At 44.2% G+C, this 144,179-nt stretch overlaps 7 protein-coding genes across 10 annotated transcripts; 3 read left to right on the top strand and 4 right to left on the bottom strand.

The window, feature by feature from the left end:
* Positions 1-8,209: 8,209 nt before the first annotated feature.
* Positions 8,210-21,788, bottom strand: LOC120063789 (neuroligin-4, X-linked-like). The gene is made up of 8 exons (XM_039014086.1): positions 21,461-21,788; positions 21,176-21,328; positions 19,068-19,253; positions 18,650-18,915; positions 10,819-10,980; positions 10,297-10,658; positions 10,021-10,167; positions 8,210-9,029 (listed from the first exon to the last, which is right to left on the bottom strand). The coding sequence occupies exons 1-8, from the start codon at positions 21,747-21,749 to the stop codon at positions 8,210-8,212; spliced, it is 2,385 nt and encodes a 794-aa protein (XP_038870014.1). The 5' UTR covers positions 21,750-21,788.
* Positions 21,789-39,763: 17,975 nt separating this feature from the next.
* On the bottom strand, positions 39,764-43,138 carry mab21l3 (mab-21-like 3; the record flags this gene model as incomplete). Its single annotated transcript, XM_039014280.1, has 7 exons — positions 39,764-40,301; positions 40,467-40,661; positions 40,745-40,926; positions 41,275-41,374; positions 42,543-42,734; positions 42,811-42,882; positions 42,986-43,138. Coding segments are annotated over 7 exons (1,128 nt in total), but the record flags the coding sequence as incomplete, so codon positions are not given.
* Positions 43,139-43,795: 657 nt separating this feature from the next.
* Positions 43,796-58,545, bottom strand: LOC120063970 (serine/arginine repetitive matrix protein 1-like). The gene is made up of 8 exons (XM_039014279.1): positions 58,436-58,545; positions 57,667-57,774; positions 56,860-57,067; positions 56,223-56,299; positions 53,083-56,139; positions 45,238-45,896; positions 44,864-44,971; positions 43,796-44,753 (listed from the first exon to the last, which is right to left on the bottom strand). Exons 2-8 carry the CDS (start codon positions 57,692-57,694, stop codon positions 44,751-44,753), a joined length of 4,140 nt encoding a protein of 1,379 aa, XP_038870207.1. The 5' UTR covers positions 57,695-57,774; positions 58,436-58,545; the 3' UTR covers positions 43,796-44,750.
* A 15,044-nt stretch (positions 58,546-73,589) lies between these two features.
* LOC120064294 (WD repeat and FYVE domain-containing protein 2) lies at positions 73,590-90,698 on the top strand. Of its 3 annotated transcripts, none has more exons than XM_039014753.1 (12): positions 73,590-73,864; positions 76,136-76,203; positions 81,226-81,299; positions 81,864-81,918; positions 82,257-82,407; positions 84,124-84,236; positions 84,986-85,112; positions 86,140-86,245; positions 86,974-87,075; positions 87,699-87,829; positions 87,948-88,056; positions 88,364-90,698. In XM_039014753.1, exons 1-12 carry the CDS (start codon positions 73,728-73,730, stop codon positions 88,391-88,393), a joined length of 1,203 nt encoding a protein of 400 aa, XP_038870681.1. In that variant the 5' UTR covers positions 73,590-73,727; the 3' UTR covers positions 88,394-90,698. The 3 variants fall into 3 exon arrangements, 2 of the variants coding, with proteins under 2 accessions (XP_038870681.1, XP_038870682.1); XM_039014754.1 differs by lacking the exon at positions 73,590-73,864 and adding an exon at positions 78,473-78,578; XR_005478581.1 differs by lacking the exon at positions 86,140-86,245.
* Positions 90,699-101,946: 11,248 nt separating this feature from the next.
* On the top strand, positions 101,947-134,513 carry LOC120063969 (guanylate-binding protein 4-like). The gene is made up of 7 exons (XM_039014278.1): positions 101,947-101,959; positions 102,100-102,380; positions 102,679-102,891; positions 103,019-103,121; positions 103,254-103,447; positions 103,584-103,916; positions 133,481-134,513. Exons 1-6 carry the CDS (start codon positions 101,947-101,949, stop codon positions 103,803-103,805), a joined length of 1,026 nt encoding a protein of 341 aa, XP_038870206.1. The 3' UTR covers positions 103,806-103,916; positions 133,481-134,513.
* LOC120064292 (guanylate-binding protein 1-like) lies at positions 117,687-123,517 on the bottom strand. 2 transcript variants are annotated; one of them, XM_039014749.1, is made up of 10 exons: positions 123,412-123,517; positions 122,324-122,523; positions 122,042-122,169; positions 120,876-120,985; positions 120,211-120,422; positions 119,740-119,982; positions 119,349-119,629; positions 119,024-119,236; positions 118,637-118,739; positions 117,687-118,440 (listed from the first exon to the last, which is right to left on the bottom strand). In XM_039014749.1, exons 2-10 carry the CDS (start codon positions 122,493-122,495, stop codon positions 118,040-118,042), a joined length of 1,863 nt encoding a protein of 620 aa, XP_038870677.1. In that variant the 5' UTR covers positions 122,496-122,523; positions 123,412-123,517; the 3' UTR covers positions 117,687-118,039. The 2 variants fall into 2 exon arrangements, with proteins under 2 accessions (XP_038870677.1, XP_038870678.1); XM_039014750.1 differs by lacking the exon at positions 123,412-123,517 and adding an exon at positions 122,804-122,868.
* LOC120064291 (guanylate-binding protein 1-like) lies at positions 123,452-133,487 on the top strand. The gene is made up of 11 exons (XM_039014748.1): positions 123,452-123,616; positions 125,918-126,122; positions 129,756-129,883; positions 130,458-130,567; positions 130,731-130,921; positions 131,128-131,370; positions 131,666-131,946; positions 132,245-132,457; positions 132,585-132,687; positions 132,818-133,011; positions 133,148-133,487. The coding sequence occupies exons 2-11, from the start codon at positions 125,927-125,929 to the stop codon at positions 133,367-133,369; spliced, it is 1,881 nt and encodes a 626-aa protein (XP_038870676.1). The 5' UTR covers positions 123,452-123,616; positions 125,918-125,926; the 3' UTR covers positions 133,370-133,487.
* Positions 134,514-144,179: the final 9,666 nt, after the last annotated feature.

Genomic DNA, 144,179 nt, shown 5'->3' with positions numbered 1-144,179 from the left:
GGGGGCTAGTGATGAATGAGAAAGAGGAGAAGAGAGTCATTGTAATTCAGGCCCTGTGAGCTATTGTTCTTTGGATGTAGAGCGAATGCTTAATCACTTAATCTCCAGCTTCACATTTTCCCTCAAAATTCCTCTCCAGAACGACAATTTAATTTCCACCAGAAAGAGCACTGGTGATTTCCTTATAATTCCCCACGAGGATCTAAAATGAACTATAAGGAATCAAGGTAAGACCCAAGTACAGACTGTGTGAAGTAACCATGTTTATTGTAACGGGCAGGCAAATGACAGGTCAAGGCAGGCAGGGGTCGATAATCCAGTGTAGAGGCCAAGGTACAGGATGACAGGCAAGCTCAGAGTCAGGTCAGGCAGAGGTCGGTAATCCAGAGGTGGAGCAAAGGTACAGAATGGCAGGCAGGGTCAGGGAGAGGCAGAGTGGTCAGGCGGGCGGGTACAGGGTCAGGACAGGCAAGGGTCAAAACCAGGAGGGTGAGAAAAGAGAGACTGTAAAAAACAGGAACTGAGACACAAAACACTGGTTGACTTGAACAAACAAGAAGAACTGGCCCAGACAGACAGAAAACACAGGTATAAATACCCAGAGGATAAGTGGGGAAGATGCGCGACACCTGGAGGGGATGGAGACAAGCACAAGGACAGGTGAAACAGATCAGGGCGTGACAAGAGCAAAGCATGTGTGCCATGTGTGTGTGTCCGTCCTGGGGACAGAAACAGGATTTTTTTTATCCCAGAAGACAGTAAACCTATGAGAGTACAGTAGATGCAGTGCCTTCAGAAACTATTCAGAACCCGACTTATTCCACATTTTGTTGTTTTACAGCCAGAATTCAATTTTTATTTTTATTTTTTTTAAATCTCACCTACACACAATACCCCGTAATGACAAAGTGAAAACATGTTTTTTGAAATGTTTGCAAATGTATTGAAAATTCAATTCAGAAATATCTCATTTCCATAAGTATTCACACCCCTGAGTCAATAGATGTTAGAATCACCTTGAGCAACAGGTTTTCCTGTGCTTAATTCTATTCCGATTTTTTTTATCCTAAAAACTCCCTAGTCCTCGCCGAATACAAGCACACAATATTATGCCGCCACCACCATGCTTAAAAATATGAAGAGTGGTACTCAGTGATGTGTTGGATTTGCCACAAACATAATGCTTTGTATTCAGGACATAAAGTTACATTTTACTTTAGTGCCTTTTTGGAAACAATATGCATGTTTTGGAATATTTGTATGATGTACAGGCTTCCTTCTTTTCACTCTGTCATTTATGTTAGTATTGTGGAGTAACTACAATGTTGTTGATCCATCCTCAGTTTTCTCCTATCACAGCCATTAAACTCTGTAACTGTTCTAAAGTCACCATTGGCCTCATGGGGAAATCCCTGAGCGTTTTCCCTCCTCTCCGGCAACTGAGTTAGGAAGGACGCCTGTATCTTTGTAGTGACTGGGTCTATTGATTCACCATCCAAAGTGTAATGAATAACTTCACCATGGTCAAAGGTATATACAATGTCTGCTTTTTACATTTTTACACATTTACCAAAAGGTGCCCTTCTTTGCGAGGCATTGGAAAACCTCCCTGGTCTTTGTGGTTGAATCTGTGTTTGAAATTCACTGCTCGACTGAGGGATCTTACAGATAATTTTATGTGTGGGGTACAGAGATGAGGTAGTCATTCAAAAATCATGTTCTCCTCCCTCCTGAATCCTCCTCCCCCTCCTCCCCCCTCCTCCCTCTCTGCGGATGACTTCGTCAACCATTTTGAAAAGAAGGTCGACGACATCCGATCCTCGTTTGCTAAGTCAAACGACACCGCTGGTTCTGCTCACACTGCCCTACCCTGTGCTTTGACCTCTTTCTCCCCTCTCTCTCCAGATGAAATCTCACGTCTTGTGACGGCCGGCCGCCCAACAACCTGCCCGCTTGACCCTATCCCCTCCTCTCTTCTCCAGACCATTTCCGGAGACCTTCTCCCTTACCTCACCTCGCTCATCAACTCATCCTTGACCGCTGGCTACGTCCCTTCCGTCTTCAAGAGAGCGAGAGTTGCACCCCTTCTGAAAAAACCTACACTCGATCCCTCTGATGTCAATAACTACAGACCAGTATCCCTTCTTTCTTTTCTCTCCAAAACTCTTGAACGTGCCGTCCTTGGCCAGCTCTCCTGCTATCTCTCTCAGAATGACCTTCTTGATCCAAATCAGTCAGGTTTCAAGACTAGTCATTCAACTGAGACTGCTCTTCTCTGTGTCACGGAGGCGCTCCGCACTGCTAAAGCTAACTCTCTCTCCTCTGCTCTCATCCTTCTAGACCTATCGGCTGCCTTTGATACTGTGAACCATCAGATCCTCCTCTCCACCCTCTCCGAGCTGGGCATCTCCGGCAAGGTCCACGCTTGGATTGCGTCCTACCTGACAGGTCGCTCCTACCAGGTGGCGTGGCGAGAATCTGTCTCCGCACCACGTGCTCTCACCACTGGTGTCCCCCAGGGCTCTGTTCTAGGCCCTCTCCTATTCTCGCTATACACCAAGTCACTTGGCTCTGTCATATCCTCACATGGTCTCTCCTATCATTGCTATGCAGACGACACACAATTAATCTTCTCCTTTCCCCCCTCTGATAACCAGGTGGTGAATCGCATCTCTGCATGTCTGGCAGACATATCAGTGTGGATGACGGATCACCACCTCAAGCTGAACCTCGGCAAGACGGAGCTGCTCTTCCTCCCGGGGAAGGACTGCCCGTTCCATGATCTCGCCATCACGGTTGACAACTCCATTGTGTCCTCCTCCCAGAGTGCTAAGAACCTTGGCGTGATCCTGGACAACACCCTGTCGTTCTCAACTAACATCAAGGCGGTGACCCGTTCCTGTAGGTTCATGCTCTACAACATTCGCAGAGTACGACCCTGCCTCACGCAGGAAGCGGCGCAGGTCCTAATCCAGGCACTTGTCATCTCCCGTCTGGATTACTGCAACTCGCTGTTGGCTGGGCTCCCTGCCTGTGCCATTAAACCCCTACAACTCATCCAGAACGCCGCAGCCCGTCTGGTGTTCAACTTTCCCAAGTTCTCTCACGTCACCCCGCTCCTCCGCTCTCTCCACTGGCTTCCAGTTGAAGCTCGCATCCGCTACAAGACCATGGTGCTTGCCTACGGAGCTGTGAGGGGAACGGCACCTCCGTACCTTCAGGCTCTGATCAGGCCCTACACCCAAACAAGGGCACTGCGTTCATCCACCTCTGGCCTGCTCGCCTCCCTACCTCTGAGGAAGTACAGTTCCCGCTCAGCCCAGTCAAAACTGTTCGCTGCTCTGGCACCCCAATGGTGGAACAAACTCCCTCACGACGCCAGGTCAGCGGAGTCAATCACCACCTTCCGGAGACACCTGAAACCCCACCTCTTCAAGGAATACCTAGGATAGGATAAAGCAATCCTTCTAACCCCCCCCCCCCCCCCCCCCCTTAAAGAGTTAGATGCACTATTGTAAAGTGGTTGTTCCACTGGATATCATAAGGTGAATGCACCAATTTGTAAGTCGCTCTGGATAAGAGCGTCTGCTAAATGACTTAAATGTAATGTAATATGTTAAACACTATTATTGCACACAGAGTGAGTCCATGCAACTTATTATGTGACTTGTTAAGCAAATTTTCAGTCTTTAATGTATTTAGGCGTGCCATAATAAAGGGGTTGAATAGTTATTGACTCAAGACATTTCAGCTTTTCATTTTTAATTATTTTGTAAACATTTCTAAAAACATAATTCCGCTTTGACATTATGGGGTATTGTGTGTAGGCCAGTGACACAACATCTCAATTTAATCCATTTTAAATAAGGCTGTAACACCAAAAAAATGGAAACAGTCAAGGGGTGTGAATTCTTTCTGAAGGCACTGTATATGAGAAGCATATAAATGGTAAAATACAGATATATTTTATTTAACCAAATGCAGCAGAAAGTTCTCATACAGCAAAGACTCCTTCCATCCGTTTACGCAGAAACTGAAAATAATTATAAAAAAAGACATCTTCTAATCTAGCCTATGGTAGCATTTCAAATAAGATTCATCGTTTCAGATCCACTGTTTCAGCTTTCTTTAAATACAATACAGTATATGATATTATTTAGTTTACTTTTGTGGTTCAAAAAGCTCACAAATGCAGAATATGTGTCGGGACGGAATTCAATCGTAACGTTTTAGACTTCAGCATGATTGAATTCCGGTCTCAGGTCAACTGATCAGTTAAGTCTCTGGGTTAGACGTTAGCGTTTCGGGTAAGGGGTCTAGGGTATGGGACTGAAATAAGGGTTCATAGACAGGTTGAGGTTAGGATGAGGGTCGAGGTTAGGATGTGGAGCAGGGTTAGAGGTCAGGGTCAGAGGTTACAGGTCAGGGGTTAAGGCGTCCGCATGCTTCCAGAACAGTTCAGAACAGTTTGTACATATATTATGACAACATTTTGCGATGTTTTTGTTTGTTTTGGACTTCCGCAAGGGTTTTTTCAACTGTTCAGGAACACTTAATTTTTTCCCGAGGCAAGCCGGAGTCGGTAGCCGGAGTCGGTAGCCGGAGTCGGTAGCCGGAGTCGGTAGCCGGAGTCGGTACCTGGAGTCGGTAGCTGAAGTCTACGCCCCCCCGTCGGAATTGTTCAATGAAGTGCCTGTTGTCATTCAACTCGAGACGACTCGTTCTGATGCAGATTTTTTCACTTGAGAAATACTGCACCAAACATCTTAGTTAGATGTCAAATTGCGCGACCTAGATCTCCTACAAACAGTACTATTGTCGCTTTTTTTTTTCAACAAAGGTCTTTTAAGGGATTATGCGAGCACACTCATTCGAACTAAAGCATGCTGACACCTTTAGCCTAAGGACAAAGGTAAGGGACCATGACAGAGAGACATGACAGGACAGACCCAGTTCCATGTCCAAGTACAAGTCTCGGATCAGAGAAGAGGGTGGGCATAGATATAATCAGGGTTAGGATTAGGGTCAGGGTTAAGATGTCAGAAGTAAGCGTAAAATAACATCTTGTCCATAGGACCTATACATTTATAATCAACTCAAAATAAAGCCTTAAATAACATATTTTGATGCGATAAAACAGTAAAAACTTTAAATCTTACAATCTTTTCTCAATCATGTTTACAAGTTATTTACATATTTGAACAGACTGCTGGTTGGTAGATGTGACCTTTGGACTGTTGAACTTGTTATTGTTGAACCCTTCAGAGGTCTTTGACCTAAAGGCCAGGAATAGAGTCTGAATCTTTCCCCATCCGTCTGTTGTTCACTCTGTCTGTCTGTTCCTATCCTTCCGACCACATCTATGGCCAGGCTGAGCACAGAGCTGCAGGGAACGTTGATCCTCTGAAGGATTTCATTGCAATTGAAAAATTCTACATTCAAACTTCACTGGTTCTTCAAGTTGTTCCCAGAGTGGTTCAGTCAGTAGTCTGAGCTGATCTGGACACCACAGAAGCCCCACTCCAGAGCAAGTCATACGGCAACACAGACCATTTTTGATGCAGCTTATAGACAAGCAATGTTTCCATGATGTATGGACCATATTGGCAGCCATTTTGGATGTTCTCATTTATAATGTTCCATTTACTGATGCACATTACTTCCTCTCCCAGAGTTCATCACTTCCTCTCCCTCCGTGTTCTACACATGCAACACGGCAGACTGGATCGTCGTCTTAGTTGGGATGCACCCCCACAACAAATCCAGGTGTCATGGGTGTCATGGGGGTGGCGCGGTGAGAGCCAGGGGTCATGGGCAGAGACCTGGGAGTCATCAGGGGCACATCGTCAGGGGAGCGTCTCAGGGTCAGGGTGTAGTCTGGTGGACAGGTCAGTCGCAGGGTGTCCAGAGTGTTGTAGATGTCCTGTGTGTCCAGCATGTCAAGAGCCTCCAGCGTGTGGTGTATTTTGTGTGTGTCGTGTATCTCCAGGGTGTTGTGTTGATGCAGGGCCTCAGCCTCCAGCTGCTTCAAAAGCCCCTGTATTTGTGGGGTACAGAGATGAGGTAGTCATTCAAAAATCATGTTAAACACTATTATTGCACACAGAGTGAGTCCATGCAACTTATTATGTGACTTGTTAAGCAAATTTTCAGTCTTGAATGTATTTAGGCTTGCCATAACAAAGGGGTTGAATAGTTATTGACTCAAGACATTTCAGCTTTTCATTTTTAATTATTTTGTAAACATTTCTAAAAACATAATTCCGCTTTGACATTATGGGGTATTGTGTGTAGGTCAGTGACACAACATCTCAATTTAATCCATTTTAAATAAGGCTGTAACACCAAAAAAATGGAAACAGTCAAGGGGTGTGAATTCTTTCTGAAGGCACTGTATATGAGAAGCATATAAATGGTAAAATACAGATATATTTTATTTAACAAAATGCAGCAGAAAGTTCTCATACAGCAAAGACTCCTTCCATCCGTTTACGCAGAAACTGAAAATAATTATAAAAAAAGACATCTTCTAATCTAGCCTATGGTAGCATTTCAAATAAGATTCATCGTTTCAGATCCACTGTTTCAGCTTTCTTTAAATACAATACAGTATATGATATCATTTAGTTTACTTTTGTGGTTCAAAAAGCTCACAAATGCAGAATATGTGTCGGGACGGAATTCAATCGTAACGTTTTAGACTTCAGCATGATTGAATTCCGGTCTCAGGTCAACTGATCAGTTAAGTCTCTGGGTTAGACGTTAGCGTTTCGGGTAAGGGGTCTAGGGTATGGGACTGAAATAAGGGTTCATAGACAGGTTGAGGTTAGGATGTGGATCAGGGTTAGAGGTTAGGGTCAGGGGTTAAGACGTGCTTCTGAAACAGTTCACAACAGTTTGTGCATATATTATGACAACATTTTGCGAAGTTTTTGTTTGTTTTGGACTTCCGCAAGGGTTTTTTCAACTGTTCAGGCACACACAAAAAAAATTGCGAGGCAAGCCGAAGTCTACACCCCCTCGTCGGAATTGTTCAATGAAGTGCCTGTTGTCATTCAACTCGAAACGACTCGTTCTGATGCAGATTTTTTCACTTGAGAAATACTGCACCAAACATCTTAGTTAGATGTCAAATTGCGCGACTTAGATCTCTTTGGCAAAAAACGTCAAAATTAATGAAAGATTTCTTGACTATTTTGGGGAAGTGATTACGGCATCTCAAAATGTACAAACAGTACTATTGCCGCTTATTTTTCATTTTTCAAACAAAGGTATTTTAAGGGATTATGCGAGCACACTCATTCGAACTAAAGCATGCTGACACCTTTAGCCTAAGGACAAAGGTAAGGGACCATGACAGAGAGACATGACAGGACAGACCCAGTTCCATGTCCAAGTACAAGTCTCGGATCAGAGAAGAGGGTGGGCATAGATATAATCAGGGTTAGGATTAGGGTCAGGGTTAAGATGTCAGAAGTAAGCGTAAAATGACATCTTGTTCTGAGGACCTATACATTTATAATCAACTCAAAATAAAGCCTTAAATAACATATTTTGATGCGATAAAACAGTAAAACCTTTAAATCTTACAATCTTTTCTCCATCATGTTTACAAGTTATTTACATATTTGAACAGACTGCTGGTTGGTAGATGTGACCTTTGGACTGTTGAACTTGTTATTGTTGAACCCTTCAGAGGTCTTTGACCTAAAGGCCAGGAATAGAGTCTGAATCTTTCCCCATCCGTCTGTTGTTCACTCTGTCTGTCTGTTCCTATCCTTCCGACCACATCTATGGCCAGGCTGAGCACAGAGCTGCAGGGAACGTTGATCCTCTGAAGGATGTCATTGCAATTGAAAAATTCTACATTCAAATTTCACTGGTTCTTCAAGTTTTTCCCAGAGTGGTTCAGTCAGTAGTCTGATCTGATCTGCACACCACAGAAGCCCCACTCCAGAGCAAGTCATATGGCAACACAGACCATTTTTGATGCAGCTTATAGACAAGCAATGTTTCCATGATGTATGGACCATATTGGCAGCCATTTTGGATGTTCTCATTTATAATGTTCCATTTACTGATGCACATTACTTCCTCTCCCAGAGTTCATCACTTCCTCTCCCTCAGTGTTCTACACATGCAACACGGCAGACTGGATCGTCATCTTAGTTGGACTGGAGAAACTGTCCTGCTCCATTTCTGTCTGTGGTTATACGCGTGTGGTGGAGTGTGTGTGTGTGTTGGGGTGTGTGTGCGTGTGCGTATGGGGCAAGTGTGTGTTACTGTAAGGACTAAAGCCCTGCATGGGCTGCATCCCCACAACAGATCCAGGTGTCATGGGAGTCATGGGGGTGGCGGGGTGAGAGCCAGGGGTCATGGGCAGAGACCTGGGAGTCATCAGGGGCACATCGTCAGGGGAGCGTCTCAGGGTCAGGGTGTAGTCTGGTGGACAGGTCAGTCGCAGGGTGTCCAGAGTGTTGTAGATGTCCTGTGTGTCCAGGGTGTCAAGAGCCTCCAGCGTGTGGTGTATGTTGTGTGTGTCATGTATCTCCAGGGTGTTGTGTTGATGCAGGGCCTCAGCTTCCAGCTGCTTCAGAAGCCCCTCCCCCTGCAGCTGGTGTGTGATGTCAGCATTGATGATATCATGGCGTGGAGGTGGGCGTGGCGGCCTGCGATGTTCCATCTTGCGCTTGTCTTTCTTGTAGAGCAGAGCAGCGAAGGCCAGGATGTTGAGGAAGAGGAGTGAGGCTCCCACTGCGATGGTAACGCTCAGCTCAGTGGAATAGTCCTCCATGACGGAGTGGGGGACCTGCAGCTCCTCCCCCTGCAGTGCCGGAGTCTGGGGCGTGGACGGGGGGTTGGGGTGGCGCGTGCTGCCCAGGCCCAGGCCTTTAGACAGCCGCTTGGTGTAGGAGTGAGGAGTTGTGTCCTGGGGAGGGCTGTGGGTTGCAGAGGACACGTACTGCAGCAACTCGTTGATGTTGTGGAGATGGGGAACCAGCTGCAGCCAGAACGCTGTCTTGGTGGCTCTGGAGGTGGAGAAACGTTTTTGGGTTTGGTTTTTCAGCAGAATCATCATCCATAAAAAGAAAAACTATATTTCACAAGGAATCTGACAAAATATACACAATAACATAAGATAACATCATACATTATAAATTATAGTTATTATACATTAAACAGATAGAAGTGGAAAGTGGCAAGTGCTGCTAGCATGAAGTGCTAACAGTGCAAAGTGGTTAATTATACATGATTTAACATGATATGGCAGCAGCAAGAAAGGCAGGCAGGGGAACATCTACCTGTAGTGGTCTGTGATGATCTGATCTACCTGTAGTGGTCTGTGATGATCTGATCTACCTGTAGTGGTCTGTGATGATCTGATCTACCTGTAGTGGTCTGTGATGATCTGATCTACCTGTAGTGGTCTGTGATTATCTGATCTATCTGTAGTGGTCTGTGATTATCTGATCTACCTGTAGTGGTCTGTGATTATCTGATCTATATGTAGTGGTCTGTGATGATCTGATCTACCTGTAGTGGTCTGTGATTATCTGATCTACCTGTAGTGGTCTGTGATGATCTGATCTACCTGTAGTGGTCTGTGATGATCTGATCTACCTGTAGTGGTCTGTGATTATCTGATCTATATGTAGTGGTCTGTAGTGGTCAGTGATGATCTGATCTACCTGTAGTGGTCTGTAATGGTCTGTGATGATCTGATCTACCTGTAGTGGTCTGTGATGATCTGATCTACCTGTAGTGGTCTGTGATTATCTGATCTATATGTAGTGGTCTGTAGTGGTCAGTGATGATCTGATCTACCTGTAGTGGTCTGTAATGGTCTGTGATGATCTGATCTACCTGTAGTGGTCTGTAATGGTCTGTGATAATCTGATCTACCTGTAGTGGTCTGTAATGGTCTGTGATAATTTGATCTACCTGTAGTGGTCTGTAATGGTCTGCGATTATTGTATCTACCTGTAGTGGTCTGTAATGGTCTGTGATTATCGTATCTACCTGTAGTGGTCTCTGACGCGTGGCTTCAGGCCGATGTGCAGGTAAAGCTGTTCCTTGGGGGTATACTTGGCCCAGGCCACCTCCTCAAAGCGGTTGGGTTTGGTGTGGATGAACTTGGTGTCCTGGGGCACTGGCTGGTTAGGATCTCTGAGACATAGAAGAAAAACACAGTCAGGAAAAGTTATCTTAATGGTTAATCATGGTTACTTTACCATTCATTAGAGGAAAGTAAGAGATGTTTCTTAGCAAAAGAGTTATACAAGACATTTATCTCACCCTGTCTTGGCGAAGTTGGTCCAGTATGTCATGACCACGGCGCTGAGCATCACGTCGTTTTTAGAGAAGTTACAGTTGAAGAGGTCCGTGGGTCCGATCAGCGGCAGACCGAACACATACGGCACCTCATCTCCGTGGGCGGAGTCAGCCCAGGCGGGCGACACGTCACTCTGACAGTGGTGGTAGAAGGAGTAGAAGTATGTTGGCGATCCATACTGGGCGTGGAGGTCTGCTGTGGCCACCGCCGGCGCCACCCACTGGTGATCAGTGAACAGAGCGACTAGCGTCTTCCGCCGGGTTTCAGGGTTCTCCCGGTCGGCCCAGTCTGTGTACATGAACTTGATGCTCTCTCTCAACGTGTCCTACCGCAAGGATAAAAAATACCTTGTCAATAAAGCACATGGGAGCATAGATGGATTGCAGTATGCAGAGTCTATTTTTACTTTTTGCTGAACATATTCTTTGCCCACCAGCAACTGCATAGAAGCACTGAATGTGGATAGACATTTTCCTGCAGCCTACCTTCCCCTCCGGGTAGCCATAGAGACTGTCCACGAAGTCTGACACGGCAAAGTCAAAATCGTCGCCGGAGACGCCATCCTCACCATTGACCATCCCGTCAACGAACTTAAGCCCCTCCCCCTGGTTCACACCCAGCATGATGTCATAGTTGAGGAACTCCCCCTGTGTGTGAAGAACAGGGTTGTCAATAACAATATTATGCAATATTATGCACAACAGAACATTGTACTGTCTACACTCGGTTTGTTGTTTATATTAAAACATTTTCATTAAATCGATTTTAATCCGAACTAAAGTTTTGTTGCTAATGATTCCACGACGCGGTTAGCCTTTACGGCTGGGACTGCAAGTTTGTGTTCATTTACAGCCAGCTAGCACGAGGGAGTGCTAGCTGGCTGTACTACAGACACCTGTCGTTGTCGTGGGAAAGACTCTTTTCGTAAAACAACTGGTTGCAGTAAAGAGCCAATCTGGATACTAAGGAGATCCTGAGGGAAATCGACGAGTACCAACAGCTTTACGCTATGAAGGAACAACATACTCCATCATGGAAAGATCCGACCACCTCACAAAATAACTTTAACCAGACAAGAAAAAGAAAAACAGATTCATCTACAGACACGGACGATTTACTTACCATTGAGGTAGAGGCTAGTGCTCTGGCTGGAATGCATGCAACACTGGAAAAGTTGTGTGAGGAGGTAGCAGGGCTGAGGGGGAGTTTGGAGTTCAGCCAGAGTGAAATTCTCACGCGCCAAAGAGAAAAAAAAGACACTCACAGCCAAGGTAAAAATCCACGATTCCGACATGGATTGTCTACTCAGGGAAAACAGGGTGATGAAGGAGTCGCTAGTAGACATACAAAGTCGTAGCATGCATGAAAATAAAAAAAAATCTGGGATTCCTGAGGACGCATCCAATAATCCAGGCGCGATCAGAAAATTCATGCAATCCGACTTGAAACTTCCTACAGAGACTGTAAACAAGGTGGCTTTCCACCGAGTACACAGACTTGGAGCTCAGAGCGACAAGACCAAGGGTCCCCGACCGATCATCGCAAAATTTGAACACTACCAACAAAAGGAGCTGATCAAAAGCAGTGGAAGGGCCAAATTCGGTCTCAATGACCAATTTCCAAGGGAGATAAACAAACATCGTAAGAGACTGTATCCGGTACAAAGACAACAAAGGGAGGATGGTAGGCGTGCCTTTATCATTGTGGACAAAGTCTTTATAGATGAACAGCTATTCCGAGACAGCTCCATAACACCGTGGCTGTACTAAATTCTTCAGGGACTTCAGGTTACGAAAAAAAAGAAGGTATGGAAACTGTAAAAATATCAGAACATTATGAAGTGGATATGAACACACACGTACTCAACTACATGCTTGCTTACACATACGGACTTATACATACACACACACACACCTGATCTCGCTCTCTTCTCTCACTCTCTCTTTCTCTCTTTTCTCTTCTCTTCTCTCTCTCTTGTCGAGAACTGTTTTATAATTTAATGTGTTCATTGTTTGTCTATCTTTTTTATGTATTTGTCTACAAGTTTATATATGTTTACAACAAGCAAGGGGAAGATATCAGAATAGGGGCATTGGGGAATAATAACATATTGTACGGAATACATTTGTACTGTAATGAAGCCGTCTAGAGTAATGCAAGGTCTCTTTCATGATTATGTGAAACGTCAATTGCTATGGAAATGCTGGGATGTGTTTTTCAATTATGTTAAAGGTAATTATGATGCAACTATGATGGTGATACGATATGGATTACAATTATCATCATGAATATTAAGGCTCTACGCACTACATGTTACACACATAGACACTCAACCATGCAAATTGGCAGAGTTATTATTTATTTGGACATCACACATTATAGTCTTACACTTGTACAGACATCGTACACACTCTCACTATATCACATCCAATATCATACACATCAACCTACTCAGATTTGCTACACACATAATATCTTGTCACAATTTTCTAACATCTGTGGCATTGGCTCACAGGCAAACAGGCAAGGGAATAAAACAAATATTGCTAGAACCTATTTCTTGAATTCTAAATATCAGACATTTGAAAGTTCTAGTTTTGACCTTCATAATACCTCTGATGGCAGTAACTTTACAAGCACTAATTATGGTCAATTTAGACTGAGAATAGTATCTAGTTATGGTAAGGGGTGAAATAAGTATAGCCAGTTATAATTGTAACGGTTTAGCAGATTATAAAAAAAGAAGATCAGTCTTTCCATGGCTAAAAGAAAAGGAATATAACATATACTGTTTACAGGAAACTCACTCTACATCCTTAGATGAAGTTGCGTGGAAAAAGGAATGGGGTGGTGAAATAATTGTCTGTCATGGACAAAGGAACTCAAAAGGTGTGATGATATTAATTAACAAAAATTTCGATCTGAATGTGCAAATAGTCAGGAATGATTCGCAAGTGGACGAAAGTGGACGAAAAAGAGATTTGTCTCATTAATCTATATGGTCCAAATCAGGATGATCCACACTTCTTCGAAAACATTTATACCAATTTATTGAACTTACAGGCAACAAATGATCTAATCATTATGGTAGGAGACTATAACACAGTGTTAAGTACCTCAATGGACCGTAAAGGTAATCACTCTACAAACTATCATCACCGTGCCTTTAAGGAAATCACAAATATTATGGGACACATTAGAAATAGTGGATATTTGGAGACTAAAAAACCCAGACCTAGTGAGATATACATGGAGGAGACTTAATCAAGCTCGTCGTCTTGACTACCTTTTTGTCTCTTTCTCTCTTGCATCAAAGGTTAAAAAAGTTTTAATAGGAGACAGAATGCAATCGGATCATCATCTAATTAGCATTCACATAACTCTTATAGATTTTCCACGTGGATGGGGATATTGGAAATTTAATCAAAGTGTACTGGAGAACAACTTATTTTTAACTAAGACAAAATCATTTATAACTGAATTTTTCCAGTATAATATAGGTTCAGCAAATCCCCTTAATTTTTTGGGATACCTTTAAATGTACCTTCAGGGTTCATTCAATTCGATATTCATCAATAATAAAAATAAAAAAAAGCAGTTTCTGGCTAAAGAGACAAGACTAACAAGGGAAATCCATGAACTAATACTACAGGTAGACAGCAATAAAAACGATACTACAGAGATACAAAATAAGTTAGAGGAAAAACAAAAAGAACTTGAGGAACTTTTTCAAGAACGATCTAATGTAATCTATTACAAAAATAAAGCAAACTGGATGGAATATGGACAAAATTGGACAAAATTCTTCCTGAATCTCCAATACAGGAGCGCTAACAAAAAGAATTTGCAGAAACTCGTTACTGAATACGTAGTCATCTATGATTCTCCGAATGATATTTTAAAAGAGGAAGCTAATTATTTTAGGCAGATGTTCTCTTTTCCGTCTCATCCTTTCCCACTGAATGAAGATTATGGTAAGGAATTCTTTCCAAATAATATAAAAAATGGAAAATTAACAAATGTACAGAAAGATCAGTGCGAAGGCCAAATGACAGAGAAATTACTTTTTGAGGCTAAAAAAACTTCTCTAGGGTAGGGGGCACTATTTTCACCTCCGAATGAAAAGCGTGCCCAAAGTAAAATGCCTGCTACTCAGGCCCAGAGGCTAGGATATGCATATAGAATATAGAAAACACTCTAAAGTTTACAAAACTTAAAATAATGTCTGTGAGTATAACATAATTGATTTGCCAGGCAAAAACCTGAGAAAAATCCATCCAGGAAGTAGGATTTTTTGTTGTTGTAGTTTTCTATTCAATAGAGGACTCAAATTGCAGTTCCTATGCCTTCCACTAGATGTCAACCGTCGTTAGAAATTGTTTCAGGCTTGTATTCTGAAAAATGAGGGAGTAGGACCAGTCTGAATGACTGGACCCTAAATTGTCACAGAGCTATTTCATGCGCAATCCCGAGAGCACGCCTTTCTTGTTTACCTTTTATATTGATGACGTTATTGTCCGGTGGAATATTATATATTATTTAGGCTAAAAACAACCTGAGGATTGAATATGAACATCGTTTGACATGTTTCTATGAACTTTACGGATACAATTTGGATTTTTTGTCTGCCTGTTGTGACTGCATTTGAGCCTGTGGATTACTGAAGAAAACGCGCGAACAAAACGGAGGTTTTTGGATATAAAGAGAGACTTTATCGAACAAAACAAACATTTATTGAGTAAATGAATGTCTTCTGAGTGCAACCATATGAAGATCATCAAAGGTAAGTGATTAATTTTATCTCTATTTCTGACTTGTGTAACTCTTCTACTTGGCTGGTTACTGTTTGTAATGATTTGTCTGCTGGGCGATGTTCTCAAATAATTGCATGGTATGCTTTCGCCGTAAAGCCTTTTTGAAATCTGACACCATGGTTGGATTCACAAGAAGTTAATCTTTAAACCTATGTATAACACTTGTATGTTTTCTGAATTTTTATAATCAGTATTTCTATTTTTGAATTTGGCACTCTGCAATTTCACTGGATATTGGTCAGGTGGGACGCTACCGTCCCACGTACCCTAGAGAGGTTAAATCCTTTCAGTCTGGAAAAACCCCAGGGCTTGATGGCATACCGGTAGAGGTATATCAAGTATTTTTTGATATACTAAAAGCTCCATTGTTAGATTGTTTTAACTACTCCTATAGAAATGGTAGTCTGTCAGGTACTCAGCAGGAAGGTCTGATTTCTCTATTATTAAAACAAGATGGCAGATATAAAGACCCAGTCTATCTAAAAAAAACTGGAGGCCCCTTACACTTCAATGTTGTAATGCAAAAATACTAGCAAAATGCATAGCACTCAGAATTGAAAACGTTTTTACCAGGTATTGTTCATCCTGATCAGACAGGTTTTTTACATGGACGATACATTGGAGATAATATACAACAACTACTAGAAATAATAGAACATCATGAAACATATAAGAAGCCAGGAATGGTATTTATAGCGGATTTTGAAAAGACATTTGATAAAGTAGGACTGGATTTTATTTTTAACGGCTTTTGAGTTTTGAATTGTCAAGAGGAGTTAAACAAGGGTGTCCGCTGTCACCATATCTATTCGCTATGGCCATCGAAATGCTAGCTATTAAAAGCAGATCCAATAACAACATTAGAAGATTAGAAATCCAAGGCTTAAAAACAAAGGTGTCCATGTATGCTGATGACTCAAGTTTTATATTAAGTCCACAAGCTAGATCCCTGCAATGTCTCATTGAAGATCTAGATAACTTTTCTGTACTCTCTGGACTAAAACCTAATTATGACAAGTGTGCAATATTACGTATTGGATCCTTAAAAAATACAACTTTTACATTACCCTGCAGTTTACCTATAAAACGGCCTGATGGTGAAGTAGACATACTTGGTATTCATATCACAAAATATATAAATAAGCTCTCCACAATGAATTTCAATAGAAAACTTGTAAAAATAGACAAGCTCCTGCAACCATGGAGAGGTAAATACCTGTCTCTTTATGGAAAAATTTCCCTGATTAACTCCTTAGTCATATCTCAGTTTACTCACTTACTTATGGTGCTGCCTACTCCTGATGATTCGTTTTTTCAAATCATATGAGCAAAAAATATTTTGCTTTATCTGGGATGCTAAACCAGATAAAATAAAATCTGTTTGTGCAGATTGCCATGTCTCATTTTTGATTAATTGAAAATTATACTTTTTTCAACGTATCTCTCTTTTTCAAACAATCATTGCAGAGCTGGCTACAATTTAAATTTCATCCCCCTGAAAAGATAGAACAAATATTACAACAAATATTATGGCTGAACTCAAATGTGCTGGTTGATAAAATACCTGTATTTATGGGAAAGATGTTTGAAAAAGGTATTTTGTTCTTAAATTATATTGTAAATTGGAATGGTAGAGTTATGTCCTTCATGGAGTTATCAGAATTGTACGGAAAGGTCTGCTCAATCCAAGAGTACAACCAATTGATTACAGCATTGCCCCAAAAATGGAGGAGGCGGGTGGCTGCGGGAGGAGGTAGGGAACTGGTCTGTCTGTCCAATATAAAGGATCAAAACTGGCAGAAGAATAAAAATAGCATAAATAGGAAAGTATACCAGTTTCATTTGAGGACCAGGATGTTGACAACTGTGCAATACAGATTGCAAAATAGTTGGGAAGAGATTTTTGATGTACCCATTCCATGGTACAGGGTGTATGAGTTGATATATAAAACAACGCAAGATTCAAGACTTCGTGCTTTTCAGCTAAAATTATTATATAGAATTCTTGCCACCAACAAAATGTTGAATATTATATTTGGGGCATAAAATCATCGAAGCTCTGCAGATTTTGTTGTGAGGATACAGAATCAATAGACCATTTATTTTGGTATTGCCCTCAGGTAGACTGTTTCTGGGCTCAGGTTCAGGAATGGCTGAAAATGCATAGCATTGATCTAAAATTGACCCTAGAAATAGTACTATTAGGAGATCTGGAGAGACCGGGTCAGTCAATTACTAATATACTAATACTCGTAGTAAAATGATTTATCTTCAACTCGCAATCTGTGGATTCTATTCGATTAGATTAGTGGATTCTATTTGATAGATTGAAATTGTACGTTAAACATCACAGCATAGTTGAAAGATATGTGTTGTGTAGAAACCCGAAGTGGGTGGCCAGCAGAGATAGATGGGATGGGCTGAGGGAAGCTGAGGGTTGGTATGTGGAATTGGAGACAAGTGGGAGTGGAGTTGCTGTGTGAGAGATAGAATGATGGTCAAAGATAAAAGTAAAAAGGCTGATGCCGTGCAGGTGTGTGTACACATGCATATACACACACTCTCATTCAAATAAACACATACAAGAACACACACATACATGTAATAGTGCCAGACATGCACAAACATATAAAGTAGGCGTTGCTGTTATGATTTCAGTTGTCCTTGATGTCCTTTGTTTTAATTGTAATTTTTTTCTTTATTTAATTTTTTGTATTGTTGTTTGCTGTTTTCTTCAGTCTTTTCCTTTTTTCTCTTTAGTTAATTCTCTTAGTTGTTGGTGCACTGGGGGGTTCTTGGGGGTGGGAAATGGAATTAACTGTATTTTTTATTTGGGGAACTGTGGGGGGGATCATGGAGGGTTCCGGTTCATGTTTTTTGGCCTGGTGGTAGATCGGTCAACATGCCCTTGAGCAGGGCATTGACCCTGGATGCATCTGTGTGTCACTCTGAATGGGAATCTGTTGGATGACTGGTATGATGTAGTTGTTGAGCGGCTTCACTACAAGTATATTGTATGTTTCGAAATGTTTCGATATTCAATAAAATAAAATAAAAAATATATATATATACTGCATCCTTAACCATCATCTCAGAACCCAAAATGAAATCTTGCCAAAACGAAGAAACCATATAACTTGTAATACATGTATATTGTACACTGAGTAGTATACAAAACATTACAAACACCTTCTCTTTAAAACACACAGACTGACCAGGTGAATCCAGGTGACAGCTATGATCCCTTATTGATGTCACTTAAATCCACTTCAATCAGTGTAGATGTGTATGAGTGCCATTCAAAGGGGGAATGGGCAAGACAAAAGATTTAAGTGCCTTTGAACAGGGTATGGTAGTAGGTGCCAGGTGCACTGGTTTGTGTCAAGAACTGCAACTCACAGTTTCCTGTGTGTATCAAGATGCAACTCAGTATTAGGAAGGTGTTCTTAATGTTTGGTAGACACAGTGTATATAAACCATAGAGTGTTTAATATTTTCTCACCTGCTCCATGAGTATCTGGGGGTCGTCAGGGATGACATCACCGTCGATGACAGGTCCGAAGGCGGTGTGGTATTTAGCTGGGGTGATGTTCTCTTCCAGCAGCTCCTGGTAGGTCTTCCCCTGCAGGCAGGCGATCAGCTCTGATGAGTCCTCCAGGCTGCAGTCCACTTTGTCCCCCAGCAGCCTTGCATACTTCCCTGGCTGGTAGTTGACCGCCCAGCTGGACAGGGATGTCCCACTCTGGATGATCGCCTTCTGGAACAGATCTGATACACAGCATGCTGACAGAGGTTAGAGGTCAGAGGTTATAGGTCAGGAATTGGAGGTGACTCTTTGTGAAGTGTGACCAGGCTGACAGGAGTTAAGAGGTCAAGGGTAAGGGTTCAGAGGTTGGGTTCAGGGGTTAGAGGTTACTTACCCTCAGAGTAGTGGGACAGAGTTAGCAGGCTCACACAGGAGGCTCCAGCTCCGGAGCCAAACACAGTGACTCTGTCTGGGTCTCCGCTGAATGCAGCAATGTTCTCCTTCACCCAGCGCAGAGCCTGGATCTGGTCCAACAGACCATAGTTGCCTTTAGCTGCCTGGTCACCCGTACTGAGGAAACCTGAAGAAATAACACATAAAAATACACAAAAATATCAAAGGAAAGTCTAGTAAATATCAAGAGTAAAATTATTTTTTTAAATAACACATCAAACAGGAATATCTTATTTAAAAATACTTTTCATCAAAGATATGAACAACAGGATGTAAATATGGGCTAGGAACTAAAGGGAAACACTACTTCAAAAGGAAACACTAGGTTTGATTCCTTACAATTCTGGGACTACATGTAGTCGGCTCACTGGGGATTGGCTACTACGGCAGATACTTATAAATCTCTCATTAATGATTTTAATAAATCAATAATAACAAGTATTACAGTATGCTGTTACAACCTAAGCCTAACGCTAACTCAGTATGTGGCTGCAGTTGTTAAGCCTTACTGTAGACAATATTCATTGTCTTAACACAAGAAAAATCTTGGTGAGATTGACAGACATGTTTTGCAGTGTAGCCAAACCCTGAGGACTCAGTGACTAATGATGTCATGTGACCGTGGCTCACCACCCTCAGTCAGACCTGGGGTAGACCTGGGACACCAGAACATCTGCGTGTCACTGAACACATGCACAGACGCAGACGCAAAATGAGTGTGTCACTAATTCACACACCACACTAGGGACATGAGTGTGTCACTAACAGACATATACAGGATGAGCTGGAGCGTGTGGGTGTCACTGAGGGCTGTGCCACAAGATACATGTGACCTTAAATGATCATGTCAGATCACTTCAACCCTCCTCTCCCCCCCTTCCTCTTCCCTTTCCTCCTCCTCCTCCCCTCCCCCTCTTTTCCTCATCCTCCACTCCATCTTTTCCTCCTCCCTCCCCCTCTCTTTTCCTCCTCCTCCACTCCCCTCTTTTCCTCCTCCTCCCATCCCCTCTTTTCCTCCTCCTCCACTCCCCTCTTTTCCTTCTCCTCCCCTCCCCTCTTTTCCTCCTCATCCACTCCCCTCTTTTCCTCCTCCTCCACTCCCCTCTTTTCCTCCTCCTCCCATCCCCTTTTCCTCCTCCTCCCCCTCTTTTCCTCCTCCTCCACTCCCCTCTTTTCCTCCTCCTCCCATCCCCTTTTCCTCCTCCTCCACTCCCCTCTTTTCCTCCTCCTCCACTCCCCTCTTTTCCTCCTCCTCCCATCCCCTTTTCCTCCTCCACTCCCCTCTTTTCCTCCTCCTCCCCTCCCCTCTTTTCCTCCTCCTCCCATCCCCTTTTCCTCCTCCACTCCCCTCTTTTCCTTCTCCTCCCCTCCCCCTTTTCCTCCTCCTCCACTCCTCTTTTCCTCCTCCTCCACTCCCCTCTTTTCCTCCTCCTCCCCTCCCCTCTTTTCCTCCTCCTCCACTCCCTCACTCCCTCTTTCAGTTTATACTTTCCTCTCCCCTCCTCTCTCCCCCTTCCCTCACCCTCTCTCCCATTCCCTTCACCTCCTTGCCTCTCACCCTGCCTCTCTTCTCTCTCTCCTCTACTCTCTCACCCCCACTTCTCCTCTCTCTCCTCTCATCCTTCTCTCATAAGCTTAATTGAACTCCACCTACTGTGAGCCATAAACACAGAGCTGATGGCTCCCCTCTAACCAGGCGTACACACACACACACACACACACACACACACACACACACACACACACACACACACACACACACACACACACACACACACACACACACACACACACACACACACACACACACACACACACACACACACACACACACACACACACACACACACACAAGAGATGAATCTGGCTGTGTACAGGCTGCTAGCTTCCCAGTGGCAACACAGAAATGTGACATTTCAACCAGTGAGAGAGTAACAGAAAGGTGATTAGGCAGAATTTAACGATGATGATGATGATGATGACAATGACGTGATGATGGTGATGATGACGACAATGATGATGATGATGATGATGATGAAGGTGACTAACCCAGTACTCCCAGTCTGTAGTTGATTGTGATGACGATGACGTTTCCATAGCTAGCCAGGACACTGCCGTCCATCATGCTGCCGCTCCCCTCTGAGTAGGAACCTCCGTGGACGTACACCATCACCGGCCGCAGACCGCCCTCATCATGGATGTCTGGAAACACACACACAAGCCATATTTTCAGAGCGCTAAATAGCTCTTGCAGATATCAAAGAAACATGTGGGTGCATGCATAATATAAGTTGAGGTAGATGGCGTGTGTGTGTGTTTGTACATACTACATACCTTCCTCAGTAGGGACGTATATATTGAGGTAGAGACAGTCTTCACTCTGCTGTGACAGGTATGCGCTGGCTATGTCCAGGTTGGCAGAGTACCAGAGAGGTAACATCTCTGTCAGCAGGCTGTGTTCCTCTACAGGTTGGGGGCAGACGGGAGAGAACTGGGTGGCGTTTCTCACCCCCGGCCAGGACAGGGGGGGCTCAGGGGGCTGGAAGCGTCTCTCCCCGGTGGGGGGGCGGGAGTAGGGGACCCCCAGGTACTGGACCACAGGGCCCAGCAGGTCAGAGGGCATGGGGGTCAACTGACCCCTCAGTCTGCCCTGGGACGTGGTGATGACTGACTGGCTAGCAGCAGGGGGGAGGGACAGGATAAGGGAGAGGAGAGGGGGGAGGACGCCCCTCAGTTTGGACAGGGACAGGAGCATGGAGAGGACACACAGTAGAGAGGAGGGGAGAAAGAGGAGAGGGGTGGGGGGATACGGGGGAGACATGTGGGAGCGTTGGTGTTTAGATCAGGACTCCGACTGTGAGTCTAGCACACACTCAAACAGCGATGGTCTCAGAATATGTCTTTCTCCTCCCTGGGTCAGCCACTCACCTCCCAGTTCTCTCCGCACAGTCACACTGCTCTGCCTGGAGGGAGGGAGAGAGACAGAGACAGACAAAGATGGAAAGACAGACCTTGAATTATATATACAGTTGAAGTCGGAAGTTTACATACACCTTAGCCAAATACATTTATACTCCGCTTTTCACAATTCCTGACATTTAATCCTATAAAAAATTCCCTGTCTTAGGTCAGTTAGGATCACCACTTTATTTTAAGAATGTGAAATTGTCAGCATAATAGTAGAGAGAATTATTTATTTCAGCTATTATTTCTTTCCTCACATTACCAGTTGGTCACAAGTTTACATACACTCAATTAGTATTTGGTAGCATTGCCTTTAAATTGTTTAACTTGGGTCAAACGTTTGGGTAGCCTTCCACAAGCTTCCCACAATAAATTGGGTGAATTTTGGCCCATTCCTCCTGACAGAGATGGTGTAAATGAGTCAGGTTTGTAGGCCTCCTTGCTCATTTCTGCCCACAAATCTTCTATAGGATAGAGGTCAGGGCTTTGTGATGGCCACTCCAATACCTGGACTTTGTTGTCCTTAAGCCATTTTGCCATAACTTTGGAAGTATGCTTGGGGTCATTGTCCATTTGGAAGAACCATTTGCGACCAATCTTTAACTTCCTGACTGAGGTCTTGAGATGTTGCTTCAATATATTCACATAATTTTCCATCCTCATGATGCCATCTATTTTGTGAAGTGCACCAGTCCCTCCTGCAGCAAAGCACCCCCACAACATGATGCTGCCAACCCCCGTGCCTCACGGTTGAGATGGTGTTCTACGGCTTGCAAGCCTCCCCCTTTTTCCTCCAAACATAACAATGGTCATTATGGCCAAACAGTTCTATTTTTGTTTCATCAGACCAGAGAACATTTCTCCAAAAAGTATGATCTTTGTCCCCATGTGCAGTTCCAAACTGTAGTCTGGCTTTTTTATGGCGGTTTTGGAGCAGTGGCTTCTTCCTTGCTGAGCGGCTTTTCAGGTTATGTCGATATAGGACTCGTTTTACTGTGGATATAGATACCTTTGTACCTGTTTCCTCCAGCATCTTCACAGGGTCCTTTGCTGTTGTTCTGGGATTGATTTGCACTTTTCTCACCAAAGTATATTAATCTCTAGGAGACGGAACGTATCTCCTTCCTGAGTGGTATGACAGCTGTGTGGTCCCATGGTGTTTATACTTGCATACTATTGTTTGTACAGATGAACGTGGTACCTTCAGGCATTTGGACATTTCTCCCAAGGATGAACCAGACCAGGAGGTCTCCAATTTTTTTCTGAGGTCTTGGCTGATTTCTTTTGATTTTCCCATGATGTCAAGCAAAGAGGCACTGAGTTTGAAGGTAGGCCTTGAAATACATCCACAGGTACACCTCCAATTGACTCGAATGATGTCAATTAGCCTATCAGAAGCTTCTAAAGCCATCACATAATTTTCTGGAATTTTCCAAGCTGTTTAAAGGCACAGTCAACGTAGTGTATGTAAACTTCTGACCCACTGGAATTGTGATGCAGTGAATTATAAGTGAAATAATCTGTCTGTAAACAATTGTTGGAAAAATTACTTGTGTCATGCACAAAGTAGATGTCCTTACCGACTTGCCAAAACTATAGTTTGTTATCAATACATTTGTGGAGTGGTTGAAAAACTAGTTTTAATGACTCCAACCTAAGTGTATGTAAACTTCCGACCTCAACTGTACATTGAGACTCCTCTTAGCATGTGGGCTGAACTGGGCAAATTCCCTCTTCTACTGCCAGTTGAAAAAAAATGCATGCAAGTTTTGATACAGCCCATAGTGCAAATAAAGGCAGACTTTACAGTATAGATATGAAGACCTAATTAAAAAAACAGCACTGGCCAGAGAGAACAAGCTGTACAACCTTTCAGGGTGCAGAATGATAGAAACTGAGAGACATGCTCTCCTCTCATGCCCCAACTACAGAGTAAGTGAGAGTAATCTTGGTAGCATTTTACAATGGACTACAGGCTACAGCACAGAATAAACTGGTAATAACATGGCAATAGCATGGTGTAATTATTGTTTCGGAGGAATAATCTTTTCTGCCTACATTCAAAATCAACATGCCAACAATCTTAGAGCTGGCAGCATAGTATGTGACAACAACCTGTCATGAATTAAGGTGGGAAAAACAGATACAAAATACCCCAATGTTACTCGTTAGCTATTTCCACATTGTAATTATTGGTTTCTAAATCTCAGCCCTTGCTATTAAATTCAGCCCCCCCCCCCCCCATGCGCATTAACATTTTTAGGACAAGTAATTGTTCTTATTGTATTGATATTGTATTGGTCTCTCCATTCATGACAATACATGTCATTTGACTTGAATTGATTTTAGAGGGGGGGGGGGGGGGTTAATATTTGTGGACCACAAATAACATCTAAATGTATCTCTTAGCTGTGACTGGTAGGCCTACGGCGCTGCAACGTCCTATGTCTGGGCCTGTATCAGCTGCATATGGCTGAATATTTTAATCGGAGCCCATTCCTCTCCATTCGCTGCAGTGACACCCCCCAGGTGCTACAGTGGCCATGACACAGGTTGTGCAGCTTAGATCATGACGCTTTGACTCCGGACATATCTAAAGAAAGCAACCTTATCCATCTGCTATCCAGCTATATTATCTATCTACAGCCTATAGTGAAATACATTTTATAGCGGGTTTTAGTCACAACATTTTCACTGTGAAGCGCAACATCCGATGAATAGTAATGAGTGTTGTAGCCTACAGGACAACAAACACACACACACAGAAGAACAGGGTGATAGATGAGACTCACCGACACACACGTCATAGCTCCATTGGTCTGTTCATGTGGCTGCTGCGGTAAAAATGTCAGCTGGCAGAGCATTTCATCCTTAACCACGAAAAAAAGAGAAGAAGGAGAGAGAAAACAGGAGAGCGGTGCTAGAAATCCCGGGACCGTGTGTCACTGGACTGCAGAGCCTCGTGCGCCAGCGACGTGCCTGGGGTATATTCCGCGGTGAGCTCCCGGGAATAACCTATGTATTTATTGTCCGAACCCCGCAACAACTGAATACGGTACTAGACGTGGTTATTGTTAATGAATAACACAAACACGATGTTCACATCTCCCTCTCCCTTCCCCTCTCTGTCTTTCTTTCTCTGTCTCTCCCTCTCAAAAGACGCTAATGGTAAGTGTTGAATTGAGCCTGCAGCCAATAGATTCCTGCACCCTCATCAGCTTGGACGGACACACACACACACACACACACACACACACACACACACACACACACACACACACACACACACACACACACACACACACACACACACACACACACACACACACACACACACACACACACACACACACACACACACACACACACACACACACACTCACGGGACAGGCTATCAGTAATCACAGCACAGCTCATCTTAGCTTCTGGATCCAAGTTGGGAGAACTGTGTCTCAGGCAAGATGGAACATAAATGGGATGGGATAACTTCATAATACCTTTCTTCTATTTGATACAAAAAAGATAAAGCAGCCTTTGCCAAAACCCCACATTTTCTCGATAGCAGCACCATGGTAAAATACATACTGTATGAATGTTGTTTTTTAAATCACACAAACAGCTTCATGACAAACGACCTTAAAAAAAACAATCAAATTACTGAGTCAGAAGTTAACATCACATTAGTGTGTTCTGTCTCCACCTCTGTCTGTGTTCTTTCCTGGGGCCATTCCAGCTGGACTGTGTGACACATGACTCACCCAATTACCTCAAATCCTTAGTCCTCAATGTCAGCTCAGTTTAATCCTAACTGTAACCAATGATGCCACACAACAAAGATGATTCTCCCTTTGCCACCCGAAAGTGGATATGTGAAATGGCCCATGGAGGTATTTTTGGGTCCAAAAAGTTGGACCTGGACCTGAGGACAAACAGAACTGGACCAGAATGGACCTGATCATTTAAGAAAAAGGGGGACCCAGACCCGAACGAAACCGAGAACAATCAGACCCAGACACGACGACATCCAGACCGATTGGACCTGAGTGACAAAAAAATGTGTGTCAGCCAAGTTGCTCTTCTGGTTAACGAATAGGTCCTAGATCCCTGCTGTTTGTTGTTTTCAATCTTCCTTGTGACCTGCCCTGTCTGGAACTGCGAGTAGTAACAGCGTAACCTACGTTGCTAGCTACCATAACAAAGACCAAAGCCACGGGAGTACCATTGAGGACAGTGGTGTCTGTCACGGATTCCCCCGGTACTGCTGCTCATTCAGTGCACCATGTCCGGAGGTCTACGTCACCGGCTCTAGGCGTCACTGAACTGTTTCATTACGCACACCTGGATCCCATTTCCCCTAATTAGTAATTGTATATATGTGCCCTCTGTTCACCATTGTCTTGTGGGTTATTGTTCCCATGTCCGTTGGTCTTGTGAGTACCTGTGCTTTGTTGTTTCGGCTTTCGTGCTGCGTGTATTGTGTACTCGTTATTATGGGTCTCGTCCCATCTATTGTTGTGCACTTGTTATTACGGGTCTCCTCCCGTGTATTGTTATTATGGGTCTCGTCCCGTGTATTTATTAGAGGTTTAACCTCGCCCTTTTGTTTGGGTTACATGCCTGTGTTTTTGTATAGGTATTTGTTTTGGGCTTTGTCCCCATGCCTTTTCATGGCATGTTGTATTTTTGGGGGAAGTATTAAAACCTATTACGTATTCCTGCACCTGTCTCCAATAATTTATACAACGTGACAGAATAACCGACCCTAAATGGAGCAAGCGGGAACAGCCCATCCGATGCCGCCGCAACTTCGGCAGCTGCAACTGGCCCATCCGCCGCAACTTCGGCAGCTGCAACTGGCCCATCCGCCGCAACTTCGGCAGCTGCAACTGGCACGTCCGACGCCGCTGCAACTGGCACGTCCGACGCCGCTGCAACTGGCACGTCCGACGCCGCTGCAACTGGCCCATCCGCCGCAACTTCGGCAGCTGCAACTGGCACGTCCGACGCCGCTGCAACTGGCACGTCCGACGCCGTCGCAACTTCGGCAGCTGCAACTGGTCCGTCCGACACCGCCGCTACTTCGGCAGCTGCAACTGGCCCGTCTGACGCCGTCGCAACTTCGGCAGCTGCAACTGGCCCGTCTGACGCCGTCGCAACTTCGGCAGCTGCAACTGGACCGTCCGACACCGCCGCTACTTCGGCAGCTGCAACTGGCCCGTCTGACGCCGACATAACTTCGGCAGCTGCAACTGGCCCTGACCGACCCGTACCGCGTCCTTGTGGTCGTCCTCAAGGCCGATGTCGTCCCGCTGCTGGTGTTGTGCACTTGTTATTACGGGTTTTGTCCCGTGTATTGTTATTACGGGTTTCATCCCGTGTATTTATTAGAGGTTTAACCACGCTCTTTTGTTTGGGTTATATCCCTGGGTTTTTATATACGTGTTTTTTTTTAGCATTGTCCCGTGCCTTTTCATGGCATGTTGTATTTTTGGGAGGAGTATTAAAACCCCCTATTACGTATTCCTGCATCTGTTTCCAATCATTTATACAACGTGACAGTGTCTCTCTATCACAGGTGAACAAACAAAAAGAGTTCTACAAGCAGTTGTTACAACAACAAGAAAATAGCTTCAAGTGTTTTGTCTGAATACTGGTGGAGTCAACTAATAAAAGAATGGACGACCTGACCAGAGAGGTCCAGGACCTGAAGAACAGTTTGCAGTTTTCCCAGGGTCAGCTCGAGTTGAAACAGGAGAACGGCAAGATGACAGCAATCTGTAAGTCATTGAGAGAGGACATCCGTTCTGTATGTGAATCCATGATAACAATGACGGAGAAATCAGACTCGAGGGACAATCAAGGTGGAACAACATGGTTGTGGACGGAATTGCAGAAACTCCACATGAGACCTGGACAGAGTCTAAAGACAAAGTGAGGGAAATGATCTCTGAGAAATTGAAGATGGACCACAGGAAGATTGAGATGGAACGCGCCCACAGGACTGTAAAACCCACCACCGGCCCAGGTGACAGGTCCAGGCCGATAGTGGTCAAGTTCCTGAGTTTCAAGAACAAGGTAGCTGTTGTGGAAAGAGCCAAGAACTTGAGAGGAACGTATATCTGTCACGTGTGCTCCCTCTCCGGCCTCTAGGTCACCAGGCTGCTCGTTATGGTGCACACCTGTCACCATCGTTACCCGCACCTGCGCATCGTCAGACTCACCTGGACTCCATCACTTCCCTGATTACCTTTCCTATATATGTCACTCCCTTTGGTTCCTTCCCCAGGCGTCATTGTTTCTGTTTCATGTCTGTGTGCTGTTAGTGTTTCTTGTTTTGTATTATGTTCCATTTATTTTATTAAAACACTCACTCCCTGAACTTGCTTCCCGACTCTCAGCGCACATTGTTACAGAATGACGGCTCACCTAAGGGAAGCATCAGGGATTGTTTTTCTTTTGTTTTTTTGTTTCGATGGGAATGACGTCGGTCCGGGAGCCGCTACAGGCTCGCATGCCTCAGCCGGTCTGTCAGGTTCCTGCGCCCCAGCTGGCGACAGGTTCCCGCGCATCAGCCGGGGTGACTGGTCCGCTCCTGATCCCCTGGATCGTCCCTTTGGTTGGCGCCCTGCGGCTGGAGCTGAATGCGCCAGGGAGGGGGGAGCGTCACATATGTAGGCTCTCTCCGGCGCTCTAGGTCACCATGCTCCCACTTCTCAGCCAGACTGACAGGTTCCGTTCCTGATCCCTGGGATCTCATTTTGGTCGGCGTCCTGCGGCTGGAGCCGCGCGTCGGGGAGGGGTACTGTCAGGTGTGCTCCCTCTCCGGCCTCTAGGTCACCAGGCTGCTCGTTATGGCGCACACCTGTCACCATCGTTACGCACACCTGCACTTCGTCAGACTCACCTGGACTCCATCACTTCCCTGATTACCTTTCCTATATATGTCACTCCCTTCGGTTCCTTCCCCAGGCGTCATTGTTTCTGTTTCATGTCTGTGTGCTGTTAGTGTTTCTTGTTTTGTATTATGTTCCATTTATTTTATTAAAACACTCACTCCCTGAACTTGCTTCCCGACTTGCTTCAGCGCACATTGTTACAATATCTTTATCAACGAGGACTATCCTGAAGCTGTGCACCAGAAGAGGAAAGAACTCATCCCAGCCATGAAAGCTGCCAGAGCGCGTGGGTACATTGCTTCCATCCACTATGACAGAAGCCTGGAAGGGATGAGAGAGCCAAGCCTATGGGTTCGTAGCTTCAACCCCACAGCACACACATACATCAATTGATTAATGGACTGCTGAATATATTTTTTGGTATCTTGCTTTGTTTGATCTTTTCCATGTTATGTCTATCTCTGATAAGCTACACAGGAAAGGGCTGAAAATACCCCGTATTAAAATATGTAGCCTTCGATATAAGGTTCATGAAATCAAAAATGAGCAAACATCAAATAACATTCATATATTAGCAATTTCTGAGACTCCGATAATTCATTTGATGATACAGCAGTAGCAATTCAAGGATATAAGATTCATAGAAAAGATAGAAATGCTTATGAGGGACTTGTTGCTGTATATATTCAGAGCCATATCCCTGTAATGCTTAGAGAAGACCTTATGTCAAGTGTTATTGAAGTGTTTTGGTTGTAGGTTAACTTGGCACATCTAAAGCCTTTTCTTTTGGAGTGTTGCTATAGGCCACCAAGTGCTAATAGTCAGTATCTAAATAATATGTGTGAAATGCTTGATAGTGTATGTGATGTAAACAGAGAGGTCTACTTTCTTGGGGACCTGCATATTGACTGGTTTTCATCAAGCTGTCTGCTTCAAAAGTAAGCTTCTCACTGTAACCAGAGCCTGTAATCTGGTTCAGGTTATTAATACATTTACCAGGGTGTTTACAAACACTACAGGAACAAGATCATCCACATGTATCGATCACATTTTTACTAATACTGTAGAACTTTGTTCTAAAGCTGTATCCATGCCCATTGGATGCAGTGATCACAATATAGTGGCTATATCCTGGAAATCCAAAGTTCCTAAAGCTGGGCCTAAAATAGTGTATAACAGATAATACAAAAGATTTTGCTGTGACTCATATGTGGATGATGTTAAAAATATTTGTTGGTCTGCTGTGACTAATAAGGAGCATCCAGACGCTACACTTGATTCATTTATGAAAATGCTTCTTCCAATTATTGATAAACATGCACCTGTTAAGAAACTGACTGTTAGAACTGTTAAGGCTCTATGGATTGAGGAGTTGAAAAAATGTATGTTTGAAAGAGATGGGACAAAAGGAGTGGCTAATAAGTCTGGCTACGCATCTGACTGGCTGACTTACTGCAAATGTAGAAATTATGTGTCTAAACTCAACAAAAAGGAGAATAAACTATTATAAAGCCAAGATCACTGATATAAAGACTTGAGTACTTTAAATGAAATTATGGGCAGAAAGAAAAATTCAGCTCCATCTTTCATCGAATCAGATGGCTTATTCATCACAAAACCATTTGATGTTGCCAATTATTTTAATGATTACTTCATTGGCAAAGTGGGCAAAATAAGGCAGGAAATGCCAACAATTAACAATGAGCCATCGTATTCATGCATAAAAAACAAATAATGAAAAAAAAGCAGATTTGTTTTGTTATCGATCAATAATGACAAACCTCCTGGCATTGATAACTTAGATGGAAAGCTACTGAGGATGGTTGCTGACTCTATAGCTACTCCTATCTGTCATATCTTTAATCTGAGCCTAGAGGAAAGTCTTTGTCCTCAGGCCTGGAGGGAAGCTAAAGTGATTCCGCTACCCAAGAGTGGTAAAGCGGCCTTTACTGGTTCTAACAGCAGACCTATAAGCTTGCTGCCAGCTCTTAGCAAACAGTTGGAAAAAATTGTGTTTGACCAAATACAATGCTATTTCTCTGTAAACAAATGAACAACAGAATTTCAGCATGCTTATAGAGAAGGGCACTCAACATGTACTGCATTGACATAAATAACTGATGATTGGTTGAAACAAATTGATAAGAAGATTGTGGGAGCTGTACTGTTAGATTTCACTGCAGCGTTTGATATTATTGACCATAACCTGTTGCTGAAAAAACATATGTATTATGGCTTTTCAACCTCTGCCATATTGTGGATTCAGAGCTATCTATCTAATAGAACTCAAAGGGTTTTCTTTAATGGTCCATGTATGGTGATGATTCAACCATATTCGCACCAGAAACCACAGCTAATCAAGTTGCAGTCTATTTTGGAATGGGTGGCCAGTAAGAAACTGGTTCTGAACATCTCTAAAACTAAGAGCACTGTATTTGGTACAAATCATTCCCTAAATTCTAGACCTGACTTATCAATGACCCCAGCTCAGTTAATCCCTACCATTGTGTCGCTGAGTCATCATAATGCTTTAGCAAATGTACATTATACCAGGGGCAGTGGTAGACACAATGTAAGTCACCTAATTGATATCCCTCGAACTGCCCTAAATGCCTCTGCTGATCCTACAGCTATTGTATGCAGCAATCATGTGTCTATGAACCAGATTTATGCTGTTAGCACTGAGGCGGTGTGCCCTAGTAGGAAGTTCCCTGTGTGCAGCTCACCCTGCACTAACATAAATAACATGAGAATATCTACTTCTGCTAAGCTTCCCAGTAAAGCAATGAAAACAAGCAAGCATCCCAGAAAAGTGCTCAAAATAGCCCACGTTAACATATGTAGCTTAAGAAACAAGGTTCATGAAATTAATAACTTGCTTGTAACAGATGACATTCATATTCTGAATATGTCTGAAACTCCCTTAGACAATACCTTTGATGATACAGTGGTAGCAATACAAGTTTATAACATTTACAGAAAATACAGAAATGCCAGTGGTGGAGGTGTTGCTGTTTATATTCAGAACCACATTCCTGTAAGAATGTGAGAGGATCTCATGTTAAATACTATTGAAGTAATATGGCTACAGGTTCATCTGCATCACCTAAAGCCCATTCTTGTGGGAAGCTGCTATAGACCACCAAGTGCTAACAGTCAGTATCTGGATAACATGTGTGAAATGCTTGATAATGTATGTGATATCAAGCTAGCCTTTGCTAGCCTAGAGTCAACCTACCAGGGTAGTTACAAACAGCACAGGAATGAAATCATCAACATGTATTGATCACATCTTTACTAAGAAATGTGCTTGAAAGCAGTATCCAGATCCATCGGATGTAGTGATCACAATATAGTAGCCATATCTAGGAAATCCAAAGTTCCAAAGTCTGGGCCTAATATAGTGTATAAGAGGTCATACAATAAGTTTTGTAGTGATTCCTGTTGTTGATGTAAATAAAATGTGTTGGTCTGTGGTGTGTAATGAGGAGCGAACAGATGTTGAACTTGACACATTTATGAAATTGCTTATTCCAGTTACTAATAAGCATGCACCCTTTAATTATGGCTGCAAGCCCGAGGTCGGTACACCTATGACAACATCCAGCTCAAAGTGCAGGGCGCGAAATTCAAAAAAATATTTTTTTAAAATATTTAACTTTCACACATTAACAAGTCCAATACAGCATATGAAAGGTACACATCTTGTGAATCAAGCCAACATGTCCGATTTTTAAAATGTTTTACAGGGAAGACAAAATATGTAAATCTATTAGCTAACCACGTTAGCAAAAGACACCACTTTTCTAACTCCATCAGTTTCTTACTCCATCAGGTGCTATCACCAATTCGACCAAATAAAGATAGAAATAGCCACTAACCAAGAAAAAACTTCATCAGATGATAGTCTGATAACATATTTATTGTATAGCATAGGTTTTGTTAGAAAAATTTGCATATTTCAGGTATAAATCATAGTTTGCCATTGCAGCCACCATCACAAATCTCACCAAAGCGACTAGAATTACTACAGAGAGCAACGTGTATTACCAATTTACTCATCATAAAACATTTCTTAAAAATAGACAGCGCATAGCAATGGAAAGACACAGATCTTGTGAATTCAGACAACATTTCAGATTTTCTAAGTGTTTTACAGCGAAAACACAATAAATCGTTATATTAGCATACCACATGTGCAAACGTTACCCGAGCATTGATTCAAGCCAAAGAGAGCGATAACGTAATCATCGCCAAAATATATTAATTTTTTCCCTAACCTTCTCAGAATTCTTCCGATGACACTCCTGTAACATCATATTACAACATACATATAGAGTTTGTTCGAAAATGTGCATATTTAGCCACAAAAAAACGTGGTTATACAATGACAATACTAGCAAAACTAGCCTGAAAATGTCGGGCGCCATCTTTCACAGTGATCTTGTCTCATGAATAACTATTCATAAACTTGACTAAAAAAATATAAGTTGGACAGCTATCGAAAGACAAATTAGTTCTTAATGCAATCGCTGAATTACATTTCTAAAATTATCCTTACTGTGCAATACAGGGTTCGCCAAGCGAAGCTATACCAAAAAAAATGGCGGAATATGCGTTTAACATTTTTCGACAGAACAACGATTTATCATCTTAAATATTTCTTACTATGAGGTGATCTTCCATCAGAATCTTGGGCAATGTATCCTTTCTTGGGTCTAATCTTCTTTTGGTCGAAAGATGTCCTCTTGTCCGTCGAAATGCCCACTAACGTTCGACCGGGACCCCGAAACGTGCCCGGCGCTTCAAAGTGCATCACAAAGCAATGCCTCAAAATCGCACTAAACGGATATAAATTGCTATAAAACGGTTTAAATTAACTACCTTATGATGTTTTTAACACCTATAACGAGTAAAAACATGACCGGCGATATATTACTGGCTAAACAACAGCTTGGAAAGAGAGCAGGTCCGACGTCCATCGTGCGTCAGGCGCAGGGAGCAAAAGAACGGTACATCCGGTCTTTGGCCTTTTATACAGGCCCTGATTGCGCAATCGACTCCATTCAAATTGTCACCACTTACTGACATCTAGAGGAAGGCGTGGGCAGTGTTTGTATCCTCATAGCATTTACAGGGACTTTAAAACTGACCTGGGACCAGAGGCCAAGATTTCTGAAATCTCACTCCCTGTCAGGAAAAGTGCTGTAGAATGAGTTCTGTTCCACTCAGAGACATAATTCAAACGGCTATAGAAACTAGAGAGTGTTTTCTATCCAATAATAACAATAATATGCATATTGTACGAGCAAGAATTGAGTACGAGGCCGTTTGAAATGGGCACCTTTAATCAGAGCTACTCAATACTGCCCCTGCAGCCATAAAAAGTTAAGAAAAGGACTTGTGGACAGATGAGGAAATTAAAAATTGTATGGTTGAGAGGTATGAGGCAAAAAAAATGGCAAATAAGTCTGGCTGCACAACCGATTGGCATACGTACTGCAAATTGAGAAATCATGTGATTAAACTGAAGAAAAATATGAAGAAACTACACTATGACACAAAGATATGCCATAAATATTGATAGTAAAAAGCTTTGGAGCACCTTCAATGAAATTCTGGGAAAAAAGGCAAACTCGGCTCCATCATTCATTGAATCAGATGGCTCATTCATTACAAAACCCACTGATATTGCCAAATACTTTAATGATTTTTTTCATTGGCAAGATTAGCAAACTTAGGCATGACATGCCAGCAACAAACACTGACACTACACATCCAAGTATATCTGACCAAATTATGAAAGACAAGAATAGTAATTTTGAATTCCGTAAAGTGAGTGTGGAAGAGGTGAAAAAATGATTGTTGTCTATCAACAATGACAAGCCAACGGGGTCTGACAACTTGGATGGGAAAAAAATTACTGAGGATAATAGCGGACGATATTGACACTCCTGTTTGCCATATCTTCAATTTAAGCCTACTAGAATGTGTGTGACCTCAGGCCTGGAGGGAAGCAAAAGTCATTCCGCTACCTAAGAATAGTAAAGCCCGCTTTACTGGCTCACATAGCCGACCAATCAGCCTGTTACCAAACCTTAGTAAAGTTTTGGAAAAAATTGGGTTTGACCAGATACATTGCTGTTTTACAATAAACAAGTTGACATTTCAGCATGCTTATAGGGAAGGACATGCAACAAGCACAGAACTTACACAAATGACTGATGTTTGGCTCAGAGAAGTGTATGATAAAAAGATTGTGGTGGCTGTTTTGTTACACCCCCTGCTATATTGTGGATAAAGAGTTACCTGTCTAACAGAACACAGAGGGTGTTCTTTAATGGAAGCTTTTCCAACATAATTGAGGTAGAATCAGGTATTCCCCAGGGCAGCTGTCTAGGCCCCTTACTTTTTTCAATCTTTACTAACGACACACCACTGGCTTTGAATAAAGCCGGTGTGTCTATGTATGTGGATGACTCAACACTATACATGTCAGCTACTACAGCAACTGAAATGACTGCAACACTTAACAAAGAGCTGCAGTTAGATTCAGAATGGGTGGCAAGGAATAAGTTAGTCCTAAATATTTCAAAAACTAAAAGCATTGTATTTGGGACAAATCATTCACTAAACCCTAAACCTCAACTAAATATTGTAATAAATAATATGGAAATTGAGCAAGTTGAGGTGACTTAACTGCTTGGAGTAACCCTTGATTGTAAACTGTCATGGTCAAAACATATTGATACAAGAGTAGCTAAGATGTGAAGAAGTCTGTCCATAATAAAGTGCTGCTCTACCTTCTTAACAGCACTATCAACAAGGCAGGTCCTACAGGCTCTAGTTTTGTTGCACTTGGACTACTGTTCAGTCGTGTGGTCAGATGCCACAAAGAGGAACTTAGGAAAATTGCAATTGGCTCAGAACAGGACTATACGGCTGGCCCTTGGATGTACACAGAGAGCAAACAATAATATGCATGTCAATCTCTGCTGGCTCAAAGTAGAGGAGAGGTTGACTTCATCACTTCTTGTATTTGTGAGAGGTATTGACATGTTGAAAGCAGCGAGCTGTCTGTTTAAACGACTAGCACACAGCTCAGACACCCATACATACCCCACAAGACATGCCACCAGAGGTCTCTTCACAGTCCCCAAATCCAGAATAGACTATGGGAGGCGTACAGTACTACATAGAGCCATGACTACTAAAAATAGACCTTATGGACCAGCGGGGACTGTGAAGCAACACAAACATAGGCACAGACACATGGATACACACACATGATAACATACCCATGTACAGTTGAAGTCGGAAGTTTACATACACTGAGGTTGGAGTCATTAAAACTTGTTTTTCAACCATTCTACAAATGTCTTGTTAACAAACTATAGTGTTGTCAAGTCAGTTAGGACATCTACTTTGTACTTTGTTTACAGACAGATTATTTCACTTATAATTCACTGTATCACAATTCCAGTGGGTCAGAAGTTTACATACACTAAGTTGACTGTGCCTTTAAACAGCTTGGAAAATTCCAGAAAATGATTTGATGGCTTTAGAAGCTTCTGGTAGGCTAATTGACATCATTTGAGTCAATTGGAGGTGTACATGTGGATGTATTTCAAGGCCTACCTTCAAACTCAGTGCCTCTTTGCTTGACATCATGGGAAAATCAAAAGAAATAAGCCAAGACCTCAGAAAAAAATTGGAGACCTCCACAAGTCTGGTTCATCCTTTTCAAATGCCTGAAGGTACCACGTTCATCTGTACAAACAATAGTACGCAAGTATAAACACTATGGGACCACGCAGCCGTCATACCGCTCAGGAAGGAGACGCGTTCTGTCTCCTAGAGATGAACGTACTTTGGTGCGAAAAGTGCAAATCAATCCCAGAACAACAGCAAAGGACATTGTGAAGATGCTGGAGGAAACAGGTACAAAAGTATCTATATCCACAGTAAAACGAGTCCTATATCGACATAACTTGAAAGGCCGCTCAGCAAGGAAGAAGCCACTGCTCCAAAGCCACCATAAAAAAGCCAGACTACGGTTTGCAACTGCACATGGGGACAAAGATCGTACTTTTTGGAGAAATGTCCTCTGGTCTGATGAAACAAAAATAGAACTGTTTGGCCATAATGACCATCGTTATGTTTGGAGGATAAAGGGGGAGGCTTGCAAGCTGAAGAACACCATCCCAACCGTGAAGCACGGGGGTGGCAGCATCATGTTGTGGGGGTGCTTTGCTGCAGAAGGGACTGGTGCACTTCACAAAATAGATGGCATCAGAGAAGAAAAATTATGTGGATATATTGTAGCAACATCACAAGACATCAGTCAGGAAGTTAAAGCTTGGTCACAAATGGTTCTTCCAAATGGACAATGACCCCAAGCACACTTCCAAAGTTGTGGCAAAATGGCTTAAGGACAACAAAGTCAAGGTATTGGAGTGGCCATCACAAAGCCCAATCCTATAGAAAAGTTGTGGGCACAACTGAAAAAGCGTGTGCGAGCAAGGAGGCCTACAAACCTGACTCAGTTACACCAGCTCTGTCAGGAGGAATGGGCCAAAATTCACCCAACATATTGTGGGAAGCTTGTGGTGGGCTACCTGAAACATTGAACCAAGGGTTAAACAATTTAAAGGCAATGCTACCAAATACTAATTGAGTGTATGTAAACTTCTGACCCACTGGGAATGTGATGAAAGAAATAAAAGCTGAAATAATAAATCATTCTCTCTATTATTCTGATATTTCACATTCTTAAAATAAAGTGGTGATCCTAACTGACCTAAGACAGGGGATCTTTACTAGGATTAAATGTCAGGAATTGAGAAACTGAGATTAAATATATTTGGCTAAGGTGTATGTAAACTTCAACTGTACACATGGATTTTGTGGTAGTAGAGTATGGGCCTGAGAGCACACAGTGTGTTGTGAATTCTGTAATGAATGTATTGTAATGTTTTTAAAATCGTATAACTGCCTTAATTTTGTCATACCCCAGGAAGCTAATGGTGATCCATAATAAATACAAATACCTCAGCTGAGTCTGGTAATGAATGGTGTGGCTGTTAAACAAGTTGAGGAGACTAAATTACTTGGCGTTACCTTAGATTGTAAACTGTCATGGTCAAAACATATAGATTCAATAGTTGTGAAGATGGGGAGGTCTGTCCGTAATAAAGAGATGCTCTGCTTTTTTGACACCACACTCCAAAAGTCCTGCAGGCTCTAGTTTTGTCTTATGTTGATTATTGTCCAGTCGTGTGGTCCAGTGCTGTAAGGAAATACCTAGTTAAGCTGCAGCTGGCCCAGAACAGAGCAGCATGTCTTACTCTTTGTAATCAGAGGGCTGATATAAATACTATGCATGCCGATCTCTCTCGGCTAAGAGTTGGAGAGACTGACTGCATCACTTCTTTTTATAAGAAATATTGTGTTGAAAACCCCAAATTGTTTGCATAGTCAACATACACACACACAGCTCTCGCACACACACTTACCCCACCAGACATGCCATCAGGGGTCTTTCCACAGTCCCCAAATCCAGAACAACTTCAAGAAAGCATACAGTATTATATAGGGCTATTATTGCATGGAACACTGTTCCATCTCATATTTCTCAACTGAACAGCATACCTGGTTTCAGAAAACAGATAGAGCAACGGCACAACGCCTCCCCCGTATTTGACCTAGATAGTTTGTGTGTATGTATTGATATGTTGGCTAAGTGTGCCTTTAAAAAAATACAGAGCCGTTCATGTCTATTAATGTTCTGTATTATGTAATGTTTCATGTTTTATGTGGACCCCAAGAAGAGTAGCTGCTGCTTTTGCAATAGCTAATGGGGATCCTAATAAAATACAAAATATGTTGGCTAAGCCTTCTATAAGTCAATAAATTCCTTATGAGCGTAAAATAAATATGCTGTAGGCTATTCAGAGCCGTGGTCGGGTCCATTCGGGTCCATCAGCTGTAGTTACATAGACCCGAAAACCGATGACAATCAAACAGGACCCAATCTGGACCCACTCGAGTCCCGGTTATTATCCATCCATCCTCTCAGGAAAACAAAACAGACTGGGTATGCATACATCAGCCCAATACAGTTCAGTGCATGAGGGTAAGTTTATAAATCCACAAGTCCCTAAAACGGGTGCCTAGGAGGACCGTGCCGCCCTTGCCATTCAGTCAGATACTGTATGTCTTCCCATATAAAGCCTGCATCAGATGTCTGCTGTGAGTAGGGCTACAAAGCTACTGGTAAGTTACCAGAACAGTTAATCTATGGCAATTTTGGTAAATTATATAAAAAGTATTCATATAGTATTAATTTTTTATATCTGTGCCCATATTGTCCAAAAGTTCATTTTTTATTTTATTATTTTACATGTGATAAGGCCACACAGAGGGCCAGCAATAATTAGACACCTGTGATAATCTGAAGTAACCAAAAAAGGCCACTAGATGTCATGGGATAACCCCCACCCCCCCAAAAAAAAAAAAAACATAAAAGTGACCAAAATGCTGGTAGTTTACTGGTAAATGTAAAAAGTTACCAGTAATAAACCCTCCCTTTGCAACCCTACCTGTGAAGCAATGTGAGGACTAGCTCTCTCCTGTGGTCTTTTTAGTAACCCTAGTCTCATCTGCAGGACACACAAACAGGTAGTGGAGCGATGCTGCCCTCTGCTGGATCATAAACGTAGAGGCAGTTCTAAAAGTGTTTTTTGGAAACCACAATTTCAACAGAAGCAACAATGTATGCAATATAAGAAAACTACTTTATTTAGGTACAGAATAAAAACAACTTCTGACTTGTTCAATAAGGATGTTCATTACCTCATGCAAAATGTTTTGCTATGCTGTGAATCAGAATCATCTTTATTCACCAAAGACATTTGCATGTACAGGAATTTGACTAAGTAAAAAGCTACTGCTACAAATGTTTTGGTAGGCTGTGCCCTACTGAACACAACCTTGTATTAATTTTATGTTTGCAACATTAGGATAGACAAGAATAATAGCAATAAAAACATCATGCTAGAATTGGTGTTAATAATCAGTGTTTAGTGGACATAGAGGCTGGGGTTGGCTATAAAGTCATTGATCTTCTGGGCTGTGTGGTCTAACTCTGTGGTGTTACTGTACTTCAGCAGGTTGTAGGAGCGGACAAAGTAGTGTCTCAGGTAGCGCTGGCTCACACACTTCAACAGCTTCCTGGCTACACGCAGCACACACTCCTTTACACAGCGCCAGTCACGCCCACATGGAAACTTCTCACAGCACCAGAACAACAGAGTCTGCAGAGAGAGCGAGAAGGATAAATGCAGAGAGTGATGACTATGTACACCAGAAATATATAATATAACTTTGAACATCTGAAAGGGTGAGAGTTGATTGGTTAACTGAGGCTGTATGAAAAGGGGGCAGTCCTTGTGCAGGGACATTGCATTGTGATTGGGTACCTGCAGGTGGAAGGCTGTGATGACAGGCTTGGTGCCGGGACACCAGGTGTCCTCCTTCAGCTGTCTGACAACACGGTAACACTTCCTACGGCAACCACCGTCCTCATCAACGGCCACTAGCAACGCCTGCTCCGCCCGTGAGAACGACAACAGCCAGTGGTAATTAGACGTTGCCATGAGGTTAAACCCAAACGACTGAAGAGAGGGAGAGATAGAGAGAAAGTAAGTTAGGGTGTAGAAGGTTATAAGGGTTAGAAAGCATGTTTCCAAGCTGAGACCTTGATGCAGCGAGCTCTCTCTGTGGTTGGCCAGCGCTGCAGAAGGCGGGGCCAGCGGGCTTTCTTCGGCCAATAGTTGATCAGCTCCACAGTGGGAACAAGTTCTGCCTCCATCACACCCTCCGCCGTCTCTATGGCAACACGCACTACCGAACCCACAGACTCCAAGATGCTGACCTTACCTACGTTCGCTCACACTCTCTCTCTCACACACACACACACACACACACACACACACACACACACACACACACACACACACACACACACACACACACACACACACACACACACACACACACACACACACACGATCAGGTTAGAATGTGTGCGTGTGTGCACTTTTGCTACGAGGGAAGCCTTTGGCCTGGTCAGTTTATAGATTTTACTCTGGCCCAACACCTATCAACACTGTTGCCAGTGTGTGTATGTTGCTTGTAGAGGTATTCAATGTGACGGAAAGCTTTTCCAGTGTGTGGGAGGTCTGATCAGTCTAATCCACGGCCTGTCCTGCCCCGCCACACACTCACCACTGAAGCTGCAGGTCAGTATGGCGGTCTCTAGTTGTTCTCTGAAGAGACTGACCACCTTGGCCGGTACAATGTCTCCCTCAACACACACTTTGGCATCCTGTAAAACAGTGGTCACCAACCTTTGGAGTGAAGATCACGTTCGCAGTCAAAAACATGACTTTAAACAAGCCTATACAACATTAACCTAATAAAAACACTTTTGTAAGAATGAGGTTTGTGCAATAGGCCTAATACATCACAGCATGTTGGCTATATGCTTGGCCTGACAATTTTTTTCTTCTCAGACCATATTATGTGTTTCAAAACGCAACCTTTGATAACAAAATAGATCAGTTGGTGTTTAACTTGCCAGGAACTACTGAGCATAAATTTTAATAAATAGCTTTTTATTTGATTGGACTGCTGATACTTGCGTCTGATGGTCAGTCTCAGCAGAGGGAGGGAAAGAGCAGGGTCTGCCTCTTAAGGTCCCTGCTCTCTCCTTTCCTCCAGTGAGACTGACCAGAGAGAGGGGAACAGTCTTCCACCTGATGGGGAAACTCAAGTCGCACCGCTTATGTACAAATTAATGTTGTTTCTATGACCAGAAAAATAAAAATAAATCCTCAATATTAAAATAGACACGACGAGCTGCTAATAATAAAAATGCAGGCCTATCGATACACTTGGCTACTCATTCATCGCAGCTGCAGTGCGAGTGGAAGTAGGGAGAAGCAGATTTTATGTTTTGTAAGTGGTGAATAAAAACAATGTTGACAGTGCTGAATAAAAACTTAAACATTAACTCACTCAAACAGCAGCTCTTTGATGTATTCTTCGACAGTCTCTCTGGTCATGGTTTTTAAAAGTTACCAAATCTCACATAGGCTAGTATCAAACTTTGCTGTGGGGTCGGGGAAGCTGTCGGCACTGTGATTTGAGCTATTCGATTGGCCAGTGCAGTAGGAGCACTTGATTTAGCCACAGCTCTCCTGGTCATTCAGATAGGCGGAGTTTGACAAATTAAAAGGTTCAAAATGGGAACACTTTGCCTACCCAGTACGCAGGGCTTCTGAATCAAGTGAACCTCCCGCCAATTGCGCAAGACAAATAATTGTATATAAATAGGAGTGCAAGTTTTTGTCATTGGCTTTTCTACAGAAATGTTTGAAGATCGACTAGTGACCACTGCTGTAAAAGACACACACACACCAAATATTGTGTTATTTAAGAATATTTAGGACATTTAACTGGCTAACTATTTTCACTGCTCTATGATATCCCACCTGCCAGTCCTGGGCGGGGCTTGTGAAGCTCTCCAGCTCCAGCCATTGGTGGAGTTTCTCTGGCTCACGGACAGGAGTGGGGAGAATGGAGCCAGTCAGAGAATAGTATCTCCACTGACGAGCCACATGCTCATGATATCCAATCAACCCCCGCACCGGAACACTGACCAAAACCAGGCTGGAAGTCAGGACCTACACACACACACAATCATCAGATCCCTCACAGACACACACAGAATATTAATACACAGAGCACAGTGGGACTTACCTGGATGGCTGGGTTGAAGGAACATCTGCCTCTCAGGAGGGCTGCCCATTTAGACACCATGGCAGGCTGGTCCTGTACACACACACACACACACTGAGATGGGATCCCATAATTCTGTAGATTGACAGATATACTGAATGCCCATCTGTGTAAGATATTAAAGTCGTTGTGTTACCTTGATGTTCTCGTTGTTGACTCCAGCGTGGGCGATGGACTGGAAGCGTCCGTCTTTCTTGCTGACCTCAGTGGTCAGATCTCTGAGCACCGTCAGAACCTCCTCAACACGCCTGCCGACTGTACGGTGCCGCAGGTCCACCTCACACACACAGAACCACAATTACACGATAATCAACACACAGGATAACCACAACACCCACACACTACGTAGCAGCATATGAGCCTCACTTGATTCAGTAGGTAGTGGTCCAGCCCTTCCTCAGAAAAGTCTGGCATTTTCTCCCTTTCCACTTTTCAACTGAAACCAGTTCAGCTCTGATCTCTCCACCAGAATTCACCAGACAGACTAACGATTGCATGACCCCTTTTCCTAGCACTATGGTCCGGCTTGTCAAAAACATTCCACCATCGATCTCCCATCATTGATTTCCGATGCTAAAGAGCTTCGATGAGCCTTTGGGCCACCATGGTCCAAACAACATGATCATAGCTGGCACAGCTCTGAACGTGCAGGCTGAAAAGCCCAAATAAGTGAAAGTAATAATCAACAGTGGGATCTTTAGGACCCAGCGAAGTGCCAGGCAGGAGCTCCAGTGCCTCAGGACCCAGTAGCAGAAGAACTCTGGCTGAGGTCAATAGGGTTCTGTCCATGTGGAATGAATGGGAGGGCTTAAAAACTTAGTCACATGGCTCATAGTTAGTCATATATCTGTAAGAGGTCAGAGAGAAGTCTCACCTGGGATCCCAGGTCTAAACCAATCTCTGATTAGAATGAAATAATATACATCAGTACTTCTGACCTTAATAGCTCCTACATAAAGAACACAAGAAAGGTAATTTTCTGGTTTCCTTTAATAATCATCAATACATTATGTACAAAGCCAGCCAAATAATACCCTACTGACCAAGGAAATCCTAAAATGTATTTTAAGTCATTAAAATAGCTAAAGATTACATCAGGTATTTAACAGAAAAACACCATAGAGAAATACTAGAAGTGACAAAACATTAAGAGTGGATCCTCCAAAGCCCTGATCAGTTTGTCTTATCAATGGAGACACCTGGTCAGTCTGCCCATCACTACAAAAACAGCTGACCATCATATTACTGACATCTGTGTGTGTGCGCACCAAGGGTAGTCCTAGCAGTTTACTCACAGGTTAAAATGTCACTAAAGGAACCGTGAGCTGGTAATTTAATCACTGAACACAAAAACTAAACACAAAAAGTTTAACATTAGAAAGGGTCGACAAAACTTTGAAAGTGTGTTCCTTCTTTCATTTATCTTCAGTCATTGTCCAGACAGCTGTCTGACCAACGTGTAGAAGCTAGGAGTAACCACACTGTACACTCCAATCTGTCCAATGGGTCGTCACTAGCTTCCATAGCCACAAAGTCATAATTATGGCTAAACCCCACCCATTTGTACAATTTCTTCTTCAAATTTGATTTGAAACATACTCCTAACCTTAACATTATGCCTAATCCTAAATGAAGACCAAAAAGCTAATTTATGTAGCCAATTTTTACTTTGTAGCATTGGAATCCGACCGTGGCTTTGGAAGCATGTGGAAACCCAGACAACTAGAGCACTGATGGGAGGGGCTGGGGGGGGGGGGGGGGGGAATGATTGTCCAGGGAAAAGGGGCTGGCAGTATCTGACGCTGTTCCTTCTCTGTAACCACAACAACCCGCACTTCTGTCCGCCCGGTGATGATTCCATGGGGAGCCTTTCGCCTCATGTGATCCGCCCCAAATAAAAGTTACTGCGGAATAAAGAGAAAAGTCTAAGTTACAATGTCATCACTCTGCTCATCATGCATCTAATGTGTGTGAATGTTGGGTGAATGTTAGGATGAAGGTTGGTAGTTCTTACACTGAGGAAGCTCTTGCCGCGTGGCTTCCTGTCCTCATCTTCGTCATCAGACACGTGTGGCTTCGCTATGGCCATCTCCTCTTTACTCGCCGCTATCATCTTACATTTCTAAATACATATACACAGATTGATTTTAAAAACATACACAAATCATTGTGATGTGAACAGCCAGAGTAGTACAAAAGAACCCTCCCAAAAAACAGTCTAGTCTTCTGTTTCTTACCTCAAATACCCAACTACATAAACCAAAGACTAGGAGTCTGAACTAAAGTTTAATGCTTGCTGTAATCCATATAGGGAGTCTACATACACAATGCATTAAGTAGATCTTTGATAAAACATACATTGCAAGTGAAGCCTCTTGTAAGTCTTACCTCAGTGAGCTCCTTGATGCTGTAGATGTTGGCCTGCTGAGTCACCTTCCTCTTCACCTCCTCTATGTGGTCCAGGTTGAGGGGGGGAAGGGTTGTTTGGGGAACCTGGCTAGGAGGGGGCTTGTTGGTGATGGTGGGGAGGGGGGCCATCTGGGGCTTGTTGGTGATAGTGGGGAGGGGGGCCATCTGGGGCATGTTTGACATCTGGGCCATGTTGGTGAGGGCTGCAGTCATGGTGGCAGCTGTCATACTGGCCATGGCAGCACTCATGGCCATATTGGACATATTGCCCATATTAGGCATATTCATATTGGGCATATTCATATTCATGTTGGGCATGTTCATGTTGGGCATGTTCATGTTGGGCATATTCATGTTGGGCATGTGCATGTTGGGCATGTGCATGTTGGGCATGTGCATGTTGGGCATGTGCATGTTGGGCATGTGCATGTTCATGTTGGGCATATTGGGCATGCCCATGCCGGGCATGTTGAGAGGCAACGGCAGGGGAAGTGGCAGATTCAGGGGAGTTGGGGCTGGGTTGGGCAGGGGCAGCTGGAGGATGGCCTTGGGTCTCAGACTCTCTGGGATGGGCACACCTGCTTTAGCACACATGGCTGCTGCATTGGCCTTCGCTATCTCCAGGAGCTGGTCTTTGTCTGTGAATAGAGAAAGGGGAGAGGAAAGAGAGAGGAGGGAACAGACATCTGTCAACAGCCGGAATTTCAGACTACCTTCTCAGACCTAATCTGTTCTAAGGTGCCTAGAACAGCCACCATTAAACTGAGGGTATTAAACAATAACAGTACATTGGATATTATACCCATGGTTGGGTAGTAACGAATTACATGTAACCGGGATTACGTAATCCGATAACAAAAATTAAGTAATTGATCAACTCTAATTTTGAAAAGCATATACGGCTGATTACTTTTGGGATTATATTCTAATATCAAGAGGAAAATGTTATTAAAACTCGTCGCTGTCATTTAGCACACCATCAAGACTTCTCACATGCTCTCAGAGATTCTATTGATCGCCCATCAAGGGTGGACAGCTTCTTTTGTGATTGAATTAATAGATAAGGCTTCCAAAACATTTACAACTGGCCCACTGGTCAATCACACTCATCTGGACCCGTTTCCCAAACTCTGTCCTGGGGTCTCCCCTGGGGGCACGTTTTGGTTTTTGCTCTAGCACTACACAGCTGATTCAAATAACCAACTCATCATCAATCTTTGACTATTTGAATCAGCTGTGTAGTACTAAGGCAAAAACCAAAATGTGCACGCTGGGGAGACCCCAGGACAGAGTTTGGGAAACCCTGATCTGGACAAGAGTTCCTGATTGCTGCTTTGAAACAGTGCAGTTTCACTCTCTGCCTCTCCTTTGTGAAATGCTTTCTGATTTCTGAATATTTCAAAATGTAGGCCTAATCGCAGGGAAAACACAGTATCGAAAGCAACCACCATTGTTACTGAAGAGAAAAGGGTCCCAGCTTTCTAGTCTGAACTGAATTTAATATTGAACAAAGGGCACTCACTTCAGTCATTCAATGTGGGTGCATAAACCTATACATAAAATGTACTGATATACAGTGCCTTCAGAAAGGATATACAACTCAACTTTTCCCACATTTTGTTGTGTTACAAAGTGGGATTAAAATGAATTTAATTGTCAATTTTTGTCAACAACCTACACAAAATACAAAAAATTTGAACATTTGTAAAAAAAAATAAAAAAAAAATATTAAAAAAAGATGTATGAAAAATAAGACACAAATATTTCTTGATTAGGTAAGTATTCAACCCCCTGTGTCAATACATTTTAGAATTACCTTTGTCAGAGATTAAAGCTGTGAGTCTTTCCGGGTAAGTCTAAGAGTTTTGCACACCTGGGTTGTAAAAAATGTGTGAGTGTCCATATTTCATTTACTATTCCATTTAACCCATATGAACATCTTTGCAAGGCATTGGAAAACCTCTGTGGTCTTTGTGGTTGAATCTTTGTTTGAAATTCACTGCTCAACTCAGGGACCTTACAGATAATTAATTGTATGAGTGGGGTAAAAAGATGAGTTAGTCAATAAAAAAATCATGTTACACACTATTGCACACAGAGGGAGTCCATGCAACTAGAGAACGTATTTAGGTTGAATACTTATAGAGTCAAGACATTTCAGCTTGTATTATTTTTTTAAGTAAAAAATTCTAAAAACATAATTCCACTTTGACATTAGGGGGTATTGTGTGTAGTAGGGCAGTGACTAAAAATCTAAATTGAATCCATTTTAAATTTAGGCTGAAACAACAAAATGTAGAAACAGTCAAGGAGTGTACATTTCTTAAGGCACCGCATATTATTTTATTTCACCTTTATTTAACCAGGTAGGCCAGTTGAGAACATGTTCTCATTTACAACTGCGACCTGGCCAATATAAAGCAAAGCAGTGCAACGAAAACAACAGAGTTACACAAACAAACGTAGACAATAACACAATAGAAAAATCTGTATACAGTGTGTGCAAATGTAGAAGATTAGGAAGGTGAGGCAATAAATAGGCCATAGAGGCGAAATAAATACAATTTAGCATTAACACTGGAGTGATAGATGTGCAGATGATGATGTGCAAGTAGAGATACTGGGGTGCAAAAGAGCAAGAAGATAAATAACAATATGGGAATGAGGTAGTTGGGTGTGCTATTTACAGATGGGTTGTGTACAGGTACAGTGATCAGTAAGTTGCTCTGACAGCTGATGCTTAAAGTTAGACAGGGAGATAAGACTCCAGCTTCAGTGATTTTTGCAATTCGTTCTAGTCATTGGCAGCAGAGAACTGGAAGGAAAGGCAGCCAAAGGAAGTGTTGGCTTTGGGGATGACCAGTGAAATATACCTGCTGGCGCGAGTGCTACAGGTGGGTGTTGCTATGGTGACCAGTGAGCTGAGATAAGGCGGGGCTTTACCTAGCAAAGACTTATAGATGACCTGGAGCCAGTGGGTTTGGCGACGAATATGTAGCGAGGACCAGCCAACGAGAGCATACAGGTCGCAGTGGTGGGTAGTATATTGGGCTTTGGTGACAAAACAGATGGCACTGATAGACTACATCCAATTTGCTGAGTAGAGTGTTGGAGGATATTTTGTAAATGACATCGCCAAAGTCAAGGATCGGTAGGATAGTCAGTTTTACAAAGCAGCATGAGTGAAGGAGGCTTTGTTGCGAAATAGAAAGCCGATTCGACTTAATTTTGAATTGGAGATGCTTAATGTGAGTCTGGAAGGAGAGTTTACAGTCTAACCGGACACCTAGGTATTTGTAGTTGTCCACATATTTTAAGTCGGAATTGTCCAGAGTAGTGATGCTAGACGGGCGGGCGTGGGCAGCAGTCGGTTGAAGAGCATGCATTTAGTTTTACTAGCATTTACAAGCAGTTGGAGGCCACGGAAGGAGTGTTGTGTGGCATTGAAGGGCCAGATGTATACAGAATGTTGTCGTCTGCGTAGAGGTGGATCAGAGAATCACCAGCAGAAAGAGCGACATTGATATATACAGAGAAAAAAGTCGGCCTGAGAATTGAACCCTGTGGCACCCCCATAGAGACTGCCAGAGGTCCGAACAGGCCCTCCGATTTGACACACTGAACTCTGTCTGAGGGGTGGTTGGTGAAACAGGTGAGGCAGTCATTTGAGAAACCAAGGCTGTTGAGTCGGCCGATAAGAATGCGGTGATTGACAGAGTCGAAAGCCTTGGCCAGGTCGATCGATACGGCTGCACAGTACTGTATTTTATTGATGGAGATTATGATATCGTTTAGGACCTTGAGCGTGGCTGAGGTGCACCCATGACCAGCTCGGAAACCAGATTGCATAGTCGATAAGGTACGGTTGGATTCGAAATGGTCGGTGATCTGTTTGTTAACTTGGCTTTCGAAGATTTTAGAAAGGCAGGGCAGGATGGATATAGGTCTATAACAGTTTGGGTCTAGAGAGTCTCCCCCTTTGAAGAGGGGGATGACCGCGGCAGCTTTCCAATCTCTGGGGATCTCAGACGATACGAAAGAGGTTGAACAGACTAATAATAGGGGTTGAAACAATTTTGGTGGATAATTTTAGAAAGAGAGGGTCCAGATTGTCTAGCCATGCTGATTTTTAGGGATCCAGATTTTGCAGCTCTTTCAGAACATTAGCTGTCTGGATTTGGGTTAAGGAGAAGCAAGGGGGGCTTGGGCATGTTGCTGCGGGGGTGCAGAGCTGTTGTCAATTTCAATAAGAAAAATGCTTATTGAAATTCTCGATAATCGTAGATTTATCTGTGGTGACAGTGTTTCCTAGCCTCAGTGCAGTGGGCAGCTGGGAGGAGGTGCTCTTATTCTCCATGGACTTTACAGTGTCACCAACATTTTTGGGAATTAGTGCTACAGGATGCAAATTTCTGTTTGAAAAAGCTAGCCTTAGCTTTCCTAACTGACTGTGTGGTTCCTGACTTCCCTGAAAAGTTGCATATTGCGGAGGCTATTCGATGCTAATGCAGAACGCCACAGGATGTTTTTGTGCTGGTCAAGGGCAGTCAAGTCTGGGATGAACCAAGGGCTATATCTGTTCTTAGTTCAATTTTTTTTGAATGGGGCTTGCTTATTTAAGATGGTGAGGAAAGCACTTTTAAAGAGCAACCAGGCATCCTCTACTGACGGGATGAGGTCAATATCCTACCAGGATACCCAGGCCAGGTCGATTATAAAGGCCTGCTCGCTGAAGTGTTTAGGGAGCGTTTGATAGTGATGAGGGGTGGTCGTTTGACCGCGGACCCATTACGGACACAGGCAAAAAGGCAGTGATCGCTGAGATCCTGGTTGAAGACGGCAGAGATGTATTAAGAGGGCAAGTTGGTCAGGATGACATCCAAGAGGGTGCCCATGGTTACGGATTTAGCGTTTAGTGTTCCTTGATAATTTGTGTGAGACTGAGGGCATCTAGCTTAGTTTGAAGGACGGCCGTGGTGTTGAGCATATCCCAGTTTAGGTCACCGAACAGTACGAACTCTGAAGATAGATTTGTGGGCAATCAATTCACATATGGTGTCCAGGGCACAGCTGGGGGCTGAGGGGGGTCTATAACAAGCAGCAACAGTGAGACTTGTTTCTGGAAAGGTGGATTTTTAAAAGTAGAAGCTCGAATTGTTTGGGCACAGACCTGGATAGCATGACAGAACTCTGCAGGCTATCTCTGCAGTAGATTGCAACTCCACCCCCTTTGGCAGTTCTATCTTGTCGGAAAATGTAGTTGGGAGTGGAAATTTCCGGATTTTTGGTGGCCTTCCTAAACCAGGATTCAGACACGGCTAGGACCTCAGGGTTGGTGGAGTGTGCTAAAGCAGTGAATAAAACAAACGTAGGGAGGAGGCTTCTGATGTTAACATGCATGAAACCAAGGCTTTTACGATTACAGAAGTCAACAAATGAGAGCGCCTGGGGGAATGGGAGTGGTGCTGGGGGCTGCAGGGCCTGGGTTAATCTCTACATCACCAGAGGAGTAGTAGGATAAGGGTACGGCTAAAGGCTATAAGAACTTGTCGTCTAGTGCGTTCGGAACAGAGAGTAAAAGGAGCAGATTTCTGGGCGTCGCTACTACATCAACTACATGGCTATCTATCAGTAATAATGATCTTTATTTAGTTAGGAAACTAGCTAGTCACTTCATCAGTTGTGGAATTAGCCCCCAAATGAATTAACTAATTATGTGATATTAGTGCCCCAAAAGATTTAGACAAACTAATGTATATTTATAAAATATAAAAAATATACATTTTTTTAAAGAACCTGGAACCCTATTTTGATAGAAAAAGAATAATTGCCTAGTTGTCAAACCACACATTCATGACAATCACTGATTTAAGCAAGACTTTACAAGACGATTGAAACTGAAACGTTTTACACGGAGTACTGTGACTATGCTCTTGCACATAAAATAGAACATGTGAATTCCAGGTTTTTTAAGCTATGCTCCCACACTAGTTCCAATTTGGAAATGGAATTCAACAATATAAAATATGTATTGAACTTATTAGAAAATTCATTTAATTTGCCTGACAACAGATTATTATCCTGAAACAGTCTGAAATGGCACAGGAATGCCCGTCTGTGTGTGTTGTGCGGTGCGCACATGTGTAGTCTACACTGTGTAGCCGTTAGCGATAATGCTAATGACAACAGTCTACTGGTAAATTGAAAGCCGTTCCCAAAAACCTTCTCAATTAAATGTTAAGAAAGTAGCCAATGCCTACCTGGCAGAATGATATGATTATTTGCATAAATCAAGTTAATTTATTTAGCCAACTCGGCAATCAAATGAGCGCTACAGAAACACTGCTAACCAAACAATGGTCTCTGGCTGGCGGACTTGCATTAACTTCTCTAGTGTAGGGGGCAGCATTCGGAATTTTAGATGAAAAGCATGCTCAAATTAAACTGCCTGCTTCTCGGGCCCAGAAGATATAATATGCATATAACTGGTAGATTTGGATAGAAAACACTCTAAAGTTTCCAAAACTGTTAAAATAGTGTCTGTGAGTATAACAGAACTGATTTGACAGAATCCATTCGGGAAGTTGTTTTTTTCTATTTAATGCCATGACAGTATCTGTTGACTTAGGACTCAAATTGTAGTTCATATGCCTTCCACTAGATGTCAACAGTCTTTAGAAATTGTTTCAGGCTTGTATTCTGAAAAATGAGGAAGTAAGAGCAGTCTGAATGAGTGGACCCTAAAGTGTCACAGAGCTTTTTCATGCGCGCGACCGAGAGAGTGCCTTTCTTGTTTACCTTTTATATTGACGACGTTGTCGTCCGGTTGAAATATTATCGATTATTTAGGCTAAAAACAACCTGAGGATTGAATATAAACATCGTTTGACATGTTTCTATGAACTTTACGGATACAATTTGGATTTTTTGTCTGCCTGTTGTGACTGCGTTTGAGCCTGTGGATTACTGAAGAAAACACGAACAAAACTGAGGTTTTTGGATATAAAGAGACTTTATCGAACAAAAGGAACCTTTATTGAGTTAATGAATGTCTGCTGAGTTCAACCATATGAAGATCAAAGGTATGGGATTCATTTTATCTCTATTTCTGACTAGTGTAACTCTTCTACTTGGCTGGTTACTGTTTGTAATGATTTGTCTGCTGGGTTATGTTCTCAAATAATCGTAAGGTATGCTTTCGCCGTAAAGCATTTTTTATATCTGACACCGTGGTTGGATTCACAAGAAGTTAACATATTTTACATAGGTTTAAAGATTTAGTTTTCTGAATTTTTATAATTAGTATTTCTGTATTTGAATTTGGCGCCCAGCAGTTTCACTGGCTGTTGAAGAGGTGGGACGCTAATGTCTCATGTACCCAAGAGAGGTTAAAGGACTACTACACCCACAATAAAAAAATAAAAAAAAATGTAATATTAAAAAATACATAAAAATCTGACGTCAAAAGTGGTCTCCTGATGTGGTTTAAGCATTGTTGTGGACTTAGAACATACAATTTCGATTTTTTTTTTTTTTACAAAACAAACCTGAGAAAAACAAAACAAAGAATACTGAATATTGGAAAAAACTGAACTAAAAATCAGGCAACTAAATCAGGCAAAAAAATAAAACCAATTTTATAGGCCCCTAAGTGTTAGAAGTTAAAGTACACCAAAAGTAATCAATGTAAATCGATTGTTACTATTTTGAGTATTCCAAAGAATTACCTTACTGATTACTTTATTTTTCATGCAACTAATCACTAACCGATTACATGTTTCAATTAATCCGCCCAACCCTGATTATATATAGGTGTAGTCTTACCCAGCTCAGTGAGACGAGGAGGGGTCTTGCTGGCACTGCGGCGGCCTCGAGATGTGGAACGGCGCTTGCGGAGGATGAGGATTGGGGAGTGGCTTGGTTCCCGTTTCCATCGGTCGCGTCGGTCAAACGAGCGATTCCGCATGACGGGCCGCCGCCGCCGCGACCCGGAGCGGGACCTTCTCCTCCGGCCTGGAGAGCGAGACTTGGAGCGTTTGCTCCTGTCTGCGGACTTGGACCTCTTCCTTCTGGCCGGGGAGCGGGACTTCGAGCGCTTGGTCCTGGTTCTGGACTTGGAACGTGACTTCCTGCGCCGTACCGGTGACTTAGACCGTGATCTCCTGCGCCGGGCCGGACTTCTGGACTTAGACCTCTTCTTCCGTTTGGTAGGCGGGGAGACAGACTTCCTTTTCCTGGCTGGGGACTTGGAACGTCTCCTTCTGGAGGCAGACTTGGACTGAGAGGGAGAGATGGACTTGGACCGGGAGCACCTCCATGAGGGAGAGGTGGACATCTTCCTACCGGCAGGTGATCGGGACTTCCTAGTAGGAGACGCTGACGTTGAGGACTGCCGTTGTTTTGAAAATGTCTTCTTAATGGGAGAGTTAGAAGGTGAGGACCTGGAGCGGCGATCAGCAGGAACAGTCTCTGGTGAAACAGACCTGGAAGTAGCATGCTCATCTGGCTCTTCTTCAGAGGAGCTTGTTGGGCTTCTTGCCACCTTTGGCTCTTCTTCTGCGGAGTCATGGTCTTCAGATGGAATCTCAGAGGTTCTCTCTTCAGCATGCCCAGCCACTGGCTTACCCTGTGTGGTAGATCTGGAGGCAGCAGCCAAAGTGAAGGGCTTCCAGGGCTCTGCTGCAGCTACAGCTTCCCCAACAGGCTTAGTCGACGCTTCATTATTCACAGTCGTGTCTGCAGTATGCTTGTCAGCCATTTTTGGAGACTTTAGGTCCTTGGCAGTAGACCTGGATCTTGAGCGTTCTGGGGATACGCTCTCAGATTGCCTGTCGCTTGAGACAGACTTGGATTTGTCGCTGATGGGTGATTTTGACATTGAACGCTTGTTTATTTTCTGGGATTTGGATTTAGGATGAGACTTGGACTGGTTACGCGGCGATAGGGATCGTGATGTTGATGGTTTACTGCGTCCTGGGGATCTGGACTTTGTCCTGCTCCGCTTCGGTGAACTAGAACGTATTTTCTTGACTGGTGACCTGGATATCCTGCGGCTCCGGGAGCGGGACTTGTTGTCCTTGCCCCGTGGGGATTTGGACCGTGAGCCTTTCCTGTTCCTCTTCAGGATCACGACGGAGCGGGAACGAGTTCGCCTGCCTCTCCTGACCGGAGACCGGGACCGTCGTGTCCTTGGGGGGGACCTCTTTCTGCGAGACGGGGAGCTGCTCTGGGAATGCCGTCCTCTCCTCATGGACCGGGAGCGATGGAGCCGTCTAGATCTGGAGCGTGAACGGCGAGTCTGCCTCACAGGCGAGCGGGACCACGGACGCCTACCTCGACGAGGGGGGGGGGTTCTGGTCCTCGACCTTCTGACACAGCCATGTGACCTGGACTCAGACCGCCGCCCTCGTCTGGGAGATGGAGACAGTTTGCGTCCTCTCCTAGGGGATTTAGACAGAGACTTGCGGCCTCTCCTAGGGGACAAAGGAGAGGACTTGCGCCCTCTCCTAGGGGACAGAGAAGGGGACAACTTGCGCCCTCTCCTAGGGGACAAAGAAGGGGACAACTTGCGCCCTCGTCTAGGGGACAGAGGAGACAACTTGCGCCCTCGTCTAGGGGACAGAGGAGACAACTTGCGCCCTCGTCTAGGGGACAGAGGAGACAACTTGCGCCCTCGTCTAGGGGACAGAGGAGACAACTTGCGCCCTCGTCTAGGGGACAGAGGAGACAACTTGCGCCCTCGTCTAGGGGACAGAGGAGACAACTTGCGCCCTCTTCTAGGGGACAGAGGAGACAACTTGCGCCCTCGTCTAGGGGACAGAGGAGACAACTTGCGCCCTCGTCTAGGGGACACAGAAGGAGACTTGCGTCCTCTCCAAGGGGACAGAGGAGATGACTTGCGTCCTCTCCTGGGGGACAGAGGAGACATACGTCGTCTCTTAGGGGACAGAGAAGGGGACTTGCATCCCCTCTTGGGGGACATGCGTCCTCTCCTGGGGGACAGAGAAGGGGACTTGCGTCCTCTCCTGGGGGACAGAGAAGGGGACTTGCGTCCTCTCCTGGGGGACAGAGAAGGGGACTTGCGTCCTCTCCTGGGGGACAGAGAAGGGGACTTGCGTCCTCTCCTGGGGGACAGAGAAGGGGACTTGCGTCTTGTCCTTTTGGGGGACTTGGACTGCTTCCTCTTGGGAGTCATGCTTTTTGAGCCAGATCGAGACCTGCCCCTGCCAGACACAGGCTGACCAGACAATCGCGCTGGGCTTCGTGAACGACTGCGACTTGATCTGGACCGCTTCGGGCTTGACGAACGACTAAGACTCGATCTAGCCAGCTTAGTGTCTGTCAGCGACCCTGACCTTGACCTGGAGGGAGCCTTGTTCTTCACCTTTGACCTCTGCTCTGGGTTGGTTTCCTCCTTCTGGCCATCCTGCTTGGGGATGATGTCAGGAAGCTCCTGGGTGTGGCTGAAGCTCCCGTCGCTCCGTGGATCTTCCGGCTTTATGACAGAGATGGTTTGGTTCTCCCTGTTAGCAGGTGGAACCTTCTCTTCTGCCTTTCCTCCTGCATCTGCAGACTCATTATCTGAGGGTTGACACATCACTTTCAGAGATTCCTCTTTTTGGGCCAAAGTTATGCATAGGGAGGGAACTCTCTCCTCTTGCCTGGCCTTAGACTGCATGGGAACAGCCTGCACTACCATGCCAGCTGGCTTCCCCTCAGACTCAGAATCTGTTCCTGACATAGATTCGCTCTCTGATAGGGAGTGTGAAGAAGAGTTCTTCTCCTGCTTTTCTTCACCTTTTCTCCTCCTTTTTCTCTTCTTTTTCCCAGCATGTCTTTTGTGTTTTCTGGCTTTAGCATCACCTTCTACCTCAGGTATAGCTGTGTGGACAGGTACACAAGCATCAGTAAAAACAAATCACTTTGCATCGGTTTGTTTCCTACACCCGGCCCAAACTCCTTACCTGTGATCAAGTCCTTTGTTGCCTCCTCTTTCGTGTCTACTCCTGTATCGGAGGCCACTGGGCCAGCACTCCTCAAGCTAAAAACAGAAAATATATTGATTATAGCAGCAAATATAATGAATACTATAATCAGAATAGTCCCAATGGTATAGAGCCAAACAAACAAGAGCCTGTTGGATTTACATTTCTGCTGCTTTAACTCCTATATTCCAGTGTGGAAACCATCTAGAGGTGACCAGGCAACACGCTGTTCTGCCCAGCACTTGGCTGCATTCAGTACATAAAAACGTAATAGAACGTTCAATTGAACAGAAACGATGCTGTACTGAAGTCAGTTAAAAAAAACAGGGAGGGGTTGGGTTGTAGCTTCAAAATGCACCTCTTCCCTTTAAATACATAAATCATTGCTCCAAGCCACACCCCGGCACACCCACCAAACGGAGCAAACGTATCTGTTCAAGAACATACAAGGTTTTGGGGAAATGTGTCATTCAGTACAAGCTGTTCCGCAAAGTAGCAAACATTCAAGCAAACTGAACGCAGCCCTGGTCTGGTTGTAATGGGCGGAATCTAGCAGAGTTATGGTTCTCATGGGATGAGTCAAACCATGTTCTGGTTCTAATGGGAGGAGCCTCACCCTGCTCTGGTTCTGATTGCCGGCTTTTCTACGTCGGACTCTGCGGCCGACTCTGAGCTTGTCTCTCGCTCTCCCTTGCCACGTTTCTTCTTCTTCTTCTTGCTCTTGTGTTTTTTGTGCTTCTTGTTCTTCTTCTGCGGCGTCTCACTTCCTTCCTTTGCAGATGTTTCCTCCAGAGTGTGTTCTTGCTCTGCAGCCTCGTCCCCACCTGCACAGATTAACCAATTACATTCCTCATTTAAAGATTATACTACCACATTCTTTAGTCACAGATTAACCAATCACATTTCTTTGTTATGATAGATTCGGAATATGGGGAGTTCACATGGACAACGTGTGAAATCAATTCCTAATGAAAGGGTGGCCAGGCAGAGGCATGGCAACCTCTGGTGTGTGTCATTGGCATATCATGATCTAGCCAATCCAGCATCATAGCTAGTTTATGTTTGAGGTTGAGCCGATGGTCTATTGAAAGCATGGTAAAGAAACCTTCAACAAACCTTTACTTGCGCATACTTCCTTAATTTGGAAGTATGCTAATTGTTAAGAATACTCAGAAAAATATTGAATCCACAGAAAGAGGATATCTTCTTAATATCCTTCTGAATATTTCCTTGTTTTTCAGAGTTCCACCAGCAACCACGAACATCATTTTATAATTCACTGGTACCTTCCAAATGATAATCAAGTAAAGGTCAGTTGAAAATGTCTCAGTCCATGAATTTCCCAAATTTAGGTATAACCATCTGTGTGAGAATAACTATCCCTCACATTACAGGGATATTTCTGCAAATCATGATCACAAACCTGGCTGAGTGTCAACTGCACACTCCATTTTATCAGCTCTGTGGGGGTGATTGATGGCCTAAAAACCGCTGGCCCCTGGCAGTCCACTGTTCTCTTGGCCCTCAGTCACTATTGGGAAAAACAGAGCAGGCCACCAGGGCACACAACGGTTTGTTTCAGAATGTCAAGACAATACAGATTAATTACATGAAATACTAACGTTACCGTTAAAAAAACTGCTATGAGTGTCCACAGGGTTACACTAAGTATAGGTACACAACAAAAATAAAAACACACTCTCTGCAGCAGCATTACATAACCAATGACCCACTTACAGAGGCAGGCAACCGTTTTGTAATCGCCCATCTCAACTGGCAATAACACTTGATAGTTAACCAGGCAGATCACTGGCTACGATTTAGCTAAGCTAACTAAATAGCAACCAAAGTAGTTAAGTAACGTCAGCTCGCTAGTGCTACCTAGTTAACTTCATATAGCTAGCGTAGCTCGTTAATGCTTTCTAGTTATCAACAAGTGTCCAACAACAAGTTAGCTAGCTTTAGCTTAACTACTTTTAATAATTGTGTTAAAATTAAAATGCAATCTGGCTAGCCACTTCATGTTAGCTAACAAAGACACGCCGTAATCAGCACCCGGCCTCACTCGACAAACGTTAGCCAGCTTGCTAGCCGTCTGTAGATTATTTGTCTTGACTCATCTAAAAAAATATATATTTATCTGTAGACAACCGATAGTTGTTGTATAACACACATTTACATCGTTTTCTTACCTAGCTATGTCTCAAATGCCTTGAATTTAAATTATTAGATACTCCAGGAAAGCCTGTTGTATGGCAGTCGCCATCTTCCTAGGACGCCATGACAGTTTGGGGGACCCCGTAATCCCAGAATGCCCTGCTGGGCGGCAAATTGCGAGCGGATATTATCTCCATGACAACTCAGAGGTGACAAGCCCTCTGCATTTAACATAAAAATCTTTTTTTTTTTTTTTATAAACACATCTACTACTTAATCTTCTTTATGTTTTTATATCAGATGCATAGAAAACAGGGGCCATAGAAATATAAACTTGACCTAATCACTTTAGCTTGAGACAAGTAGTAAGGTTTTTTTCTCTACAAGCCCAAGGGTTAGTGCTATCACATATCCTTGGGTTTGGGACGTTCCTACCCTAAACGCTAACCCGAGACTTAACCTTAACCCTTATGTAACCATTTTACATTTAAACTTAAATGGGGTAGGGTTCCAAGGATCTCTGATAGCAAGGACCCAGCTTCTAGTCCTAAAAAACAAATGAGTTACCTCTGGTTCATTCAGCCATTCCTATTAGAAAATGAATGGAAAAATAATAGAGTTTTGGGATAAACGCTGAGTATAAACTCTGAGGTTAATTTAGGTTGAGGAGATCTTATACGGTTTGTTCTATGAGATAATATCAGTCAGTTAACGTGACCTTTATGAAAAATGAAGCCTTTATGTGCTTTTTAAAATGACATAAATGCTTCAAATTTCACAAAAAGTGATGTTAGCTGATGAGATTTTCTCATAGAACAAAACGTATAAGATCTCCTAAGCCATTGTTTACCACAGACCTTATTTTCTGCGTTTATCCAAAAACCCTACCAAAAAAATCCATTACTTTCCCCATATAGGCTTTGTCCAACGAACGAGTTAGTGCCTACAAAAAGATGACATAACTATCGCTCTCTATTGCATTGGAGCAGGGGGCAGAGTAAAAAGACATGCAGCAGGTCGTGCGATACAGTCCCCGTCAAAAACAAAATATTTGATTAGTAGAGCAGAGACCCTACTGAGTATTCCACCCCGCTTTGGCTGGGAATGAAAGTAAGGTTTTTTCTTGACTGCACCATTGATTGGAGGCAATGGCAGGGGTGGGGTAAAAAGCCAGCAGCAGGTGGTGCAACACAGATCCCCTAAAAACGAAAAATACAGTACCTTCAGAAAGAATTCACACCCCTTGACTTTTTCCACATTTTGTTGTGCTACAGCGTGAATTTAAAATAGATTAAATCGAGTTTTGTTGTCACTGGCCTACACACAATACTGCATAATGTCAAAGTGGAATCAGGTTTTTAGAATGTTTTACAAATTGATAAAAAACACACAGCTGAAATGTTGCATTAACTCAAACATGATTTTTGCAGGACTACCTCATCTCTGTACCAAACACATATAATTATCTGTAAGGTCCCTCAGTCGAGCAGTGAATTTCAAACACAGATTCAATCACAAAGACCAATGCCTCGCAAAGAAGGGCACCTTTTGGTAGATGGGTAAACATTTAAAAAGCAGACATTGAATATTCCTTTGAGCATGGTGAAGTTATTAATTACACTTTGAAAGGTGTATAAATACACCTAATACACCCAGTCACATAAGATAAAGGTGTCTGTCCTAACTGTGAGAGCCCATGCTCTTACAATGGAAAGTATAGGGAAATAATGAAATCTAGCTCCCAGGATGCAATTCCTATGGTTTCCACAGGGTGTCAGCAGTTTATGTTCAAGGTTTCAGGCTTGTTTCTTTCAAAACGACTAAGAAATATGAGTTTTAGTACTGGGACACACTGTTGGAAATTCGTGTTTGGGCGCACGATGAAGATCGACGCACTTGCTAATATCGGTATCCTATTGAACATACTTCTTTCCGTATGAGATATTATCGTTTGATTACAATTTAGGGGTCAATAGGAGGAGTCTGAGGAGTCAATAGAAATGTATTTTGACTTGTTTTAATAAAGTTTAGCGGTAGATTTCCGGATTCCTTAATCTGCATCTTGAACGAGTGGATTACTCAAATCGATGGCGCCAAGTAAACTGACTTTTTGGGATATAAAGAAGGATTTTATCTAACAAAACGACACTTCATATTATAGCTGGGACCTTGTGGATGACAAATCAGAGAAAGATTTTCAAAAAGTAAGTGAATATTTAATCGCTATTTGTGAATTTATGAAACCTGTCCCGGTGGAAAAATATTTTGATGTGGGCCACCGTCCTCAAACAATCGCATGGCATGCTTTCGCTGCAATGGCTAGTGTAAATCGGACAGTGCAGTTAGATTAATTCATCTAATAATTCAATAGTGAATTAATCTCCCAGTGTCTTGTGGAAAGCAAACTGAACCAGGTTTTCGTCTAGGATTTTGCCTGTGCTTAGCTCCATTCCTTTCCTTTTTTATCCTGAAAAACTCCCCAGTCCTTAACAAATACAAGAATGCCCATAACATGATGCAGCCACCACCATGCTTGAAAAAAGGAGAGTGGCACTCAGTAATGTTTAGATCTTTAGATCTGGTTTAGATCTTATCTGTCAGAAAGATATCCGTTTGTCTCTGTGAATGGTTTGTCCTCTGACAAATCAACCGTAAATTTTGGTGTTCCTCAAGGTTCCGTTTTAGGACCACTATTGTTTTCACTATATACAGTGGGGCAAAAAAGTATTTAGTCAGCCGCCAATTGTGCAAGTTCTCCCACTTAAAAAGGAGAGAGGCCTGTAATTGTCATCATAGGTACACTTCAACTATGACAGACAAAATGAGAAAAAAAAATCCAGAAAATCACATTGTAGGATTTTTAATGAATTTATTTGCAAATTATGGTGGAAAATAAGTATTTGGTCACCTACAAACAAGCAAGATTTCTGGCTCTCACAGACCTGTAACTTCTTCTTTAAGATGCTCCTCTGTCCTCCACTCGTTACCTGTATTAATGGCACCTGTTTGAACTTGTTATCAGTATAAAAGACACCTGTCCACAACCTCAAACAGTCACACTCCAAACTCCACTATGGCCAAGACCAAAGAGCTGTCAAAGGACACCAGAAACAAAATTGTAGACCTGCACCAGGCTGGGAAGACTGAATCTGCATTAGGTAAGCAGCTTGGTTTGAAGAAATCAACTGTGGGAGCAATTATTAGGAAATGGAAGACATACAAGACCACTGATAATCTCCCTCGATCTGGGGCTCCACGCAAGATCTCACCCCGTGGGGTCAAAATGATCAGAAGAACGGTGAGCAAAAATCCCAGAACCACACGGGGGGACCTAGTGAATGACCTGCAGAGAGCTGGGACCAAAGTAACAAAGCCTACCATCAGTAACACACTACGCCGCCAGGGACTCAATCCTGCAGTGCCAGACGTGTCCCCCTGCTTAAGCCAGTACAAGTCCAGGCCCGTCTGAAGTTTGCTAGAGAGCATTTGGATGATACAGAAGAAGATTGGGAGAATGTCATATGGTCAGATGAAAAAACGTTTGACCTCTGTCATTGCCAACAAAGGGTATATAACAAAGTATTGAGATAAACTTTTGTTATTGACCAAATACTTATTTTCCACCATAATTTGCAAATAAATTCATTAAAAATCCTACAATGTGATTTTCTGGATTTTTTTTCTCCTTTTGTCTGTCATAGTTGAAGTGTACCTATGATGAAAATTACAGGCCTCTCTCATCTTTTTAAGTGGGAGAACTTGCACAATTGGTGGCTGACTAAATACTTGTTTGCCCCACTGTATTTTACCTCTTGGGGATGTCATTCGAAAACATAATGTTAATTTTCACTGCTATGCGGATGACACACAGCTGTACATTTCAATGAAACATGGTGAAGCCCCAAAATTCCCCGCGCTAGAAGCCTGTGTTTCAGACATAAGGAAGTGATTGGCTGCAAACATTTTACTTTTAAACAAAACAGAGATGCTTGTTCTAGGTCCCAAGAAACAAAGAGATCTTCTGTTGAATCTGACAATTTATCTTGATGGTTGTACAGTCATCTCAAATAAAACTGTGAAGGACCTCGGCGTTACTCTGGACCCTGATCTCTCTTTTGACGAACATATCAAGACTGTTTCAAGGACAGCTTTTTTCCATCTACGTAACATTGCAAACATCAGAAACTTTCTGTCCAAAAATGATGCAGAAAAATGTATCCATATTTTTGTTACTTCTAGGTTAGACTACTGCAATGCTCTACTTTCCGGCTACCCGGATAAAGCACTAAATAAACTTCAGTTAGTGCTAAATACGGCTGCTAGAATCCTGACTAGAACCAAAAAATGTCATCATATTACTCCAGTGCTAGCCTCCCTACACTGGCTTCCTGTTAAGGCAAGAGCTGATTTCAAGGTTTTACTGCTAACCTACAAAGCATTACATGGGCTTGCTCCTACCTATCTTTCCGATTTGGTCCTGCCGTACATACCTAAACATACACTACGGTCACAAGACGCAGGCCTCCTAATTGTCCCTAGCATTTCTAAGCCAACAGCTGGAGGCAGGGCTTTCTCCTATAGAGCTCCATTTTTATGGAATGGTCTGCCTACCCATGTGAGAGACGCAGACTCGGTCTCAACCTTTAAGTCTTCATTGAAGACTCATCTCTTCAGTAGGTCCTATGATTGAGTGTAGTCTGGCCCAGGAGTGTGAAGGTGAACGGAAAGGCACTGGAGCAACGAACCGCCCTTGCTGTCTCTGCCTGGCCGGTTCCCCTCTCTCCACTGGGAATCTATGCCTCTAACCCTATTACAGGGGCTGAGTCACTGGCTTACTGATGCTCTTCCATGCCGTCCCTAGGAGAGGTGCGTCACTTGAGTGGGTTGAGTCACTGACATGGTCTTCCTGTCTGGGTTGGCGCCCCCCCTTGGGTTGTGCCGTGGCGGAGATCTTTGTGGGCTATACTCGGCCTTGTCTCAGGATGGTAAGTTGGTGGTTGAAGGTATCCCTCAAGTGGTGTGGGGGCTGTGCTTTCTGCCTCTTCCTGCCTGTTTGGCCCTGTCAAGGGGTATCGTCGGATGGGGCCACAGTGTCACCTGACCCCTCCTGTCTCAGCCTCAATTATTTAAGCTGCAGGAGTTTATGTGTCGGGGGGCTAGGGTCAGTCTGTTATATTCTTGGAGTACTTCTCCTGTCTTATCCGATGTCCATATGCTCTCTCTAATTCTCTCTTTCTCTCTTTCTTTCTCTCTCTCTCTCAGAGGACCTGAGCCCTAGGACCATGCCTCAGGACTACCTGGCATGATGACTCCTTGTTGTCCCCAGTCCACCTGGCCGTGCTGCTGCTCCAGTTTCAACTGTTCTGCCTGCGGCTATGGAACCCTGACCTGTTCACTGTGATTACTATTATTTGACCATGCTGGTCATTTATGAACATTTGAACATCTTGGCCATGTTCTGTTATGATCTCCACCCGGCACAGCCAGAAGAGGACTGGCCACCCCTCATAGCCTGGTTCCTCTCTAGGTTTCTTCCTAGGTTTTGGCCTATCTAGGGAGTTTTTCCTAGTCACCGTGCTTCTACACCTGCATTGCTTGCTGTTTTGGGGTTTTAGGCTGGGTTTCTGTACAGCACTTTGATATATCAGCTGATGTAAGAAGGGCTATATAAATACATTTGATTTGATTTGATTTAATGTGTTGTATTGGATTTGTTTTCAGGACAAAAAGTTAATTACTTTGCCAGATTTTTTGCAGTATTACTTTAGTGCCTTGTTGCAAACTGTAACGTTCGTCGAAGTCGTTCTCCTCCTCAGACGAGGAGGAGCATGGATCGGACCAACACGCAGCGAGGTATGTAGACATAATGATATTTATTAACAAGACGAAACACTAGGAACACATGAACAAACTACAAAACAATAAATGAAGTCAACAGACCTGAACAAACGAACTTACAGAATAACACGAAGAACGCACGAACAGGAACAGACTACAAACACGAACGAAAACGAAACAGTCCCGTGTGGTGCGACATACACAGACACGGAAGACAATCACCCACCAACAAACAGTGAGAACAGCCTACCTTAATATGGTTCTCAATCAGAGGAAACGTCAAACACCTGCCTCTAATTGAGAACCATATCAGGCAACACATAAACCCAACATAGAAACACAACACATAGAATGCCCACCCCAACTCACGCCCTGACCAACTAAACACATACAAAAACAACAGAAAACAGGTCAGGAACGTGACAGAACCCCCCCCCCCCTCAAGGTGCGAACTCCGGGCGCACCCCTAAAACTCAAGGGGAGGGTCTGGGTGGGCATCTGTCCGCGGTGGCGGCTCCGGTGCAGGACGAGGACACCACTCCACCATTGTCTTTGTCCCCCTCCTTAGCGTCCCTTGAGTGGCGACCCTCGCCCCCGACCATGGTCCATGAACCTTCACCATGGCCCCTCCTAAATATAGACAACTCAGGACAGAGAAGTAGCTCAGGACAGAGAGGTAGCTCAGGACAGAGGGGTAGCTCAGGACAGAGGGGTAGCTCAGGACAGAGAGGTAGCTCCGGACTGAGTGGCAGCTCCGGACTGAGTGGCAGCTCCGGACTGTAGGGCAGCTCCGGACTGTAGGGCAGCTCCGGACTGTAGGGCAGCTCCGGACTGTAGGGCAGCTCCGGACTGTAGGGCAGCTCATGACTGTAGGGCAGCTCATGACTGTAGGGCAGCTCATGACTGTAGGGCAGCTCATGACTGGAAGGCAGCTCATGACTGAAGGGCAGCTCATGACTGGCGGGCAGCTCATGACTGGCGGGCAGCTCATGACTGGAGGGCAGCTCTTGACTGGCTGGCGGCTCTGGCAGCTCCTGACTGGCTGGCTCTGGCGGATCCTGGCTGGCTGGCTCTGGCGGATCCTGGCTGGCTGGCTCTGGCGGATCCTGGCTGGCTGGCTCTGGCGGATCCTGGCTGGCTGGCTCTGGCTGCTCATGGCTGGCTGGCGGCTCTGGCTGCTCCTGTCTGGCGGAAGGCTCTGGCTGCTCCTGTCTGGCGGAAGGCTCTGGCTGCTCCTGTCTGGCGGAAGGCTCTGGCTGCTCCTGTCTGGCGGAAGGCTCTGGCTGCTCCTGTCTGGCGGAAGGCTCTGGCTGCTCCTGTCTGGCGGAAGGCTCTAGCGACTCCTGTCTGGCGGACGGCTCTAGCGGCTCCTGTCTGGCGGACGGCTCTAGCGGCTCCTGTCTGGCGGACGGCTCTAGCGGCTCCTGTCTGGCGGACGGCTCTGAAGGCTCAGGACAGACGGGCGGCTTTGCAGGCTCAGTACAGACGGGCGGCTTTGAAGGCTCAGGACAGACGGGCAGTTCAGGCGGCGCTTGGCAGACAGGCAGCTCAGACGGTGTTGGGCAGACGGGCAGTTCAGACGGCGTTGGGCAGACGGATGGCTCAGATGGCGCTGGGCAGACGGATGGCTCAGATGGTGCTGGGCAGGCAGGCAGCTCAGACGGCGCTGGGCAGACGAGCAGTGCAGGCGGCGTTGGGCAGGCAGGCAGTACAGACGGTGCTGGGCAGACGAGCAGTGCAGGCGGCGTTGAGCAGACGACCGACTCTGACCTGCTGAGGCGCACAGTAGGCCTGGTGCGTGGTGCCGGAACTGGTGGTACCGGACTGGAGACACGCACCTCAAGGCTAGTGCGGGGAGCAGGAACAGGGCACACTGGTTTCTCAAGGCGCACTATTTGCCTGGTGCGTGGTGCCGGAACTGGTGGTACCGGACTGAGGGCACGCACCTCAGGGCGAGTGCGGGGAGAAGGAACAGTGCGTACAGGGCTCTGGAGATGCACAGGAGGCTTGGTGCGTGGTGCCGGAACTGGTGGTACCGGGCTGGGGACACGCATCTCAGGGCTAGTGTGGGGAGCAGCAACAGGACTCTGGAGATGCACAGGAGGCTTGGTGCGTGGTGTAGGCACTGGTGGTAATGGGCAGGAGACACGCACCATAGGGCTAGTGCGTGGAGGAGGAACAGGACGCACAGGACTCTGGAGACGCACAGGAGGCTTGGTGCGTGGTGTAGGCACTGTCTTAACCAGACGGCTAGCACGCACCTCAGGACGAGTATGGAGAGCTGTTCCCGGTGACATCAACTCACCGACACGTTCAGATGTCGTGCCTCATGCACCAAACCAGTACATCCCTCATTACTCTCTCCTCCAATTTCCCCAATAAATCCTTCACAGTCTCTGCGTCACTCACCTCCAATTCCGCCCTCACCAGCTCCTTTCGGTAAGCAGGGGGAGTTGGCTCAGGTCTGACTCCTGACACTGCCACACTCCCCGTGTGCCCCCCCCCAAGAAATTTTTGGGGCTGCCTCTCGGGCCTCCAGCCGCTCTGCCGTGCGAGCGCCTCATAATAGCGCCTCTCCGCCTTCGCTGCCTCCAGCTCTTCTTTGGGGCGGCGATATTCCCCTGGCTCTGCCCAGGGTCCTTTGCCGTCTAGGTCGTCCTCCCATGTCCATTTCTCCAAATAGTGCAGCCTCTCCTGCTGCTGCTGCTGCTGCTGCTGCTGCTGCTGCTGCTGTCGCTGTTGCCCGTTACCCCGCTGCTTGATCCTTTGTTGGTGGGTGATTCTGTAACGGTCGTCTAAGTCGTTCTCCTCCTCAGACAAGGAGGAGCATGGATCGGACCAACACGCAGCGAGGTATGTAGACATAATGATATTTATTAACAAGACGAAACACTAGGAACACATGAACAAACTACAAAACAATAAACGAAGTCAACAGACCTGAACAAACGAACTTACAGAATAACACGAAGAACGCACGAACAGGAACAGACTACAAACACGAACAAAAACGAAACAGTCCCGTGTGGTGCGACATACACAGACACGGAAGACAATCACCCACCAACAAACAGTGAGAACAGCCTACCTTAATATGGTTCTCAATCAGAGAAAACGTCAAACACCTGCCTCTAATTGAGAACCATATCAGGCAACACATAAACCCAACATAGAAACACAACACATAGAATGCCCACCCCAACTCACGCCCTGACCAACTAAACACATACAAAAACAACAGAAAACAGGTCAGGAACGTGACACAAACAGGATGTACAGTTGAAGTCGGAAGTTTACATACACTTAGGTTGGAGTCATTAAAACTCATTTTTCAACCACCACAAATTTCTTGTTAACAAACTAAAGTTTTGGCAAGTCAGTTAGGACATCTACTTTCCAACAATTGTTTCCATACAGATTATTTCACTTATAATTCACTGTATCACAATTCCAGTGGGTCAGAAGTTTACATACACTCAGTTGACTGTGCCTTTAAACTGCTTGGAAAATTCCAGAAAATTATGTGGCTTTAGAAGCTTCTGATAGGTTAATTGACGTCATTTGAGACAATTGGAGATGTACCTGTGGATGTATTTCCAGGCCTACCATCAAACTCAGTGCCTCTTTGCTTGACATCATGGGAAAATCAAAAGAAATCAGCCAAGACCTCAGAAAAAAAATTGTAGACCTCCACAAGTCTGGTTCATCCTTGGGAGCAATTTCTAAACGCCTGAAGGAACCACGTTCATCTGTACAAACAATAGTACTAAGAATATTGAACAGGAACCTTAAAAGAAGGCAGCTATGAATAAGTATATCGACATAGAAGTTTTGAATAAAAACCTGGAGTCGGACTCTGATCAGGGGAGCGATTTGGACAATGAGGATTTCGACTCGGCGGACGAAGATTGCTTTCTAATAAGTGGCGATCCACACTTATTTTCATGACATTATATAGCTAATTTACTACGTATTTACTTTTTTATAAGTTGTCTGCTTTTTGTGCTTTGGATTTAGTTTACATAGGCCTATGTAACAAGTCATTTTAATGTTATATAATTCCAAAGTAGTTATTGGCTATGTTTCATATTAGTTCACTGTTTCCTGTTCTAAGTAACATTCTTGTAACTTTGGAGAGGCCACTAATCTCTCATGGCCATTATTTATTTGTGGTTCTCACCTCTGCCTTTGTCTCCAAAGTGTTACTGTTTGCATTGTGTGTGTCCTTCACCTTCTATGTGAGTCACTGTACACGTGAAGTTTAGGCTTGGTGTTTTTACTTTACAGTAATTTCATTTTGTAAATTTAGTTAGCTGTAATTCTGTGAATTACAACAATATCCCTTTATTTTATTCACTACAGAGTGGAGGACGCAGAGGATTTGGATGATGACGTTAAGGAGAGACCCCTCCCCAGCAAGTGCTGCCACCAGTCAAGGTCTTCACCCCCCACTGCAATGTCAATCACCCCGTCTGATGGATCTACATCCACCACTCGACAAAGACCCCACTCCTCTTCAACCCCCCCACTGCAGACCCTGGCACCACTTCCCACTGCAAGTTCATCTGGAGGTGCAGGGCAGGGAGGAGATCTAGGCCTCAACAGAGGAGAGGCAGTGGAAGCAGCACAACAGAGGGAGATGAAACTGAGGACAGGTGGCATACGGTCCTTGAGGATGATGAGGAGCCAGAACAATTTAGGTTTAAACCCAAAAGACCAGTTGCAGCAGGGGGGGAAGGAAGATGTCCTAGAAACCTGTCACCATGGTTGTCATGCTCAACTACATTTCCTTGGTGATTTACATGGGACTGGTAAAGGTATCAAGACTAGTTGACAACTGGAGCAAGTCCCCACTCTATCGGTTCGAGTTCCCCACCTCCATCATTAGTGAAAACTGATTCTTGGCCATCAACCGTACTCTTCACATGAGTGACCCACAAAAGGATCAGGAGCATGACCAGAAGAAGGACACTGCAGGGTATGATCGTATTGCAAGAGTCATGGTGGAGGCATGCAAAACGTACTTCCGGCCTGCTCAAAATTAATCTATAGATGAGCGCATGGTTGCCTCAAAGGCTCGAATTGTCTTGAAGCAATATATGAAAAATAAGCCGACCAAATGGGGCTACAAGCTCTTTGTGCTAGCCGATTCAACCTCTGCCTACACGTGAAACTTTTCATCTATGAAGGCAAGGTGATCACATCCACACCCACTGGGAAGAGCCTTAGTTATGACTCTGTCATGCAACTGATGGACTTCACCTTACTTGGCAGTGGGTACAAGCTCTTTGTGGACCATTTTTATACTAGTCCCATGCTTTTCATAGACCTCTTGAAAAAGAAAATGGAGGCTTGTGGCACCATTCGTCCTAACAGAATAGGTTTCCCCAAGACCAAGGTAAACGACATGACAAAGACAGCGGAGAAGGGGACCGTACGTTGGATCAGGACTAACACGCTGCTTTATGTGAAATGGAAGGACACTAGGGAAGTTACCATGCTCCCCACACAGGATAAGGCATTCAATAACGGGGCATGGGTGAGGAAGAATGTCCCTGTTTCTGTGAAGGACTACAATTCCAGCATGGGCGGTGTCAACCTATCTGATGCTCTGATAGGCTACCACCAGGTCCTCCACAAGACCAGGATGTGGTATAAGACCTTTTTTTACCACTTTGTGGACATTTCTACAGTAAATGCTTTCATTCTGCACAAGCAGATGGCCAAAGCAAAAAAGTCAGAGAGCAGCTGGTGTTGGAAATGGCTGAATTGGGGGCCCAAAGCAACCTCACAGACATCACAAGACACCCCCACTCAAGGTGAGCGCCACTATCCAACACACATGACAAAAGGAAGAACTGCAAGCATTGCACAAAACACAGGTGCAAAAAAATTGCGAAGTGCCAGATCTTCTGTCCGAAATGCCAGATCGCTTTTTGTTTCCTGGCAGAGCGAGACTGCTTCAAAGACTATCATGACACGTACAAGCTATGGTGAAAGTGAAATCTAATCAATCTACACCTGGGATGTAATACGAACACGAATGCCATTTGTAAATTGTTCAGCTTATTTCTAATTTTGCACATTTTTAGTGTAGGGCACGTGTGTAACTAAGTTTGTTTTTGATGAGACATTCCTAGAAATGTTTTAATGTATTGTATGTCTGTTGCTTTTATATTGTTTTTGTAAACAGTTAATTTGTATGTGGGACCAATACATTGGACATGCCTAGGCTAAACGTTAAAGCACTTTGGAGTGGTTGAAAAAAACTTGGATATCCCCTGTATGTCCCCTGACACCACCACAATGTTTGAGAGAGGTTGGTGTTGTATTTAAAAAAAAAAAAAATGTGAACATAACTTTTAGCCATATCCAGTGTGCAAAAACAGTGCAATTACCGCATTCGGACACTTTGAACAGGTTGAAAAGACACTTGAATGTACCCTGGATACCCCATACCACCACAATGTTTGAGTGAGGTTGATATGTTAGAAATTGTGTTTTTATACTGAACAAATAGCATTTAGGGATTGCAAATATGTAATGGCACTTTAATTATCTAATTTACAGACATATGCCACTTTGGAAAGTTTTAGGGACACTTGGAAACGTCCTGTGACAACACCTGACATCACTTACTTAAACATCTGCCAATTTCTAGTTATCAATCCCATTTTTTTCTGATATTGTTCACATGTTGTGGAAGCCATCTGTGTTACCAGCTCTAGTTATCAATAATTATCTTATAGCGTGTCAATGAGATGACTTTCAAAATTAAAAAAATTCTACGGTTATTATGTATTCTGAACTATGTAACTCCTATCTTCTGATCATTTCCTAATAATCTCCCAGATGTCGTCTTTCCAAGTATTCCAAGTTTTTGCATGTCCGTATCATGTAATTACACATGAATAGCAGTTACTTTTAGGTATGTCTATTTAGGGTGTCTGAGCTTTAAGTATTCAGGTATGTGGTCTGATGAGAGGCCAACGTGGAAGAGACATGTTGAGCATATTGAAATTAAGTGTAGGAAGGTGCTGAACCTCATGAGGGCAGTGGCAGGATATGATTAGGGGTCGGATAGACAAACACGGTTGTATATGTACCAGGCATTGATCAGGTAATCTTTGGATTATGGGTGCTTTGCATATCAATCAGCAGCCATAACGCTACTACAGCTCCTGGATAGCTTACAGTCAAGGGCCATGAGATTGTGTGTGGGTGCATTCAGGACGACACCTGTAGAGGCAGTGCAGGTGGATAGTGGGGAATTGCCACTGAGTATAAGGTTTGACAAACTTGCATTAGCGTACTGGGTGATGTTGAAAGGGAGTTCAGAAGGACATCCTGCAGTCAAGGTAACTGGAGGAATGCTGGGTGTGAGGAATGGGTAAGCAGAGGGTGTACGGGTAGACAATCGGGCAGAAGGTGGTAGAATATGGACTGGGGTAGAGAGAGAGGGGGCTGGCAATTGCATTGGTGAACATTCCTCTGGCTGTTTCTGAAACCAAGTGTAATTTGGACATGATTGAGGGCAGGAGAGAATGGGGTGAGGACGTGAGACTGGGTGGAGAGACACCACATGACCAAAGGTATATGTGGACACCTGCTCATTGAACATATAATTTCAATAATATGGAGTTGGTACCCCTTTTGTAATAGAAGCAATCTTCATTCTTCTGGGAAAGCTTTCCAATAGATATTGGAACATTGCTGCGGGGACTTGCTTCCATTCAGCCACAAGAGCGTTAGTGAGGTCAGGCACTGATGTTGGGGGATTTAGGCCTGACTCACAGTCGGCGTTCCAATTCATCCCAAAGGTGTTCAATGGGGTTGAGGTCATGGTTCTGTGCAGGCCAGTCAAGTTCTTACACACCGATCTTGACAAGTATTGACCTCACTTTGTGCACGCGGCATTGTCATGCTGAAACAGGGAAGGGCCTTCCCAAAACTGTTGCAGCAAAGTTGGAGGTGCAGAATTGTCTAGAATGTCATTTGTGTGTTGTAGTGTTAAGATTTCCCTTCACTGGAATTAAGGGGCCTATCCCAAACCATGAATAACGGACCCAAAACATTATTCCTCCTCCACCAAACCCAGATGAATCTGTCAGACTGCCAGATGGTGAAGCATGATTCATCACTCCAAAGAACGGGTGACCACTGCTCCAGAGTCCAAGGGTGGCAAGCTTTATACCACTCCAGCCGACGCTTGGCATTGCGCATGGTGATCTTAGGCTTGTGTTCGTCTGCTTGACCATGGAAACCCATTTCATGAAGCTCCCGATGAACAGTTCTTGTGCTGACGTTGTTTCCAGAGGACAGATGATTTTTACGTGCTTCAGCACTCGGCGGTCCAGTTCTGTGAGCTTGTGTGGCCTACAACTTTGTGGCTGAGCCGTTGTTGCTCCCACTTCACAATAACAGCACTTACAGTTCACCAGGGCAACTCTAGGAGGGCAGAAATTTTACAAACTGACTTGTTGGAAAGGTGGCATCCTATGACGGTGCCACTGAGCTCTTCAGTAAGGCCATTCTACTGACAATGTTTGTTAAGGGAGATTGCATGGCTGTGTGCTCGATTTTATACACCTGTCAGCAACGGGTGTGGATGAAATAGCTGAATCCACTCATTTGAATGGATTTCCACATACCTTTGTGTATATAGATATTTGTTTTTATTTGTTTTTAAGGATATATACAGATGGTTCAAAGGATTCAGTCAGTGGTAGGGTGGGGGCAGGGGTGTATATCCCAGATTTCAATGTTAGAGTATGTAAGCGGTTAACTGATTGTGTGAATGTATGTGGCCGAGTTCATGGCCGCTCAGAGTGGTGATCTGCTCTGATTAGGCTGCGGTGTCGTGTAGTGTATAGACGAGCAGGTCAGTTAGGGGAGACTTGTTTGTGGAGATGGTGGTGCTGTTAATGGGATTGAAGAGGATGGGAGTAGTGGTAAGCGTTTGCTGGGTTCCCGCCAATGTGGGTGTGGAGGGTAATGAGAAGGCCAATGTGGTGGCTAAGAGTGCTGTGAGGAGAGGGGTAGATATTTGGGTCCCGCTTGGCCGCAGGGAAGTCAAGTCCTTGAGCTGGGGAAAAAGGGCTCGATCTTTGGCAAAGGGAGTGGGATGCTAGTATTAAGGGGAGGCAATTTTATCGCTTGCACCGGTCAGCAAAGGAAGAGGTGGTGTCTAGGGTGCTCTTTCACTTAGAGTAAGAGGAATAATGAAGATAATTTTATGTAGGTAGGCCATGACTGGGCTTACACTCCAGTACAGTAGGTGGCGGTGTTTGTACCTTAACGTTGGATGCGATCTGCCAACCCAATCCCAAAGAAGAACTCCGTGGTCAGCTGACTAGCAGCGTCTTTGGCTGTCACAACACACCGTGTGCTGTGTTCAAAGTGCTGCTACAAAACACTTCTGCGGCTCGACTAGGGCGTTATGTTACGGATAGCCAAAACCAGCGAAGCAGCTAGGCCTATACCTCCGGAATGGCGGCAGAAATACAACCCAAACCGCAAACTCGGACTCCTGTTCTGCTCAACAAAATCGAGACTTCCCAAGATGTTGTGAACACGGCGGTCATAATTCCAAAGGAGGACGGGGTGATCAGCGTCTCCGAGGACAGGTAGGATGATAATGTTTGAGACCATGTCAAATATGTGACTACAGTAGGTAAAATATAATATTACAGATTGTGCACTATTTATAGCAACGCAAACATGTACTGGTACTATAAGCTCCCTATCGCTACTCGTTACCGTCATCATGGCCGGCGTTAAAACTGATTACCATCTTTTCACGCCACTAAGATACGAAGTCATTTTTGTAGCAGGTTAGGAGAGCATTTTCTCTAGCCCTAAATCAAACCATAACCTCAGTATCCTAACTGAGGAACGCTCAACTCCGTTCGCGTATATCGAGACGGAGTTGAGTATTGATAACTGGTTGCGCCATTTGCTAGCAATAACAATGCGTCACCATCAGTCGATACTTGTAAAAATGTAAATTCTGATAACTGTTAGGCCTGCCTGTACCTACAATTGCGGTCTTTCCGCGGGGTTCTGAAATTTATACTTGTCATGACTTTTTTCAAATATATCCACCGACTTATGAGGAAAGAGTCGGTGGTTTTATTCGCTAAAAGTATGAACCCCACAGTTGTACAGGACAAGCACAAGCATAGGTACAATAATTTTCAGATTTTACATTTTTACAAGTATTGACAGGTGCTGACTCAATGTTGTTGCTAGCAAATCGCGCGACCAGTTATCGATAATCAACTCCGCCTCGATATACGCGAACGGAGTTGAGCGTTCCTCCGCTCTCTTCTAACCTGCTGCATAAGTTCTCATAACCTGTTATGAAAAAGTCACTTCGGCAAACTTAACATGTATTTGTATGAACATAACAAGATTCAACAACTGAGACATGAACTGAACAAGTTCCACACTGACAGAAATAGAATGTGAACAAAGGGGGTCAAAATCAAAAGTGTGAAAAGTACTGCAGTACATCTCCTCATGGACTGCACCAGATTTGCCAGTTCTTGCTTTGAGATCCCCACTTCCACCAAGGCACCTGCAAGTTCCTGGACAATTCTGGGGGGAATGGGCCTAGCCTTCACCCTCCGATCCAACAGGTCCCAGACGTGCTCAATGGGATTGATATTTGGGCTCTTCGCTGGCCATGGCAGAACACTGACATTCCTGTCTTGCGGGAAATCACGCACAGAACGAGCAGTATGGCTGGTGGCATTGTCATGCTGGAGGGTCATGTCAGGATGAGCCTGCAGGAAGGGTACTCTCTGACATGGTACCACATGAGATTGCCTGCAAATATATATTTTTTTAACTGGGCAAGTCAGTTAAGAACAAATTCTTATTTTTGGCCTAGGAACAGTGGGTTAACTGCCTGTTCAGGGGCAGAACGACAGATTTGTACCTTGTCAGCTCGGGGAACGCTCTAACCACTAGGCTAACCTGCCGCCCCAATGACAACAAGCTCACTCCGATGACTCTGTGACACACCGCCCCAGACCATGATGGACTCTCCACGCTCATTCCTTCGACGATAAACGCGAATCCGACCATCACCCCTGGTGAGACAAAACCGCAACTCATCAGTGAAGAGCACTTTTTGCCAGCCCTGTCTGGTCCAGTGACGGTGGGTTTGTGCCCATAGGCGACGTTGTTGCCGGTGATGTCTGGTGAGGACCTGCCTTACAACAAGCCTTCAGTCCATTCTCTCTCAGCCTATTGCGGACAGTCTGAGCACTGATGGAGGGATTGTGCATTCCTGGTGTAACTCGGGCAGTTGTTGTTGCCATCCTGTACCTGTCCCCCAGGTGTGATGTTTGGATGTACCGATCCTGTGCAGGTGTTACACGTGGTCTGCCACTGCGAGGACGATCAGCTGTCCGTCCTGTCTCCCTGTAGCGCTGTCTTAGGTGTCTCATAGTACGGACATTGCCATTTATTGCCCTGGCCACATCTGCAGTCCTCATGCCTCCTTGCAGCATGCCTAAGGCACATTCATGCAGATGAGCGGGGACCCTGGGCATCTTAGTTTTGGTGTTTTTCAGAGTCAGTTGAAATGCCTCTTTAGTGTCCTAACTTTGACCTTAATTGCCTACTGTCTGTAAGCTGTTAGTGTCTTAATGACACTAACAAGCATGGGAAACCGTGTTTAAACCCTTTACAATGAAGATCTGTGAAGTTATTTGGATTTTTACGAATTATCTTTGAAAGCAGGGTCCTGATAAAGGGAAGTTTATTTTTTTGCTAAGTTTATTATATGCTACTGTATTTTAGTCAATACCTCTCTGACATGGTGGTGCCTACGGCAGTTTGATAGTCCCGACCAATACATAACCAGAATGGCTTTATGTGACCCGCAGGACGATCCGGATATGGCTGAAGAGAGACAGTGGCCAGTACTGGCCCAGCGTTTACCACACAATGCCAGGTGAGTCATCACCTCATGACTTACTGGGCGATTCCACACCAGCAGGAGTGGAAAATATGTTTGGTATCTCAGATTGTTCTGGCAATTCTTGTGTTAGAACTTCATTGGGAGGAAGTATGTTTAATATGTTTTTTACATTTGTATCCCAAACAATTTTTTGGGGAAATCATGATGACATTTTGCCATTTTAGGTCCTTTTTTGACCTATACATGCCTCCTGTAAGACTTTATGATCCGTGAACCGTACATGATACAAACCACATCTTTGTGTCGTTATACTCCTTTATAGTGTGCTCTAACACATGGAGTATGTCTGGATTCTGAAATGCAAATCTTCACATTTCATTTATTAAACATAACATGAATATCTCAAAAGTACCCTTTTTGATTTAGTTAATTTTAAGACGTATTGTTTGGAACAATATACTCTATAAGTGCATAACATTTCCAGTGGGCTCTCTGCTAATTCTGAAGTTCTGATCAATTTTATGAGCACCACCAACAGTAAATGGATTCAAAGAGAACCCTCTGCTGGAGATTTGCAGAATGTGCAATCCTAAAAGAGTATTGTGATTGGTTAATTTCTATGTATAAAATGTAAAGTAACAGAGAACCCACTGGAAATTTGATATGTTTGAAGAGTATTGTTGTGGAAAAATTCTTACACATAGGGACACTCAAATTCAATCTTGAATGAGTCATTGTTCATTGTCAGTGCGCAGGAGCGGTTCCCACCAACTCAATGCACCAAAGTACACATGTCAATCAGGAGCTCCTCTTTGGGCAGACCCAGCAGTTGTCTGATATACGGCTATACACAGACAAGTTATATTTGCATAATTCATTAATCATTACCGTTTTGTTTCATTCATGTGACCAACCAACACCTCACAAGGCTTCTCCTCTCTAAGCTAAGAACTTGAAACTGAGATATCGTTAGTTTGTTCTCAAAACAACGTCTGGGCGTACTGCCAAATTGCAGCTACTGATAAGTGAGGATTTGTACAGTCAGCCACTTGCATAAACACAGAAATTGGTTTATAGAACAGCACATGAATAGAACACCTAGATTAGTTATAAGAAAAGCACGAACATTCAAATTCCCATTACAGTATATTGTTCCAAACAATTTGTCAGAAAATAAGCAAAATCAAAAAGGGTAGTTTTGAGATATTTACATTATTTTTAATGTTCAGTAAATTAATGTGAAAATATGTATTTCAGAATCTAGACCTCCAAATTTCAGAGCACACTATAAGGAGTATAATGCCACCAGGATGTTGTCTGTATCATATACCAATCACGGATCATAGGGTTTTACAGGAGGCATGTATGGGTCTGAAAAGGACCTAAAATAGCCCCCCCCCAGTGAAGGTGTCCTAATACCCATTAAACCTAGCGGTCAAATTGAGAAATGGTTTCAATCATATTTCCCCATGGGGATTTTTTAGAAACACTTAAACTAAGGGCTGAAGGCTTGCCCTTGCGTGATTTTTTGATAACCATGTAAATCTCTCTCGGACAATATATTCGGCTCCATTTATTCTCATATTGGAAAATGCTAATTAGCATTAAAGTAGACATCATGCAAGACCACAAATCCCTGCGAGATACTGCACATCATCTCTAGCTGAAAACTTTGCTAAACAAGTATTGTGTCAATTTAAAACTTGCACGAGACAGTTCACAGAATTGTCCATTTTAAAGAAATGTTGCTAAATTATTCATTACTACATTTAGCTAACATTAGATAGTTAATCCAGAGATTCTTACCTTTGCCTCGATTGGCAGTCTCGTCCAGATCACCATGGTATTTGTAGTTCTTTATGATTGCCACATTAGCAGCTAATTAGCATTTCATTTTTTGTAGTTATTTACAAGCGAATATATTGATAAGTCACCTTGTCCTAGAGAGATTTGCACGGTTATCAAAACGTCACGCCAGGGTAAGCCTACACGAAACACAGCCCTTATTTTAAGTGTTTCTAAAATCCCATTTGAAAAAAAAATGAATGGTGGAAAAACAATTGGAACCATTCCCTGTTTTGAGTATTATGACTCGTACTTTGGTACTCTATGGCCACTTTTATCATGATTTTCTCAAAAATGGTTTGTGCTACAAACCATGTTAATCATACTTCCTACCAGTAAAGTTTCTATGTGATAATTGCTAGAACAATCTGACATACCAAAATATCTTAGGGCTACTCTGGCATGGATTTGCTCTACTTATAAAAAAAATGATTGGTCGCGTACACATATTTTGCAGATGTTATCGCTGGTGTAGCAAAATGCTACAAAATGCTCCATTGGCCTCATTTTGTGAACAGCTCTTCTGCCTGTGTAGTTTTAACGTCTGTTCCAGTTTGAATGAGGTAAACAACCATTTAGTTATTTCAGCTTGACCCAATGTTTTAAGGTCCAACGCAGCCATTTGTATCTCTATCAAATAATTTCTGAGTAACAATTAAGTACCTTATTGTGATTAAATTAAAATAGTCAAAATACATCTTCTCATCCAAAAAATGTTGCTTGACTGTCTGGGAGTGGTCAGTGTGAGGAGAACAAAACTAGCTGTTATTGACAGAGGTTTGGAACACTCTTATTGGTCTATTAACTAATGTACTGCTTGGGGATGTCACCAGTAGAGCTGGGCGATATGGACAAAAATCCATATCAAGTTAAATTGACTGAATATCACTGATACATTTAACAATAACTTTATACCATGTGCAACAGTTTTTTATTTTTTATTTTTTATATTACCCTTAGCTACATCATTCAACGTAGTAGTTATCAATTGTCCCATTAACAATCACCCATATTAGCTAACTTATTTCATTTCGAGCTTCACATACTGTATCTCTAGTAGGGTTATTTATCTTAATGAACAATATCAGCAAAATGTCCATGATACAGTGCATTCGGAAAGTATTCAGAGCCCTTGACTTTTTCCTCATTTTGTTACGTTACATCCTTATTCTAAAATGGATTAAATAGTTTTTTCCCCCGTCATCAACCACACACAATACCCCATAATGACAAAGCAAAACGCTTACATCTTTTTTGCATATAAACTGAAATCACATTTACATAAGTATTCAGACCATTTACTCAGTACTTTGTTAAAGCACCTTTGGCAGTGATTACAGCGTCGACTCTTCTTGGGTATGACGCTACAAGCTTGGTTCAACTGTATTTCGGGAGTTTCTTCCATTCTTCTCTGCAGATCCTCTCAAGCTCTGTCAGATTGGATGGGGAGCGTCACTGCACAGCTGTTTTCAGGTCTCTCCAGAGATGTTTGATCGGGTCCGAGTCCAGGCTCTGGCTTGGCTACTCAAGGACATTCAGAGACTTGTCCTGAAGCCACTCCTGCGTTGTCTTGGTAGTGTGTTTAGGGTCATTGTCCTGTTGGAAGGTGAACCTTCACCCCAGTCTGAGGTCCTAAGTACTCTGGAGTAGGTTTTCATCAAGGATCTCTGTACTTTGCGCCGTTCGTCTGTCCCTCGATCCTGACTAGTCTCCCATTCCCTGCCGCTGAAAAACATCCCCACAGCATGATGCTGCCATCACCATACTTCACCGTAGGGATGGTGCCAGGTTTCCTCCAGATGTGACGATTGGCATTCAGGCCAAAGATTTCAATCTTTATGTCATCAGACCAGAGAATTTTGTTTCTCATGGAGTGTCCTTTAGGTGCCTTTTGGCAAACTCCAAGCAGACTGTCATGTGCCTTTTTACTGAGGAGTGGCTTCCATCTGGCCACTCTACCATAAAGGCCTGATTGGTGGAGTGCTGCAGAGATGGTTTTCCTTCTGGAAGGTTCTCCCATCTCCACAGATTCTTGGTCACCTCCCTGACCAAGACCCTTCTCCCCTGATTGCTAAGTTTGGCCGAGTGGCCATCTTCTTCCATTTAGAAATGGAGGCCACTATGTTCTTGGACCTTCATTGCTGCAGAAATGTTTTGGTACACTTCCCCAGATCTGTGCCTCGACACAATCCTGTCTCGGAGCTCTACGTACAATTACTTCGACCTCATGGCTTGGTTTTTGCTCTGACATGCACTGTGAACTGTGGGACCTTATGTAGACTGGTGTGTGCTTTTCCAAATAATGTCCAATCAATTGAATTTACCACAGGTGGACTCTAATCAAGTTGTAGAAACATCTCAAGGATGATATATGGGAGCAGGATGCACCTGAGCTCAATTACGTATCGCATAGCATAGGTTGTGAATACTGATGTAAATAAGGTATTTGTATTTTTATTTGCATTTCTACAAACCTGTTTTCGCTTTGTCATTAGGGTTAGATTGTTGAGGATTTTTTATTTTATTAAATACATTTGAGAGTAAGACTAACAATGTAGAAAAAGTCAAAGGGTCTGAATACTTTCTGAATGCACTGTAAGTGCTTAGTTTGGACGTTGTCAATCATTTTTGGTTTATTGTCCTAGCTCTAGTCACCAGCTAGGCCAAACTCCATCCCACCAAAACAGGCTAACATTTCAGACAGTCTTTTCAAACAGCTCTTACACTAATTCACCATTATCATATTGTTCACAATTTCACAGTATTAGGCTATTCCAACCTCCATAGTGTGGAAATGTATAAAACACAGGAAAATCACTTTTGACTGCACTGGGCCTTTAATGAATAATTGGTGCATTGTGCCTGGCAGGCTTAAGTTTAAATGCATTCCAAATTGTGATTCCTAGAGATAAGCCTATGCATGTGCCTGTCTGGAAAGGCTGTCTTAAGTCATTCAGGAAATCACCACCCTCTTCAGTTCCATTTCCTAAAGTGTACTGCAAGTAATCATCTTAATTTTGACATGTTCCCTACTTCCCTTGTTTGTTCTTTCTGCATGTTGTGCAAGACACTGAAATTCCATTATGTAGTCACTAGCCCAGTCAGTGATTTTCCCCTCAAAGCACATTGCAATGGCACTGGAGAGTGGAGACACCCCACACTTGTATAGATTGCAGACATTTTCTTACATTATTTCCTTTCTCTTCCTAGATTCTTGCTCCTGTATGTCCTTTAACCCAGAGACCAGGAGGCTGTCTATGGGGATGGAGAATGGAACCATCTCTGTAAGTGACTGTTTCTGTTGTCTAAGATAGTCATGATGGGCGTCATACTTTTATACCAAGCATTCAGCCTTATCCCCCAGTCTAGCCTGATACACATACCAAAAACCGTACCCTAGGGCCAGATTGGGGTCTGGTTGTGTTGGTTCAAGTCATGATTTCATGTTTAACATTTAGCGGGCCACTAAGTAGCTAGCTACTGTCTCTCGCTCTTTCGCACTGACTCTTTGCTTCTCCATACACCAGCACTGATCAATACTGCCAATACTGCCAGTTGCATCTCTGAGTAACCTAATCTTCCGCATGATTGGCTAAGCAGTTAGGTGGATCAATCAACACAGGGATACTAAATATGTCTATCTACAGGAGGTGTAGACCTGGGTTTCTGTATGGGATTCATAGCCTAAAACTAACATGGATATACTTTGCTAAACCTAAGTGCTTCCTTTTGAGTCAGAAGGTAATTTCAAGCGTTGTGTAATTTTGACCTAAAAGTATGTCCATATCAAAGAAATACTGTGCTTTCTCTTGGGGAAACCAGTGAGTGACATACTTTCTGTGTTTCAGGAGTTCATCCTGTCAGAAGACTACAACAAGATGACCCCGGCACAGACCTATCAGGGTGAGATGGGAAGTGTGGCCCCAGGCTGTGTTCTTTGTGTGACTCAGCTGACTCTGGTCAATGTCAGGAAGGGATGAAACATGGCAAAATAATGGATTTTCTTCTATTCATGGCGATTTGGTTGGTTTTAGCTACAAGGCTTCTAAAAGCAATGTACTAATATTGAGCTTGCTGCCAACAGTTCTACTGTATGACTGACATCTTGTCTGTTTTTATCCATTTTAAAGGATGCAAAGGATGCAAAGAACACCAATCTGTCTACTTTTTTACTATGTACAGTATATGACCAGTATTGTTGGTTTATTATCATGACATTGTGTGTGTATGTTCTGTGTCAGCCCACCAGGGCAGAGTGACAGTGGTGCTGTTTGTGTTGGAGATGGAGTGGGTCCTCAGTACAGGACAGGACAAGAACTTCACCTGGCACTGCTCTGAGAGTGGAACACAGTTGGGGTTCTACCGCACCACCGCCTGGGTCTCTGGACTGCAGTATCCTTCATCTTTTACAAACCACATTTTTATATTCTATTTTATTCTATTCATTCTATTCCATTCACATGCTGTTGCTGTTAGTGATGGGGTAAAAAAATCACTACAGTTACATATCGCAATATTATTTTTGGATGATATTTGATTCCAAGTATCAATTTGTGAAAAAGAATAAATAAAGATTTAAAATAATAATAATATGCTACTGTAGGTAGCATTAGCTAGCGCTAGTAGGCTGTACAGAAAACTCAAGTATTTTTCATCCTATAGCTTTTGTTCTCCATCTTTTTAAATACTGAGCCAACATGTTTTCAGTAATTTTACTTCCCTGACTGATCAAAACTAGTTTTCTCATGTTCTCTTGTCTTTCTGCAGAAGACATAGTGAGAAATATGTTTGGAACATTAAATCGCAATAAAATCTCAGTATCGAATCATAAGAATCGCAATACATATTCTATCGGGACCTAAGTATTGTGATGTAATTCCCAGCTCTAGTTGCTATGTAGCAAATATCTTAGCAAGTACTACCTGTGTGTGAAGTCTAAAGCCACAGACATTTCAAGTGGTAACAGCGCACTTGACTGTGTCCTTCACCTCAAGCAAGTATATATTTGAGGCGCTATGGGAGGATATGGCCCTCTTGCGCTTTCTCCTACGATGCGCAGTAGACCAGAGAGGGAGCCAGGTAAGCGCCCCAGTAGCTTTTCTTAATTGGGAACGCTAACGATAGCCTTCAGTCATGCGGCCCATGCGGCAATGGTTCGGGAGATTTCCGTAATGGCAAGATAAAAGATTTGGGTCCACTCCGCTGTGGTGGGCTCTCGATATCAACTAGCTCTGTGAGGTCTTGAGACTGACTTATGCTTCATAGACGGGGATAAACAATTCCAATGTTAAGTACAACAACAACAAAAAAAATCTGATTTCTTCCTGACATTCATATGGCAGCCATTTAGTTTGTTTTGGCTTTATACCTTTTTACAAACCCAGAGAAGTCATTGTTACATTTGCACAAACTGTACATAGATTTTTCTATTGTGTTATTGACTGTACGTTTGATGATCCCATGTGTAACTCTGTTGTTTTGGTTGCACTGCTTTGCTTTATCTTTGCACGGTCGCTGTTGTAAATGAGAACTTGTTCTCAACTGGCCTAACTGGTTAAATAAAGATGAAATAATTTTTATTTTATTTTTTATTATGTTATTCAAAATTCTTGAAATGAAGGAACTACTTGGAATGTGTTTTTTCTTTATGTCATCCAGCAAATGTTTCTAAACAACCACGGTTCCGAGTTGGCCTGGGATCAGATTAGTACAGCAACCCTTTTCAGGAGGAGAAGTTTGATTGTGTTCTGAGAAGATTTGTCTTATTGTTTTCTCTCTCTTGATTGCTTTTATTTATCATTCTGGCCTCTCACTGAAAGGTCTCTGAGTACAGAGACTAAATACATATGATTTTGTAGCTAATGAACAGTTAACTGTGGTTGTAAGTTTTTACTGATGTGGGTTGTTTTTGTCGGAAATTTAAGAGGTGTAAGGCGGTCAGTCCTTCACTGAATAGAATGAACCACATACAGATCAGATACGAGTAGGTTTCAACCAGGGAACACTGATTGAATAGAATAAATACAGTGTGTGCAAATCCGTGATGTTGCTCAGAAGCAAACAGTTCAGTTACAGGATCATTGCCATCCTTGACCCTGCCCCTCCCAGGTTCGACGTGGAGACGAGGCACGCCTTTGTGGGCGACTACTCTGGTCAGGTGACCATCCTCAAGCTGGAGCTGGACAGCTGTAGTCTGGTAACCACCTTCAAAGGACACACAGGTATTACTACTACACCCCGTGTTGCAAAACAACACTCGTTCTCTACCCCCTAGTACCCCATCCTCCCCCAGCCTTGAAACACCACCAGTTGGGACTCCTCCATTGGTTCCAATACGCAGAGGAAGCCTATTTAAAGTGCCCCTAAATATTTGAAAGAAAACACACATACTATTTTAAACCCTTGGAGATTTTATAAATCGGTCTACTACCCACTTTTTATTTCCATGTTTTCACCTTAACTGACCGCAGTGACAGAGGTAGTGTGGGACATTGTATACTCCAGAGGACAACCCTCACAGCTATTTATAAACCCTCTGTTCTGATCTGGGGTCAGTTGTTTTAGCACTCACATCTCCTACTTCCTATATTGACAGAAGAGCGTGTGACTGACAATGCTGCTGACAGCACCACTATTCCAGGCCTATCTGTTATCAGTGGGGTTACACATGTTTGTCATTATGCAAATATCTGCTGGTGAAAAGCACTGGAACATATTTCTCTTTGAATTAGACACAAGGGGGTGCTCAAGCATGGCTCAAGATGGATGAATTGTGGTTCATTAAAAGCAAAAGACTTGGCAATTATTGAGAGGTTAGTTAATTTCAACTTGAATTTGCTCTGAGTCACTTTTGTCCACTTTCTAATAATTGAGGCCTTTTAGTTTCTTGTTTTTGTTCCACTTGACCAGGTCAAGTTTAATATCCAGTGATGAGCTGAGGAATGTGTGTTTTGTGTTCTGCTGTCTTTAGGCAATGTGACAGCTCTGTGTTGGGACCCGGTCCAGAGAGTGTTGTTTTCCGGCAGCTCAGATCACTCCATCATCATGTGGGACATCGGGGGACGCAAAGGCACCGCTATTGAACTTCAGGGACACAAGTAAGATTCACACACTGAACCTCAACAGAGTCCGTCAATACAGTCTTCAAATGTAATCTCCATTGTAGTATTAAAACCCCCATTATAAACTGCGTGGTTCGAGTCCTGAATTCTGATTGGCTGACAGCTGTGGTATATCAGACCGAATACCACGGTTATGACATTTATTTTTACTTTTCTAATTTCGTTGGTAACCAGTTTATAATAGCAATAAGGTACCTCGTGGTTTGTTGTATATGCCCAATATACCACGACTAAGGGCTGTATCCAGACACTCCGCGTTGCGCATAAGAACAGCCCTTAGCTGTGGTATATTGGCCATATACCACACCCCCTTGTGCCTTATTGCTTAAATATATTAAAGGTCCAATGCAGCTGTTTTTATCTCAATATCAAATAATTTCTGGGTAACAATGAAGTACCTTACTGCGATTTGTTTTCAATTAAAATGGTCAAAAAGAAGCAAAAATAGCTTCTTAGCAAAGAGCAATTTATCAAGCAAGAATTTAGCTAGGACTGTCGAAGTGGTCTGAGTGGGGAGGAGAAAGGGGGAAAAGTAGCTGTTATTGACAGATGTTTGGAACACTTCTTATTGGTCTATTAATGAATGATGTGATGTCACCAGGCAGGCCAAAATCCATCCCACCAAAATAGCTGGAAATTTCAGGCGGTCTTTTCAAACAGCTCTTACACAAAAAGGGCGTTATCATAATTTTCACAGTATTATACCAACCTCATAGTGTGGAAATGTGTATAAAACCACAGGATAATCACATTTTTGACTGCACTGAGCCTTTAATCAATATGATACAGTCTTAGAAACTATTGAAATGTCCTTAGTAGTCTCCTTTAGGGCGCTTCATTATCCATAACTCCAGGATGTTTCACGTTCAGTTATGTTGTTGGGAGAGTTGGAAAGTGACTCATGTCACACCCAAGGATGTCATTGCGGTGGTGGGGAGAATCTACAGTATTTCTGTACCACATACTCTTTAAGTGTGTGTGTGTGTGTGTGTTAACAATGCAGTGAGAAGGTCCAGGGCCTATGCTACGCGCCACACACACGTCAGCTGATCTCCTGCAGCTCAGATGGGGGCATCGTCATCTGGAACATGGACGTGACCAGACAGGAGGTGAGGGAGGGATGGACTGATAAAGATGGAGGGATGGTGCAGAAGGAGGGAGGAAGACAACCTCAAGGCTGTGAGACGTGTGTGTGTGTGAAGTAGACAGGTTGAGTTCCTGACACATTGTCACCAGAGGGGGTACGAAGGTTCACACACACCCCACAGACTTAAGCAACTTGGATGCAATAGGACTTTCAGGGAGAGAGCGGGTGAGGGAAGGAGAATGAATGTGCTACGGTGTTAAATCTGCAGTGAGGCCTGAGTGTTGGGCAGGGCTGTGTATAGGATTAGCTGGAGCACAGGGCTGGGTTGTGTCACTCAGACATAAGCACACCTTTCTTCCGTAGAATCTGTCTAGCCCTAGATATGGGCCAGTCACAGCTCTGTGAGTGCATTGTCACCTCTGTCATTGACAGCATGGTATGGCAGAGTGCTTTGTCTGGCTGTTTCTGTCACCATGGAGGGATACCTGAAATGCGAACACGTACAGAGAGAGAATGACAAACTCTGAATGAAATTCAGAATGGTTATGTACTGAATGCAAATGAGTGTTCAGTGTAGACTACCTGTGGCTCTGACTGGTTCTTTCTCTCACTTACGTTATACCTAACCACTGAATCTGGGTTAGTTTCCTTTTAAAACTCCTGATAGTTAAAGGTAGGATTGAGTAAGGAAAAGCTGACTAGAGTAGTATTTAGAGTCTGTATTTAACCTGTCTGTCTGTGTTCCCTCAGACCCCAGAGTGGCTGGACAGTGATTCGTGTCAGAAGTGTGAGCAGCCATTCTTCTGGAACTTTAAACAGATGTGGGACAGTAAGAAAATCGGCCTGCGACAGGTACAGTGGGCACCATACTGTCACTGTGGGATATAGTTCACATATTGTCCACAAGAGGGCAGGAGAAAAACGTAGTTAATGTTGTTCGTATAAATGGGTTCGGTCACAAACAATGCTCGCTCTTCAATGGGGCAGAAGTTTGTTGTGATTCTGGATGGCTAGATAGCTCGCAACAATGCCAAGAAGCTGCCATGTGGGGAATCATGGCTCGTTTTAGCTAGTTTTATCTTGTTCTTGATACCATGTCTTGTTTTGACTGATGTACTCTTGTCTGCTAATATGGCCAAAATGTGATGTAGTTGAGACAAGTGCTCATTGTGCAAATGTATTTATGTTTTCAATAAACATTGGAGACAAAATGGCCAACCTTGCCTGTTTTGCCCCATAATTGCTTACACGTGCCAGTTTTGTTGCTAAACAACCAAATTGTATTTGTCACATGCACCAAATATTACAGGTGTAGACTTTACAGTGAACCCATCTATGGCAGTGTGAAATGCAGAAACATAGACCTGGCCTCCGCAGTTTGTGACTATATGAGTGAGGGGAAGTGAGATATATACACATTGGCCTTATCTGTAGGCTGAACCCAAGGCTCAGTGTCTCCTGTCTCCTCTCCCCAGCACCACTGCAGGAAGTGTGGGCAGGCAGTGTGTGGGAAGTGCTCGGCCAAGCGCTCCACCATCCCTCTCATGGGCTTCGAGTTTGAGGTGCGGGTGTGTGACAGCTGCCACGAGTCCATCACGGACGAGGAGTGAGTAACATGCACGCACAAAAAAGCCTCAAATATCATCCTCTGGTCATCACATATTATCCTATACTTTAATTCCCATGGTGATAACACTATTTTGCTCCATCCCCATGTCTTACAGCCGGGCGCCCACGGCAACATTCCATGACAGCAAACACAGCATAGTTTACATGCACTACGAGCCTACCACGGGCTGGCTACTGACCTCTGGGGCAGACAAGGTTGTCAAGGTGAGACAAACACTATGTCTCTAAGGCAGCGTTTAGATAGGCAGCCCAATTCTGATCTTTTTTCCACTAACTGGCCTTTTGACCAATCACAGATCTTTTCACATCAGATATTTTTCAGAGTTGAGCTGATTGATGGAAGACCAATTAGTGAGAAAAATATCAGAATCGGATTTGCCTGTATAAATGCAGCCTAATACAGGAATGGGAGGCATTGATACAATGACCTTTTAATGACAGTGCGTATACACGTATGAAGGAGGCATTGTTTTTTTATTTTTTTTATACACCTTTATGTTTGTGTCTACAGCTCTGGGACATGACTCCAGTGGTGTCCTGAAGGTTATTGTTGATGGAGCTCCATCCACCTATCAGGTGAGAGCTTACATCATGGTGGCCGTCATCCTGAGAGGAGGTGGTAATGTCCACAAGAACAACAACAACAATAGCTGAGTGACATCCACAGAACCCAGAAACACCAGGCCTTTATTGCCTGCCCTTGTCCCTCTTGGTGACTAAATGTGCTGAGGAAGAGCTGTACTCTGGCTCCCGATATGGATGGACAGATTTGGAATAGAGACACCTTGAAGAGGACAAAGGTGTGCGTGCTGTATCAGGACTATGGAAGAGCATTTTTTTGTTAGTTTTATGGATCTCCCTTACCTACAGTATGTCACTCTGGAACAACATTTTGAACTTCAACTAAAATGTTATTGTGCATACATAATTCCCTATATTCTTTGGTTTATTATATTTATAACAATGGGTCCATAGTAAAAGGAACTCCGTGTAGGCTACCTGCTGAACATCAAATACAGGTAGACAGGCAAATATAAAGATTATATTTAAGTGCCTTCCTCTTATCATATTGAAGCTCTCACTATGGCAAACAGAAAGCATGAAAAAAGGAGTTTATGAACCAATTGTTAAAATAACATTAAAAAAATGTACTGGGTTTGTTATATGAATATCAGTGAGATATGTAACCTGGAGTATGTATAGTAGCAAGATGGAATACTCTAATATAATCACGAAACTCAAGAAGGTCCCAAAGTTGACCTCTTATAACTCATCCTGTTTGGATTGGCTCTTTGCTTGTTAGCTGCTGTACATAGAAGCAGTGGGTGGAGGTTAGAATAGCCCTGTTTCTAGGTGGACCCTGTTTCAGTTGAGGTATCAAGTGTTCATAGCCTACAGATAACTGCCAAAATAATGGAACACCAACAGTGTCTTAATAGGGCATTGGGCCAACAAGCTGCCAGAACAGCTTCAATGCGCCTTGGTGTAGATTCTAAGTGTCTGGAACTCTTTTGGAGGGATGTGTCACCATTCTTCCACAGGAAATCTGTAATTTGGTGTTTTGATGGTGGTGGAAAAGGCTGTCTCAGGCGCCGCTCCAGAATCTCCCATAAGTGTTCAATTGGGTTGAGATGTGGTGACTGAGACACACAGTTTAAACCCCCTATGCTCATTTGAGACCCCCCTTTCAAATTAAATAAGATCTCTTCTAACCATGCTAGCCAAAATAATTGGGCAATTGGGCATTTTTGTACATGACCCTAAGCATGATGGGATGTTAATTGCTTAATTAACTCTGGAACCACATCTGTGTGGAAGCACCTGCATTCAATATACTTTGTATCCCTCATTTACTCTATTGTTTCCATTTACTTTGGCAGTTACCTATAGCTTATAGGCTCTCCTATATTCATACATACACACAACTGGTGAACAAGTCTACATGTGGTATCTTTTTGTCGGGTAACGGTTGACGACCACAGATGTAGGAGATGTGGAGAAAGACATTTCTTTCTTTAGTATTTTTTTCAAATTAATATTGATTTGCTATGCTAACTGAAGTTCTTGATTAGGCTTGCCAATTGAAATGATAAATCGTAAAGAACAAGTTAATTCCAATCATCTTTTTATGATTTATTTTTAATCTATTGTAGAATTATTGAAATGTCACCTACTACTCTTTGGACTTCGGTGGTGGACCAAAACATTATTCACCACATGTCGTCTCTAGTTTCTTTGCACTTCAGTTGTTACGGTTTGATTTCTAAGAGAACAAAATCATAGCTAAGCACTTTTTGTCCAATGCATACACTTACAATATGTTATTATCTACAAATGACATAAGGTTGAAGGCTGAAAAGATTAGATTTTTCTATTGTGTACGTATAACAGACTGGTGATATGTTAGTGGCTGTGTGTCAAATGTATTTGTGTTATGAGTTTATTTATTGCTGTGTGTTACTGTTGCCTCAAAGCTAGACATCTCTCATGTAGCCTACTACACCACACGTGTTAAGGTCATTCTCAAATGGTATAGATGGTTATGATAGGGGTTATCATGGATATAATATAGTTCAAGTTAAGTTCATGCACTGGATTTGCTTTTGGATTTGTTTTTAGACAGAACCACTATTGTAAAACAACAATCTGTCTGCATGTTGATATTTGGGATATAAAACCTAATTACCCATTGTCATTTTTCACAAGTACTAGCATGTTTTAATAATCAGTGAAGCCACACATCTTGGGCCTAGGCTAATGCATATCTACTGGTGGAGAATGGCTCTATCAGGCTCTAATGCTATTTACAGTAGTAGTCAATCACTGGATTAAATAAATATACTATCCTTAATCGTTTCCTCATTTAATGCCCTCTGTACAGTAAAGAACTATCTGTTATCATTGTTGGCAGTAAAAATGTGTATGAGTTCCATGCTGATTCATACAGCAAGACTGATTTACATTATCTGAATGACTGCCCTAGGATTTGAAATAACTTGATAATATTATTAGGTGTGTTTTGTAGCCTGGATACCAGTCTGTTTTTCTGCTTTTGTCAGCGTTTTGTCATTGGCAACAGTGTTGTTAATACAGGAATTGTCTTGCTCCCAGGCTAGTGCTTCTGTGTGGTGTAGTATGATGCTCACAGGTGGCTGGTACTGTGTGTGTGTGACTCCAGGGGGGGTTTGTCACAAAGCCGGATCTGTTTATCAAAGTAAGGTGGATAAGTCCTTGATCCTGCTTTGTGACATTCCCCTCAGGTCTTGATGTGCGAGCAGCAGACTAATGAAGATCAGTAGTCCTATAGGAATATCATTACTGCATGTCTAATCCTGGATCAAAAGCTCATCTGGGTACTGATCATCTGAGTAGAGATGTGTTCATATCGTTCCATAATTACAGTTCCTCTTGTTGTCCTGCTGTTGATGTACTCATGTTTGTATTTGATTACATTTATATGAGGTGATTGAAAGACACAATGTCTCTTTTTGATGTGAATGTTTGTGCTTATGTTTCCATGTAGAGATTCAGCTGGTGGTGTTCAGTTCATCAGTTCTCCCCATTGATCAATATCTCTACTAAAACAAGTTTAGCGTCATCCTATCCTTAACTCTATCAAATCAAAGTTTATTTGTCACGTACGCTGAATACAACAGGTGTAGTAGACCTTACAGTGAAATGCTTACTTACAGGCTCTAACCAATGGTGTGAAGAAAAAAAAGTGTGTGTGTAGGTAAGTAAAGAAATAAAACAACAGTAAAAAGACATTTGAAAAAATAGTAGCAAGGCTATATACAGACACCGGTTAGTCAGGCTTATTGAGGTAGTATGTACATGTATGGTTAAAGTGACTATGCATATATGATGAACAGAGAGTAGCAGTAGTGTAAAAGAGGGGGCGGTGGGTGGTGGGACATAATGCAGATAGCCCGGTTAGCCAATGTGCGGGAGCACTGATTGGTCGGGCCAATTGAGGTAGTATGTACATGAATGTATTGTTAAAGTGACTATGCATATATTGTGACGACCCTCCCACTCTGTCTGCCGTATTCTCTCTTTGTTCTTGTTTCCTTATTAGGATGGTGGGCGGAGTTGGGAGGGTCGTCAGCTACATGGGAAACACCTGGGCCCGGTGTCTCCCAGGATAAATACACCACTTCCCCATTCATGGAGGAGACTCTCTCCATGCAGACACCTTGATAGATTTTGTTGTGGCTTTTTGTGACTTTTTGGTTGTTTGCTTTAGCACCTTTCAACACACCGCATTATCAGATTCATGCATGCCAAAACACTCACTTACACTACTGATTACTGATTACACACACCATTGTTAATTGCATTTAGGTTACTTTATTTAATAAATATATTTTGGTACTCCTTATCTCCACGTTGTCTCCCTTTTGTTACGGGCTTTGAGCCGGTTCGTGACAATATGATAAACAGAGAGTAACAGCAGCGTAAAATGTGTTTGGGGGGGGGGGGGCACAATGCAAATAGTCCGGGTAACCATTTGGTTACCTGTTCAGAAGTCTTATAACTTGGGGGTAAAAACTGTCGAGAAACCTTTTTGTCCTAGACTTGGCACTCCGGTACCGCTTGCCATGCGGTAGTAGAGAGAACAGTCTATGACTGGGGTGGCTGGGGTCTTTTACAATTTTTAGGGCCTTCCTCTGACACTGCCTGGTGTAGAAGTCCTGGATGACAGGCAGCTTTGCCCCAGTCATTTACTGGGCCGTACGCACTGCCCTCTGAAGTGCCTTGCGGTCGGAGGCTGAGCAATTGCCGTACCAGGCAGTGATGCAACCGGTCAGGATGCTCTCGATGTTGCAGCTGTAGAACCTTTTGAGGATCTCAGGACCCATGCCAAATCTTTTTAGTTTCATGAGGGAATAGGCTTTGTCGTGCCCTCTTCACGACTGTCTTGGTGTGTTTGAACCATTCTAGTTTGTTGATGTGGACACCAAGGAATTTGAAGCTCTCAACCTGCTCCACTACAGCCCCGTCGATGAGAATGGGGGCGTGCTCGGTGCTCCTTTTCCTGTAGTCCACAATCATCTCCTTAGTCTTGGTTACGTTGAGGGATAGGTTGTTATTCTGCCACCACCCGGCCAGGTCTCTGACCTTCTCCCTATAGGCTGTCTTGTCGGTGATCAGGCCTACCACTGTTGTGTCGTCTGCAAACTTAATGATGGTGTTGGAGTCGTGCCTGGCCATGCAGTCGTGGGTGAACAGGGAGTACAGGAGGGGACTGAGCACGCACCCCTGGGGAGCTCCAGTGTTGCTACCTACCCTCACCACCTGGGGGCGGCCCGTCAGGAAGTCCAGGATCCAGTTGCAGAGGGAGGTGTTTAGTCCTAGGTTCCTTAGCTTCGTGATGAGCTTTGAGGGTACTATGGTGTTGAACGCTGAGCTGTAGTCAATGAATAGCATTCTCACATAGGTGTTCCTTTTTTCCAGGTGGGAAAGGGCAGTGTGGAGTGCAATAGAGATTGCATCATCTGTGGATCTGTTTGGGTGGTATGCAAATTGGAGTGGATCTAGGGTTTCTGGGATAATGGTGTTGATGTGAGCCATTACCAGCCTTTCAAAGCACTTCATGGCTACGGACGTGAGTGCTACGGTTCTGCAGTCATTTAGGCAGGTTGTCTTTGTTCTTGGGCACAGGGACTATGGTGGTCTGCTTGAAACATGTTGGTATTATAGACATAATCAGGGAAATGTTGAAAATGTCAGTGAAGACACCTGCCAGTTGGTCAGCACATGCCCGGAGCACACGTCCTGGTAATCCGTCTGGCCCCGCAGCCTTGTGTATGTTGACCTGTTTAAAGGTCTTACTCACGTCGGCTACGGAGAGCGCGATCACACAGTCGTCCGGAACAGCTGATGCTCTCATGCATGCCTCAGTGTTGCTTGCCTCGAAGCGAGCGTAGAAGTGATTTAACTCGTCTGGTAGGCTCGTGTCACTGGGCAGCTCGCGGCTGTGCTTCTCTTTGTAGTCTGTAATAGTTTGCAAGCCCTGCCACATCTGACGAGCGACGGAGCCGGTGTAGTATGATTCAATCTTAGCCCTGTATTGATGTTTTGCCTGTTTGATGGTTCGTCGCAGGGCATAGCGGGATTTCTTGTAAGCTTCCGGGTTAGAGTCCCGCACCTTGAAAGCGGCAGCTCTACCCTTTAGCTCAGTGCGAATGTTGCCTGTAGTCCATGGCTTCTGGTTGGGGTATGTAAGTACAGTCACTGTGGGGACGACGTCCTCGATGCACTTATTGATAAAGCCAGTGACTGATGTGGTGTATTCCTCAATGTCATCGGAAGAAACCCGGAACATGTTCCAGTCTGTGATAGCAAAACAGTCCTGTAGTTTAGCATCTGCTTCATCTGACCACTTTTTTTATAGACTGAGTCACTGGTGCTTCCTGCTTTAATTTTTGCTTGTAAGCAGGAATCAGGAGGATAGAGTTATGGTCGGATTTACCAAATGGAGGGCGAGGGAGAGCTTTGTACGCGTCTCTGTGTGTGGAGTACAGGTGACCTAGAATTTTTTCCCCTCTGGTTGCACATTTAACATGTTGATAGAGATTTGGTAGAACTGATTTAAGTTTCCCTGCATTCAAGTTTCCGGCCACTTGGAGCGCCGCCTCTGGGTGAGTGGTTTCCTGTTTGCTTATTTCCTTATACAGCTGAGTGCGGTCTTAGTGCCAGCCTCTGTTTGTGGTGGTAAATAAACATCCATGAAAAGTATAGCTGAGAACTCTCTAGGCAAGTAGTGTGGCCTGCAATTTATCACAATATACTCTACTTCAGGCGAGCAAAATCTAGAGACTTCCTTAGATTTCGTGCACCAGCTGTTTACAAATATGCACAGACCGCCCCCCTTCGTCTTACGAGTGTGCTGTTCTATCCTGCCAGTGCAGCGTATATCCCGCTAGCTGAATATCCATGTCGTCATTAAGCCACGATTCCGTTAAACATAGGATATTACAGTTTTTGATGTCCCGTTGGTAGGTTATTCGTGATCGTACCTCATCTAATTTATTGTTCAATGATTGCACGTTGGCGAGTAATATTGACGGTAACGGCAGCTTTCCTACTCGCCTTCTGCGGGTCCTGGCGAGGCATCCGGCTCTTCGTCCTCTGTACCTGCGTCGCTTCCTCTTGCGAATAACTGGGATGTTGGCCTTGCCGGGTGTTTGGAGAATATCATGTGAGTCTTGCTTGTTGTTGAAAAAATCTTTGTCTAATCCGAGGTGAGTGATCTCTGCCTGATATCCAGAAGCTCTTTTCTGCCTGTAAAACTGCTGCCATTTCTTCGAGGTTTATTTCAACAACAATCACAAAACATGACAATGGTCAACCCTTAAGTGAAAAGCGCATTGAAGATGAGCAGTTCCATTCTAGCCAAATTTGACTTCAAGACAAGTTCAGTAAGCTACTTTATTTTACCCTACATCCAAGAACAAAACAAAGCACAAATCTTAACTACAATTCTAAGAGTGGTCTGTAATAACCTTTAAATATTCAATTATATCAGAATGAGAAATTAATGGTTATAAACTGAAGAACTGACGTCTGTGAAGTCACAGCTGGTTTGGCCCCATTGTACCATTGTTGCACAGCAGTCTTTCTGTTGCACTATTTCCTAGTAGTTTTACTGGGCTCTTCTGGTTAATGATGAGACTGGAGAAAGGGGTGGCTGCTGATCTGGACCATTGACCAATCTCTGGTGAATCCTTTAGACCTCTGAGCCAGGGCTTTTGCCAGTTGTACCTGTGTTGACTTTGGGCAGAGTTGTGTCTTTAGAGTTGCCAACTGCTCCTGTTTTGAGTTTGGGCGTGGCCATCTTGTCTTGCTTGAGTGTCATGCGCTCCTTATCAGGGATATTGCAAACAGCACCTGATTTGAGATTGAATCTGACCTGCTCCTTGAACACAATCGCCTTGCGTTGCTCACGGGCTTTCTTATAGTTAAAGTAGTGACCTAAGCCATTGCTGACACTCTCCATGACACCCTGTGCTATGGCTCTGAAGTTACGAGACTGCTCTTCTCCTCGCGCTTGGCCTACTTCTCTCTCAGGCTCTGTATCTCCTCCTTCATGGCTGCCTTTCTCTGTGAAGCCCTTAGCCATCAGCTTTTCCTGCTCCTGCAGCTTGCTATATAGCACTCGCTCCAACTCCTGTGGCTTCTCCTTCGCCTCCTGGACCATCTTAGCCTAGAATCACAGAGGGAGAACAACACAGACATCATGGTTATGGATTTGCAGGCTACATCTTCTTAAAGACTGTTTCCACCTCCCTAAATCACCTATATTTTACTCATTCACAAAAATCTGGTTTAAGTTCAATACCTGAACATCAGGCTATATTCTTTATTCATTAGGCCTAGATATAACATTTTGTGAAAGTTGTGGCATGTTTTCAGACATGTTTTCAGCGTCCATACGTACCTCTAACTGACTGATTCTCTCTCCTGATAAACCCTCTCCCTCTCTTGGGTCTCCTCCTTTAACTGGTGCTGTTTCTCTGCCTCCATCTTCACTGCCTGTTCAGCCAGGGCTCTCTTCTCTTGCTCCTCTGTGTCAGTAAAGACAGTAGCTAATGGCAATTTCCCATGTGCAAACTGATTGATTCCTGGTCTGAAAACTATTCGAACACAATTGTGGCCTGTTATCTGAGATTGAAGTAAGAGGCCACAAAGGCAAAATGGGGTTTCCAGATGTAAATCAGTTAGACTACTACTACTTACATAAACACTAACAGATTCAAAGTGGATTCAAAACAACTAATTTATTCATAAACTGATATGCATTTAAGACAAATTATATAATATTCAAATGAATTATAATCTGCCTCTATGCAACGTTCTCAAAGAATATAAGACCATAAAAATATATGTTTTTTTATTTTTATTAAAGCCTCTACATTTGAAGTTTTATACTAGTAGAGAGCATTTCACCAAAATCTGTCAACACACACAAGAAAAATGATTAATAACTCTTGCATATAAAGCAGATACTGATTCTAAGTGTGGCTATCAACTTGACTTTCTGCTTTACATTGATAAAGCTAGCAAATGTGTACATGCTCAAATAATACACAATGTTTCTACTTCATAAAAGCTACCCTCATGAGCTTATATTGAAAGACAGTGTTGGCAGCGTCCAATCCAAATCGAAGAACAGGCATGACTGTAGACTCAAGGAAACCACCTCCTTCCTTCCCAGGTGTGTTGCTCTTCTTGAACTCCTCTATCTCCTGTCTCATTAAGTCAGCCTTCTCCTTGTGGCCCTTCTCCAGCAGATCCTTCTGCTCCTGCACCTTGCACTCCAAGGCCCTGTGGAAGTCCCGTTCCTGTTGCTTCATCTCCTCCTTCGTCTTCTCTTCCATCTGCTTCAACTTCTCGTCTTCGCTTCTGCGATCGTCCTCCATGGTGCGCTCCATCTCCAACCGTTTCTCTTCAGCAGCCTTCTTCTCCTGCTCCAGCACAGCTGATCTCTCCTTCTCTTCTGCATGGTCCAAGTTAAGATATTATGGTAGGAAAACACTCTAGCTTCATGTTCTCTCTCATACAGAGTCAATAGACAACCCATGACATTTTCCAAGTTCTGGAGTAGGCCACAAATTTCAGGTTTAACTTTAGCTTGCATACCTACTCTTAAACATCCCAGATCTATGTTGACTTGAGAAGTCACTTCAACCAGAAACCTGAATTAAATCAGAAAATAACATCCCATGCCATATTTTGTACTTTTTCTAATTTTCGGTCAGTTTTTTTGTCAGCTTGCAGGATAAAATACTTCTATAGACTCTTTTCCTTAAGGAACTGCTCAAGAATCTCCTCAGCCTGCAGAAAACACCCCCAAAGGCTTCATGTTTGCCATCAAACAATGATAAATCTAAAACCGGTTGGATGTGTTTCTGGTATGATGCTGCAGATGCCTAAAAATACATTATGGAAGCCACTGTAAATCATAACATAACAGTAACATTAGAGGTTGAGAGAAAGAACAGCACGTCATCTACGACATGGAAACTGTTGTTCTGATTTCTTGACTTATGAAATCATGAAATATACTTATGTCAGTGAGGGAGAGAGGGGAATGTATAAAGTTTACATTCTGTCAGGATATGTTATCGTTAACCATCAGGGATCATCGAGTTCTTACTCTGATAATTAGAACCTAACAAAACTAAGTGGATCGGCCTGAAAGAGGAGAACAGCTCCAGTGTTCAATATGGAGTTTTTGATGAATGTTTCAACCCTAGCAAGGATTCAACTCGAAGCTCTTACCCTAACTCCTTTGTCGGGCTTGGCCCGGTACTGTGCCAGCATGTTGTCATGGTGATTGCAGTAAAGCTTGTAGATCCCCTCTGTAATCTTCTTGGCCATCTGAGCCAACAGCTTCTCCAGAAGGGCTGCACACTTCTTCTCATCAAGAACGAGGATGCCTCAGAGAAGGTCAGCGTAGTGCTTTGCAATGGCCACCTGGAAGAGTCAAGACTATTTTAGGGAAGCATTTGTAAAAAGTGGTCCTTGACAGAGTTAAGCACCAAGTCAGTGTTTGTACCAGGCACAGATCTCAAATGATGACCCTTACCACCAACGGCTTCAAGAAATTGAAATTCGTCTTTGAAGGATCTGTTCTTGAACGCCTGCGTGGCCTAGTGGTCTGAGCGGAGGTGATGAGCGCCATAGGGAATAAGGCCTTTACCTCCTCCATGCCCCTCTGGTACACTACCAGGCCCTCATCTATAGCAGCCTGGTTCTCAATTTAAGCCATGGCCAGAACCGCATTCTCAAGACCAGGCAAAGAGCCTGGTCTTTCTCCACATACAGTTGAAGTCGGAAGTTTACATACACCTTAGCCAAATACATTTAAACTCAGTTTTTCACAATTCCTGACATTTAATCCTAGTAAAAATTCCCTGGCTTAGGTCAGTTAGGATCACCACTTTATTTTAAGAATGTGAAATGTCAGAATAATAGAGAATGATTTATTTCAGCTTTTATTTCTTTCATCACATTCCCAGTGGGTCAGAAGTTTACATACATTCAATCAGTATTTGGTAGCATTGCCTTTAAATTGTTTAACTTCGGTCAAACGTTTCAGGTAGCCTTCCACAAGCTTCCCACAATAAGTTGGGTGAATTTTGGCCCATTCCTCCTGACAGAGCTGGTGTAAATGAGTCAGGGTTGTAAGGCCTCCTTGCTCACACACGCTTTTTCAGTTCTGCCCCCAAATTTTCTGTTGGATTGAGGTCAGGACTTTGTCATGGCCAATCCAATACCTTGACTTTGTTGTCCTTAAGCCATTTTGCCACAACTTTGGAAGTATGCTTGGGGTCATTGTCCATTTGGAAAACCCATTTGCGACCAAGCTTTAACTTCCTGACTGATGTCTTAAGATGTTGCTTCAATATATCCACATAATTTTCCATCCTCATGATGCCATCTATTTTGTGAAGTACACCAGTCCCTCCTGCAGCAAAGCACACCCACAACATGATGCTGCCACCCCCGTGCTTCACGGTTGGGATGGTGTTCTTCGGCTTGCAAGCCGCCCCCTTTTTCCTCCAAACATAACGATGGTCATTATGGCCAAACAGTTCTATTTTTGTTTCATCAGACCAGAGGACATTTCTCCCTATGTGCAGTTGCAAACCGTAGTCTGGCTTTTTTATGGCGGTTTTGGAGCAGTGGCTACTTCCTTGCTTTGCGGCCTTTCAGGTTATGTCGATATAGGACTTGTTTTACTGTGGATATAGATACTTTTGTACCTGTTTCCTCTATCATCTTCACAAGGTCCTTTGCTGCTGTTCTGGGATTGATTTGCACTTCTCGCACCAAAGTACGTTCATCTCTAGGAGACAGAACGCGTCTCCTTCCTGAGCGGTATGACAGCTGCGTGGTCCCATGGTCTTTATACTTGCGTACTATTGTTTGTACAGATGAACATGGTATCTTCAGGCGTTTAGAAATTGCTCCCAAGGATGAACCAGACTTGTGGAGGTCTACATTTATTTTCTGAGGTCTTGGCTGATTTCTTTTGATTTTCCCATGATGTCAAGCAAAGAGGCACTGAGTTTGAAGGTAGGCCTTAAAATACATCCACAGGTACACCTCCAGTTGACTCAAATTATTTCAATTAGCCTATCAGAAGCTACTAAAGTCATGACATAATTTTCTGGAATTTTCCAAGCTGTTTAAATGACTTGTGTCATGCACAAAGTAGATGTCCTAACCGACTTGCCAAAACTATAGTTTGTTAACAAGAAATTTGTGGAGTGGTTGAAAAACAAGTTTTAATGACTCCAACCTAAGTGTATGTAAACTTCCGACTTCAACTGTACCTTGTGCTGGGAACAATAAAAGGCCACTTTAAAATGTGCAGTTGTCATACAGCACAATGCCACAGATGTCTTGAGGGAGTGTGCAATTTGCATGCTGACTTCAGGAATGTCCACCCGAGTTGTTGCCAGAGAATTGAATGTTCACTTCTCTACCATAAGTCGCCTCCAACATCGTTTTGGCAGTACGTCCAACCGACCTCACAACGCAGACCACGTGTAACCAATCCAGGCCAGGGCCTATATAACCGGCTTCGACACCGGCAGGATTGTCTGAGACCAGCCACCGGGACAGCAGATGAAACTGTGGGTTTGCTCAACTGAAGAATTTCTGCACAAACTGTCAGAAACCGTCTCAAGGAAGCTCATCTGCGTGCTCGTCGTCCTCACCATGGTCTTGACCTGACTGCAGTTCGGCGTCTTAACATACTTCAGTGGGCAAATGCTCACCTTTGATGATGCTATGGTATGGGCAGGCATAAGCTACTGACAACGAACACAATTGCATTTTATCTATGGCAATTTTAATGCACAGTGATACTGTAACGAGATCCTAAGGTCCATTGTCGTGTCGTTCATCCGCCGCCATCACCTCATAGTTTCAGCATGATAATGCAAGACCCCATGTCGCAAGGATCTGTACACAATTCCTGGAAGCTGAAAATGTCCCAGTTCTTCCATTGCCTGCATAGTCACCAGACTTGTCACTCATTGAGCATTTTTGGGATGCTCTGGATCAACGTGTACGACAGTGTGTTCCAGTTCCTGCCAATATCCAGCGACTTCGGACAGCCATTGAAGAGGAGTGGGACAACATTCCACAGGCCACAATCAACAGCCTGATCAACTCTATGCGAAGGAGATATGTTGCGCTGCATGAGGCAAATGATGGTCACACCAGATACTGACTGGTTTTCTGATCTGCGCCCCTACTTTTTTTTAAAGCTATCTGTGGCCAACATATGCATATGAAATCCATAGATTCGGGTGTAATGAATTTATTTCAATTTTCTGATTTCCTTCTTTGGACTGTAACTCAGGAAAATCTTAGAAATTGTTTCATGTATTTTTGTTCAGTGTACATAACAATATGCATGACCGCAACACTGTTATATGGATAAGATAATCATTTCTCATAAAGATAGGGTAATAGAAATGTGAAACAGAAAGTGTTAACTTATGTACTGCATTTGTCATTCTGTCAATGGTGTGCGTACTGGTAGCGGAGTCAGGTGCAGGAGAGCAGAGTTGTGAACAGGCGCACACTTTATTGAGGCAGGAGAAACCTCCAGCCAATTGGCAAAAGTGCAAAACGCGCAAACAGTCACAATAATTATGTTCAAACAAATAAACATACCTCGTGACAAAACACGGAATATACGAATACCAGTCTGGCGCGTGAAAAATGACACATAACACAAACAATATCACACAAAGACATGAGGGGGAACAGAGGAATAAATACATGCAGTGTGATTGGGAAATGCAATCCATATGTGCAAAACAAGACAAAACAAATGGATCAATGAAAAATGGAGCGGCGATGGCTAGAAAGCTGGTGACGTAGACCGCCGAACACTACCCGAACAAGGAGAGGAGCCGAACAAGGAGAGGAGTATTACAACACTGGTATTGAGGATGGAAAGCACTTATGAAAGTAGGTCATGATGTTTGATAATACAACTAAACTACTGCTGCTACTATAACCAGTTCCTCTATTATTATTATTATGATGATTACTACAACCACCATGACCAGTACAAGTAACAACGCCATTAGTACTTCAATTCCTACTAATTCTACTACTTACTTTACTTCTATACAAGCACCACTGACCACTACAGTACTACCACCATCACTACCACAACTACCAGATATGCTGATTTCCTGCCCTCTCCTGCAGTGCTGGGAAACCTGGCAGAGACGTATGTGTCTGCCATCCGGAGCGGGCAGATCCCCTGCCTGGACAATGCTGTGTTGGCTCTGGCCCAAATTGAGAACTCCAGTGCCATCGAGAGGGCCAGGGCCCACTACCAAAAGGGCATGGCTGACTGGGTAGCCTACCCCACAGAGACCCAAGAGGAGCTGTCTGAAGTGCATGCTGTCATGGAGAAGGAGGCTGTGGCCATATTCATCAACAACTCCTTCAAAGACGAGGACCAGAAGTACCAGTTGGAGCTCATGGTATGGGAATGTAGATTCTATATTCAATGAGTCAATATTCAATTCAGTGATGCATGTATTTAACAAGATGAGGATAATTTGTCATTTGTGTGAGCTACCCCTTTATGCTACACTTACATGTACATTTTAGTCATTTAGCAGATACACTTATCCAGAGTGACTTACAGCAGCAATTAGGGTTAAGTGCCTTACTCAAGGGCACATTGACAGATTATTCACCATTTATTACCTCAGCTGAACCAAGACATTCTGGTTTGTTCTGGTACATTCTGTACCAACCTCTCAAACACAAAAATAGAAAGTGCTTCAAGAGGAGTATGAGAAGATCTGTGAGAGGAACTACAAGGAGTCCCAGAAGGCATGCGAGTCCAAAATCGAATGCATCTTTGCCCCCTTGGAGGAGAAAATAAGGGATGGCTCCTACATGACCCCTGGAGGATACAAAGAGTACTGCAACAACCTGAAACTGGCCACCAGCGAATACAGATCTGAGGGAGGCAGGGGAGTGAAGGTATGTTGGGGAGGTGGTGCTATTTTAGGATATTATGTAATTATCATGTTTTGTGGATGCTGGTCAAAGGAGTTATGAATGCACTGATGTGATGTTGAAAGTTAAATATTATGTGTGGTGGTTCCAGGCTGAAGAGGTACTGAAGGAGTACTTGGAAAGGAAGGCCATCATTGGTCAGACCATCCTGTCAGCAGACCAGTCCCTCACTGAAGCTGAGCAGAGAGCAGAAGGTGATATAGGTCACCATGAATATGCACTTCATGACCTGGCAACAACATTTTAATGACCACCAAATGGAGGCTTACCTCTCGTTCTCTTTGATATTTATCTCTCTCTCTCACACATACTCTGTCTACCTGCAGCGGAGCAAGCGAAAAGGGAGGCATCTGAGCGGAAGAATCGAGCCATGGAGGAGCAGCTGGTTGTCCAGGAGAGGTTGAGAGCGGTCCAGCAGAGGACGTATGAGGAGAATGTGAACCAGCTGATGGAGAGGATGGAGAGAGACAGTAGAAATGCCGTGGCAGAGCACGATAGAGTTCTGCAGGCCAGACTTAAGGTAGGAATTTAAAAAACACAAACATTGAGGACAACACTTTAAAACTACAGAAACTCTAGGGGTAAGATTAACTGTGTATGTGTTTTGTTTTAATGACACAGTCCGTGATGTGTAAAAACAAACCTTGTAATTTCAGGAGCAGAATGACCTTCTCCAACAAGGGTTTGATGACAGAGCACACCAAATGCAAAGAGAGATAGATGCGCTTAAGGGTGCGAAGGCACAAGAGGAAGAGAAAAAACCCTCATTTATGAGCACAGCTCTGGATACTGTTGGGACTGCAGCTACCTTGTTCCTTCCAGGAATACTTCCCAAAGTAGGAGGAATGGCTGTGAAATGGCTGTCTAAGTGGTTCTGATGTAGGTTCCCGAGGAGGATGATGAGCTATTATTCTTATAGACATATGGATTGACTGAATGTGTATTTATTGGTAGTTGATTCATGGATTTAGATTAAGCACTCAGTCAAGGTTTTAGTTTGTTTTTTAATAGTTATTTTGAATGCCTAATTATGATAAATTCATGCTTTTAGAAAACACACTTAAAAATGGTTTTGCTATGCTGTTTTTTAAATGTTACTATTACCAAATAGGCCTACTTTTTAACACTGATGACGTTTACATGCACACCAATATCCCGTTATTATTCGGGATACTCAAGTATTCTGTTCTTGAGTTGACTCATATAAACGTCATATCCCATTTACAATAACCCGAAATATCTTGAAGTATACTGTGGCATGTATACAGTGGCGGTTCTAGCTTGTATGGCTCCCTGGGCGAACCCCCCCTTCATCCCCCTCCATTTGGAACAACACAAATAAATAATCATAACATTTAAAACTGTATAAATATAAAAATATATACCAAAATAAGACTCAAATCTCAAAAGAAGTAACAAAGACAAATAGAAAGAAATTTGTGTTGATTTGGCACTTGAGCATCAATGCATTACACCATTCCTCAACACTGTTAACCAAGAGTCAAGACTAAACCAATTCACCTTGCTGGTGTGCAGACTGGTTTTATATTATTCTTAACGATTTCGCGCAAACCAGAAAAAAATGCAACAATGTCTGTGAAACTATATATTCACAATATTATGAATGAATTGTGGTTTATTTGGTAGCATTCCGTAGTGTGACTGATTTTACTAATTGCATTAGTACTGTACAAAGTTAGAGGTGCGCTATTTGATAGATTCCCTGCTCCCCCTACCTCAGGATTCCAGTGGGGAGAGCTGAGGTCAACCTACCCCCGCCCCCCTCCCCATCTCGTACTTCTGAGTGGGAGACCTTCCCAGGCAGTAGCCTGCCTGGCTCACAAACTAGAATCAGGGCGGCCACTCCGACAAGGTTAATTGACCCACAGTCCCACATGGTGACATGATATCATTGACGTGACGTGCAAATGAGCGATAGAAAACCGATCTCGCAAATGTACCCATTCCAAAAATGTTTGTACGGACGCCCCGTGCTGCCCTGGGAGGCTGCCCATGTCGCCTATACCTAAATCCGCCACTGCATGTATACATCCTATTCCGTTTACTGTTTTCCACGGTCTGCACAGGCTACGTTTCGCATTTATTTGGTGTTGTGTGATGATGTTTTCATCTTGTCAAACAAATCACTTCAAAAAGTTTGCTGATACTCCGTACTGGACCGTATAGCCTACTAGCTACTTTCACCCTTAATTTGACAAGTTTCTACTTATAATTTTCGACATTTGGTAGGCCATATTATAATTTCTAAGGTTTGAAAGGCCATTTGCTTGTCAACTGTAGTTAGGTACATGCAGCTTCTTGTCTGTCATAAATTGTTGCTCCAGAAGACTAAATAAAGTAGTGCTCACCAAAATAATGTCTTACATCGATAGAATGAATGCACTATTATAGAATGAATGCATAATTAATGTAGTTAACACCTTATAGTTGTCTGTTTTGTTTCGGGACCGGGTAGAAAACGCAATAACTCCAAAACAGTGGAATGATTGGTCCATTTGAACATCCATCACCGTAAACCAGGTGCCTAGAGCACATTCTGAAACGGAAGGTCCAGCGTCAAATAAAAGTTCTAAGGTAAACGCTTGCTCAACATTACGCTGTGGTCTGAGTGCCAGTATGTGCTCTATTGGTACGTAGTATGCAACATACAAGCTAACGGAATATCCTTTCTAGCAGAATTTGAGAAAGAAGTAGTATATTGGTAAAAGTAATGGAGCATCAGATGACCCCGAACATTACAATTTGGAATGTTCTGTGTGGCTACACTTTGAACTTAGCAATAGCAATCAATCAATCAATCATACATAAAAAATACTGTATGTATTGTGGTATCCCGGGAGGTGTACCCCAGGGGTTGGTGATAGAGGGGATGACAGCGATTTGACCAGTGGTGAGAGAGCACATGGCCCAGGCGCAACGCGCCCAGGAGCGCGTATACATCTGGGGGGCCCAACCAGGAGTTCCACCCGGGTGAGAAGGTCTTGGTGCTGATCCCCACAACGGAGATCAAATTCCTGGCAACGTGGCATGGGGCCCTACGACATCGTCGAGCGGGTAGAGCAGAGAAAGCCCCTCCAGCTTTACCATGTGAACCTACTGAAGAAGTGGCACGCATGAGAGGCGCTGTGCACAACGTGGCCCAGGCCACAGTAGAATCCGCCATGGGGGAAGACCTCAGCCCGACCCAACAACAAGCGCTCTGAGATTTGGTCCAGCGGAATATGGCCGTATTCTCCGAGGTGCCGGGGCGCACGGATCTCGTGGAACATCATATCCACACACATCCGGGAGAAAAAGTGCGTAAATGGCCAAAGGCCATACCTGATACCAGAAGCCCAGAGGGCGGCGGTCTAGAGGGAAGTGACGACAATGCTAGAGATGGGGGTACTGGAGGAGTCCCACAGTGAGTGGTCTAGCCCTATTGTGCTGGTACTGAAACCGGAAGGAACCGTCCGCTTCTGCAATGATTTCTGGGGCCTGAACGAGGTCAGAAAATTCGACGCCTAACCCATGCCCCGGGTGGACGAACTGATTGACCGCTTGGGGAAGGCAAGATACGTCAGCACCCTGGACCTGATGAAGGGGTACTGGCAGGTGCCGCTGGCAGCGGCCCCCAGGAGAAGACGGTCTTCTCCACCCCGGAGGGACTGTACCACTAACGGGTGAGAGCATTGGAAATACTTTTAGCGGTTGATCTGCATCTATTCAGTGGGTGGCACTGTGTGCTCTTTTCCAAGGATGGGTCCTGGCCTCTCGGGGGGACTAGGGATCCAGGGGGATGGGGGTGGTCTGCCGGTCACTGGGATGACAACCCAACTAGGGATGGGCTTTAGCGGGTGGAATAGTGGAGGACAATTGGAGGGTTACTTAGTAGCAATGCAAATATCATGGTACAGCTATATGGACACTCAATCCCTATGGTACTTTTTAATGTTAAATTTACAAACATATATTATGATGAATAGATTTGAAAGGTGTGTCTGATTATGGTGAATGGTGAAATAAGTATAGCAAGTTATAATTGTAATGGCTTAACAGATAAGAAGAAAATAAGAAAAATATTTACCTGGCTCAAAGAGAAGGAATATCATATCTATTGTTTACTGTAACGGCTGTCGTAGTCGTTCTCCTCCTCAGACGAGGAGGAGCATGGATCGGACCAAGATGCGGATTGGTAAGTATTCATGTTTTAATGGGAAAACAACAAACACTACAAAATACAACAACCAACAACCGTGACTAACCTGAAACAGTCCTGTGTGGCCCAAACACTGACACAGGAACAAACACCCACAAAACACAAGTGAAACCCTGGCTGCCTTTGTATGATTCTCAATCAGGGACAACGATTCACAGCTGTCTCTGATTGAGAATCATACCAGGCCGAACACAAAATCCCAACATAGAAAATCAAACCTAGACCAACCCACCCAACTCACGCCCTGACCAACTAAAACAAATACATGACAAAGGAAAACAGGTCAGGAACGTGACAGAACCCCCCCCTTAAGGTGCGAACTCCGGGCGCACCAGCACAAAGTCTAGGGGAGGGTCTGGGTGGCCGTCTGTCCACGGTGGCGGCTCTGGCGCTGGTCGTGGTCCCCACCCCACCATAGTCAACCCCCGCTTCCGTGGCCTCCTCCCAATATTCACCCTCCATGTCAATCCCACTATTCCAAAGGGCAGTAACAGACTGAGGGGTAGCACCTGACTGAGGGGTAGCACCTGACCGAGGGGTAGCACCTGACCGAGGGGTAGCACCTGACCAAGGGGCAGCACCGGACTAAGGGGCAGCACCGGACTAAGGGGCAGCACCGGACTAAGGGGCAGCACCAGGATAAGGGGCAGCACCAGGATAAGGGGCAGCACCAGGATAAGGGGCAGCACCAGGATAAGGGGCAGCTCCGGACTGAGGGACGGCAGCTCCGGACTGAGTGGCAGCTCCGGACTGGGTGGCAGCTCCGGACTGGGTGGCAGCTCCGGACTGGGTGGCAGCTCCGGACTGGGTGGCAGCTCCGGACTGGGTGGCAGCTCATGACTGGAGGGCAGCTCATGACTGGAGGGCAGCTCATGACTGGAGGGCAGCTCATGACTGGAGGGCAGCTCATGACTGGAGGGCAGCTCATGACTGGAGGGCAGCTCATGACTGTAGGGCAGCTCATGACTGTAGGGCAGCTCTGGCAGCTCCTGACTGGCTGGCGGCTCTGGCAGCTCCTGACTGGCTGGCGGCTCTGGCAGCTCCTGACTGGCTGGCGGCTCTGGCAGCTCCTGACTGGCTGGCGGCTCTGGCAGCTCCTGACTGGCTGGCGTCTCTGGCAGCTCCTGACTGGCTGGCGTCTCTGGCAGCTCCTGACTGGCTGGCGGCTCTGGCAGCTCCTGACTGGCTGGCGGCTCTGGCAGCTCCTGACTGGCTGGCGGCTCTGGCGGCTCCTGACTGGCTGGCGGCTCTGGCGGCTCCTGACTGACGGACGGCTCTAATGGCTCGGGACAGATGGGCGGCTCTAATGGCTCGTGGCAGACGGATGGCTCAGACGGCGCTGGGCAGACGGATGGCTCAGACGGCGCTGGGCAGACGGATGGCTCAGACGGCGCTGGGCAGACGGATGGCTCAGACGGCGCTGGGCAGACGGATGGCTCAGACGGCGCTGGGCAGACGGATGGCTCAGACGGCGCTGGACAGACGAGCAGTGCAGGCGGCGTTGGGCAGACGGACGACTCTGACCCGCTGAGGCGCACAGTAGGCCTGGTGCGTGGTGCCGGAACTGGTGGTACCGGACTGGAGACACGCACCTCAAGGCTAGTGCGGGGAGCAGGAACAGGGCACACTGGACTCTCGATGCGCACTATAGGCCTGGTGCGTGGTACCGGCACTGGTGGTACCGGGCTGAGGGCACGCACCTCAGGGCGAGTGCGGGGAGAAGGAACAGTGCGTACAGGGCTCTCAGGACACACAGGAGGCTTGGTGCGTGGTGCCGGAACTGGAGGCACTGGGCTGGAGACACGCACCACAGGGAGAGTGCGTGGAGGAGGAACAGGGCTCTGGAAACGCACTGGAAGCCTGGTGCGTGGAGTAGGCACTGGTGGTACTGGGCTGGGGCGGGGAGGTGGCGCCGGAAATACCGGACCGTGCAGGCGTACTGGCTCCCTTGAGCATTGAGCCTGCCCAACCTTACCTGGCTGAATGCTCCCCGTCGCCCGACCAGTGCGGGGAGGTGGAATAACCCGCACCGGGCTATGTAGGCGAACCGGGGACACCATGCGTAAAGCTGGTGCCATGTAAGCCGGCCCAAGGAGACGTACTGGAGGCCATATATGAAGAGCCGGCTTCATGGCACTTGGCTCAATGCCCAATCTAGCCCTACCAGTGTGGGGAGGTGGAATAACCCGCACCGGGCTATGAACACGTACAGGAGACACCGTGCGCTCTACTGCGTAACACGGTGTCTGCCCGTACTCCCACTCTCCACGGTTAGCCTGGGAAGTGGGCGCAGGTCTCCTACCTGCCCTCGGCCCACTACCTCTTAGCCCCCCCCCCAAGAAATTTTTGGGTGAGCCTCTCGGGCTTCCAGCCGCTCTGCCTTGCTTTCGCCTCATAATACCTCCTCTCCGCTTTCGCTGCCTCCAGCTCCGCTTTGGGGCGGCGACACTCCACTGGCTCTGCCCAGGGTCCTTTACCGTCTAGGATTTCCTCCCAAGTCCATTCCTCTTTTCCCCATTGCTGTTGTTCTTGCCTTCCTTCTCCAATCCGCTTGGTCCTGTTATGGTGGGTGTTTCTGTAACGGCTGTCGTAGTCGTTCTCCTCCTCAGACGAGGAGGAGCATGGATCGGACCAAGATGCGGATTGGTAAGTATTCATGTTTTAATGGGAAAACAACAAACACTACAAAATACAACAACCAACAACCGTGACTAACCTGAAACAGTCCTGTGTGGCCCAAACACTGACACAGGAACAAACACCCACAAAACACAAGTGAAACCCTGGCTGCCTTTGTATGATTCTCAATCAGGGACAACGATTCACAGCTGTCTCTGATTGAGAATCATACCAGGCCGAACACAAAATCCCAACATAGAAAATCAAACCTAGACCAACCCACCCAACTCACGCCCTGACCAACTAAAACAAATACATGACAAAGGAAAACAGGTCAGGAACGTGACAGAACCCCCCCCCTTAAGGTGCGAACTCCGGGCGCACCAGCACAAAGTCTAGGGGAGGGTCTGGGTGGGCGTCTGTCCACGGTGGCGGCTCTGGCGCTGGTCGTGGTCCCCACCCCACCATAGTCAACCCCCGCTTCCGTGGCCTCCTCCCAATATTCACCCTCCATGTCAATCCCACTATTCCAAAGGGCAGTAACAGACTGAGGGGTAGCACCTGACTGAGGGGTAGCACCTGACCGAGGGGTAGCACCTGACTGAGGGGCAGCACCGGACTAAGGGGCAGCACCGGACTAAGGGGCAGCACCGGACTAAGGGGCAGCACCGGACTAAGGGGCAGCACCAGGATAAGGGGCAGCACCAGGATAAGGGGCAGCACCAGGATAAGGGGCAGCACCAGGATAAGGGGCAGCACCAGGATAAGGGGCAGCTCCGGACTGAGGGACGGCAGCTCCGGACTGAGTGGCAGCTCCGGACTGGGTGGCAGCTCCGGACTGGGTGGCAGCTCCGGACTGGGTGGCAGCTCCGGACTGGGTGGCAGCTCATGACTGGGTGGCAGCTCATGACTGGGTGGCAGCTCATGACTGGAGGGCAGCTCATGACTGGAGGGCAGCTCATGACTGGAGGGCAGCTCATGACTGGAGGGCAGCTCATGACTGGAGGGCAGCTCATGACTGGAGGGCAGCTCATGACTGTAGGGCAGCTCATGACTGTAGGGCAGCTCATGACTGTAGGGCAGCTCTGGCAGCTCCTGACTGGCTGGCGGCTCTGGCAGCTCCTGACTGGCTGGCGGCTCTGGCAGCTCCTGACTGGCTGGCGGCTCTGGCAGCTCCTGACTGGCTGGCGGCTCTGGCAGCTCCTGACTGGCTGGCGGCTCTGGCAGCTCCTGACTGGCTGGCGGCTCTGGCAGCTCCTGACTGGCTGGCGTCTCTGGCAGCTCCTGACTGGCTGGCGTCTCTGGCAGCTCTTGACTGGCTGGCGGCTCTGGCAGCTCCTGACTGGCTGGCGGCTCCTGACTGGCTGGCGGCTCTGGCCGCTCCTGACTGACGGACGGCTCTAGCGGCTCCTGACTGACGGACGGCTCTAGCGGCTCCTGACTGACGGACGGCTCTAGCGGCTCCTGACTGACGGACGGCTCTAATGGCTCGGGACAGACGGATGGCTCAGACGGCGCTGGGCAGACGGATGGCTCAGACGGCGCTGGGCAGACGGATGGCTCAGACGGCGCTGGGCAGACGGATGGCTCAGACGGCGCTGGGCAGACGGATGGCTCAGACGGCGCTGGGCAGACGGATGGCTCAGACGGCGCTGGGCAGACGGATGGCTCAGACGGCGCTGGGCAGACGGATGGCTCAGACGGCGCTGGGCAGACGGATGGCTCAGACGGCGCTGGGCAGACGGATGGCTCAGACGGCACTGGACAGACGAGCAGTGCAGGCGGCGTTGGGCAGACGGACGACTCTGACCCGCTGAGGCGCACAGTAGGCCTGGTGCGTGGTGCCGGAACTGGTGGTACCGGACTGGAGACACGCACCTCAAGGCTAGTGCGGGGAGCAGGAACAGGGCACACTGGACTCTCGATGCGCACTATAGGCCTGGTGCGTGGTACCGGCACTGGTGGTACCGGGCTGAGGGCACGCACCTCAGGGCGAGTGCGGGGAGAAGGAACAGTGCGTACAGGGCTCTCAGGACGCACAGGAGGCTTGGTGCGTGGTGCCGGAACTGGAGGCACTGGGCTGGAGACACGCACCACAGGGAGAGTGCGTGGAGGAGGAACAGGGCTCTGGAAACGCACTGGAAGCCTGGTGCGTGGAGTAGGCACTGGTGGTACTGGGCTGGGGCGGGGAGGTGGCGCCGGAAATACCGGACCGTGCAGGCGTACTGGCTCCCTTGAGCATTGAGCCTGCCCAACCTTACCTGGCTGAATGCTCCCCGTCGCCCGACCAGTGCGGGGAGGTGGAATAACCCGCACCGGGCTATGTAGGCGAACCGGGGACACCATGCGTAAAGCTGGTGCCATGTAAGCCGGCCCAAGGAGACGTACTGGAGGCCATATATGAAGAGCCGGCTTCATGGCACTTGGCTCAATGCCCAATCTAGCCCTACCAGTGTGGGGAGGTGGAATAACCCGCACCGGGCTATGAACACGTACAGGAGACACCGTGCGCTCTACTGCGTAACACGGTGTCTGCCCGTACTCCCGCTCTCCACGGTTAGCCTGGGAAGTGGGCGCAGGTCTCCTACCTGCCCTCGGCCCACTACCTCTTAGCCCCCCCCCAAGAAATTTTTGGGTGAGCCTCTCGGGCTTCCAGCCGCTCTGCCTTGCTTTCGCCTCATAATACCTCCTCTCCGCTTTCGCTGCCTCCAGCTCCGCTTTGGGGCGGCGACACTCCACTGGCTCTGCCCAGGGTCCTTTACCGTCTAGGATTTCCTCCCAAGTCCATTCCTCTTTTCCCCATTGCTGTTGTTCTTGCCTTCCTTCTCCAATCCGCTTGGTCCTGTTATGGTGGGTGTTTCTGTAACGGCTGTCGTAGTCGTTCTCCTCCTCAGACGAGGAGGAGCATGGATCGGACCAAGATGCGGATTGGTAAGTATTCATGTTTTAATGGGAAAACAACAAACACTACAAAATACAACAACCAACAACCGTGACTAACCTGAAACAGTCCTGTGTGGCCCAAACACTGACACAGGAACAAACACCCACAAAACACAAGTGAAACCCTGGCTGCCTTTGTATGATTCTCAATCAGGGACAACGATTCACAGCTGTCTCTGATTGAGAATCATACCAGGCCGAACACAAAATCCCAACATAGAAAATCAAACCTAGACCAACCCACCCAACTCACGCCCTGACCAACTAAAACAAATACATGACAAAGGAAAACAGGTCAGGAATGTGACATTTACAGGAAACTCGTTCAACAATTTTAGATGAAGTTGTGTGGAAAAAGGACTGGGGGGGTGAAATATAATTCTCCCATGGGCAAAGAAACTCGAAAGGGGTGATGATATTAAATAACAGTAATTTTGATCCGAATGTGCAAATTGTCCAAACAGATCCTCAAGGTAGATGGATGATTTTAAATATGTTATTGGACCATAAACAGATTTGGCTCATTAACCTTTACGGTCCAAATAATTATGATCCACACTTCTTTGAAAATATATATAATAAAGGATCAACCCTGCAAGCAATACAATATTCTATTATTATGGTGGGAGATTATAATACTGTTTTAAATACCTCAATGGACCAGAAAGGAAACCACACTACAAACTATCACCCTCATTGTCACGACTTCCACCGAAGTTGTTCCCTCTCCTTGTTCGGGCGGCGTTCGGCGGTCGACGTCACCGGCTTTCTAGCCGCCACCGATCCATGTTTCATTTTTCCTTTGGTTTTGTCTGTATACACACCTGGTTCCTATCTCATAATTATGTTCCTTATTTAACCCTCTGGTTTCCCTTTCTGTTTTGTGCGTGATTGTCTTTCGTGTATTCCGCTATCTTTTAGATAGACTCTAACACTCATGCTCTTAAGGAAATCATGAATGTCATGGATATATTGGAATTAGTGGATATATGGAGGCTTAAATCTCCTGACCTAGTAAGATATACAGTTGAAGTTGGAAGTTTACATACACTTAGGTTGGAGTCATTAAAACTCGTTTTTCAACCACTCCTCAAATTTCTTGTTAACAAACTATCGTTTTGGCAAGTCGGTTAGAACATCTACTTTGTGCATGAAGCAAATCATTTTTCCAAAGATTGTTTACAGACAGATTATTTCACTTATAATTCACTGTATTACAATTCCAGTGGGTCAGAAGTTTACATACACTAAGTTGACTGTGCCTTTAAACAGCTTGGAAAATTCCAGAAAATGATTTGATGGCTTTAGAAGCTTCTGATAGGCTAATTGACATCATTTGAGTGAATTGGAGGTGTACCTGTGGATGTATTTCAAGGCCTACCTTCAAACTCAGGGCCTCTTTGCGTGACATCATGGGAAAATCAAAAGAAATCAGCCAAGACCTCAGAAAACAAAATTGTAGACCTCCACAAGTCTGGTTCATCCTTTGGAGCAATTTCTAAACGCCTGAAGGTACCACGATCATCTGTACAAACAATAGTACGCAAGTATAAACACCATGGGACCATGCAGCCGTCATACCGCTCAGGAAGGAGACACGTTCTGTCTCCTAGAAATTAACGTACTTTGGTGCGAAAAGTGCAAATCAATCCCAGAACAACAGCAAAGGACCTTGTGAAGATGCTGGAGGAAACAGGTACAAAAGTATCTATGTCCACAGTAAAATGAGTCCTATATCAACATAACCTGAAAGGCCGCTCAGCAAGGAAGAAGCCACTGCTCCAAAACAGCCATAAAAAAGCCAGACTACGGTTTGCAACTGCACTTGGGGACAAATATCATACTTTTTGGAGAAATGTCCTCAGGTCTGATGAAACAAAAATAGAACTGTTTGGCCATAATGACCATCGTTATGTTTGGAGGAAAAGGGGGAGTCTTGTAAGCCGAAGAACACCATCCCAACTGTGAAGCACGGGGGTGGCAGCATCATGTTGTGGGGGTGCTTTACTGCAGGAGGGACTGGTGCACTTCACAAAATAGATGGCATCATGAGGATGGAAAATTATGTGGATATATTGAAGCAACATCTCAAGACATCAGTCAGTAAGTTAAAGCTTGGTCGCAAATGGGTCTTCCAAATAGACAATGACCCCAAGCATACTGGCAAAATGGCTTAAGGACAACAAAGTCAAAGTAATGGATTGACCATCACAAAGCCCTGACCTCAAACCTATAGAAAATTTGTGGGCAGAACTGAAAAAGCGTGTGTGAACAAGGAGTCCTACAAACCTGACTCAATTACACCAGCTCTGTCAGGAGGAATGGGCCAAAATTCACCCAACTTATTGTGGGAAGCTTGTGGAAGGCTACCCGAAACGTTTGACCCAAGTTAAAAAATATAAAGGCAATGCTACCAAATACTAATTGAGTGTATGTAAACTTCTGACCCACTGGGAATGTGATGAAAGAAATAAAAGCTGAAATAAATAATTCTCTCTACTATTATTCTGACATTTCACATTCTTAAAATAAAATGGTGATCCTAACTGACCTAAGACAGGGAATTTTTACTAGGATTAAATGTCAGGAATTGTGAAAAACTGAGTTTAAATGTATTTGGCTGAGGTGTATGTGTCACGCCCTGGCTATAGAGAGGTTTTTTATTCTCTATTTTGGTTAGGCCAGGGTGTGACTAGGGTGGGCAGTCTATGTTCTTTTTTCTATGTTGTTGGTTTTCTATGTGTTTGGCCTGGTGTGGTTCCCAATTAGAGGCAGCTGTCTATCATTGTCTCTGATTGGGAGCCATACTTAGGTAGCCTGTTTTCCCATTTTGTGTTGTGGGTGATTAATTTCTGTTAAGTGTGTGTTGCACCTGACGGAGCTGTTTCGGTTGTCACTTTGTTGTTTTTGCTTTTTAGTGTTCAGTTTCTATTAAACATGACGAACACTTACCACGCTGCATTTTGGTCTTCACCTTCTTCCGACGACAGCCGTTACAGTATGTAAACTTCCGACTTCAACTGTACTGTACATTCTGTACATGTCATTCTCGTTTGCACCAAAAGTTTAAAAAGTGTTGATAGGGGATAGAATGTGGTCGGACCATCAGATAATTGGCATATACATTACTCTTACTGAATTTCCATGTGGGCGAGGATATTGAACATTTAATCAAAGCCTATTGGATGCTAACTTTTTTTTAAACTAGGACAGAGGAATTTATAACTACATTTTTCAGACATAACACAGGTACAGCAAATCCCCTTATTGCATGGGACAATTTTAAATGTGCCTTTAGAGGCCATGAAATTCAGTACTCATCTCTAAAACAAAAGCATTTTAGGTCAAAAGAGTCCATACTAACAAAGGAAATAGAAGGTATGGTGGCAGAATTGCAAGATATAAATATAATAATAATTTTATTGCATCAAATGGTTGTTTTATGCAACAGAATAGAGTATTCTGTTAACTATTGTGTGTGTGTTCTACTGAGGATGGGCCTCTGGGAGATAACACTGAAAGGAGAGATTTATGATGTATTTTGGGTGATAAAGCCTAAAGAGCATTCCAGAGCATGAGTTCATGTTTCTGTTATATATGGTACCAGGGAGAGTTGGTTCCAGTTTGGAGTCAGGACAGCCAGACACCGGTCTCTATGTAATGAAAACTGTTGACACAGCGGATACTGTCTGCTATGTATTATAGGTATATTTCATACAGAGCTTAACCTTGTGACCCATTCTATATATCTGTTGTTCGTCATGTAGGTTGAAAGGGGTGTATCTTGGCTATAAAAGACCTTTGTACTTTTGTCTCGGCGCTCTCAATGAATCATCAGAGAGGGTGATTCGTCGACCAGCCATCGCTATTGCAAAGCTCTCACTAATAAAGATTCAGTTTAAGTATAACTCTGACTTGTGTGATAAGTTTGTCTCTCTTCATTTGATAATACAGAAATTAACCACCACAAAGGTCTAACAGAACAAATAGAAAAAATAGATTGATAAAAAAATTTAACTGTACCATGGAGGCTCAGAATAATTTAGAGGAAAAACAAAAAGAATTGAGGAACTTATTCAAGAAAGATCAAGTGTATATATTATACAAAATAAAGCAAACTGTAGATAAGATCTTGCTACCATGGAAAGGTAAATAACTGTCTATTTGTGGAAAAATCCCTGATACATTTTTTAGTCATATCCCAGTTTACCTATTTGCTTATGGTCTTGCCTACACCTAGCGAACAGTATTTTTTATTATTTGAGAAAAAAATATTATATTTTATTTGGAACGGCAAGCCAGACAGAATTAAACGGGCCTATTTATATAGCAAAATAGTAATAATGTCTCACCCTATGTTCAAGAATGGCCTTCTTTCCTTTATTCAGATTACAACCTCTCATTTTCAGTTATTTGAAAATGAGATCATCTCCTGTCACGCCCTGACCATTGATTACTTTGTATGTTTCTATATTTTGTTTGGTCAGGGTGTGATGTGGGTGGGCATTCTATGTTGTATGTCTAGGTTGTCTATTTCTGTGTTTGGCCTGGTGTGGTTCCCAATCAGAGGCAGCTGTCTATCGTTGTCTCTGATTGGGAGCTGTACTTAGGTAGCCTATTTTCCATTGTGTGTTGTGGGTGGTTGTTTTCTGTTTAGTGTATGTTCACCTGGCAGAACTGTTCGTTTATCATTTTTGTTGTTTTGTTAGTATTCATTAAAAGTAATTATGAGTACTTACCACGCTGCACCTTGGTCTTCTCCTTCTCCTCGATACGACGATCGCTACATCTCCCAAATATCACTATTTTTAAAACAAGCCATAGAAAGTCGGTTGCAATTTCAATTTAATCCACCAGAAAAGACAGAACAAATAATACAACAAATTGTGGTTATACTCAAATATACTAATTGATAAAAAAAATTAAAAAAGTATAATCTTCGCAAAAGATATCATAAATAGGACTGGTGGAGTTATGTCACACATGCAGCTAACAAAAACATATGGAAATGTCTGCTCTACCCAAAACTACAACCAACTAATTGCAGCATTACCGCAAACATGGAAGAGGAAAGTGGAAGAGGGAAAAATTAAGAAACTTGTCTCTCTGTGTACCTGCTCAAGTAATACACAATGTTTCTACTTCATAAAAGATACCTTCATGAGCTTATATTGAAATAAAATGTTGGCAGCGTCCATTCCAATAATAATACATCACTCTTGCATATAAAGCTTATACTGATACTAAGCATGGCTATCAACTTGACTTTTCGCTTCACATTGCTAGATAAAGCTAACAAATGTGTACATGCTCAAGTAATACACAATGTTTCTACTTCATAAAAGCTCCCCTCATGAGCTTATATTGAAAGACAGTGTTGGCAGCGTCCAATCCAAATCGAAGAACAGGCATGACTGTAGACTCAAGGAAACCACCTCCTTCCTTCCCAGGTGTGTTGCTCTTCTTGAACTCCTCTATCTCCTGTCTCATTAAGTCAGCCTTCTCCTTGTGGCCCTTCTCCAGCAGATCCTTCTGCTCCTGCACCTTGCACTCCAAGGCCCTGTGGAAGTCCCGTTCCTGTTGCTTCATCTCCTCCTTCATCTTCTCTTCCATCTGCTTCAACTTCTCGTCTTTGCTTCTGCGATCGTCCTCCATGGTGCGCTCCATCTCCAACCGTTTCTCTTCAGCAGCCTTCTTCTCCTGCTCCAGCACAGCTGATCTCTCCTTCTCCTCTGCATGGTCCAAAGGAAGAGTTGAGGTAGGAAAACACTCTAGCTTCTGGACTACTCATGTTCTCTCTCATATGGAGTCAACAGACAGCCCCTGATCTTTTCCATGTTCTGGAGTAGGCCATAACTTTTAGAATACTCTTTCAAACATCCCAGATCTATGTTGACCTAACATCCCAATGCTATATTTTGGACTTACCATAGATTCTTTTCTCATTTTCCGTCAATTTTTTGTCAGCCTGCAAGATGGAATTCTTCTCTAGACTCTTCTCCCTCAGGAACTGCTCAAGAATCTCCTCAGCCTGCAGAAAACACCCCCAAAGGCTACATGTTTTACCATTGTTTGATGGCAATCTAAAACCGGTTGGATGTGTTTTTGGTATGATGCTGTAGATGCCTAGAAATACTTTATGGAAGATAATGTGAATGATAACAGTAACAGAGGTTGATAGAAACAGCAATCCATCTACGACATTGAAACTACTGTGAGTGGATCGACCTGAAAGACGAGAACAACTCCAGTATTCAATATGGATTTTTTTATGAATGTTTCAGCCCTAGCAAGGATTCAGCTCGAAGCTCTTACCCCAACTCCTTTATCAGGCTCGGCTCGGTACTGTGCAACCATGTTGTCATGGTGATTGCAGTAAAGCTCATATCCTCCAGGTGTGGTGTAGATCCCCTCCTTAATCTTCTGGGCCATCGGAGCAGACAGCTTCTCCAGAAGGGCCGCACACTTCTTCTCTGAGGCATCCTCGTTCTGAATGAGAAGGTCAGCGTAGTGCTTTGCAATGGCCACCTGCAGGAGTCAAGACTGTTTTAGGGAAGCATTTGTAAAAAGTGGTCCTTGACAGAGTTAAGAACTAAGGCAGTGTTTGTACCAGGCACAGATCTGAAATGATGACCCTTACCGCCAACGCTTTCAAGAAATCCCCATTTTCATCTTTGAAGGATCGTTTCATGAAAGCCTGCGTGGCCTGGTGGTCTGAGCGGAGGTGATGAGCTGAAATCTGACCCATGTCCACAGGGAATAAGGCCTTCACCTCCTCCATGCCCCTCTGGTATACTACCTGGCCCTCATCCACAGCAGCCTGGTTCTCAATTTGAGCCATGGCCAGCACCGCATTCTCCAGACAGGGCACAGAGCCTTTGGCTATGGTCTCCACATAGGTGTTAACCAAGTGGCCGAGCACTGCAATCAGATAGAGGCGGGAAGAAAAATATAAGTGTATACATTTGGTGGTACAATAACATAGGATACATTCAATGCATCTGTGCAAAATCTGCTGATATTTGACTTACTTCTCCCGGTTACGTTGTGGCCCCCTTTGACAGTTTTTGTACGGCTCTCCTGGAAAATAAAGCAGCAGAAAGTGTCTGCAACCTTTCGGAAGCTTCCACACAGGCCAGCCTCGTCCATGGAATCCAGGTGGGGCATGTTGGCAGGAGTTGTAGGGGTGGGGAATACAAAGCACTTGCGCGAGGGGAAGTAGTTCCTGATGCACTCTCGTGGGAGGTTGTACATCAGATTCTTTTTACCCCCACCTGAATGATAGTCAGCATTCACCATTACAGTTGACATTACTCTATTTTTAGGGCTGGTTTCCCAGACACAGATTAGTCCTTGTCCTGGACACAAAAGTGTGTTCAGTGGAGAATCTCGTCTAGAGGCCTAATCTGTGTCTGGGGTACCGGCCCTTAGTTCAGTTAATGGTGCACAATTCTATGTAGAGACATTGTGCACAGTTGATCATTGGGGTGGTGGCTAGTCACCTTTTCTGAGCTCCAGGGAATGCTCCAGATACTCATCTTCAGTGACGTTTCTGCCGTCGATCTCGAGTAGTAGAGTGAAATCTCTGATGGCCCACACAAAATTCGGAAAGAACTGCACAAACTGGGCGTCCCCTCCTTCCTCGTCATCGTGAGAGGATGAAGCTGCACTGGAAGAATTCACCTTGATCCGCTCTGTCAGCTCACTCACATATCTATAAGGCCGGTTGAGGATTGACTGATAAAAGCTACCAAAGTTCCAAAAAATACTGTGCGTCTGCATTGACATGTGCCTGCTACGGTTGTACAAGGACTTGCTATACAACAGTTATAGCATACAAGTCATTTCAGTTTCATTTTGAATGGACTGTGTCCACATGCACTGAGTAACCCCTAAGGGAATGGATATAACAAAGTACAGTGTATTGAACATTCTGCAAACACATAATTAATGCTGTCAGTAACACAATATATTGCTCCAAGTCTATAAGAACATTTTGCTCAGCATCCAATAGATATACAAACATACAGCACTTTCACTTTCAATATGAAAGGGAGTTCCAAGAAATGGCCCGGTTGGGGGAAATATCCCCTGTCCTGTTAAAGTCAACAGGAGAGGAAACAGGGGAGGTTTGCCATGGGGAAATAGATATTGGTTTAAAGGATACTGGAGGTTCTCCACGGCTTGATTGTCGATGGTCCCTCGACTGTTGTAGACCAGAGTACTGCTTAACAGAATGGCCAAGGAGAAGATCCAGGCATCATTCTTAGAATCTCCCTGAAACAAGTATGACAACAGCAACATGCTTATTGGTGATACGGCTAAATGAAATGAAATAATTTCAAATACACTATATATACAAAAGTATGTGGACACCCCTTCAAATTAGTGGGTTCGGCTATTTCAGTCAAACCTGTTGCTGACAGGTGTATAAAATCGAGCACGAAGCCATGCAATCTCCATAGGGAAACATTGGCAGGAGATTGGCTCAGTGACTTTCAACGTGGCATCATAGGATGCCACCTTTCAAACAAGTCAGTTCGTCAAATTTCTGCCCTGCTAGGGCTGCTCCGGTGAACTATTAGTGCTGTTATTGTGAAGAGGAAATGTTTAGAAGCAACAACACAACGGCTCAGCCGTGAAGTGGTAGGCCACACAAGCTCACAGAACGGGACTGCTGAGGGCTGAAGCTCGTAGCGCATAAAATCGTCTGTCCTCGGTTGCAACACTCACTACCGAGTTCCAAACTGCCTCTGGAAGCAACGTCAGCACAAGTACTGTTCATTGGGAGCTTCATGAAATGGGTTTCCATGGCCAAGCAGTAGCACAAAAGCCTAAGATCACCATATGCAATGCCAAGTGTCGGCTGGAGTGGTTTGCTGCCATTGCTACCATTGGACTCTGCAGCATTGGAAACACATTCTCTGGAGTGATGAGTCACGTTTCACCATCTGGCAGTCCGACAGACGAATCTGGGTTTGGTGGATGCCAGGAGAACGCTACCTGCCCGAATGCATTGTGCCAACTGTAAAGTTTGGTGGAGGAGGAATAATGGTCTGGTGCTGTATTTTATCGTTTGGGCTAGGCCCCTTAATTCCAGTTAAGGGAAATCTTAACGCTACAGCATACAATGACATTCTAAACAATTCTGTGCTTCCAACTTTGTGGTAACAGTTTGGGGAAGGCCCAGTTTGCCCATGATTTTGGAATGAGATGTTAGACGAGCAGGTGTCCACATACTTTTGGTCATGTAGTGTATGTGTGTTTAGATACTTGTTCACTGTGCTGGATTACTAATGTGAATTGTAAAGAGACTGAACTTTGACCTCTCACCTTCTCCACATCCCCCAGCCCCTCTGTATCCAGCAGCACCAGGGTGTGGTCTCTTTTTTCAGGGTGAGGCACACACCACATCCAGATTCCCTTAGTCTTGGATTGGATGGTGGCTCCCAGGGCAAAACCTAAATCAATATTTCAAAGACCGTTTTAAGACGAAAAAATTGAATAGACTTTTTCTTCTGAAAGAAATGTACAAATGCAAAAAAATTGGGAATTGTCTATTGAGGCATAGATTATTCAGATATGTCTCTCAGCATCAGTCAGTCTCTGTCTCACCTTTTCTCTTTCCAGCCAGCTTGTTCATGAGGTAGGACTTGCCGGTGCGGTACAGCCCGACCACCGACACCACTACGACTTTCTGGTTCAGTCCCATCAGGTACTTGATGGCACCAGGAACTACATGAAGCTCGCCATCGGCGTTTTCGACCAGGCACATTGGGGAATCCATGGTCAAGTGGCTTCACAGGATGATTAGCCTACAGCCCCCAGAAATATTCAATCTTTAATACAATTATGAATTAAATATAGTTCAGGTGAATTATGTGAATATTATATAGATTAGGACTACTGCGAAGGTTATGTAAAAAATATTATTAAGATCTGCATAATTAAACAGCTGAGCCATACGCATACAAAATTAAAAGTGAAGTTAAAATATTGTCCAATGTTAGCTTCAATTTCATTACGAAATTTGTCTTCAAACATGTAACTGTTTTCCTGCTATGGAAAAGCATTAGTCGATAGTAGCCTACTCACATAAACGACCTCTCCAAAAGCCTGCTCCAAACCAACTGTAAAATTGCAGAGGATGTCGCAATCTCGAGTACCTATTTCAAGGGGGTTTCAACTAGTTACCACAGCCACAAAGTGAAAATTGTCTGTGATCATACAAATGAATGAAAACAAAAAAAATAGCTTTTTGGTCTTAATTTAAGATTAGGGATAGACATAATGTTAGCAGTGTGGTTAAGTTTAGGTTTAAAATCACATTTTGAGAAGGGAAATAGGCGAGGTCTAAGACGTTGTGGCTGTAGTAACTAGTGGTACCTATTTGTCTGCAGATACAGAAAGTGAAAGTTGTCTAGACTATATGTCTCTTATTTTCACCAGTTAAATAAGATATGGAACTGACGCATCCGACTTTGAATTTAAAAAAAAAAGAATAATAATTGTTTTAATGGCGTTATTGAGCCAATGAACTGTCTTGTTCTAGATAGGAATAGTGATTCGTTCTAGTGCAAGTTGGAACAAGGAAACTCGGGTATGGTCGACTTGCTAACTGGTTGTAGTTCTACGTGTTGGCTATTAACATATCGCGTTCAAACCGTTAGCAAGTCGAACTTTTCTGAGTTCCTAGTACCTACCAGCACATGAACGCGGTATATGTCAGGTCATGTTTCACTGCAGCAGAGAATTTTTCGGGGGGGAAACGTCGTGCTTTCCCGGAAGCTTAATTGTTAACGTAAGAGCAACACTTTCAGTTTCAATATCACAACCGATCTCTTTTGCCGTGCAAACGCGGACGACAGACTGAACAACAACCTCACTGTACGGTACAGTGTTGCCGAGGTAAGCCTAAACTCTCTTTCACTTCTAAATGTGGGCTTTTTTACTATATGATATATAGCTATTGATTTGCAAAATGACTGGTATAATGTTGGCTGGTGATTTTTTTTTATTTTTTTTTTACAATAAACATTTGCGGTCAATTAATCGATTGGATGACCACGCCTGTACATGCAAGCACATTCATAACTATTCATGGAGTCTATTCATGGAGTAGCCTCTACGAATCAGAGAGTGGAAGACTCCTCTCCTGTCTTTGAATTTGAACGTATTTTTCCTGTTGTCTGCTGTTATTATTTTTATGACACACATACAGTACCAGTTAAAAGTTTCGACACACCTACTCATTCCAAGGTTTTTCTTTAATTTGACTATTTTCTACATGGTAGAATAATAGTGAAGACATCAAAACTATAAAATAACACATATGGAATCATGTAGTAACCAAAAAAGTGTTAAACAAATCAAAATATATTTTATATTTGAGATTCTTCAAAGTAGCCACCCTTTGCCTTGACGACAGCTTTGCACACTCTTGGCATTCTCTCAACCAGCTTCACGAGGTAGTCACCTGGAATGCATTTCAATTAACAGGTGTGCCTTGTTAAAAGTTCATTTGTGGAAATTCTTTCCTTCGAAATGCATTTGAGCCAATCAGTTGTGTTGTGACAAGGTAGGGGTGTTATACAGAAGATAGCATTTGGTACTATTTGGTAAAAGACAAAGTCCATATTATGGCAAGAACAGCTCAAATAAGCAAAGAGAAACGACAGTCCATCATTACTTTAAGACATAAAGGTCAGTCAGTACGGAACATTTCAAGAACTTTGAAAGTTTCTTCAAGTGCAGTCTTAAAAACCATCAAGCGCTATGATGAAACTGGCTCTCATGAGCACCGCCACAGGAAAGGAAGACCAAGAGTTACCCCTGCTGCAGAGGATAAGTTCATTGGAGTTACCAGCCTCAGAAATTGTAGCCTAAATAAATGTTTCACAGAGGTCAAGTGACAGACACATCTCAACATCAACTGTTCAGAGGAGACTGCGTGAATCAGGGCTTCATGGTCGAATTGCTGCAAAAAAAACACTACTAAAGGACACCAATAATAAGAAGAGACTTGCTTGAGCCAAGAAACACAAGCAATGGACATTAGACTGGTGGAAATCTGTCATTTGGTCTGATGATTCCAAATGTGAGATTTTTTGTTCCAACCGCCGTGTCTTTGTGAGACTCAGAGTAGGTGAACAGACAATCTCTGCATGTGTAGTTCCCACCGTGAAGCATGGAGGAGGAGGTGTGATGGTGTGGGGGGTGCTTTGCTGGTAACACTGTCAGTGATTTATTTAGAATTCAAGACACAATAACCAGCATGGCTACCACAGCATTCTGCAGCGATACACCATCCCATCTGCTTTGCGCTTAGTGGGACTATATATCATTTGTTTTCCAACAGGACAATGACCCATCACACCTTCAGACTGTGTATTTTTAAAATATATATATATTTTTAAATGTAACCTTTATTTAACTAGGCAAGTCAGTTAAGAACACGTTCTTATTTACAATGATGGCCTACCGGGGAACAGTGGGTTAACTGCCTTGTTCAGGGGCAGAACGACAGATTTTTACCTTGTCAGCTCGGTCCAGCAACCTTTTGGTTACGACCCCAATGCTTTAGTGGATGTTGAGAATTGAATGTTCACCTCTCTACCATGTAAGGGCTATTTGACCAAGAAGGAGGGTGATGGAGTGCTGCATCAGATGACCTGGCCTCCACAATCAACCGACGTCAACCCAATTGAGATGGTTTGGGATGAGTTGGACCCCAGAGTGAAGGAAAAGCAGCCAACAAGGGCTCAGCATATGTAGGAACTTCTTCAAGACTGTTGGAAAAGGATTTCAGTTGAAGCTGGTTGAGACAATGCCAAGAGTGTGCAAAGCTGTTATCAAGGCAGTGTGGTTACTTTGAAGAATCTTAAATATAAAAAAAATAAATTGTTTAACACTTTTTTGGTTACTACATGATTCCATATGTGTTATTTCAAAGTGTTGATGTCTTCACTATTATTCTACAATGTAGAAATAGGAAAAATAAAGAAAAACCCTTGAATGATGTGGGGGTGTCCTAACTTTTGACTGGTACTGTACACACACACACACACACACACACACACACACACACACACACACACACACACACACACACACACACACACACACACACACACACACACACACACACACACACACAGTGTCCTACTCAATAAAAAGTTATTATGCGTGTCCTTGCCTTCGTTTCTATAGGTCAGCATCATGTCAGGCCAGACAGTATCCATGAAAGAACCAGTATGTCTGATAGAGAACGACAGTGATGGGAAGCTGCGTGTGGTCCGCAGCGCACTGGACATCCTGGACAAGATTGACCAGCATGTGGTAGTGGTGTCGGTGGTCGGGCTGTACCGCACCGGCAAGTCCTACCTCATGAACAAGCTGGCTGGGGAGAGGAAAGGTAAGCACATCCACTAAAGCATTTTTTAAATCAATGTTCTGATCAAGTTTCATGAGCCTAAAATAAAAGATCCTTGACATGTCCTATATACACAAGAAGCTTATTTCTCTGAAATGCTGTGCACCAATTTTCTTACATCCCTGTTAGTGAGTATTTCTCCTTTGCCACGATAATCCATCCACCTGACAGGTATGGCATATCAAGAAGCTGATTAAACTGCATGATTATTACACCGGTACACCTTGTGCTGGGGCCAATAAAAGCCACTCTAAAATGTTCAGTTCTGTCTCACAACACAATGCCACAGATGTTTCAAGTTTTGAGGGAAAGTGCAATTGGCATGCTGACTTCAAGATTGTCCACCCGAGCTGTTGCCAGAGAATTGAATGTTAACTTCTCTACCATAAGCCACCTCCAACGTCATTTTGACAGTACATCCAACCGACCTCACAACGCAGACTACGCGTAGCCATGCCAGTCCAGGACCTAAACTCAGCAAAAAAAGAAACGTCCCTTTTTCAGGACCCTGTCTTTCAAAGATAATTCATAAAAATCCAAATAACTGCACAGATCTTCATTGTAAAGGGTTTAAACACTGTTTCCCATGCTTGTTCATTGAACCATGAACAATCAATGAACATGCACCTGTGGAACGGTCATTAAGACACTAACAGCTTACAGACGGTAGGCAATTAAGGTCACAGTTATGAAAACTTAGGACACTAAAGAGGCCTTTCTACGGACTCTGAAAAACACCAAAAGAAAGATGCCCAGGGTCCCTGCTCATCTCTGTGAATGTGCCTTAGGAATGCTGCAAGGAGGCATGAGGACTGCAGATGTGGCCAGGGCAATAAATTGCAATGTCCATACTGTGAGACTCCTAAGACAGCGCTACAGGGAGACAGGACGGACAGCTGATCGTCCTCGCAGTGGCAGACCATGTGTAACAACACCTGCACAGGATCGGTACATCAGAACATCACACCTGCGGGACAGGTATAGGATGGCAACAACAACTGCCCTAGTTACACCAGGAACGCACAATCCATCCATCAGTGCTCAGACTGTCCGCAATAGGCTGAGAGAGGCTGGACTAAGGGGTTGTAGGCCTGTAAGGCAGGTCTTCACCAGACATCACTGGCAACAATGACGCCTATGGGCACAAACCCACCATCGCAGGACCAGACAGGACTGGCAAAAAGTACTCTTCACTGACTAGTCGCGGTCTTGTCTCACCAGGGGTGATGGTCGGATTCGCGTTTATAGTCGAAGGAATGAGCGTTACACCGAGGCCTGTACTCTGGAGCGGGATCGATTTGGAGGTGGATGGTCCGTCATGGTCTGGGGCGGTGTGTCACAGATTCATCGGACTGAGCTTGTTGTCATTGCAGGAAATGTCAACGCTGTGCGTTACAGGGAAGACATCCTCCTCCCTCATGTGGTACCCTTCCTGCAGGCTCATCCTGACATGACCCTCCAGCATGACAATGCCACCAGCCATACTGCTCGTTCTGTGCGTGATTTCCTGCAAGACAGGAATGTCAGTGTTCTGCCATGGCCTGCGAAGAGCCCGGATCTCAGGCCCATTGAGCACGTCTGGGACCTCTTGGATCGGAGGGTGAGAGCTAGGGCCATTCCCCCCAGAAATGTCCGGGAACTTGCAGGTGCCTTGGTGGAAGAGTGGGGTAACATCTCACAGTAAGAACTGGCAAATCTGGTGCAGTCAATGAGGAGGAGATGCACTGCAGTACTTAATGCAGCTGGTGGCCACACCTGATACTGACTGTTACTTTTGATTTTGACCCCCCCCCCTGTGTTCAGGGACACATTATTATATTTCTGTTAGTCACATGTCTGTGGAACTTGTTTAGTTTATGTCTCAGTTGTTGAATTTTGTTAAGTTCATACAAATATTTACACATGTTAAGTTTGCTGAAAATAAATGCAGTTGACAGTGAGAGTGTAGTGAGATGCGTACTGGCGGTAGAGAAGTCAGGCGCAGGAGAGAGCGAAAACTGATTTACAACGGTGTCGTTTAATATCCATAAACCACCGTCAACAGAACAATACAATAAATGGGTCAAACAAAACCCGGTAAATACCAGCATACCGTGCATAAGCACTACAAGAAACAATTACCGACAAGGACATGGGGGGGAATAGAGGGTTAAATACACAACATGTAATTGATGGAATTGGAACCAGGTGTGATGGAAGACAAGACAAAACCAATGGAAAATGAAAAGTGGATCAGCGATGGCTAGAAGGTCGGTGGCTTCGACCACCGAACACCGCCCGAACAAGGAGAGGGACCAACGTCGGAGGAAGTCGTGACAGAGAGGACGTTTCTTTTTTTGCTGAGTTTATATATCCGGCTTCTTCACCAGCGGGATCGTCTGAGACCAGCCACCCGGACAGTAGATGAAACTGTGGGTTTGCTCAACTGAAGAATTTCTGCACAAACGGTCAGAAACCGTCTCAAGGAAGCTCATCTGCGTGCTCGTCGTCCTCGCCATGGTCTTGTCCTGGCTGAAGTTCGGTGTCTTAACCGACTTCAGTGGGAAGATGCTCACCTTCAATGGCGTTATGGTATGTCCAGGCATAAGCTACTGACAACAATACCGTGACGAGATCCTGAGGTCCATTGTCGTGCCATTCATCCGCCGCCATCACCTCATGTTTCCGCATTATAATGCAGGGCCCCATGTCGCAAGGATCTGTACACAATTCCTGAAAATGTCCCAGTTCTTACATGGCCTGCATAGTCACCAGACATGTCACTCATTGAGAACTTTTGGGATGCTCTGGATCGACATGTTCGACATCGTGTTCCAGTTCCCACCAAAATCCAGCGACTTCGCACAGCCATTGAAGAGGAGTGGGACAAAATTCCTCAGACCACAATCGACAGCCTGATCAACTCTATGCAAAGGAGATGTGTTGCACTGCATGAGGCAAATGGTGGTCACACCAGATACTGACTGGTTTTCTGATCCACCCCCCTATTTTTTATGTTTTATTTTCTGATTTCCTTATTTGGACTGTAACTCAGTAAAATCTTTGAAATTGTTTAATGTATTTTTGTTCAGTGCACATAACAATATGCATGACCTCAACACTGTTATATGGTTAAGGAATGATTATGTATAAGATAATTATTTCTCATAAAGATAGGGTAATAGAAATGTGAAACAGAATGTGTTAACTTATGTACTGCATTTGTCATTGAGTTAGAGACAGATATGCTGCACCAAAGTACAGATTTGTCCTGTTCTGACCACATTAAGATTTGATGTTTTTTTCTCTCCAATATTGGAAATTCGACACACACTGTTATTGCATTGTGGAAACTACAGTTTCTCTTTGTTTTACACCATAACGTACAACCAGACAGCAGAGCAAACATGCAAAAAACATTTTGTTCCGACCACATTTGTTCTAAGTGGGTTGTGTAGATAAGGGTGTCGTTTTGCACTGGCTGCTAGTTTCACTTTCAGTCTGTCAGTATTATATACAGTATAACTAGACAAAAATGGTTCATCTGAAAACCAGCAGCCTTGAGTAAACACTTTACATCCTGCTGCCTCTTTACAGATTCCATCCTAAGAACCATTTTTATCCTCTGTCCTCAAGGTTTTGCCCTGGGAGCCACCATCCAGTCCAAAACTAAGGGCATCTGGATGTGGTGTGTGCCTCACCCTGAAAAAAGAGACCACACCCTGGTGCTGCTGGATACAGAGGGTCTGGGGGACGTGGAGAAGGTGGGAGGTCAAAGTTCACTCTCTGTCAAAAACCTTTTATGGCTGTTTAGATGACAGAGTATAACAGTGCTATGGGTAAAATCCCATGTTATCTCAATAAACTGTGTCTAGTACTGATAGCTGATGTCATCAACTGTATATAATGTCTAACTTATAAATGTATGATATATACCAATTGATTCTAAAGAGTATAACAAATAAATAATGACCCATGAGCTTAGTTATAAGCTTGTTTTACTCCAATGTTTGTATATGTAATTAAACACTGTATAATATCATGATTAACTACAATTATGATGTCACGGATGGTGAGTCATTGCACCCGTAGCTCAGTCTATGAATTTGAGTGGTTACATTTCTCCAGGCCCATCCCTCAGATTTTTTTTGTTAGCTTCTTTTACCAAAACTGAGGCAGGGTGGGGCTTGGTTAATGTTTCAATTAAGGATTCCAGCTTTGACCTTTATTAAGGTAGGGAGCCCATAAAACGGCGTATGGAGTAGACATTTAGTTACTGACTTAATTTCACTCTAGTATGAACAGAGTACCAATGTGTTCCTTCTGTTGTGTCTGCAGGGTGATGAGAAGAATGACAACTGGATCTTTTCCCTGGCTGTCCTGCTCAGCAGTACTCTGGTGTACAACAGCCTGGGAACCATCGACAACAACGCCCTGGAGAAACTACAGTATCCTTCAGCAGGCCTATAAAGAAATATAGTGTAGTGTTGTATGTCTGGGTTCATTTCATCCCCAACAACCGAACTGACCTCAAAAAGCGCTAATCGCTCAGCACTATACTGTATGTTAGTAAATCTGGGTTCATTTTGTCCTCAACACCGCCTTCTACAGCTATGTGACAGAACTGACAGAGCACATCAAGGTGAAGTCCAACCAGCGAGACGGGGAGGAATCTTCAGAGTACCTGCGTTACTTTCCTTCCTTTGTGTGGACAGTCAGAGATTTCACCCTGACCCTGGAGGTTGATGGGAGACCCATCACAGCCAATGAGTACCTGGAGAACGCTCTTAAACTGAGAACAGGTGAAGGGAACACCAGCTAGCACAGCTAACTTAATCTCTTAATCTAAACCATGGTTAGATTGAATTTACCAATGTTGACAATACCTTTACAAAAGACATGTTGGATATAAAAATATGAAATGCTTTTCTTCCACACAAAAAATGTCACGGTTAAACATTTAATTTGTTAATTAGTGATTGATGTACTTTTCCTTTCATTTACAAAGGTCATAGTAAGAAAAATCAGGCATACAATCTGCCTCGTAGCTGCCTGCGGAACTATTTCTCTCCTCGCTGGTGCTTTGTGTTTGAGAGGCCAGCCAGCGGAGACAAAATGAGACGTATGGAGGAGCTGACCGACGCTGACCTGGAGCCTGCCTTTGTGGAGCAAGCCAAGGAGTTCTGTGACCACGTCTTCAAGGAGGCCAAGACCAAGACCCTGAAACAGGGCCTGAAAGTTACCGGCAGATGTGAGTATTACAACACTGATATTGAGGAAGGAAAGCACTTATGAAAGTAGGTCATGATGTTTGATAATACAACTAAACTACTGCTGCTACTGTAACCACTTCCTCTATTATTATTATTATGATGATGATTACTACAACCACCATGACCAGTACAAGTAACAACGCCATTAGTACTTCAATTCCTACTAATTCTACTACTTACTTTACTTCTATACAAGCACCACTGACCACTACAGTACTACCACCATCACTACCACAACTACCAGATATGCTAATTTCCTGCCCTCTCCTGCAGTGCTGGGAAACCTGGCAGAGACGTATGTGTCTGCCATCCGGAGCGGGCAGATCCCCTGCCTGGACAATGCTGTGTTGGCTCTGGCCCAAATTGAGAACTCCAGTGCCATCGAGAGGGCCAGGGCCCACTACCAAAAGGGCATGGCTGACTGGGTAGCCTACCCCACAGAGACCCAAGAGGAGCTGTCTGAAGTGCATGCTGTCATGGAGAAGGAGGCTGTGGCCATATTCATCAACAACTCCTTCAAAGACGAGGACCAGAAGTACCAGTTGGAGCTCATGGTATGGGAATGTAGATTCTATATTCAATGAGTCAATATTCAATTCAGTGATGCATGTATTTAACAAGATGAGGATAATTTGTCATTTGTGTGAGCTACCCCTTTATGCTACACTTACATGTACATTTTAGTCATTTAGCAGACACACTTATCCAGAGCGACTTACAGCAGAAATTAGGGTTAAGTGCCTTACTCAAGGGCACATTGACAGATTATTCACCATTTATTACCTCAACTGAACCAAGACATTCTGGTTTGTTCTGGTACATTCTGTACCAACCTCTCAAACACAAAAATAGAAAGTGCTTCAAGAGGAGTATGAGAAGATCTGTGAGAGGAACTACAAGGAGTCCCAGAAGGCATGCGAGTCCAAAATCGAATGCATCTTTGCCCCCTTGGAGGAGAAAATAAGGGATGGCTCCTACATGACCCCTAGAGGATACAAAGAGTACTGCAACGACCTGAAACTGGCCACCAGCGAATACAGATCTGAGGGAGGCAGGGGAGTGAAGGTATGTTGGGGAGGTGGTGCTATTTTAGGATATTATGTAATTATCATGTTTTGTGGATGCTGGTCAAAGGAGTTATGAATGCACTGATGTGATGTTGAAAGTCAAATATTATGTGTGGTGGTTCCAGGCTGAAGAGGTACTGAAGGAGTACTTGGAAAGGAAGGCCATCATTGGTCAGACCATCCTGTCAGCAGACCAGTCCCTCACTGAAGCTGAGCAGAGAGCAGAAGGTGATATAGGTCACCATGAATATGCACTCCATGACCTGGCAACAACATTCTAATGACCACCAAATGGAGGCTTACCTCTCGTTCTCTTTGATATTTATCTCTCTCTCTCACATACTCTGTCTACCTGCAGCGGAGCAAGCGAAAAGGGAGGCATCTGAGCGGGAGAATCGAGCCATGGAGGAGCAGCTGGTTGTCCAGGAGAGGTTGAGAGCGGACCAGCAGAGGACGTATGAGGAGAATGTGAACCAGCTGATGGAGAGGATGGAGAGAGACAGTAGAAATGCCGTGGCAGAGCACGATAGAGTTCTGCAGGCCAGACTTAAGGTAGGAATTTAAAAAACACAAACATTGAGGACAACACTTTAAAACTACAGGAACTCTAGGGGTAAGATTAACTGTGTATGTGTTTTGTTTTAATGACACAGTCCGTGATGTGTAAAAACAAACCTTGTAATTTCAGGAGCAGAATGACCTTCTCCAACAAGGGTTTGATGACAGAGCACACCAAATGCAAAGAGAGATAGATGCGCTTAAGGGTGCGAAGGCACAAGAGGAAGAGAAAAAACCCTCATTTATGAGCACAGCTCTGGATACTGTTGGGACTGCAGCTACCTTGTTCCTTCCAGGAATACTTCCCAAAGTAGGAGGAATGGCTGTGAAATGGCTGTCTAAGTGGTTCTGATGTAGGTTCCCGAGGAGGATGATGAGCTATTATTCTTATAGACATATGGATTGACTGAATGTGTATTTATTGGTAGTTGATTCATGGATTTAGATTAAGCACTCAGTCAAGGTTTTATTTGATGTTATTTTTTTTTGTACGTCATTTGAATAAATAATTAGCATGCCTAATCATAATGAAGTAGAATTTTTAGAAAGCACTCTTAAAAATGGTTTTGCATTTGTTTTACTATTACCAAATAGGCCTACTTCTTTTTAACACTGACGACATTTACATGCAGACCAATATCCTGTTATTATTCGGGATACTCAAGTACTCTGTTTTTGAGTTGATGCATATAAACGTCATATTCCATTTACAATAACCCGAAAAGCTTGTATCCTGGTTATGAGAATCCCGTATAAGATGCCTGGGATATGCTGATCTTAGACGGTAAACTGTGGCATGTAAATGTCCTATTCCGTTTACTGTTTTCCACGGTCTGCACAGGCTCAATTTCACATATCATTGGTGTTGTGTGATGATGTTTTCATCTGATTGTCAAACAAATCACTTTAAAAAGTAGGCTAAAAGAACATTTCGATCCACCATGATCATTTATTTTGCTGATACTCCGTACTGGACCATATAGCCTACTGGCTACTTTCACCCCTAATTTAGACACGTTTTATCTATAATTTTTGAGATTTGGTAGGCCATATTATAATTTCTGAGATTTGGTTGGTCATTTGTTTATCAACTATAGTTAGATACATGCAGCTTCTCGTCTGTCATGACTAAATATTGTAGTGCTCACCAGAATAATGTCTTACATAGATAGCATGAAGGCATTATTAATGTAGTTAACACCGGTATAGTTGTCTGTTTTGTTTAGGAACCAGGGAGAAAACGCAGTAACTCCAAAACAGTGGAACTATTGGTCCTGTGCAAAATGTCCAAATGTCATCAGTTGACTGGTTTTAAGGAAATACAAATTTGAGAACTATAAAACATGTTTCTGATAAGACTTTACTTCGTCTTGGGTGAATATTTGATGTCTTTGAAATACTGGCTGGTTGCAGAATAGTGTCATAACAACGCATTCACATTTTCTCAAGAGATGCTGAAATAAATATTTCTCCACTCCTGTTCTGTCACACCCTGGCCTTAGTTATCTTTGTTTTCATTTATTATTTTAGTTAGGTCAGGGTGTGACATGGTGAATGTATGTGTTTTTGTAGTGTCTAGGGTGGTTGTAAGGTTAGGGGGTTTATTAGAGTAGTTGGGTTTATGTTTAGTATAGAAGTCTAGCTGTGTCTATGGTTGCCTGAAGGGTTCTCAATCAGAGACAGATGTCATTAATTGTCTCTGATTGGGAGCCATATTTAAGGCAGCCATAGGCACTAGGTTTTTGTGGGTAATTGTCTATGTCAGTGTGTAATGGTCAGTGTCAGCACCATTTTGTTATTATAGCTTCACGGTCGTCAGTTTGTTATTTTGTTTGTTTAGTTGTATAGTGTTCGTTTCGTGTTTTTTCCCTCTTCTGAATAAAAGAAGATGTACTTTCCACACGCTGCGCCTTGGTCCAATCTCTCTCCCTTTGACGATCGTGACAGAATTACCCACCAATCCAGGATCAAGCAGCGTGATAAGCGGCAACAGGAGCAGCGCAAGGAGGAATGGCAATGGGAGCGTAATCTGGACTACACAACGTGGGAGGAGATCGACAGGTGGGCGATCGACCCAGGGCGAGTGCCGGAGCCCGCATGGGATTCTCTGGCGCAGTGCGAGGAGGGATACCGGCGAATGGAGGCAGCACGACGACGCGGTAGGAAGCCTGTGAGTCAGCCCAAAAAATTTATTGGGGGGGGGCTTAGAGGTAGTGGGCCGAGGGCAGGTAGGAGACCTGCGCCCACTTCACAGGCTAACCGTGGAGAGCGGGAGTACGGGCGAACACCGTGTTACGCAGTAGAGCGCACGGTGTCTCCTGTACGTGTTCATAGCCCGGTGCGGGTTATTCCACCTCCCCGCACTGGTAGGGCTAGATTGGGCATTGAGCCAGGTGCCATGATGCCGGCTCAACGCGTCTGGTCTCCAGTGCGTCTCCTCGGGCCGGCATACATGGCACCAGCCTTACGCATGGTGTCCCCGGTTCGCCTACATAGCCCGGTGCGGGTTATTCCACCTCCCCGCACTGGTCGGGCGACGGGGAGCATTCAACCAGGTAAGGTTGGGCAGGCTCGGTGTTCAAGGGAACCAGTACGCCTGCACGGTCCGGTATTTCCGGCGCCACCTCCCCGCCCCAGTCCAGTTCCACCAGTGCCTACACCACGTAACAGGCTTCCAGTGTGTCTCCAGAGCCCTGTTCCTCCTCCACGCACTCGTCCTATGCTGCGTGTCTCCAGCCCGGTACCACCAATTCCGGCACCACGCACTAAGCCTCCTGTGCGTCTCCAGAGTCCTGTGCATCCTGTTGCTGCTCCCCGCACTAGCCCTGAGATGCGTGTCCCCAGCCCGGTACCACCAGTTCCGGCACCACGCACTAGGCCTAATGTGCGTCCCCAGGGTCCAGTATGCCCTGTTCCTTCTCCCCGCACTAGCCTGAAGGTGCGTGTCCTTAGCCCGGTGCCTCCAGTTCCGGCACCACGCACCAGGCCTACAGTGCGCCTCATCCGGCCAGAGCCATCCGTCTGCCCAGTGCCATCTGAGCCATCCGTCTGCCCAGCGCCATCTGAGCCATCCGTCTCCCCAGCGCCATCTGAGCCATCCGTCTCCCCAGCGCCATCTGAGCCATCCGTCTCCCCAGCGCCATCTGAGCCATCCGTCTCCCCAGCGCCATCTGAGCCATCCGTCTCCCCAGCGCCGTCTGAGCCATCCGTCTGCCCCGAGCCATTAGAGCCGCCCGTCTGTCCCGAGCCGTCAGAGCCGTTAGTCAGTCAGGAGCCGCTAGAGCCATTCGTCAGTCAGGATCTGCCAGAGCCGCCAACCAGACAGGATCTGCCAGAGCCGCCAACCAGACAGGATCTGCCAGAGCCGCCAACCAGACAGGATCTGCCAGAGCCGCCAACCAGACAGGATCTGCCAGAGCCGCCAACCAGACAGGATCTGCCAGAGCCGTCAGCCAGCCATGAGCAGCCAGATCCGTCAGCCAGCCATGAGCAGCCAGATCCGTCAGCCAGCCATGAGCAGCCAGATCCGTCAGCCAGCCATGAGCAGCCAGATCCGTCAGCCAGCCATGAGCAGCCAGATCCGTCAGCCAGCCATGAGCAGCCAGATCCGTCAGCCAGCCATGAGCAGCCAGGTCCGTCAGCCAGCCATGAGCAGCCAGGTCCGTCAGCCAGCCATGAGCAGCCAGATCCGTCAGCCAGCCATGAGCAGCCAGATCCGTCAGCCAGCCATGAGCCGTACAGTCAGGATCCGCCAGAGCCGTCCAGCCAGGATCCGCCAGAGCCGTCATCCAGCCAGGATCCGTTCCTCAGTCCGGAGCTGCCGTCCCTCAGTCCGGAGCTGCCGTCCCTCAGTCCGGAGCTGCCCCTTATCCTGGTGCTGCCCCTTATCCTGGTGCTGCCCCTTAGTCCGGTGCTGCCCCTTAGTCCGGTGCTGCCCCTTAGTCCGGTGCTGCCCCTTAGTCTGGTGCTGCCCCTTAGTCCGGTGCTGCCCCTTAATCCAGTGGGGTTAAGTTGGCGGGTGGTCAGTTGGAGGAGGCTACGAAAGCGGGTAGTGACTATGGTGGGGTGGGGACCACGACCAGTACCAGAGCCGCCACCGTGGACAGAAGCCCACCCAGACCCTCCCCTAGACTTTATGCTGGTGCGCCCGGAGTTCGCACCTTAAGGGGGGGGTTATGTCACACCCTGGCCTTAGTTATCTTTGTTTTCATTTATTATTTTAGTTAGGTCAGGGTGTGACATGGTGAATGTATGTGTTTTTGTAGTGTCTAGGGTGGTTGTAAGGTTAGGGGGTTTATTAGAGTAGTTGGGTTTATGTTTAGTATAGAAGTCTAGCTGTGTCTATGGTTGCCTGAAGGGTTCTCAATCAGAGACAGATGTCATTAATTGTCTCTGATTGGGAGCCATATTTAAGGCAGCCATAGGCACTAGGTTTTTGTGGGTAATTGTCTATGTCAGTGTGTAATGGTCAGTGTCAGCACCATTTTGTTATTATAGCTTCACGGTCGTCAGTTTGTTATTTTGTTTGTTTAGTTGTATAGTGTTCGTTTCGTGTTTTTTCCCTCTTCTGAATAAAAGAAGATGTACTTTCCACACGCTGCGCCTTGGTCCAATCTCTCTCCCTTTGACGATCGTGACATGTTCCCAAGACAAAACTAACATTTATTGTATCATTTTACTGCAAGAAATGCATAATTCAGTAGGAGTTAATATTATATTACACTACATGTGAGTGGTTATAGGCCTAGAGTCAGTATCCTTATTTTCAGTTACTATTCCATTTAACCCATTTGAATTTAAATTAGGAATATTGTTTATTAATTTTAAATATTTTGTTTATTTCACCTTTATTTAACCAGGTAGGCCAGTTGAGAACAAGTTCTCATTTACAACTGCGACCTGGCTAAGATAAAACAAAGCACTGCGACACAAACAACACGGAGTTACACATGGAATAAACAAACGTATAGTCAATAACAAAATACAAAAGTCTATATACAGTGTGTGCAAATGAAGTAAGATTAGGGAGGTAAGGCAATAAATAGGCCATAGTGGCGAAATAATTACAATTGAGCAATTAAACACTGGAGTGATAGATGTGTAGAAGATGAATGTGCAAGTAGAGACACTAGGGTGCAAAGGAGCAAAAAATAAAAATAACAATATGGGCATGTAGTTGGGTGGGCTATTTACAGATGGGCTATGTACAGGTGCAATGATCTGTAAATTGCTCTGACAGCTGATGCTTAAAGTTAGTGAGGGAGATATGAGTCTCCAGCTTCAGTGATTTTTGCAATTCGTTCCAGTCATTGGCAGCAGAGAATTGGAAGGAAAGGTGGCCAAAGTAGGAGTTGGCTTTGGGGGTTACCAGTGAAATATGCCTGCTGGAGCGCGTGCTATGGGTGGGTGCTGCTATGGTGACCAGTGAGCTGAGATAAGGCGGGGCTTTACCTAACAAAAACATAGATGACCTGGAGCCAGTGGGTTGGGCGACGAATATGAAGCGAAGGCAACCAACGAGAGCATAGAGGTCACAGTGGTGGGTAGTATATGGGGCTTTGGTGACAAAACGGATGGCACTGTGATAGACTGCATCCAATTTGCTGAGTAGAGTGTTGGAGGCTATTTTGTAAATGACATCACCGAAGTCAAGGATCGGTAGGATAGTATGTTTGGCAGCAGGAGTGAAGGATGCTTTGTTGCGAAATAGGAAGCCGATTCTAGATTTAATTTTGGATTGGAGATGCTTAATGTGAGTCTGGAAGGAGAGTTTACAGTCTAGCCAGACACCTAGGTATTTGTAGAAATGTCATTTCCATCAGTCATTTCCATCACAAACCATCACAAACTGACAAGGTGTGGTGGAGATTTTCCATTCACCATTTGTATCTATGATTTTTTGTCCATGGAACTAGGCTTGATCTGTGGCTGAGAAACCGCCCCATAAGGTTCAGCTTCATCTAGAAAAGTGTCAATAAAAACCAAAGCGAACATAATCTGTTTCTTAATAGTGTGACCCTATGGTTGAGAGAATGCCACTTCCTTTTCCTACCATTAGTGTACTGTACAGTGTTTTAGACATTACAAAGGTCATTGGATTTTCATTGAGCCCACACATTCACACCCCTTAATAGTGGGTCCAAAGGCAAGGGTTATGGGTAGGTTATCCATATGGGTTGAGAGAGCGATAGAGCGTTTTCTGTTATTGTGGATGTGTCTTCATGTGGCTGCTTACATATTGAACAGAAACTATAAGTCCAGTTTTACATCCAAATGAACATCAAAGACCAAAGTATTTAATCTAGGACCTGAAGGAATAGCTACTGTAGAAATTGCCGTCATAACATTTTCAGCAACCTGTTTGAATGACTCATCTCACTGCTATTTTCCCACTGCTATTACAAGGTGACTCAGTAAATAGGAGAAATGTTGGTGGGGCAACAGTTGATTGAATGCACTGCATTTTCCCCAAGGGAACTTCAGGTGTGCCATTTGTTATTCAGAAACACACAATGCGTGAGAGAGAATCAATGGCCTTAGCAATGGGGAGAAGAGGGAGAGAGAAGTCATGCAGAAGAACAACTCCTGACTTGTTATAATTTTCTGGTTGTTAAGAGTGAGATTAACATGATTAAATTAGCAAAAAAATTATAGGTAATCAAATTTTAGAACTCAAGATCAACACAGGAGGAAAAGATTGACAGAGAGTGAGTTAAAAAAAACAATCTTAATCGTGTTAGCTAGCCAAATTAAAATGTGTCCAACTAGCTCACCATCTAGTTCCAACTGTTTACTGGTGGTAACCATAGCAACATGGCCACTGAGGCAGTGCTAGCAGCAGAAGCAGAGACTAATAGACCCCCCCCCTTTTTTTGAATTTCCAGCAGTTATTGTCGTGGAAATATTCAGTCAATCATATTTCTCAAATACCTGAGCCTGTGAGTTCAAATATACTTTTATTACGTCTGTGGTGGCATATTTCTGCTTTACCAAATGAGGAGTTTTAACAAACTTCACACACCAGTCAGAGTTATACTTAAACTACATCTTTAATAATAAGAGCTTTGCAATAGCCTTTGACTTTCAATGATGCGCCATCTCTAATGAACCATTGAAAAGTCACAACAGAAAAGTACAAAGATCATTTATAGTCAAGATACACCCCTCTCAACTTACATGACGAACCACAGATCTTAGGAACAGTTTACAAAGAAATATTTTTACTTGAGAGAGAGGACTATCCCAGATAGCATTCACTATAAATTATCGTTCAGTTTGGCCCCTAAAACGAGGTTCTAATCTCGTTCCTGGTACTTCATAGCACAAAAACATTACCTCATGTTATCTGGAATGCTCTAGGTTTTATCACACAAAGACATCGATAGCTCTGTCAGTGCTATCTATAGAGGCCCATCCTCAGTGGAACACACACACAATAGTTAACAGAACACTCTATTCTGTTGAATAAAACAACCATTATCATGCAATACAAGCATTATAACATAATCTTGCAATTTTCCACGACACGACAAGCCGAGCTGGTTCATGAAAACAACTAACTTTCCAGTCTTGGCACATACTTCTTATACATTTTCCTCCTTACATCACACCCATAGTAAACTCCTCTTAATGACTCATTCCCTCTGGCATTTAGCCACCGTTATCTTATTGCCTTGCACTAAGTTTAGTTTGGTTTCATATTAGGGCATGGAAACAGTAGAGCCACAGCAATAGTTTAAAAAGACAGACATGTTCTCGACTAAGACAGGTGAGTGCATGTAGGACCAGTCCTTGGCACTTTACAGAAATAACCAGACATGTCATCCTGCTAACTCCTCTGAAAGGGACACCCATGTTCTGGAAAAGACCCAAGCGGTGTAACCATAGCAACAGTATATCAGGCGATAACACAGTTACAGGAATAACCAGTCGTGTCCACACCCCGACAGGTGCATGTCTAATGGTGTCTAATGACCCAGGGCACACATAGAGTGCACTAGTTTTGCTGACTATCCTGAAATGTATAATGGCCACACATGTTCTGGAAAATTCTCAATAGAATCAAACCAGAGAAGGGAAGAATCAATTTTAGACACAGAATTCTGAGGGAGAACCCAGAAACTTTATTTGCCGACTGCTCACACAACAGGACTGTTGCAAACCTGTTATTTTACACAGACCACACTACTGCCTGGTATACAGCTGTAACCAGGCATTTCAGCTATACCACAAAGAAAGGCATCTGCAAGAGAAGGCAAATCCACATTTTTGAGGACAGTGAGAAGGATCAGGAAAACAGGTTTCTGACGGTGAACATGTACCAGAACGGCACTGTCATGGTCCAGGGCAGTGAGGCTGCACTCAGCTCTTTTGTGCAAGACTTCCCCACCCTAAGGAAGATAGCGGAAACAAAAAAGACAAGGACAGCACCCCAACCTCTCCCCTCAGGCACCCCAACAGCAGGAGCCCAGGCCCATACCTACACCCACACAACAGGTCTATCCTCCCCCCTGCCTGCCTACCACCACCACCACCAGAGCCAAGACCACACTACCATCAGCCTACTGAGAGACAGGCTGGCTCTGTTAGAGGTATGGGTTAATGAGCTACACCACCTCGAGCCCAGACATAGAGCTACTACAGGACCAGATCAACCAGTGCAGGGCGCAGCTGAAGAACTCTGTCCAGGAGCTGAGAGAGAGCCTTACCACAGCCCTTGAGGAGGTAAAGGCCACCATGAGGAGAGAGCTGTGTGCAGGTAAAGGAGGAGATGGCAAAGGAATGAGTGAGTGCAGGTAAATGAGTGAGCTGAGTGCAGGTAAAGGAGGAGATGGCAAAGGAATTTTCTGTAATCAAGAGGGTGCTGCAGCACAGAGAGCAAACTGTAGAGACCCCTAGAGAGAAGCTGCAGCCCCTCACCACCCCTAAAGCTTTATTTCAGGCCATACTGTTTCTAACTGCCTTAATCTCACCCATAGAACCAACAGTGACAGCACCATCAACAAAAATGGAAGGGATCTGTTGCAGCTCTGTCGAAGCCAGGGTCTGTACTTTGTTAATGCTAGGTTACAGGGGGACTCTTTGGGGAGATTCACCTATTGCTCACCTCTTGGCCACAGCACAGTAGACTATATGATTACAGACATTGACCCTTTCTCTCTCAGCTCATTCACTGTCAAGCCACTAACACCTCTGTCTGATCACAGCCAAATTACATTGTTCCTCAAAAGAACAGACATGGAAACAACCACACATTCACAGCCCAGTAAGCTATACAACATCAGAAATTCATACAGATGGGCCCAAAACAGCACAGAAGAATACTAGAAAGCAACCTGTAACCAAAATATCCAAACACTCTTAGATAACCTTCTGGATACCACATTCACTCACAGTAAAGAAGGCATCAATCTAGCAGTACAAAACATCAACTATATATTCAGGCAAACGGCAAAAGAAGCACAACTGAAATTGATAAAAAAACAAAACAAAAAAGACCACAGATGACAATGGGTTTGATGCAGATTGTAAAATTACAATCCAACCAAAAGCACAGAGACCCAAATAATGGTGAATTACGCCTTCATTACTGTGAAACTTTAAAATTATAAAAACGTACATTCTGAACCAAAAAAGCAGAGTGCAACAGCAAGCAGCTGACACTAATTGAGGAGTCCAGAAACACAAACAACTTCTGGCAAAATTGGGGGAAAACTACAAAAATCTAAATAAGAGGAATTAGTGATACAAAATGGTGACATATGGACAACCCATTTTAAAACACTCTACAACACCGTTCAAATTGACACAAACGCAGAACAATGCCAAATTCAAGAGAAGTTGAATGGATTAGAAAAAGCTATAAAGGACAATCAAAATCCATTGGACTCCCCAATTACTGACCAGGAGATCTATAAGAAACTTCAGGCCCTCAAATTTAAAAAAGCATGCGGACCTGATGGCATCCTAAATGAGATGCTCAAACTGTTTAATTTGAAACTGTTTAATTTGATCTTGAGTGTAGGTTATTTCCCTGACATCTGGAATCAAGGACTCATAACCCCAATCTTTAAGAACGGAGACAAATTTGACCCTAACAATTACAGAGGCATTTGTGTGAACAGTAACCTGGGGAAGGTTTTCTGTAGTATTATAAATGTAAGAGTTCTAAACTTCCTTAATAAGCACAATGTCTTGAGTAAAAGCCAAATTGGATTTATACCAAAACATCGCACAACTGATCATATTTGCACCTCACACCCTGATAGATAATTATGTCCACCAAAATAATAGCAAAATATACACTTGCTTTCTTCCAAAAAGCATTTGATTCTATTTGGCATACAGGACTGTTCTACAAAGTTATTGAAAGTGGTGTACAGGGTAAAACATATTACATAATTAAATCAATGTATACTGGCAATACGTGCAGCATTAAAATTGGCAAGAAAATAACAAAATTCTTTAACCAGGGACGGGGCCTTCGCCAGGGTTGTAATCTGAGCCCTGCACTCTTCAATATTTACATCAACGTATTGGCCACTATTCTAGACAAATCCTCAGCCCCTGGTGTTAGTCTCCACAATTCAGAGGTTAAATGCCTACTCTTCACAGATGACCTATGCCTGCTGTCACCCACAGCACATGGCCTACAGCAGAGCCTGGACCTACTAGAGCAGACCTGGGCCCTGGCAGTAAACCCCCAAGACTAAAATAATGCTTTTCCAGAGAAGATCCAGATCTCAAGGAATTAGACCAAAGTTCTCAATTGGTACAAAATATATAGAGTACTGCACACACTACAATTACTTAGGTTTAAAAAATAAGCTCAACTGGACACCTTAATGATGCAGTGAATGAACTGAGAGAGAAAGCACGCAGGGCATTCTACGCCATTAAAAAACAAATTCAAATTGAAATACCTATTCAAATTTGGCTAAAACTAATTGAATGTGTCATTGAACCAGCGAGGTGTGGGGTCTACTTGCAAAACAAGATTTCACCAAATGGGACAAATTCCCCATTGAAACCCTACATGCAGAGTTCTGTAAGATTCTCCTACATGTCCAGAGGAAAAATACAAACAATGCATGCAGGGCAGAATTGGGCCAATATCCACTAATAATAAAAACTCAAAAAAGAGCAATTAAGTTTAGGAAACA

This window comes from Salvelinus namaycush, chromosome 19 (assembly GCF_016432855.1).
Source record: "Salvelinus namaycush isolate Seneca chromosome 19, SaNama_1.0, whole genome shotgun sequence".
Taxonomy (NCBI): Eukaryota; Metazoa; Chordata; class Actinopteri; order Salmoniformes; family Salmonidae; genus Salvelinus; species Salvelinus namaycush.
Note: the sequence above shows the minus strand (reverse complement) of the source record. Positions and strands in the feature narration are given on the sequence as shown.

Excerpts from the sequence above, each read along its gene's own strand:
- LOC120063789 (XM_039014086.1), bottom strand. The coding sequence starts at position 21,749 with ATGCCCTCTGACCTGCTGGGCCCTGTGGTCCAGTACCTGGGGGTCCCC. Across the intron at positions 19,254-21,175 it reads CTACAGACTGGGAGTACTGG|GTTTCCTCAGTACGGGTGAC; the intron begins GTTAGTCACCTT and ends TTATTTCTTCAG. Across the intron at positions 10,659-10,818 it reads ATGGCTACCCGGAGGGGAAG|GACACGTTGAGAGAGAGCAT; the intron begins GTAGGCTGCAGG and ends TCCTTGCGGTAG.
- LOC120063970 (XM_039014279.1), bottom strand. The coding sequence starts at position 57,694 with ATGGAGTGTGCAGTTGACACTCAGCCAG. Across the intron at positions 56,140-56,222 it reads AACAAAGGACTTGATCACAG|CTATACCTGAGGTAGAAGGT; the intron begins GTAAGGAGTTTG and ends CTGTCCACACAG. Across the intron at positions 45,897-53,082 it reads TCCTCGTCTCACTGAGCTGG|ACAAAGACCAGCTCCTGGAG; the intron begins GTAAGACTACAC and ends CTCTATTCACAG.
- LOC120064294 (XM_039014753.1), top strand. The coding sequence starts at position 73,728 with ATGGCGGCAGAAATACAACCCAAACCGCAAACTCGGACTCCTGTTCTG. Across the intron at positions 73,865-76,135 it reads ATCAGCGTCTCCGAGGACAG|GACGATCCGGATATGGCTGA; the intron begins GTAGGATGATAA and ends TGTGACCCGCAG. Across the intron at positions 84,237-84,985 it reads CACCTTCAAAGGACACACAG|GCAATGTGACAGCTCTGTGT; the intron begins GTATTACTACTA and ends TGCTGTCTTTAG.
- LOC120063969 (XM_039014278.1), top strand. Across the intron at positions 102,381-102,678 it reads AGTACCAGTTGGAGCTCATG|AAAGTGCTTCAAGAGGAGTA; the intron begins GTATGGGAATGT and ends ACACAAAAATAG. Across the intron at positions 102,892-103,018 it reads AGGGAGGCAGGGGAGTGAAG|GCTGAAGAGGTACTGAAGGA; the intron begins GTATGTTGGGGA and ends TGGTGGTTCCAG.
- LOC120064292 (XM_039014749.1), bottom strand. The coding sequence starts at position 122,495 with ATGGATTCCCCAATGTGCCTGGTCGAAAACGCCGATGGCGAGCTTCAT. Across the intron at positions 120,423-120,875 it reads CAAGCCGTGGAGAACCTCCA|ATATGTGAGTGAGCTGACAG; the intron begins GTATCCTTTAAA and ends CCGGCCTTATAG. Across the intron at positions 119,983-120,210 it reads TTCCCTGGAGCTCAGAAAAG|GTGGGGGTAAAAAGAATCTG; the intron begins GTGACTAGCCAC and ends ACTATCATTCAG.
- LOC120064291 (XM_039014748.1), top strand. The coding sequence starts at position 125,927 with ATGTCAGGCCAGACAGTATCCATGAAAGAACCAGTATGTCTGATAGAG. Across the intron at positions 130,922-131,127 it reads CGCTCTTAAACTGAGAACAG|GTCATAGTAAGAAAAATCAG; the intron begins GTGAAGGGAACA and ends TCATTTACAAAG. Across the intron at positions 132,458-132,584 it reads AGGGAGGCAGGGGAGTGAAG|GCTGAAGAGGTACTGAAGGA; the intron begins GTATGTTGGGGA and ends TGGTGGTTCCAG.